The sequence below is a fragment of the Oncorhynchus nerka genome, linkage group LG8 (genome assembly GCF_034236695.1).
Source record: "Oncorhynchus nerka isolate Pitt River linkage group LG8, Oner_Uvic_2.0, whole genome shotgun sequence".
NCBI lineage: Eukaryota > Metazoa > Chordata > Actinopteri > Salmoniformes > Salmonidae > Oncorhynchus > Oncorhynchus nerka.
In genome coordinates, this window is record NC_088403.1 from 43172361 (window position 1) to 43300443 (window position 128083).

At 41.9% G+C, this 128083-nt stretch overlaps 5 protein-coding genes and 3 non-coding genes across 11 annotated transcripts; 2 read left to right on the forward strand and 6 right to left on the reverse strand.

Moving 5' to 3' along the window:
- Positions 1 to 4827: 4827 nt before the first annotated feature.
- LOC115133330 (mannose-P-dolichol utilization defect 1 protein) lies at positions 4828 to 10043 on the forward strand. Its single transcript, XM_029666450.2, has 7 exons — positions 4828 to 5002; positions 5434 to 5499; positions 6665 to 6797; positions 6895 to 6980; positions 7130 to 7248; positions 7556 to 7666; positions 8469 to 10043. The coding sequence occupies exons 1-7, from the start codon at positions 4873 to 4875 to the stop codon at positions 8589 to 8591; spliced, it is 768 nt and encodes a 255-aa protein (XP_029522310.1). The 5' UTR covers positions 4828 to 4872; the 3' UTR covers positions 8592 to 10043.
- A 17659-nt stretch (positions 10044 to 27702) lies between these two features.
- Positions 27703 to 31652, reverse strand: LOC115133331 (transcription factor Sox-19b-like). Of its 2 annotated transcripts, XM_029666452.2 has the most exons (3): positions 31314 to 31652; positions 30595 to 31229; positions 27703 to 28522 (listed from the first exon to the last, which is right to left on the reverse strand). In XM_029666452.2, the coding sequence occupies exons 2-3, from the start codon at positions 31215 to 31217 to the stop codon at positions 28276 to 28278; spliced, it is 870 nt and encodes a 289-aa protein (XP_029522312.1). In that variant the 5' UTR covers positions 31218 to 31229; positions 31314 to 31652; the 3' UTR covers positions 27703 to 28275. The 2 variants fall into 2 exon arrangements, with proteins under 2 accessions (XP_029522312.1, XP_029522311.1); XM_029666451.2 differs by having other exon boundaries at positions 30595 to 31652.
- A 21676-nt stretch (positions 31653 to 53328) lies between these two features.
- Positions 53329 to 62915, reverse strand: LOC115133332 (eukaryotic initiation factor 4A-I). The gene is made up of 11 exons (XM_029666453.2): positions 62821 to 62915; positions 61410 to 61461; positions 61132 to 61264; positions 60435 to 60574; positions 59712 to 59880; positions 59111 to 59220; positions 58352 to 58495; positions 57159 to 57296; positions 56233 to 56322; positions 55585 to 55664; positions 53329 to 55060 (listed from the first exon to the last, which is right to left on the reverse strand). The coding sequence occupies exons 1-11, from the start codon at positions 62913 to 62915 to the stop codon at positions 54916 to 54918; spliced, it is 1296 nt and encodes a 431-aa protein (XP_029522313.2). The 3' UTR covers positions 53329 to 54915.
- On the reverse strand, positions 55302 to 55444 carry LOC115133881 (small nucleolar RNA SNORD10). The gene has a single exon (XR_003864270.1). It is a non-coding gene; the product is annotated as a small nucleolar RNA SNORD10 (small nucleolar RNA).
- On the reverse strand, positions 57600 to 57735 carry LOC115133884 (small nucleolar RNA SNORD10). Its single transcript, XR_003864272.1, has one exon. It is a non-coding gene; the product is annotated as a small nucleolar RNA SNORD10 (small nucleolar RNA).
- On the reverse strand, positions 59394 to 59536 carry LOC115133883 (small nucleolar RNA SNORD10). Its single transcript, XR_003864271.1, has one exon. It is a non-coding gene; the product is annotated as a small nucleolar RNA SNORD10 (small nucleolar RNA).
- A 1189-nt stretch (positions 62916 to 64104) lies between the features above and the next one.
- LOC115133334 (sentrin-specific protease 3-like) lies at positions 64105 to 77637 on the reverse strand. Of its 2 annotated transcripts, none has more exons than XM_029666457.2 (11): positions 77558 to 77637; positions 75941 to 76675; positions 75491 to 75649; positions 74726 to 74837; positions 73742 to 73889; positions 69708 to 69755; positions 67911 to 67988; positions 67506 to 67643; positions 65631 to 65714; positions 65451 to 65501; positions 64105 to 65164 (listed from the first exon to the last, which is right to left on the reverse strand). In XM_029666457.2, the coding sequence occupies exons 2-11, from the start codon at positions 76635 to 76637 to the stop codon at positions 65054 to 65056; spliced, it is 1626 nt and encodes a 541-aa protein (XP_029522317.2). In that variant the 5' UTR covers positions 76638 to 76675; positions 77558 to 77637; the 3' UTR covers positions 64105 to 65053. The 2 variants fall into 2 exon arrangements, with proteins under 2 accessions (XP_029522317.2, XP_029522316.2); XM_029666456.2 differs by having other exon boundaries at positions 77452 to 77600.
- Positions 77638 to 77789: 152 nt separating this feature from the next.
- On the forward strand, positions 77790 to 107336 carry acox3 (acyl-CoA oxidase 3, pristanoyl). 2 transcript variants are annotated; one of them, XM_029666454.2, is made up of 18 exons: positions 77790 to 77899; positions 78394 to 78547; positions 78721 to 78954; positions 79626 to 79700; positions 80071 to 80160; positions 80386 to 80529; positions 80705 to 80793; positions 81189 to 81285; positions 82586 to 82768; positions 83328 to 83450; positions 83555 to 83675; positions 83934 to 84056; positions 84361 to 84474; positions 90602 to 90717; positions 96403 to 96577; positions 96853 to 96920; positions 98352 to 98438; positions 106595 to 107336. In XM_029666454.2, exons 1-18 carry the CDS (start codon positions 77805 to 77807, stop codon positions 106712 to 106714), a joined length of 2208 nt encoding a protein of 735 aa, XP_029522314.1. In that variant the 5' UTR covers positions 77790 to 77804; the 3' UTR covers positions 106715 to 107336. The 2 variants fall into 2 exon arrangements, with proteins under 2 accessions (XP_029522314.1, XP_029522315.1); XM_029666455.2 differs by lacking the exon at positions 77790 to 77899 and adding an exon at positions 77948 to 78039.
- Positions 107337 to 128083: the final 20747 nt, after the last annotated feature.

The window sequence follows — 128083 nt, forward strand, 5'->3', positions numbered from 1 at the left end:
CTGTCCTCCATGAGATGACCAAATGAAACACAATCGTCATGACTATCCGGTAAGTGTCCACGGACCATCCCCAAATTCTCAAAGTAGAAACATTGTTTAATTATTCAAACTTTTGATGTCCAAGGGCCTCTCTGTGTTCCACAGTTTACATTCCAATCCCAAACACTACAGAGCATAGGAGCAGCGTATTTTATGACCGACCATAAAACAGTCGACTTCCCTCGCTCCCACTCTATGAGAGAGAGCATGCTGTAGAGCGGACCCCCCTTGTATCCTGATCCTTCAGATCGTCACAGGAGAGTTATGACAACAGGTAACACCAACCAGGATACCAATGAGCTTTATGGCCCATGTGGCATAAACATCTCACCCTATCTACCAGCCCATAACTGGTACGTCCTACCAAACACACACCATTCTGCAACTTTTCTCACACACACACACACACACTAAGTAATAGGTTTGTCATAGGTGATACTGATAGTGATACTCAGGTAATAATAATAACCTGGTAATATAATAATATAACCATGACGTGGATGGAAAAAGGTGTTCCTCTGATCTTCTTGATACTACCTCTGCCATATCATTCTCATACTCACACACACACAATAATCTGAGCCATTGACGTGGATGGAAACAGAAGTGTTCCTCCAATGGGATGATTAGGTTAGAGGTGGTCCAATATTTCATCAGTCTTTACTAATGACATGCAGCTGCCCTTGAGTAAAGCCAGTGTGTCCTATGTGTGCGGATGACTCAACACGATACAAGTCAGCTACTACAGCGAGTGAAATCACTGCAACACTTAACAAAGAGCTGCAATTTGTTTCAGAATGGGTGGAAAGGAATAAGATAGTCCTAAATATTTCAAAAACTAAAAGCATTGTATTTGGTACAAATCATTCACTAAACCCTACACCTCAACTAAATCTTGTAATAAATCCTGTGGAAATTTAGCAAGTTTACGGTGACTAAACTGCTTGGAGTAACCCTGGATTGTAAAACTGTCACGGTCAAAACATGTTGATACAAGGGCAGCTAAGGTGGAGAGAAGTCTGTCCATAATAAAGCGTTACTCTGCCTTTTCAACAGCTCTATCAACAAGGCAGGTCCTACATACAGGCTCTAGTTTTGTCGCAACTAGACTACCGTTCAGTCGTGTGGTCAGGTACCACAAATAGGGACCTTGGAAAATAACAATTGGCTCAGAAGAAGGCAGCACGGCTGGCCCTTAAATGTACACAAAGAGCTAACATTAATAATATGTATATATATTTCTCATGGCAGCTAATGGGGATCCTTAATAAATACAAGTACAGTGGCAAGAAAAGGAATGTGAACCCTTTGGAAATACCTGGATTTCTGCATAAATTGGTCATAAAATTGATTCTGAACTTCATCTAGGTCACAACAATAGACAAACACAGTCTGCTTAAACTAATAACACACAAACAATTATACGTTTTCATGTCTTTATTGAACACACTGTGTGAACATTCACAGTGCAGGGTGGGAAAAGTATGTGAACCCTTGGATTTAATAACTAGTTCACCCTCCTTTGGCAGCAATAACCTCAACCAAACGTTTTCTGTAGTTGCCGATCAAACATGCACAACGGTCAGGAGGAATTTTGGACTATTCCTCTTTAAAAAACTGTTTCAGTTCCGCAATTTTCTTGGGATGTCTGGTGTGAACGGCCCTCTTGAGGTCATGTTACAGCATCTCAATCAGGTTGAGGTCAGGACTCTGATTGGGCCACTCCAGAAGGCGTATTTTCTTCTGTTGAAGCCATTCTGTTGTTGATTTATTTCCGTGTTTTGGGTCGTTGTCCTGTTGCATCACTCAACTTCTGTTGATCTTCAATTCACGGACAGATAGCCTAACATTCTCCTGCAAAATTTCTTGATAAACTTGGGAATTCATTTTTCTGTCGATGATAGCAAGCTGTGCAGGCCCTGAGGCAGAAAAGCAGCCCCAAACCATGACGCTCCCGTCACCATACTTTACAGTTGGGATGAGGTTTTGATGTTGGTGTGCTCTGCCTTTTTTTCTCTACACATAGTGTTGTGTGTTCCTTCCAAACAACGAAACTTTAGTTTCATCTGTCCACAGAATATTTTGCCAGTAGCGCTGTGGAACATCCAGGTGCTCTTTTACGAACTTCAGATGTGCAGCAATGTTTTTTTGGACAGCAGTGTTTTTTTCCGTGGTGTCCTCTCATGAACACCATTCTTGTTTTTAATGTTTTGCGTATCGTAGCCTCGTCAACAGAGATGTTCGCATGTTCCAGATATTTCTGTAAGCCTTTAGCGGACACTCTAGGATTCTAATTAACATCATTCAGCATTCTGCGCTGTTGCAGTCATCTTTGCAGGACGGCCACTCCTAGGGAGAGTAGCAACAGCGCTGAACTTTCTCCATTTAAAAACTATTTGTCTTACCGTGGACTGATGAACATCAAGGCGTTTAGATATACTTTTGTAACCCTTTCCAGCTTTATGCAAGTCAACAATTCTTAATCTTATGTCTTCTGAGATCTCTTTTGTTCGAGGCATGTTTCACACCATACAATGCTTCTTGTGAATAGCAAACTTGCATTTTGTGAGTGTTTTTTATAGAGCAAGGCAGCTCTAACCAACATCTCCAATCTCGTCTCATTGATTGAACTCCAGGTTAGCTGACTCCTGACTCCAATTTGCTTTTGGAGAAGTCATTAGCCTAGGGGTTCACATACTTTGTCCAACCTATACTATGAATGTATAAATTATGTATTCAATATAGACAAGAAAAATTCAATAATTTGTGTGTTATTAGTTTAAGCACACTGTGTTTGTCTGTTGTTGTGACTTAGAGGAAGATCAGATCAAATTTGATGACCAGTTTATGCAGAAATCCAGGTCATTCCAAAGGGTTCACATGCTGACCTGTGTGATGTTATTATAGACGTTATTACATTAAATTAACAATCAGCCAAAGTAGTCAAGCTTTTACCATGAATGTGTTTCATTTAAAGGGACTTTGATAAAGAACTACAATCAACATCATAGACAATTGCCCCCGTACCACCTCAGATATGCAGACAGTGTCCCCAAAATGACTGTTCCACAGTGTGAGTGGATTGTCTGACACAGACTCATCTCCGCGCGAGTAGGATAAGGTTTACCTAAAGTACTTCTTCCCCCTCATTGCAACGGTTAGAAAGGTAGGCTGAAGGTTGGCTGTGCAGGTGTATGTGGATAGTCTGACACAGATTCAGTCCCCTTATCTAAGGTCAGTTTTGCATTTCTTCCCACACAAGGTTAAAGGAAGGTAAGCAGGTGCTGACTGCTGATCCTAGATCTGTGCATGAAGGAAAATGGCTCGTTCCAAATGGCACCCTATTGTTATGATCAACAGTAGTGCACTATGTAGGAAACCATTTGGGACACATGGAACTTTATACCAGGAGCGTCTATATGGCTCCTCCTGGTGGACCCTGATTGGTAACCAATGTCCCGCAATGATGACATCAGAGGTGCATAGCGCCCCCTGTCAGCTGGCCTCCTGAACAACTGGGTCCTCACTCAGCTCCCTCCAGCTGTCGTCATCGGCGCAACGCTCAAATAGGTTCCCGGCAACAAGCCCCGTGCCCATTGTGGTTCCCTTCACCAGAAGGCTCACATCTCGCCCTGTGTGGCTCAGCGTGGGTACTATCGACATCTAGTGGAGAGATTAAGGTATTTCAATGAGGTGTAGAGGACTGTACAGTAGGTATGTATACAACCAAAGTGTATTTATTCACACGATACAACAGATGGAAATAGTTCAGCTAAATGCAAATGATGCACTGTAAACTAGGTTATTGATCAAAAGTGCTGGTGAATATGCATGGAAAACCATTGAATATACTTTTTACACACATACACACACTCGCACAAACTCAAACCACTATTTAATATGATTACTGAAGCAAACTCACTACTGTATATGGATACCAGTGGTGGCTGGTAGCACCTTGAAGATGCACTATGCAGAAATCTCACCACTATTTCCAGGTTGCAAAAATAGTTTGCCTAATTTAAGTTTATGTGACAAAACAAGCAAGTATAGTGTAGATAATCATTGTACCATCTAAACCGCTGTGAAATATCTTTTCAAAAAATTATTTTCAGCTGTTTGAAGCTGGTGTACAATAGCAAAAGTAAAAGAAGCAAAAACTTGACTTAAAAATGGTTAGCATAGAAATAGCCCACATGGAACAGCGTGTTCCAGTTCCCGCCATTATCCAGCAACTTTACACAGCCATTGAAGAGTGGGACAACATTGCACAGGTCACAATCAACTATGCGAAGGAGGTGTGTCGTGCTGCATGAGGCAAATAGTGGTCACACCAAATGGTGGTCACACCAGATACTAACTGGTTTTCTTTTCCACACTCCTACTTTTTTTTAAAGGTATCTGTGCCCAACAGATGCATATTGGTATTCCCAGTGATGTGAAATCCATACATTAGGGCCTAATTACTGTATTTCAATTGACTGATCTCCATATATGAACTGTAACTCCCTAAAATCCTTGACATTTTTGCATGTTACGTTTATATTTTTGTTCAGTGTATGTGTAACTGATATATGCAAAGGAATACTACATGTTCGTGTTTTTAAATGTATGTAAATTGTAAAGTATTTTGTCTGTAATGGCTTGTTTGTTATGTGTCAGACCCCAGAAAGACTAGCTCTCGCCATTGGCGTCGGCTAATGGGGAACCTAATGAAATCAACAACAACAACAAAAATCAGTGAGCTCCGGAACCACTGGCTGCATATGTTTCCGTCTAGCGTGAAGGAACAGTTATTATTTGCACACTGCTACGTCACGTCACAGTTCCACAATGGCGAGCCCTGTTATGGAAGAACTTCCAAAGAATTCTGTGTTGGACCCACTGAAGGGGCTCCTGCTCACTTATTTCATGCCAGAATCATGTTACGACGAGTTTTTCCTCAATTTTAACTTTCTGGATGGTAAGTTCTTACATAATTGACTGACGTTTGATTGCAAGAGCTAACTTAGCTAGTTAACGTTAGCTAGCCAGGGCTTCAACGTTGATTGGATGAGCTAGCTAGGTATCGTTAGCTTGCAAGACTTGCGTTTTTAATCGATATTTCACAATGTAACTTCTATGTTATCTTTTGCATTTACAGTTACTGGATATAAATAAATATTTTGGACGTAGGGATCGTACTCTCTAAACAGGCTAAAAAGACAGAAGAGGAGCTAACGTTAGTAGTTAGTTGGAAGATTTGTTTTGACAGCGTTCAGAGGCGGGGCTATCTCATGCCAGTGTTCCTCAATCTCTTGCAGTTCCTCAACAATTCTAGATAGGAGAAGAACGACATATCTATCTGTTCTCTCTGATAATACCCGTTCAATCGACGATTGTTTCTGTCTGCAGTGCCATGTCTAAAGATTGTGCTGAGCAAAGGTCTGGGCATTGGAATCATCCTGGGGTCTGTGATGGGTAAGATTAAGATTCTCTTTCTCCTCTCTCTATCTCGTTCTCTCTATTTCAATTCAAAGGCCTTTATTGGCATGGGAAACACATGTTTACATTGCCAAAGCAAATTAAGTAGATAATAAACAAAAGTGAAATAAACAATAAAACATGAACAGTAAACATTCCACTCACTCTCAATTTTTATCTCTGTCTCTCTCTCCCTATGTGTGCAAAGCATAACTCCCTGCCCCTCGCTTATATACAGGTAACTGCCAAAATAAAGGAAACACTTGAGCAAATTATACAAAGTACTGTACAGGTGTGGATCCTGAGTTAAAGGCCTCCGACTGTTAAATATCCATCACTAGCACATTAGAGGCTGCTGCCTATATACAAAGACTTGACATCAATAGCCACTTTAATAAATGGAACACTAGTCACTTTAATAAAGTTGACATATTTTGCATTACTCGTCTCATTTGTATATACTGTATTATATTATATTCATCTGTATTTTAGTGTATGCAGCTTATATATTCTTAATTCAATTCCTGTACTTAGATGCGTGTGTGTTGTTGTGAAATTGTTAGATATTACTGCACTGATGGAGCTAGAAACACAAGCATTTCGCTACACCCACAATAACATCTGCTAAACATGTGTATGTGACCAATAACATTTGATTTGATTAAGCAATTTACATCCCATCATGCTTAGGGTCATGAATAAAACTGTCCAGTTGCCCATTATTTTGGCTACCGTGGCTAGAAGAAGATATGGCAGTGACTTTTAAAGAGGGATCTCAAAGGAGCATAGGGGGTTTAAAGTGTGTGTGTGTGTGTGTCAGTCACCAGATGTCAACGGAATTGATACTGGAGCAGTGCCTAAGACGGCGTTTTTCACCACCGTCAAATAAACACGAAATTATGGAATTTCTTGTGGAAGAATGGTGCCGCATCCCTCCAATAGAGTTCCAGACACTTGTAGAATCTATGCCAAGGTGCATTGAAGCTCTTCTGGGTGCTCATGGGGCCCAAATCCCTATTAAGACAATATGTTGGTGTTTCCTTTTTTTGGGCAGTTACCTGTAGATGGAAAGATATTTCCAATAGAATTCGATCCATCAAGCACACGTTCAGATAATACATAACCCATATCTCGCTCTCTCCCACTCTCTCTCTCCCCACAGTAAAGCTGCCCCAGATCCTGAAGCTGATGGGGGCTAAGAGTGCAGATGGTCTAAGCTTCAACTCTGTCTTGCTGGAGCTGCTGGCTATTACCGGCACCATGGCCTATAGCATTGCTAACAGCTTCCCCTTCAGGTACTGTGGTAGAGTTGTACACACACACGGAGACATGCACAGACAGTCACACACACAGACACGCACAAGTTAACATATTTGGCGTTTTCTCTTTCAGTGCCTGGGGTGAGGCCCTCTTCCTCATGTTACAGACAGTAGCCATCGGGTTCCTCATTATGCATTATGGAGGCAACACAGTCAAAGGTAAGACACACACCTACCTGACGATAAGACTTGACACTCACTACTAACACTTCCTTTTGAGCTTACAGTGTACAATTTTACGTTAGCATACAACTAGCTGCCCTCACAAGCAGTGGTTGACGTTCTAACTGTGTGTCTGCTCCCTCTAGGTGTGCTGTTCCTGGTGGTGTACTTTGGTCTGGTAGCTCTGCTGCTCTCCCCTGTAACGCCAATGCCTGTGGTCATGGCCATGCAGGCATCCAACATGCCTGCTATCATCATTGGCAGGGTACGTAGCGCATTAATAGATTCTCTAACATGTATTACATAATCAACGTGTTAAATTGTAACAACAGCGTTATAATGTTGTTCGAGCACCACATTGGACAATACATTTGTTTTAATATTTTCATGTTATCCTCTAGGATTTAATTGTGCTTTAAATAGTTCAACTGTAAAAATGTGCCCCAAAATAAATCAATAATAAAGTCGATTTGTGTTATAAAATGTGTTTTATAGGAGTTATCCTTAGTTAACAAAATAATGTTATCATTGTATTAATCTGTGATCATGTTTATTTCTCCCTGTGATTGCAGCTTATTCAGGTAGTGACTAACTATCGTAATGGACACACAGGTCAGCTGTCTGCCATCACTGTGTTTATGCTGTTCGCTGGCTCCTTGGCTCGCATATTCACCTCAATACAGGTATATGTGTGTGTACAGTGAATGTATACTGAGTATACCAAACATTAGGAAAATCTGCCTAATGTTGAGTTGCACCCCTCAATTGGTCAGGGCATGGACTCTACAAGGTGTCAAAAGTGTTCAACAGGGATGCTGGCCCATGTTGACACCAACACTTCCCACAGTTGTATCAAGTTGGCTGGATGTCCTTTGGGCGGTGGAACATTCTTAATACACACGGGAAACTGTTGAGTGTGAAAACCCAGCAGCATTTCTTGACACAAACCAGTGTGTCTGACACCTACTACCGTACCCCATTCATATTTTGTCTTTCCCATTCACTCTCTGAATTGCAAGCATACGCAATCCATGTCTGAAATTGTCTCTAGTCTTAAAAATCCTTCTTCAACCTGTCTCCTTCCCTTCATTTACACTGATTTGAAGTTGATTTAACAAGTGACATCAATAAGGGATCATAGCTTTCACCTGGTCAATCTGTCATGGAAAAAGCAGCTGTTCTTGATGTTTTGTGTACGTAATGTTTTGTTACTTGTACAAACAGACACTCTTATCCTGAGTGACTTAGTCGGTATGTGCAGCTGTGTGTGAGTAAAATGTGTTACTGTGTATAAATTGTGTGTACTGTATGTGAGAGTGTGGATGCGTCATAAACGGCACACTATTCCCTGTATAGTACGTAATTAGAGCGTCTGCTAAGTGACACCTAAAGGGTGCCATTTCAGGCAGTCTGTGTGTGATCCTGTCCTAATCCAACATGCCAATAATTTCTACTTTTCACTTCCCGGTTTCTCTCTACCAACAGGAAACGGGTGACTCCCTGATGGCCCTGACCTATGTCATATCCTCTTCCTGTAACGGCCTTATCGCTGCCCAGCTCCTGTACTACTGGAACAGCAGCCCGGCACAGAAGAAGAAGACAGAGTAGATAGACGGGTGCACATGAAATTAGTTGCCTCTAAATTGGCACCCTATTTCCAATATAGTGCACTACTTTTGACCAGGACCCATAAGGCCGTGGTCAAAAGTAGTGCACTATATTAGGAATAGCGTGCCATTTTGGGATGCAGTAGAGAGAATATACAGACAGGGTGCAGCTCAAATGGCCCCCTATTCCATATGTAGTGCACCGCTGACCAGGGCCATGGACTCTAATGGTACACTATGGGAAATTGGGTGTCATTTGAGATTTGCACCAATTCACATCTAGCAATTCATACACTCTGCACTCCCCTACTGTAAGCTTAGCTCTGGACCAAACATTCTATTCCCACCACCCAAACCAAGGAACTCTCTACTCTACCTGACTTCAATGATACTGTGACTACAGCCCAGTTAGACTAGCTCACAGAGAAATCATTAGTTTTGCCTCAGTGTTTTAGCTCAGGGAAGGGAAGGCTTGACACGCTTATTTCTCCATCCTGAACACTGATTCTACTAAACGCCACAGAAGTGCCGATACGGTGTAGGGTGAAGTTGCCGCTTGACGCTGATCCTGAGTCAGTTTAGCATTTTTTCCACTTATGGTTAAGGTTAGGATTCTGGGAGGGGAAGCTGATCCTATATCTGTACCTAGGGGAAACTTCAACCCAGAGCTGTCAAAACACCCACTACAGTCAGTTGTTTTTGTCGTACTCCTAAATCTTTATGCCTCCCTAACAATGTACTACATTGTTCCAGTTATATTACACGGGTTGTCCTCGGACCATAATCTAGAATGAAAACGCATTCCAGAACACAACCAGGAAGGTAACTATTCTAGCTATAGTCAAGGGGTCAAGCAATAGAGGTTTACTGTGAAATTCTCTGTCAGTATGTTTAAGTTAAATGTTTGAATTTTAAGTTGTTGAAGCTTTGTTGACTGAGTGTAATCTAAAGCAGCCTGGTCTCAGATCATTTAATGCTTGTGCCAACTTCATTGCTGTACTTGGTAAACAATGTTTGGCGTGACGAAGAGTTACAAGGATTTGGCATTATTGCACAAACAGACTGGCACACAGGCTAGATCAAAATAACAACTGAACCAAATGGTTATCAGTCCAAATTATGTTTGTCTGTGTTTCTTTGTGCATATAGATGCTGTATTTGTTTAATGATAAATCACATATTTTATTGAATTCTATGAATGAGTCCACAATACTAAATAATTCATTCCAATTTGATTCAGATTAACCTGGGAGCAGAAATTTGGGGTCGTTATGGTTTTATGTTGAAGTCCAATTTCTCTGTTTAGTTTTAGTTTACTTGTTGAGATTCAACTTCTCATGTTAAGATGCTGCTTGCGCTTCTATGCATCACATGCGAGTGCTACAGTTTTGAACATGGTAAGAGTTTATTTTAATGCAAAGATGTAATAAAATATGTTTTGTTTTTGTTGGGACTGCTCAGGTGTCTGTAGTTTTCTCTTATGTTTTCAGAACTCCAGTCCAAGAGAGCCTGTGGGTTGTGCAGGCTTTCATTCCAACCCTGCAGTAAACATCCCTGATTTAGCAAGTTATATGATATAATGAAATAAAACTCAACTCAATTATTTTGATTAGGTTTCTTGTTTAAGGAAGGGCTGGAACAAAAGCCTGCATACCCATTGTTCCAAAATGATTGGGTGTCATTCATTTTCACACCACTAGATAGAGACAATTGTTCACCCTCTATTTTGTTCACTCACTAGTTCTCCAAAGTACAGGAATTTACACTAAACAAAAATATTAATGCAACTTGCAACAATTTCAGAGATTCTACTGAGTTACAGTTCATATAAGGAAATCAGTCAATTTAAATTAATTATGCCCTAATTTATGGATTTCAAATGATTGGGAATACCGATATGCATCTGTTGGTCGCATATACTTTAAAAAAAGGTAGGGGTGTGGATCAGATAACCAGTCAGTTTCTGGTGTGACCACCATTTACCTCCTTCAGCGCAACACAAATTCTTCGCGCAGAGTTGATCCAGCTGTTGATTGAGGCCTGTGGAATGTTGTCCCACTCCTCTTCAATGACTGTGTGAAGTTGCTGTTGTACACGTTGATCCAGAGCATCCCAAACATGCTCAATGGGTGACATTTCTGGTGAGTATGCAGGCAATGGATGAACTGGGACATTTTCATCTTCCAAGAATTGTGTACAACTCCTTGCGACATGGGGCCATCTATTATGCTGAAACATGACGTGATGGCGGTGTTTGAATGTCATGACTATGGGCCTCGGGACCTCGTCACGGTATCTCTGCATTCAAATTTACAGTTTGTGCTGAAATTCTTCGGTTGTGCAAACCCACAATTTCATCAGCTGTCCGGGTGGCTCGTCTCAGACAATCCCACAGGTGAAGAAGCTGGATGTGGAGGTCCTTAGCTGTCGTGGTTACAATTGGTCTGCAGTTGTGAGGCCGGTTGGACGTACTGCCAAATTCTTTAAAATGACATTGGAGGTCGCTTATGGTAGAGAAATAAACATTAACAGCTCTGGTGGACATTTCTGCAGTCAGCATGCCAATTACCACATCCCGATAAACTTGAGACATCTGTGGAATTGTGTTGTGTGACCAAACTGGCCTTTTATTGTTCCCAACACAAGGTGCACTTGTGCAATGATCATGCTGTTCAGTCAGCTTCTTGATATGCCACACCTGCTAGGTGAATGGATTATCTTGGCAAAGTAGAAAAGCTCACTAACAGGGATGTAAACAAATTTGTACACAACATTTTAGAGAAATAAGCTTATCGGGTGTATGGAACATTTCTGGGATCTTTTATTTCAGCTCATGTGACCAACAACTTTACATGTTGCTTATATATTTTTGTTCAGTAGGGGAGAATTTGTCTCTGCTTATTCTCTTATTATTTTTTCCCACAAACTTGATAATTCTTTTCCACCTCTTTTGTGATGTAATAAAATATTTTCTATTTTTCTGCATGCCCTCTTTACCATAACATTATTTGTCACTACCCCCCCCCCCCCCTCCCCCATTGAATAGACCCTTCTCTCCTTTCCTTTCTCAAGTCCCGTGTGTGTCGTTCCATCGGCCCCCTGCCTCTCTGTCCTCAATCACACTGACATCATCAACACCCCCCGCAACCGAAAAGTCCCACAATTGGACAATGGAAGTTTCTTAAGAAACAACTCAAAACACATTTTTTTGTGTGAACAACAGACTCCAAAAGTTCATTAAACTAGATAGAAGGGTTGTGCTGAAGATATATGTAAGATACACTTGTTTATTTCCACATTAAGCCACAACAGTGACCATCTTTTTTCTTTCTCTCTCTCTCTCTCTTTCTCTCTCTCTCTCTCTCTCTCTCTCTGCAAAGTACATCTTTCTCTTTTCATCCCTTTTCTCTCATCGGTTTCCCTCACGCTTTGTTTATCACTCACTCACCAACTTCTGTCCTTTGTTTCTATGACGGGAACGAACGAGAGGAGCCAAACCACATGAGAGGGAAGAGAGCGAGTAAAAGGGGTAAGTAGAGAAATTATTGTCTTGGAAAGAAAGAGAGAGAAACGGCGGTTGTAGCAGGCCAAGGAGTAGGAGAAGCAGGAGGGAGATCGACAGAGGCAGGCAGTTAAGAGAAGGAGTTTGGAGAAAATAAAAATCATTTTTTTCATTGAGAGAGAGGGGGGGGGGGGCATTTCTGATGGTGATTGTGCAGCGGCGATGGCAAGCTCCAACTTTGTTAGGCCGTATCACCTGTGAGATATAGATGCATCTTGGGAGGTCTGACCGTGCTTTAGAAGAGGCCAGTTTTGTTCCACTGCGCTCAGTTCATACACACACTCATCGCCTCCTTTAATCTCTTTAATGTGTGGGCCAATCTTTATCTACCTGCTGATTGTTAGGCCTGCATTTCCCATCTCCCCCTATCTGGCCATCTGTGAAACACCCCACCTCTGGCAGAACCCGGCGGAACACGCCATTGCCCCACCTCAGCGGTGGTGTTTTGGTGAATGCCTCAGCTGGCTGATAAGGGTAAAGCCCTTTCATCTCCCCAATGGTTTAGTCTGTTTACTCACAGGATTAAGATCAAGTGTAGCAAACTTTTCCTCTTCCTTGTTCATCCTCTAATCACAAAAATGGATGTTTGCACCAGATGTGTTTCAGTAGGAACACACACACACACACACACACATGCAAACAAAAACACATACGCATACACGCGGGGTTCCCGAGTGGTGCAGCGGTCTAAGGCACTGCATCGCAGTGCTGGAGACGTCACTACAGACCCGGGTTCGATCCCAGGCTGTATCTCAACCGGCTGTGATCGGGAGTACCATAGGAGCGGCGCACAATTGGCCCAGCGTCGTTCTGGTTCGGGGAGGGTTTGGCTCGGGGGGGCTTTACAAGTAGGCAGTCATTGTAAATATAAATGTGTTCTTAACTGCCTTGTCTAGTTAAATAGAAGTTTTTTTAAATACGCTAGAACTAAAAAGGCTTGTCTCCCAACAAACATCCCACCACTCTCTCTCTTGCTCTCAGACCTGTTGAACTCTCCCACCCCTCTCGCTCTCCCTCTCTCTTTCGGACCTGTTGAACCCCCCTCTCTCTCCCCCTCGCTCTCCCTCTCTCTCAGACCTGTCTACCTCAGGGTGTGTCTCTACTAGCTCATTAGGGTTACCTGTCACTCTCTCACTCAGAGGTTGGCAAACAGTTCCTCTATTAGCAGCATTATACCCCTGTTGAATGTCTCCTATCTGGCATAGTTACACGCCACAGCTGTGTGAGACAGATTTACCTAACCTGGGACACCTCCAGTCCTGACAAAGGCAGCAACACTTTCTATGATCAGTCTGTGAGTGTACATACCACCCATGGTCTTGACAGACTTTGTAAAACGCTAAGCTTGTTTTTGGTTGTTTTGGCTATTATCTGAAAAATAACATCCGTGACACTTCTCAAATATCGGATTTTTTTTATTTCAAATGTTTTTCTCATATTTCAAACCACGCATTCAACAGGTGATTTATTTTTTTACAATGGTCGGCTAATCGATTTCGTCCCATTTCTATCCACGATTATATATTTTGACATTTTTCATACAGTATCTACATCTTAATGTTACTGTTCTGTGAAACGAACAACAGTTGTGGGTGAGATCACCCTCGTCATTCCTGTCGGGCTGTGAGTGGGAACTGTGAAGTCTTTTGAAGCTGCGGAGATGCGGAGATGATCCTGTGATGTTTCACCGCAGACTGGAGCCAGACTGACGGACAGTCTTGCCTTATCGTTCGTGAGTTCCTTGAATTAGCTCGGGTGCTGCAAACCAAGCGGCACTAAATAGTACTATGCTAGGTAGGCAGGTAGGCCTCATGCACACACACACACACACACACACACACACACACACACACACACACACACACACACACACACACACACACACACTATCAGCAGAGATCTTGCTTCTTTGACAGCATTTGTTGAGAGATGTGGGAGGGAGCAAACACACACACACTATCAGCAGAGATCTTACTTCTTTGACAGCATTTTTTTGAGAGATGTGGGAGGGAGCAAACACACACACACCTCCCTACCGCAAAAGGGGAAGAAAACCGTCCCTGTTTTTCCATAACCTGTTAGGCCTACCTGGTTCACTCAGACCTGCAGTGGTGGAAAAAGTAACCAATTGTAATACTTGAGTAAAAGATACCTTAAAAGAAAATGACTCAAGTAAAAGTGATTCACCGAGTAAAATACTACAGTAAAATACTACTTGAGTAAATATACTTTTTAAATATACTTAAGTACAAAAGTAAATGTAATTGCTCAAATATGCTTAGGTTTAAAAGTAAAAGTATAAATAATTTCAAATTCCTTATATTAAGCAAACCAGGCAGCACAATTTTCTTGTTTTTGAAATATACGGATAGCCAGGTGCACTCTCCAAAATTCAGGATATAATTTACAAATTAAGCATTCATGTTTTGTGAGTCTGCCAGATCAGAGGCAGTAGGGATGACCAGGAATGTTCTCTTGATAAGTGTGTGAATTTGACCATATTCCTGTCCTGCTAAGCATTCAAAATCTAACGAGCACTTTGGGGTGTCAGTGAAAATGTATGGAGTATGACTGATGACTTACATGGCCCTTGGACCTATTATGTTACGTAATGTTAGGTGTGTAACCATAAAACATGTGAAGGTACCTGTGGTAGGCCTAACACTTTATTCAACCTTCTTGATGACTCCCAATAGACCTACCCAAACGGCAGGACATACGAACGACTTTCCCTGAAAAAACTAAACTGTTGGAGGAATATGTTGCTCATGTCTATGGCCAAGGTATTGGATAGCACATCACTCAGTCAGCCCTCATAGCTCCAAAAGCTCCACTGCTTACTTTTACCTCACTACATTCCTAAAGAAAATGTTGTACTTTTCACTCCATACATTTTCCCTGAAACCCAAAAGTACTTGTTAGATTTTGATTGCTTAGCAGGACAGGAACATTTCCTAATTCACACACTTATCAAGAGAACATCCCTGGTCTATTCGAGCAGCAACAAGGGATGAAAAAATAGACAATGACACTGAAAGAGGTATATTGATTGGAAAATAACATGTACCTGTGCTTAAAATCTCTTATGGATCAGCCCTTTTTTTTCAATTTTCGCCTAAAATTACATACTCAAATCTAACTTTCTGTAGCTCAGGCCCTGAAGCAAGAATATGCATATTCTTGGTACCATTTGAAAGGAAGCACTTTGAAGTTTATGGAAATGTGAAAGTAATGTAGTATAAGATAACACAATAAATCTGGTAAAAGACAATAAAAAGAAAAAAACAACCGCTCTTTTGTATTTTTTTGTACCATCATCTTAGAAATGAAAGAGAAAGGCCATAATGTATTATTCCAGCCCAGGTGCCATTTAGAATCCGGCCACTAGATGACCTCAGTGTATGTCTAAAGTTTTAGACTGTATGTATTATGATCCAATTAACCATTGCATTTCTGTACAAAATGATGTATCAAGACTGCCCAAATGTGCCTAATTTGTTTATTATTAACTTTTCATGTTCAAAATTGTGCACTCTCCTCAAACAATAGCATGGTATTCTTATTATATTATATAGCGACTGTAAATTGGACAGGGCAGTTAGATTAACAAGAACTTAAGCTTTCTGCCAATATCAGATATGTCTATGTCCTGGGAAATGTTCTTGTTACTTACAACCTCATGCTAATCGCATTAGCCTATGTTAGCTCAACCGTCCTGTGGAAGGGACACCAATGCCGAAGAAGTTAAAAAAAAAGAGAGAGAGAAACAACCCACTGGGCACAGATGTCAATTCCATGTTGTAATTTCACGAAATTACGTGGAAACAACTTTGATTCAACCAGTGTGTGCCCAGTGGGAAGGACTTATCTGTTGACATGGAATCTGAGCATGCTAAACATATCAAGAATCTCGAGGACCAGTTTCATGGGCTTAGTAGCCTCAAATGTTGAGAAGTTGCCATTGGATTGGCACATAAAAACAACATCCCTGTCTCAGACAACTGGTCAAGAAATTGAAGGGTAAGGGATATTGAACCGATATCTATATCTGAATGTAGGCATACATTTAAGATATACCACAACATTAAACTTTCACCTACCAGCACCAACACACACAGTCACAGGACACCATCTCCCAGTTACCCCATGAGGCACAATTTTACTGTCCCCATGCTCAATTTACCCCATACGTACCCCTTACTCCCCCCCTAAGCTATCCTGTTATTACCCAGTTTTATTTGATGTGATTTTTTAATGAAATCTTTAATGCTGCATTGTTGGAAAAGGACCCGTAAGTAAGCATTTCACTGTTAGTCTACACCTGTTGTCTATGAAGCATGTGACAAAGAACCTTTTATTTGATTTATTGCGTGACTTGGGGTACTCAGGTGCGAACCTGTGAAAATGCGGAAGATTAGGCATTCAGTGACATTGCAGCCAACCGTGTGTGAGTGCGTGTGTGTGTCATGGCATAGTGTGTGTGTCGGTGCTGCGCCAGAAACGGACGCCCACTCGCTTACCTGTGAGCAAACAACGCAGGTCTTTCAATGACCTGTGCAGAAAGGAGTGGTTGATTTGTAGTCAGTCACAGACAGTCAGTGATGGGGTATGAGCTTATAGGTTTTGGGGCCTGTGTTTCTGTAGTTAACCTCCCCATGACCAGTGATAAGCCCCTAGGCCCCTTACCTACTGCAATTGTTAAGCCCCCTATCTATTAAAAGCTTATTTAAAATGTGCACATTTTATGTTCTTAAACGGTCAATCAGCAGTTGCTACATCCATTTTTGTGATATAGACCCATTGATCCTTGAAGAATATAACTTATAAAAGACTTGGTTCAACTGCCATACCCCATCAGACCCCAAAATATAAGCTTGTTTTATTACATTTTTTGTAAACAAAGTAAATGTAGGCTATGTAAACATAGCCTCAAAACATGATTAAAACTATAATTTGTATATAATGGATGGTCAGTCCTTGCATCCATAGCTCTGTCCATTCATTTGAGAGTGGTAACGTTTCTCCTGACCCATCCTTAGCTTTTTACTGAAACAAGGAGAAAACGCGATGCTATTGTTTCTACTGCTGATTGCCGCTTTAATATGTGTGGGGTTGTGTTTTGTTGGGATACTGTTGTCCAATTTATAGACACTTGTATTGTCCAAGTAAGCTTGTGTGTAAACCTCAAATAGCGATAAATTATTTGACATGTAAAAACAATATGCACATAAGACATGAGAAGTTGTGCAATTGCAATTGACTGTGTTCAATTGTATTATAGCATGGGTTTTCTGTGATGCTCAAATCCTTGCCAATAGCTCTACGTAGGCTATGTGTGCGCACTGTGCGGGCGGGGTTGCAGAAAGGGAGCGTGAGGAAGGTGTTTGCTCTGCCCTGCTTTGCGTGCAAGAGAGGAGTGGTTCGTAGGCTTCAAGGAATGCAGGTAAATAATATGCGCGAGGAGTTTCCATGACGACTTCTGATGTGGTGAGTTTTCCTGCAGCAATGTTGACTAAAGAGAAAACGTGTTTCTGTTTTTGTGTTTCGATGATTCTCAATCTCCAAGTAGGCCAGTTGGTGCACATTAATGAATTAAAAGCAGGAAAGGTTACATCCCACTGGGCAGAAATTGGTTGAATCAACTTTGTTTCAAAGTAATTTGTCAACCTAGCGTGACATGGAAAATACACTGGATTTGAAAAATCAATCAGTCAGAGATTGTTGTTTTGAGGGTGACAATTCAACCACAGGATTATGTCATCATGGTAACCAAATTTCAACATAGACAAACCTTGTTTAATTTTCAATTTATACATTTAAAACAATGTCAGATCTTCAACTTATATCCACTTTCAGAAAAACAAACAATAGGCTGGGCAGCACATCCTACTGGAGAATGTACAGTGCATTCAGAAAGTATCCAGACTCTTTGACTTTTTCCACATTCTTTTTTTTACGTTACAGCCATTCTAAAATTGATTAAATTGCATTTTTTCCCCCTAATCAATCGAAAACAATACACCAGATTTTTGCAAATATATTCAGCTGAAGTCAAGCTTCCCACAATAAGTTGGATGAATTTTGGCCCATTCCTCCTGACAGAGCTGGTGTAACTGAGTCAGGTTTGTAGGCCTCCTTGCTCTCACACTCCTTTTCAGTTCTGCCCACAAATATTATATAGGATTGAGGTCAGGGCTTTGTGATGGCCACTCCCATACCTTGACTTTGGTGTCCTTAAGCCATTTGCCACAACTTTGGAAGTATGCTTGGGGTTATTGTCCATTTGGAAGACCCATTTGCAACCAAGCTTTAACTTCCTGACTGATGTCTTGAGATGTTGCTTCAATATATCCACATAATTTCCCTCCCTCATGATGCCATCTATTTTATGAAGTGCACCAGTCCCTCCTGTAGCAAAGCACCCCCACATCATGATGCTGCCACCCCTGTGCTTCAAGGTTGGGAAGGTGTTATTCGGCTTGCAAGCCTCCCCCTTTTTCCTCCAAACATAACTATGGTCATTATGGCCAAACAGTTCTATTTTTGTTTCATCAGACCAGAGGACATTTCTCCGAAAAGTACGATCTTTGTGCAGTTGCAAACCGTATGCTGACTTTTTTTATGGTGGTTTTGGAGCAGCGGCTTCTTCCTTTCTGAGCGGCCTTTCGGGTTATGTCGATATAGGACTCGTTTTACTGGGGATATGGATACTTTTGTACCTGTTTCCTCCAGCATCTTCACAAGGTCCTTTGCTGTTGTTTTGGGATTGATTTGCACTTTTCGCACCAAAGTACGTTCATCTCTTGGAGACAGAACGCGTCTCCTTCCTGAGCGGTATATGGCGGCTGCGTGGTCCCATGGTGTTTATACTTGCGTACTATTGTTTGTACAGATGAACGTGGTACCTTCAGGGGTTTGGGAATTGCTCCCAAGGATGAACAAGACTTGTGGAGGTCTGCAATTTTTTTTCTGGGGTCTTGGCTGATTTCACCATGATGTCAAGCAAAAAGGCACTGAGTTTGAAGGTAGGCCTTGAAATACATCCACAGGTACACCTCCAATTGACTCAAATGATGTCAATTAGCCAGAAGCTTCTAAAGCCATGACATTATTTTCTGGAATTTTCTAAGCTGTTTAAAGGCACAGTCAACTTAGTGTATGTAAACTTCTGACCCACTGGAATTGTGATACAGTGAATTATAAGTTAAATAATCTGTAGTCTGTAAAGAATAGTTGGGAAAATTATTTGTGCCATGCACAAAGTAGATGTCCTAACCGACTAGCCAAAACTATAGTTTGTTAACAAGAAATTTGTGGAGTGGTTGAAAAACAAGTTTTAATGACTCCACCCTAAGTGTATGTACATTTCCAACTTCAACTGTATAAAAAAAAAACTGAAATAGCACATTTACTTAAATGTTCAGACCCTTTATTCAGTACTTTGTTGAATCATCTTTGGCAGCGATTACAGCCTCAAGTCTTCTTGGGTATGACGCTATAAGCTTGGTACACCTGTATTTGGGGAGTTTCTCCCATTCTTCTCTGCAGATCCTCTCAAGCTCTGTCAGGTTGGATGAGGAGCGTTGTTGCACAGCTATTTTCAGGTCTCTTCAGAAATGTTAGATTGGGTTCAAGTCAGGGCTTTGGCTTTGGCTGAATGACTTCAGATGACCGGTGGAACGCAGGTCCTTCCCCTGTGTCCGCGCATAGTGAATACATGGTCAACTCGTGGCAGTGGTGACGATTTCCTGTGTCATTCGACCCCCCTTCACATTAGAGTCATCAGACAAAGTTCTATTGACTGTTGACATCTAGTGGAAGGCGTAGGAAGTGAAAACTCATCCATATCTCGCTGTAATTTCAATGAGAGCTTGGTTGAAAATCTGCCACCCCTAGAAAAAAAACAGGATGTGGAATTTCTCAGGTTTTTGCCTGCTATATGAGTTCTGTTATCAGACATAATTCAAACAGTTTTAGAAACTTCAGAGTGTTTTCTATCCAATACTAATAATAATATGCAAATATTGTCAACTATGACTGAGGAGCAGGCTGTTGAATATGGGCACCTCTGTGCACCTTTCATCCAAGCTACTCAATACTGCCCCTGCAGCCATAAGAAGTTAAGGTTAGGGTTAGGGATTAGGGTAGGATCGTCCCAAGTACACCGGATAACACTGACCAGGGTTTTAACTAGGCCCAGCCCAGCTTAGCTATGATAGTTGTCACTGACTATTACCAATGTGCTATCGTGAGAAACTAAATATATTCACTGTTGCTATAGTAGTCATTCCAAAGTGTACACTCTTAGAAAAATGCTTACAAAATGGTTCTTTGGCTGTCCCCATAGGAGAACGCTTTTTGGTTCCAGGTAAGAACCAAAAAGGGTTCTCCTATGGGGACAGCCGAATAACCTTTTTAGGATCTAGATAGCACCTTTTTTTTAACAGTGTAGGTTTAACAGAGTAAACGAAATGTGACCATACTTTATCACACATCATCAATAATGCTATTTAGGCCTACATAGCATCTGAAAGTCATCAACAGTTATTGTTTCAATTTAACCAAAGATTCTTCTAAAAAATAGACTAAATAGGCCTAGGGTTTCAAGCTTCGGTTGATTTCAAATGTTAGGATATTTAGGGAATTGTGAATATTTAGTGAATTGTGTCGATGCAACAAAATATCATCATTTGAAGCAGCTGTATCTTCTGCTTGAATAGTTACATATGTGCCACTAACTTAGTTTGGCTTTAAAGATGCAGTCTGGGATCTTAAGCACAACAAATTTGTAACATATTGTACGAATTGGATTCATACACTATCATGTGAATTGCAATATAGATATACAGTACAAGTCCAACATTTGGACAAACCTACTCATTCAAGGGTTTTCTTTATTTTTACTATTTTCTACATTGTATAATAATAGTGAAGGCATCAAAACTGTGAAATAACACATATGGAATCATGTAATTACCAAAAAAGTGTTAAACAAATCAAAATATATTTGAAATTTGAAATTCTTCAAAGTAGCCACGCTTTTCCTTGATGACAGCTTTGAACACTCTTGGTATTCTCTCAACCAGCTTCACCTGGAATGCTTTCCCAACAGAGTTCCCAAATATGCTGAAAAATTGTTGGCTGCTTTTACTTCAATCTGTGGTCCAGCTCATCCCAAACCTTCTCAACTAGGTTGAGGTCGGGTGATTGTGGACGCCAGGTCATTAGATGCAGCACTCATCACTCTCCTTCTTGGTCAAATAGCTCTTGCACAGCCTGGAGGTGTGTTGGGTCATTGTCCTGTTGAATTACAAATGATAGTCCCACTAAGTGCAAACCAGATGGGATGGCATATCGCTGCAGAATGCTGTGGTAGCCATGCTGGTTATTTGTGCCTTGAATTCTAAATAAATCCCAGACAGTGTCACCAGCAAAGCACCCCCACACCATCACACCTCCTCTTCCATGCTTCACGGTGGGAACCACACATGTTGAGATCATCCTTTCACCCACTCTGTGTCTCACAAAGACACGGTGGTTGGAACCAGAAATCTCAAATTTGGACTCATCAGACCAAAGGACAGATTTCCACCAGTCTAATGTCCATTGCCCGTGTTTCTTGGCCCAAGCAAGTCTCTTATTCTTATTTGTGTTCTTTAGTAGTGGTTTCTTTGCAGCAATTCAACCATGAAGGCCTGATTCACACAGTCTCCTCTGAACAGTTGATGTTGAGATGTGTCTGTTACTTGTTACTTTATTTCCTTTATTTGGGCTGCTATCTGAGATGCAGTTAACTCTAATGAACGTATCCTCTGCAGCAGAGGTAACTCTGGGTCTTCCTTTCCTGTGGTGGTCCATCATGAAAGCCAGTTCATCATAGCGCTTGATGGTTTTTGCAACTGCACTTGAAGAAACTTTAAAAGTTCTTGACATTTTCACGGATGGACTGACCTTCATGTCTTAAAGTAATGATGGACTGCCGCTTCTCTTTGCTTATTTGAGCTATTCTTGTCATAATATGGACTTGGTCTTTTACCAAATAGGGCTATCTTCTGTATACCACCACTACCTTGTCACAACACAATTGATTGGCTCAAACACATTACGAAGGAAAGAAATTCCACAAATTAACTTTTAACAAGGCACACCTGTTAATTGAAATGCATTCCAGGTGACGACCTCATGAAGCTGGTTGAGAGAATGCCAAGTGTGTGCAAAGCTGTCATCAAGTTGTTTTGATTTGTATAACACTTTTTTGGTTACTACATGATTCCATATGTGTTATTTCAAAGTGTTGATGTTCACTATTATTCTACAATGTAGAAAATAGTAAAGATAAATAAATGTGAGTAGGTGTGTCTGAACTTTTGACTGGTACTGTATATATTATTAAACTATTTTGCAGGACATAACATATCATACAAAATGGATGACGTAGTATACAATTGTATGACATAATACACAATTGGATGATGTTTTACCTCATGAGCACCACCTTTCAAATTACTGGCTGAAAATATACAAAGTTCTGGAGCATCACTTTAATTCCAGTTTGTCTTAATTGATATATTGGATTCATGATCTCCATTTCAACCAAATATCCAAGTTAAATAATAGGACTAAATCAAACTTTTTTTCAAGTGCATCCCACTAGGCAAAGATGTCAATTCAACTTCTATTCAACTTCTATTCCACTTTGGCTCAATGGAAATCTGTTGAAATGATGTAAAAAGCCAGTTGATTCAACCAGTGTGTGCCTAGTGGTATTTTAAGTGTGATTTTATTATATTTGGTCCTTTTATTTAGATATTTGGTTGAGATGGAGATGTGAATCCAACATATTAATTATTAATTTGTAGACAAACTGGAATTAAAGCCAGACTAAATCAGTGGCACAGATGGAACCTTCCAAGCAGAAGATACATCTCCTTAATATTTTAATATTTGGATGCGTTGGCAACCATACAGTTAAATTTCAATTTTAAAATACAATAAATAGCTTATTAACAAGTTAATAAATTATATGTTGGATTCACATCTTCAAATCAACCAAAAATAAAGAATGGGATTAAGCCAGTGGCTCAGATGGAATCTATCCAAGCAGTAGATAAATTCATTTTAAAAGTTGATATTTGGTTGGCTTGTCAACCAAACTCAATTCAATTTTTATTTTGTAATACAGTAAATAGACATTTGGTTGACAACTAAACCAAAAGTCAGACATTGTTTTTGCATTAGATTTTGATTGTGCTTTTAGGCGGTTGACAGCATAGTGATAACACATTGGAAATTCAATTAACATTTGGCTCTATTTTGAATGGGTGAATATAGGTTTTAATCTCATTGATCAACATCTCAACCAAATATTGCTCAATTATCCACGTTAAAATTACGTGGGTTACCCAGTGGGATAGGCCTATGCGGCAAAATGTGTTTATGAGTAAGAGACGTTTCAGACAGTATGAGACAAGGCAAATGTCAACTTGCTCATTGATCAAATAAGAGAGACGCAATTAGGCCTACCAGTCGTTGCGCGTGCATTAATTTAAAGCAGGATATATCACAGCAAATGAGTTTAGGCTTATGAGTAAGAAATGTCTCAGCATCAGAAAAAGCAAATGTCAACTTCGACATAAAAAAAGAACTGAGCGTATTGTAACCTACCACCTGAGTCATAGAGAAGACTTTCTGATTACCACAGCTTCTCATAATTCTTTAAAAGTCACACCGCCAGCATCTCGCACGCACTTGTTTAGCCCTGGCTCACCAAATCCATGGCAACCACTTGTTGAAGCCTCACTGCCCATTGCTAAGATATTGAATGTATTCTACCAGAAAATCCTCCTACCCCCATGTCCTCTCACCAAACTCAACAACCCTCGGAACGTACAGGCTGGCCATCATCTAACTTCCGTCATGCAGTGGGACAACAAACTTTTTTTTAACCTTTATTTAAATAGGCAAGTCAGTTAAGAACAAATTCTTATTTACAATGACGGTCTACCCCGGTCGATGCTGGGCCAATGGGCGATGCCCTGTTGGACTCCCAATCATGGCCGGATGTGATACAGCCTGGATTCGAACTAGGGACTGTAGTGACTCCTCTTGCGCTGAGATGCAGGGAGCCCGAGTGGACCTTTGTCAATTTATACAGATCAATATACATGAATGCTGTCAAAAGTATGAGCCTACACTTTTAAGTTTAAAAGGGTCCTTGCTACACAGTTCCACCACTCATGCCATCTGGCTAACCATTTGGCGCAAACAAAATGGTATCATATCTCTCCCCTCCATACACAACTTCCCAATTAGTGTGTTTCAATTATTGCACCCTTATTTAGGAATAGACCATATTGTTCACATCTCCAACTGCTTGGCCCAAATTAATATTCCGAGGGGTGCACGCGGTCATGGGCCGGGGCTAGTGTTTTGTGGGCCAATTTACGCACTTTCTTGGCTAGTTTCGCAGCCTTGAGTTCAGAGTTGCCAGGGAAACGACAGGCCGTGTTGGTAGTTAGTTGGGTCTTGAATGTCATATTGAGAGAGGGAGAGATGGTGGGTTTTACTCCCCTCCCTTGCCCCACTCCACTCATATCATCCCCATAGCTCTCCCATCCTCCCCTCCACCCTGCGATTAGCCTGCGCAGGCTCTCCGATTTCCATGAGAATGGCGACGGGCGGTGAAAGGGTTAAGCCTGATCTGGAGAGAAGGGGCGATAAAGCCCCCGAATGCAACGCTAATTTTCTGCTCCGCGGGGGAGCGAGAGAAAGGGAACAAAGCTCTCCGGGGGAGTCGCCGAAGACTCCGCGGCTTTACTATGTGCACCTGCGAGCTCAAAAGCTAGGGACAATGTGCCTCCGAAACGGGCAATTATGAGTGGGCCAGCCACCCGCTTTCTCTCCGGAGAAGGGGAGGGGTTGGGCAAGAGGGGGGAGAAGTGAAATTTAAAAGACGGGGAGAAAAGTAAATGATCGACCCTAAATCATTCTAACTCCCCCCGCGCCTCTCCTCCACCCGGACGCCCCTGTCCCATCTCCCCAAACGTTTTTTTGTCCGCCTCCTTCCGAAGTTTTATGTTAAGCATCCCCAAGCATAATGGTGTCCACCTGTGGTGCCACTGTTTAAACGTAAAACCCGGCTCGTTTTGATTGAGCGCCTGATGTCAGGCCTATGGTTATTTTCTGTAATGATCGAGAACAGATGAGGTCACTCAAACAGCTGAGTGGCCAAAACTGAATAGGAACAATTGATAACGCGTTGTAAAACATTAGCAGTCACTTTTGTTGGTTTTAAAATATTGGATTAAGTAATTGCATTGTTTAGAGCCTGTATTATGCTCTTATTTCTCAACTTTGCCTGACAAAATATGCTCCAAATGAGCCCAATATCAAAAACCTTCACCGATGGATGAATCGACCTACCAAGCTGACGTGTAATCTTACGCATTATGCATACTGGCAATTGTAGCTTGTGCCAGGAATTTCCAAATAGCCTGTAAATGGTGCGTCATCATTCTGAAAATGCTATACTGATTTACAATGGAGTGCACTTCTAAAATGTAAACGTTTAGAGAACAAAATAAAATTGCTTAATGTAAAAAACACGGCTGAAAAGATGCAAGGAAAATATATGGAGACCAGAGGATTTAAAAACGTTTTAATACTTGTCATCCATGCCACATATGAAAATGAGTTAAAAATACCCTTAGTATAGGGGTCTTAAATTGTTTATTTATACACAATGCACATCAAATGTTGCAACTCTCAAACAAGGATTAGACAACTAAATAAATTCAAAAAAAGTTACGTTTTACACACTTGGATTGCAATAAAACATTCATGATTCCTTTCATATAAATTATAGTATTTAAACCCAACCAAAAATAATTTGATTTATTTCCTTTTTTTATGCAAGTTCTTTAGTGGACTTTACAATACTAAAAATGGACTGTTGGAACATGACAGTTCCAGAATGGTTGTAATTTGATGTGGTTCTACCACTTCCACAGCCTAAAAATGTACCCACTTGCAGTTTAAGACTGCAAATAATTCTAAAATTGATTCTAAACTTTTAGCAGCACTGGTTTACTATTCATAAATTAGTTAGAGGGTGTTGTCAGATGAAACAAAGACAAATTACATTTAACCCTCAAGTCTTGTTACAACAGGAAACTTGAGACAAAACTTTATGCCAACTCCTTTTTGTCAATCATTTTGTAGAATTATAAAAAGGAAAGTGGAACGTGTTATCTGAAGACCTTAAGCAGCAGGCAACTGAAATATGAAACTGAGAAGCTGGAGAACATGGAGACACTTATTGTAAAATTAATAGATTTTATTCTCTACCATTAGTTGCCTGGGCAGAATGTAGTAACTGTGCTTGGTTGGATAAGTAGAAATCCATACAAACAGTTGCCGAGCTAGAGAAAAAGCTATTGAATTGTATTTTTACAAAATACATTTAAATGAATGCAGCATTTGTATAAAATGTCATTCAGTTAATTGTATTCTATGAACACAGTTTAAAACCTGCAGAATACAACAGGGGTATCTGAACAATAAACATTATGAACTTGGGACAACTCCTAATAGCATTTACAAAACAAGTTTTTTTTTTTTTAAATGGATGACTAATGCAAACAATTATGTTCAAATGTAAGACTCATTGCAGCAGCAGGAGGTTATGTTAAAGTACAGCGCAAACTATTGGAGTTGTTTATTAGTCCAATGTTGAAACAGTCCCCAAATGTTTTGCATGTCAGCAGTCAAGTTATGATTTTCTAGAGGCAAAGTGTCACTTGCCACATCATGTGGCAAGTGACACTTTTCTTCTCGAAAACTTGACTGCTGACATGCAAAACATTTGGGGACTGTTTCAACATTGGACTAATGAAAAGGAGAAGAAAATGGCAAAAGAATGAGTGGATTTTTCCTTCAACGTAAAAAATAAAAGTTGAAGACAAACCAAAATGTATTGGCATGGGGTTTGAACATACAGTACTACTAAACACACCAGTTCATCTCACATACTTGTTTCCATTGGATCCAATGAACTCATAAGATTGTCCAGACTATACCATGTCATCCTAGGAAATTGGATTGGCTTTAAAAACAAGCGCGTTTACTCAAAGCAGTAGAAGGCACCAAGTGGCCATACTTGTATATTTTTAAAAAAATAAGTCACTTCATTCAAGTTATACTCTGTGCATTTCTCCCTTGGTCTCCCCATTTCACTGCACTAGCAAGCAGTTAGTTGATTTGAGATGTTCCGAGAGGCCCCATTGGGCCACACAAACAAAACCAGTTAAGGAATCACAATCCTCAGAATCCTTGTGGTGGGTCATGTGATTTGTATGTCACTGGCCTTAGGAGAATAGTGATTGAGTGACCCGGTTCCCAGTGTGTTGCGTTCCCGTGGTGGGGCCCCCCCTGTTCCTGCATGTCAAATGGCACCCTATTCCCTTTATAGTGCACTACTTTTGGCCATGCAGGGCCCAGGTCAAAAGTAGACCACTATATGGGGAATAGGGTGCCATTTGGGACACCCCCCCCCTCCCCCCATGGTTGGTTTAGTTCATGATGATTACCGATCAACCCGAGGGACCGACACTACTGTGCCAGTAGGACAAGACAGGAGACCGAACACAATGGAACAATTGTGAACATACTACAGTCACGTGCTGTGTTACATACATAGGGGCCTGGGCGTTTTTGAATGGAAGCTTTTGATGTCAAGCTCAGTTTTTGTCAGAGGGGAAAAAATATGTACACAAACAAACATTTAATCATCATAATGTCTATGTACAGTACAGCAGTCCATCATAATGAGAAGTTAATTGAAAAGGGTCTCCGTCCAAGAAGTGGATTGGCAACTGAACGAAACAACCTAGTCTTGGGACAGAGGACAGGATGGACGACGGGGGGGCTCATTATTGTAGTCAAAATGCAGAGGTAGAAAAATAACCTTTTTATATAAAGTCACTTTTTTTTATAAACGCAACACGGGACCATAATGAGTGGGTCTGACAATGTTGTGCCAAGCGTGTGTGACATAACTGGTGTCCTTGAGCCTCTCCAAGCCAGCACACTCACATTGAGTCCCAGTCACTATCCCCACCAATCCCTAGATATGAGTGAGAGGCACAGTCCCACTGAGATAGTGTTGCTGGACGCTGTAGCCGCCTCTCTGGGAGACCGGGTCAGTGGTGTCCCCTCCGGGGATATACATACTGATCATATCCCGCAGGTCCCCCTGGAGAGGCCCGCGGTGGTGGTTAGGTCCACCAGTCGGGGAGTGCGACACTGGCTCTGGCTTCACCATGGACATGATTGGGTTGGGCTGCTGGTGGCTGCTGCTGTAAGACATGGGGCTGAGGAGGAGAGGGGGGAGGAGAGATGCTGTTATTGACTAAATTATATGAATGTTATGCTACAGTATGCCATATTGGGCCTTGCCACTAAATCTCAGGTACACACGTAACACATAGCGCAGACCCGATTAGATTATTCCACATGACAGACTCATGTCTACTCAGTTCAATACAAATCATTTATTATCCGAAACATGTCGTAAAGAACAGACCGATTATTAAGTATCCAATTGTTCAGTTATCTTAAATTTGCAACAAATTCAATCTTTTCTTTGGGTTATTAGAGTGGATTTGTCAAATAAAGAGCGCCGATTCACATTGATTCCAAGACAGACCCATCTGAACTAAATAATTACTCCTGCATGACAGTCAGAAGAGGAGCATGCAATAGATTATACTGGGTGCAGACAGACATGCATAGATCTGATGTGAGGGAGAGCCCATGGAATCCACCCTGTCTGTTTACAAACAGCATGGGATGGGGATTGGGGACAGGACAGGTCCAAACTAGTTAGGCCACCAACTACAGCACCATGAAGCAAACAGCAGATATTCTCAGTTAAAGAAATCATAAACCAACTAAAAGGCACTTAAAGATATCAGGGAGGAATTATTTTACATTGGAAGCACGAAAAAGCAGTGTGAATGTGTTAATTATGCATTTAAAAAAATGAAACTAAATGAATCACTGGTGTCTCTGCAAGAGGCCTTGCAAGAGGCCTGGGAGAAGGCACTGATGCAGACTAGAGGATTGTGGGTAAAGGACCACACACAAAGCTTTCCCATAGAGTGGGCCTCTACACATGCTCTTACAATCCATCCACAGGCCTGAAAACAAGTAAACAACCTACACTTAACCAATTGTATGTTTTTTTTAAATGCAGCGCTTTGTGTTATGTTCCAAGTGTGAAACTGTGCGCTGTTATTTTGGCCGGTTTCTTGTTAGAGATTTTTAATCTCGATGAGACTAGCCTGGTAAAATAAGGTAAAAAAAAAAAGTAAAAAATATTAACCCAAGTTCTAAAGACATAAGGTAGAATGTTTTAATAAATTATAGGTTAAATGACAGGTCAAACTTTTAAAAAAATAAAATATTTTATCCTTAAAAAAGGGTATTATATTTAGCATTTCTGAAAAACAAAAATACAAAGTAATCTTCTGAAAAACAATTGGGAGAAAGACAAAACAAACGTTATGGCTCTGTGCTGGATGGGTGAGGGTTGTGAGTCATGGCATGGGTTCTAATCTTAGTTTTAAACAGGCAAATCCAGTTAGATCCCATGTGTTTGTTGCCAATCAGATTATAAATGTTTACAGAAATTCATCAAATGTGTGTGAGAATGTTGGAAGTGTTTAACTAAATTTGAGCAACTCTGGTAATTCAAAACCCATCATGCTCATTATCTGAAACACATTTTGAAATACACTGACAAGGCATGAAGCTGGCTGGACCTGTACTGATTGTATACTGCATTAATAAAATGTATCAAAATGCAGAAGTAATGTTAAATAATTTATTCCATGTTGGGCGATTAATAATTTATGGTCCATTAAAAACAGCAGGCTATATCCTTTTTTTATGTGATAAACTACTCTTGCAGTAATTGGGTCTAAAGTAATGTGATTTAACAATAAGTCTTGATTTAGTGAAACATTGATTCTGCAGCAACCACTGGTTTAAAGCAGAGAAAGTGGGTGTCTTCAGAATAGCTCAAATCTGATCACAATAACGAGAAGATGGAAATTGGCAAACTTCAGGCTGCCGAGCCACTGACAAGTTTATAATTGGTTCCAAATCAGATAAGAAACGTTGTCTAGGCTATATAAAAGGGTACATGCTTTCAAATGTTGAGGTAAGTTAAATATTGAGGGTGACCTTTTCATACAATACGCAATAAACTCAGCAAATGCAGGTGTCAGATTACAAAGGTGGCAACTGGCGAACGAGCACTGTCATTAAACTCTCGTTATCAAAACTGGATTTACATGAAAGCTATAAAACATTGTCCTTCTCAATTAGGCATTAGAATCAGAACATGTGGAATGGAATTTAGAACCATAGCTTATCCTACCTGTAAGTGTTGGCGCCGTTCATATACGTCTGTGCTGCGGTCATGGCCTGGGGGTACTGGAGCGCGGACAGGTCGTAGCGGTGCAGCTGCTGAGTGTAGCCCAGGGCCTCGCTCTGCATCCCGGCGTAGCCTCCCGCCGGGCCCCACCCGTAACTCTCCATCCTGGGGCTCCCACCTTGGCCCTGCGCGGCGGCCAGCAGGTTCCCGGCAGAGAGAGGGTACTTTCCCATCTGGTTGTCCTTCTTGAGCAGGGGCTTGGATTTACGGCGTGGTTTGTACTTATAATCGGGGTAATCCTTCATGTGCACCGCCCTGAGGCGTTTTGCTTCGTCAATGAATGGCCGCTTCTCAGCATCAGTCAGTAGCTTCCACTCCGCGCCCAGCCGCTTGCTGATCTCAGAGTTGTGCATCTTGGGGTTCTCCTGGGCCATCTTGCGGCGCTGGCCCCTAGACCAGACCATGAATGCGTTCATGGGTCTTTTGACCTTGTCCATGGGGTCCCCGCCCGGAGGACACAGGGATTTGGACCCCGGGTGAGAGTTGCCGGTGACCGGAGACATGGCGGTTTGGTGCGACTGCTGTTGCCCAGAGGGCTTCAACTCGTGTTCCATCATGTTATACATAGTTGTCTGGAACTTGTAAAGTGTCTCAGTTCAAAATAAATCAAGTTAAAATAAAAAAATTTAAAAAACGAACAGTCACAGCCGTTGTCACCTTACCTGTCGGCTTTTGACCGGGTGGTTTTCCGTTCTAGAATGACAAGTGGAAACCGAATGCACAAAGTGTTCCAAATCAACTAATTAGAAGACACACCCGATTCAAACAACTGGGAATAAATTACGAGTCGGTGTGTGAAGCAGTCATTAGGCTACATAAATCAAGCGAGATAAAACCTGAGGGATTGTTTGCGCATTTAAAATAAAAAATAGAATTTAAAACCCCTTCAGTCTGTAAGCCTATTTCTTTCTGCACAGGGTTGCAGACAACCACCTGTAGAGACTCAATTCTGTAAACTGAAGAGTCCTGCGTGATGACAAAAAAAGTGATTCCATTTCAATCGTGCAGTTTTTCAGGAGATAATTGTATTCGAAGGGTCCGGACCAATCCTCGAGCGCGATAGGCTTCCCCGTGCGCGCGCTCATTTGCTTAACTATAGGAGGGGGCGCGAGCTGCATGCGCTGGAGGCACTGAGGAGTGGAGCACTTGTTGATGAGCGATAGAAAGTGTGTGAAGGACGGGGTGCTTTTCAATGAGAAAAAGTAATAATCCCGCACACACTCATTTAAAAGTGCGACTTCTGCTGTACTTATTTGGAATAAAGATTTTAAAATCATGGCCTTTGCAGTTTGGCACACAGCCAGCATGCGCATAAATGGATGTTCATAAAATCGTTTTACTTTTTGTGCTTCCACGATTACGAGCAAAACGGACCAAATGTAAACAAATGATCAAACATGAATACATTTTAACATATTTAATCTACTTTTGTTTTCATCATAATTTTTAAGACAATCATTTAAAGGCTATTTTATACAAGGATACTTTTATTGCGCTTGGAACCAAATTCACACAATCCTAATTCAGTCCACAACAACAGCCACAATGACAAATTACGTTTACCAAATTAGTTTGTTGTGTCTGTGAGCGTGTCTGCTCGTTTTCTAGACGTCTGGCATCGTTCAAACGATTGTTAGCCTATAAAGACGTCCATGACTTCTATACATGGTATTGATACGCTTACAATGGCGCACAGAATCACGGTGGGGTTCCACGAGAACGAGGAAAAGGTCTGTTGGTTCGTCCAAATAGAAGCTTTTCTTATGCTGCAGTTCCAAAGGAATAGGTCTTTGTTAATGTTTCCCAAACCTACGAGGGGCATGCTGTCTCTCTATTTACCCCAGTACCCAACATCATCCTTCCTTTCATACCATTATTTTGAAAGGAAAGGATACAGACCTGTCAACATTTAAGTGATGTCGAGCCTGTAACTACAGGTCTATGCTCCTCTCCAAGCTCCATCAAAAAGTCATACATGGATTAATCGCTAAAGTGGTTATCTTTGGATAATATAGACCTAGTGTATACAGTAAATTGGTGCTTTCATTTTACCAATATATTCAATGCACTTCTAAAGCGATTTTTTGTACTTTGAAACAGCTCATGGTGCTGTCAGGTGGCAGTGAAGTTTAGAATCTACTGACATTCTTTAGTTGCTCTCTGAGGTTTCTAGGATACAGGTGACCCATGGGAAGAGCTCAGGTGAGAGAGGAGCAATAGGTGAGACAGTTTCTGTGAGTCACCTGGCTGCCAGACGTTATAACCTGTTGGTGTGTGTATGTGTGTTCCCCCAATAGGTGAGACAGTTTCTGTGAGAGTAACCTGGCTGACAACACCTGACTGGCAAACGTTATAAATTGCTCTTTCTCTCACTCTCAATGTCTCTCTCTCTTTCTCTGGGTACCTCAGTGTCTGCAAGAGTTTAAGTGCATGTGCTTGATGGCAGGTGTGTTGAAGAGTGTTTTGTGTGTGTGTGTGTGTGTAAGTGTGTTAGAGGGAGAGAGTGTGTTTGGTGCAGGTGTACAGTATGTTACATAAGAGTGTGTGTTTGTGTGTGTTCTGTATAGGCCTATGGAGCGCAGGTGTGTGTGATTGTGCATCTTGGTGGGGGCCTACAAGCCTTGGAGTGTGTGTAAATGAGTGAGAGAGTATGTGTGTGTTTTGTATGGTGAGTGGTGTTTGTGTGTTTTAGGCCTTTGGGTTGCAGGTGTGGTGTGTGTGAAAATAGTGTGTGTGTTCTGTATGGTGCAGCCAGGTGTGTGATTGAGTGTGTGTGACTGTGTGTGAGTGTATTGTATGGTGAAGCCAGGTGTTGGTCTTCTCTGTTCGTGACTGACAGAAACGCCCAGACGCCAATCACACCGGGGATTGTGGGGCTCCACTCTGCCGTTTCCGTTTCCAAGACAACCCCTTTGGAATCTTTTGCAACACTCCCTCCCTTTCTCCTCTCCTCTTTTCCACTCTCTCTCTCTCTCTCTCTCTCTCTCTCTCTCTCTCTCTCTCCCAATCTGTTTCTTTCTTCTTCTTTCTCCTTTTTTTGTACAAAAACAACTCGCCAACTCAGGACCTCTGCCTCACTCTCACACACACACACACACACACACACACACACACACACACACACACACACACACACACTGTAAATGCACCACCCACCACTTTGCCTAGGCCACTCTTTGTCAATGTTAAAATCCTGTTTTCAAGTCCTTGAAAGTTAAAATCCGCAGCAGCAAGTTGCAACAAGGTTTTCCATTCCTACTGCTTGACAAAAGTCCAAACACTCACACCATTGTCCCAGGCCTTTGCCTCAATACTAATCGACTGGTGCGGCAGCACCTGTGCTATTGTACTATATGTTTACTATTAGAGCTCACTAATCACTTAAATATGGTGTTAGTTCGCATTTCTACACATAGGCTACATCAAATAAAATAATATTTTATTTGTCACATACTTTGTAAACAACAGGTGTAGACTAATAGTGAAATGCTTACTTACAGGTCTTTTTCCAACAATGCAGAGTTAAGATAAAGATACAAAAAAAATAGGAATAGAAATAGTGTCAAGGAATAAATACACAGCGAGTAACGAATAACAACAAACACCTACACCATTGAGAGCATCTTGACTGGCTGCATCACTGCTCGGTATGGCAACAGCACCGCCCTCGATCACATGGCGCTACAGAGGGTGGTGCGGACAGCCTAGTACATCACTGGGGCCTAGCTCCCTGCCATCCAAGACCTTTATAAAAATTGTTAAAGACTCCAGCCACCCAAGCGCCACAGACTGTTCTCTCTGCTTCTGCATGGCAAGCGGTTCCGGTGCATCAAATATGACACAAACAGGCTCCTGAACAGCTTCTATCCCCAAGCCATAAAATTGCTAAATAACTCACAGAATGGCTACACAGACTGAGTTGACCCTTGTATTTTATTTTTTACATTGTCTCTGCACACTCAAGGACTCTACACACTCACACACAATTACATTCCATCACACACATAACATGCACACACATTTATACTGACTCTACACAATCGCGCACACACATATACTCACATACAATCATTATTTATGCTGCTGCTACTCTGTTTATCATATATTCTGATGCTTAGTCACCTTACCCCTATACATATCAACCTCCATCACTCTAGTATCCTTGCACATTGTAAATATGGTATTGGAACTGACCCTGTACAGTTGAAGTCGGAAGTTTACATAAACGTAGGTTGAAGTCATTAAAACTCGTTTTTCAACCACTCCACAAATTTCTTTAACAACATTTTTTCCAACAATTGTTTACAGACAGATTATTTCACTTATAATTCACTGTATCACAATTCCAGTGGGTCAGAAGTTTACATACACTAAGTTGACTGTGCCGTTAAACAGCTTGGAAAATTACAGAAAATAATGTCAGGGCTTTAGAAGCTTCTGATAAGCTAATTTTACATCATTTGAGTCAATTGGAGGTGTACCCGTGAATGTATTTCAAGGCCTACCTTCAAACTCAGTGCTTCTTTGCTTGACATCATGGGAAAATCAAAACAAATCAGCCAAGACCTCAGAAAAATAATTGTAGACCTCCACAAGTCTGGTTCATCCTTGGGAGCAATTTCCAAATGCCTGAAGGTACCACGTGCATCTGTACAAACAATAGTACACAAGTATAAACACCATGGGACTACGCAGCTGTCATACCGCTCAAGAAGAAGACGTGTTCTGTCTCCTAGAGATGAACATACTTTGGTGCGAAAAGTGCAAATCAATCCCAGAACAACAACAAAGGACCCTGTGAAGATGCTGGAGGAAACAGGTACAAAAGTATCTATATCCACAGTAAAACGAGTCCTATATCGTCATAAAGGGCGGCAGTGTAGCCTAGTGGTTAGAGCGTTGGACTAGTAACCGGAAGGTTGCAAGTTCAAATCCCAGAGCTGATAAGGTACAAATCTGTCGTTCTGCCCCGAACAGGCAGTTAACCCACTGTTCCTAGGCCGTCATTGAAAATAAGAATTTGTTCTTAACTGACTTGCCTAGTAAAATAAAGGTAATAAATTAAATTTTAAAAAACCCTGAAAGGCTGCTCAGCAAGGAAGAAGCCACTGCTCCAAGACCGCCATAAAAAAGCCAGACGACAGTTTGCAACTGCACATGGGGACAAAGATCATACTTTTTGGAGAAATAACCTCTGGTCTGATGAAACAAAAATAGAACTGTTTGGCCATAAAGACCATCGTTATGTTTGAAGGAAAAAGGATGCTTGCAAGCCGAGGAACACCATCCCAACCGTGAAGCACAAGGGTGGAAGCATCATGATGTGGGGCTGCTTTGCTACAGGAGGGACTGGTGCACTTCATAAAATAGATGGCATCATGAGGGAGGAAAATTATGTGGATATCTTGAAGAAACATCTCAATACATCAGTCAGGAAGTTGGTCGTAAATGGGTCTCCCAAATGGACAATGACCCCAAGCATACTTCCAAAGTTGTGGCAAAATGGCTTAAGGACAACAAAGTCAAGGTATTGGAGTGGCCACCACAAAGCCCTGATCTCAATCATATAGTTCAGCAGAACTGAAAAAGTGTGTGCGTGCAAGGAGGCCTACAAACCTGACTCAGTTACACCAGTTCTGTCAGGGGGAATGGACCAAAATTCACCCAACTTATTGTGGGAAGCTTGTGGAAGGCTAGCCAAAATGTTTTACCCAAGTTAAACAATTTAAAGGCAATGCTATCAAATACTAATTGAGTGTATGTAAACTTCTGACCCACTGGGAATGTGATGAAAGAAATAAAAGCTGAAATAAATCATTCTCCCTACTATTATTCTGACATTTCACATTCGTAAAATAAAGTGGTGATCCTAACTGACCTAAGACAGGGAATTTTTACTAGGATTAAATGTCAGGAATTGTGAAAAACTGAGTTTATGGTGTATGTAAACTTCCGACTTCAACTGTATATATCTTCATACTTTCTTGTGTTCTTCTTATTTCTTGTGTGTTTTTGTTCTACCTTATGTTATTTTTAGTGCTACGTTAATATTGATTACTGCATTGTTGGGTTTGGAGCTTGCAAGAAAGGCATTTCCCTGTACTGTGCATATGACATTAAAACATTACATTTTAAACTTGAACAATAACGAGTAAAAGTAACATGGCTATATACAGGGAGTACCAGTACCGAGTCGATGTACAGGGGTACGAGGTCATTTAGGTAGCTATGTACATATAGGTAGGGGGAAAGTGACGAGGCAACAGGAAAGATAATAGACAGTAGCTGCAGAATATGTGGTGAGTTTGAATGTGTGTGTCAGTGTGAGTGTGCGTGTGGCGTCAGTATGTATGTGTGCACGTGCTATGTGTGTGTGGGCATATGTAGTGTGTGTGTTAGGATGTCAGTGTAAGTATGTGTGAGTGTGTGGGTAGAGTCAGTGCAAGAGAGTTAGTGCAATAGAGGGTCAATGCAGGTAGTCCGGGTAGCCATTTGATTAACTATTTAGCAGTCTTGTTTCGTATTCCTATGGCATGGGGGTAGAAGCTGTTCAGGGTCCGGTTGGTTCCAGACTTGGTGTACTGGTACCGCTTGTCGTGCGTTAGCAGAGAGAACCGTCTATGGCTTGGGCCTTCCTCTGACACCGCCTGGTATATAGGTCCTGGATGGCCAACCACTGTAGCACCTTGCGGTCGGGTGCCTTGCAGTTGCCGTACCAAGTGGTGATGGAGCCAGTCAAGATGCCGTCAATGGTGCAGCTGTAGACCTTTCTTGACGATGCTTAGAAAAAGCAGGGAGTTGTATATCCATGTCCGTTGATAGGATAGTCTCAAACGGAGATCATCTAGTTTGTTCTCCAGTGACTGTACATTTGCCAACAAACCAGGGCTATGGCGGTCTACTTGCTCACAAATGTAGTCAAGACGCAGCCTTGCTTGCCTCTCTTTCGCCACTGCTTCCGCTTTCGATTCCCGGGGAACAGGGCCTGGTCCGGTTTAAGCAGAACATCCAGAGTTGAAGTAAAAATCTTCATCCAAATCGAGATTTGTGATAGCTGTTCTGATGTCCAACAGCAGTTTTTCGCGATAGAAAATGACGAGGGAAACATTACAAAGATCAACGTAAAAAAAACACACAAAATAGCAGAATTGGTCAGTAGCCTGTAAGACAGTAGCTATCCACTGCACCGCCATCCTAGTGGTAGTGTGCTTTAGGATGTGAGTAAAGACTACACGGTCTATATACTGTCTGTGACTTTGGCTGTTGTTGTGAACTCAGACTGATCTGAAATCAGTTGGATCACATTTCTCAGTGATTTATGTTACAATTGTAGTGGTTTGTAGCCTATAATGTACCCTTTCAGTTAATACTGTCGGTACAACACAACTATGGGGAGGCGCACTCTTGTGACTTCCATTGAAGAACTAAAATCTCGCCTGACAAGGCCATTGGAATTTGTGACTCGCTGGAAGCCCCGCCTTCCACTGGTGGTAAGCATGAGGCTCGGATTCCTTCCTTAAATTCTTCCACTCTTCACCTCGATGTGAGCAGGAACGATTCACGCTACTAAAAACAAACATTTTTGGAACACGAGACTATCTCACTTGGCGCCAACTTAACTGTCCATTTGTGATAGAGCGTGCTCACCCCCTGGACGTTGTGTACTGGAGTTTATTTGTTTTCATAGTTTTCTAATCACAAGCAAATTAAAGAATAACAAATTGTTTGTGATAAGAAAACAGAGTAAGATGGCAAAAAAATGCTTTTAGACGACAAAGGCTAAGCCGGGTACGGGTTTTGCGACCATGTACCCAGTCATGTGGTTATTTTGTTTCTCCCATGAGGTTATTTTGTTTCACCTTGAAGCGAGCTCAGGTGGCCTTTGCTTGAACCAGTCCATATTTACATTGCCAACGGCTGCATTCAAACTCCTTGGATAGACGTGCAGTATTCTTGAGAAAGCTTGGGGTTACCAATGGCGACCTTCCTTTTCTGGATGCCAGTACCTCGGTCGAGTTGCAGGACACATGTAGGGATTTGGGGCTGTGGTCCGAGGAGATGGAACTGGCCTCCCAGCAGGGCAATAGTGAGCCGGCTGACTCAGTCTTCCACGGTGACGCACAGGGGCCTGGTTTGGATGAGGACATGGTGTCCCTTGCAGGCTCCGAGGGTTTCTCAGTTGATGAGGAGGATTTAGTTCCATCGTAGCCACCTCCTCATGCTATGGGTCTAGCTCCGTTGGCTAACACAGGTGTGGCTAACGCTAATCCTACACTACATCCTACATGGTGGCTTACATCTACAGGCAGAGAGGGGGGGACCCGGTCTCTCCCCCTCCTCACATTAGTGTGCTCCCTGTGGCTGTGGAGCAGTGCACACTTTCTCTTGCTTCAGGTGATGCATGTTCCCAGGTACCTCAGCTTAGGTGTGGATCTGCTATTCAGGGGAGGCCCTCTCCCTTAAGAGTGGAGGTTACACCCCTGGGTGGTTACCCAGATATGGAAGAGGTTTGGCAGGGCCGACGGAGATCTTAACACATAGCAAGAAAATATACAGTGTTGTCTGTTTTTCACGGTGAGAGACCTCTGAAATGGACGCTCTGGCGCACCAGTGACCTCGGACCCTCCTTTACGCATTCCCCCCTGTGGAACTGATTCAGCCAACTGTGGAGAGGGTGCGCTGACAGGTCTTATCACTGATTCTTGTGGCTCCACATCGGCCCAGGCAGCCTTAGTTCGCTGGATATCATTTACCTGTTGGGCGGGGGGTCCCACTAATACTAGGGATGTGAGAAATTGACAACAGATATACTAGATATTATCTAGCGTGTCCTGTGTTGCATATAATCTGACTGAGCATACAAGCATACAAGTATCTAAGTATCTGACTGAGTGGTGGTAGGCAGAAGCAGGTGCGTAAACATTCATTCAAACAGCACTTTTGTGAGTTTTGCCAGCAGCTCTTCGTTGTGCATCAAGCATTGCGCTGTTTATGACTTCAAGCCTATCAACTCCCGAGATGAGGCTGGTGTAACCGAAATGAAATGGCTAGCTAGTTAGCGCGCGCTAATAGCGTTTCAAACATCACTCGCTCTGAGCCTTCTAGTAGTTGTTCCCCTTGCTCTGCATGGGTAACGCTGCTTCAATGGTGGCTGTTGTCGTTGTGTTGCTGGTTCCAGCCCAGGGAGGAGCGAGGAGAGGGACGGAAGCTATACTGTTACACTGGCAATACTAAAGTGCCTTTAAGAATATCCAATAGTCAAAGGACAATGAAATACAAATGGTATAGAGGGAAATAGTCCTATAATTCCTATAATAACTACAACCTAAAACTTCTTACCTGGGAATATTGAAGAACCACCAGCTTTAATATGTTCTCATGTTCTGAGCAAGGAACTGAAACGTTAGCTTTCTTACATAGCACATATTGCACTTTTACTTTCTTCTCCAACACTTTGTTTTTGCATTATTTAAACCAAATTGAACATGTTTCATTATTTACTTGAGGCTAAATTGATTTTATTGATGTATTATATTAAGTTCAAATAAGTGTTCATTCAGTATTGTTGTAATTGTCATTATTACAAATTAATAAATTTGATGTCACGGAAGGAGAGTTGCATGGCATTGAAGCTCGTCTGGAGGTTAGTTAACAGTGTCCAAAGAAGGGCCAGAAGTATACAAAATGGTGTCATCTGCGTAGAGGTGGATCAGAGAATCACCAGCAGCAAGAGCGACATCATTGATGTATACAGAAAAATGAGTCGGCTTGAGAATTTAATCCTGTGGCACCCCCAAAGAGACTGCCAGAGGTCCGGAAAACAGGCCCTCCTATTTGACACACTGAACTCTGTCTGAGAAGTAGTTGGTGAACCAGGCGAGGCAGTCATTTGACAAACCAAGGCTGTTGAGTCTGCCGATAAGAATGTGGTGATTGACAGAGTCGAAAGCCTTGGCCAGGTCGATGAATATGGCTGCACAGTATTGTATTTTATCGATGGCGGTTATGATATCGTTTAGGACCTTGAGCGTGGCTGAGGTGCGCCCATGACTAGCTTGGAAACCAGATTGCATAGTGGAGAAGGTATAGTGGGATTCGAAATGGTCGGTGATCTGTTTGTTAACTTGGCTTTCGAAGACCTTAGAAAGGGAGGGTAGGATAGATATAGGTCTGTAACAGTTTGGGTTTAGAGTGTCTCCCCCTTTGAAGAGGGGATTTGGATGAAGGAGAATTGGGGGAGGTTTGGGCAAGTTGCTGTGGGGGGTGCAGGGCTGTTGACCGGGGTAGGTGTAGCCAGGTGGAAAGCATGGCCAGCTGTAGAATTATTTTTATTGAAATTCTCAATTATCGTGGATTTATTAGTGGTGACTGTGTTTCCTATCCTCAGTGCAGTGGGCAGCTGGGAGGAGGTGATCTTATTCTCCATGGACTTTACAGTGTCCCAGAACTTGTGGGAATTTTATGCTACAGGATGCAAATTTCTGTTTGAAAAAGCTAGCCTTTGCTTTCCTAACTGCCTGTGTATATTGGTTCCTAACTTCCATGAAAAGTTGCACATCGCGGGGGCTATTCAATGCTAACGCAGTACGCCACAGGATGTTTTTGTGCTGGTCAAGGGCAGTCAGGTCTGGAGTGAACCAAGGGCTATATTTGTTCCTGGTTCTACATTCTTTTGAATGGGGCATGCTTATTTAAGTGAGGAATGATGGGGAAAGCACGTTTAAAGAACAACCAGGCATCCTCTACTGACAGAATGAGGTCAATATCCTTCCAGGATACCCGGGCCAGATCGATTAGACAGGCCTTCTCGCTGAAGTGTTTTAGGGAGCGTTTGACAGTGATGAGGGGTGGTCGTTTGACCGCAGACCCATTACAGAAGCAGGCAATGAGGCAGTGATCGCTGAGATCCTGGTTGAAGACAGCAGGGGTGTATTTAGAGGGCAGGTTAGTCAGGAGGATGTCTATGAGGGTGCCCATGTTTACAGATTTGGGGTTGTACCTGGTAGGTTCATTGATAATTTCTGTGAGATTGAGGGCATCTAGCTTAGATTGTAGGACGGCCGGGGTGTTAAACTGTCCCAGTTTAGGTCACCTAACAGTGCAAGCTCTGAAGATAGACAGACGGGGGGCAATCAATTCACATATGGTGTCCAGGGCACAGCTGGGGCAGAAGGTGGTCTATAACAAGCGAAAACGATCAGAGACTTGTTTCTGGAAAGGTGGACTTTTAGAAGCAGGCTCTCTGCAGGCTGTCTCTGCAGTAGATTGCAACTCCACCCCCTTTGGCAATTCTATCTTATCGGAAAATATTATAGTTAGGGGTGGAAATTTCAGGGTTTTTGGTGGCCTTCCTAAGCCAGAATTCAGACACGGCTAGGACATCCGGGTTGGCAGAGTGTGCCAAAGCAGTGAGTAAAACAAACTTAGGGAGGAGGCTTCTGTTAACATGCATGAAACCAAGGCTTTTACGGTTACAGAAGTCAACAAATGAGAGCGCCTGGGGAATGGGAGTGGAGCTAGGTGCTGGTAGGATGGGGGTATGGTAGGATGTGAATACAGTGGAGGTAAACCTAGGCATTGAGTGACGATGAGAGAGGTTTTGTCTCTAGAGACATCATTTAGACCAGGTGAGGTCACCGCATGTGTGGGAGGTTAAACAAACGGGCTAGCTAAGGCATATTTAGCAGGGCTGGAGTCTCTATAGTGAAATAAGACAATAAACACTAACCAAAACAGCAAGGGACAAGACATATTGACATTAGGGAGAGGCATGCGTAGCTGAGTGATCATATGGACCAGTGGGAGGCTAGGCGAGCTGGAGACACGACGATTCAGACAGCTAGAGGGTTGGGGCTAGCAGAAGGGCCTTAGGGGGGACGTCGCGACGGAAGAAGTCTGTTGTAGCCCCCTCAACGGTTACGTTGGCAGACCAGTCGTGTTGGATTGGCAGGGCTCCGTGTAGGCAGTAAAAGGGTCCAGGCCAATTGGCAAAATAGGTATTGTAGCCCAAGAAATTGGCTGATGGTCCTCTTCAGCTAACAGTCCGATATGCTCTAGACAGCTAGTAGGCCGAGGCTAGCTGATGTGCCTTCGGGGGACATCGTAACGGAGGAGCCTGTTGAAACCCCTCGGGCGGATTATGTGGGTAGACCAGTCGTGGTGGAATCGGCGGGGCTCCGTGTCGGGCAGTAAAAGGGATCCAGGCCAATTGGAAAAATATGCATTGTAGCCCAAGGACTGGTTGATGGACCTCTTCAGCTAGCCAGGAGATGGTGCTTGCTTCGGGACAGAGACGTCAGCCAGGGGGTAGCCACTCGGATAGCAGCTAGCTAGCTGCGATGTTCCAGGATAAAAACTTGAGCTTGTGGTAAGAAACCAGAGATGTGGAGAAAGAGCAGTCCGGTATGCTCTGGGTTGAAACGCGCTGTGCAGACTGGCAGGTTGACCAGGCTAAGGTTAGCTGATGACTGCTAGCAGTGGCTAACTGACTATTAGCTAGTTAGCTGGCTAGCTTCTGTTGGGGGTTCCAGTTCTAAAGTATAGAAAATAGCAGATCCATACCACATTGGGTGAGGCAGGTTGCAGGAGAGTATGTTGAAACTGAGGTTAAAAATATATATTTTTAAATATATATATATATATACGAAATATATACGAAGGAAAAAAAAGATATATACACGGGACACGACAAGTCGAAGACAAACACGTCTGAACTGCTACGCCATCTTGGAACAAGAATGAGGTGCAACACTTTGCTCTCACACAGTCACACACAGTATCTGCACATGTGTACGGGTTCGCTTCATGCTGTTCAGTTTCTGCATCGAAGTCATATCACTGATCTACCTTTAAATTACACACATTTCCCCAGGTGTTTATAGCCTATCGTCTAGTCAGGCTATAAACACGGAAAAGAATATGTTTTGTGATAACTGCCCTGTGACTTTAATTTTGTGTGTGTGGGGGGGGTCGTTTAGGAATTTTTCTTAATGTTAAGGATCCCAATTTCATTTAAATGTTTAAACTTTCACACCCCTAGTTGCAACTCCCTTTGCCTGGGACCTGTTGTTCCAGGCACACAGGTGTCGGAGATTTGGTTCCTATGGCCCTGGCCCCTGGCCAATCTGATGGCTATAGGTTTGCCTCTGAACATTAAAGCTACTATTCAATCTGCAAGGGCACCCTCCACGAGAGGGGTGTAGGCGTATAAGTGGCAGCCGTTTGAGCTCTGGTGCCCTAGATAAAGGATTTGTTCATTTTCAGTGCTCTGTGAGGGACATCTTAGTGTTCCTACATGAGCTTTTCGAAGCAGGTTCAGGCATCCTCCACTTTAAAAGTGTACCTGGTTGCTATATCAGTGTGTCATGTGGGAATTGACGGAGCCACACAGGGTGCCCACCCCCTGGTTGAGCGATTTCTGAAAGGTGTGCGCTGCCTCAAAACGGTCTCTAAACCTATTCCGCAAACAGAATTTGGCTCTGGTTTTGGAGGCGCTGTTTGCGCCACCCCCTTTGAGCCTCAGGAGTCAGTGGACCTGAAGATCCTCTCCTACAAGATATCCCTGCTAATGGCTTTTAGCCTCGGCTAAACATATTTGGGACCTCCACGGGTTATCCGTCCACCCTTTCTGTACTCAGATAATTGCTGCAGCCCCCTCAGCACCCCTACTTCCCACGGCAGGGCTTCCAGCGAGGCTCAGATTTCATTGGCCTTGTCAGCCGTGAATTCAGTTCTTCAATCAAAGTTGCAAGAGTGCAACTCCCCATAGTTGGATCATCTTTATGAAACTGACATTTGACCCCAAAAAAATCTCAAGTGTAATTTTTCCTAAAATTACCTCTTGGATCACTGAGATTAATTTATCCATTTCATAATAATAATGATTATTGTTTTCAAATCAGATATGCATTTTACCACAATATCCACAAAATTCTGATTACCGTAACTGACAAAAAAAGTAATAAGCAAATTCATTTCTAATATTTTTTCCCATTGCTCCCCCAAATGAAAAGGCCTGACTTAAACATAACACTGAAAATACAAATATTTTAAATTAAAGTATACAATTATTATAAAATGAAGTCAGACTTTTTCCCAGTTTTAGCTTTTTAGTCATTTCAGTAATGATAAGGCCATGTGAGGTAATAGGGTTGTTTGAGAATAAGAACCTCATTCCGAAGGCATATAAACTTTATTTACAAACTGATTGGAGTTTTTACAGGAACTTGAAAAAGTGTTACGGTAATGAGACACGTCCACATATACTGTGTTTGCAAGTAATACATATTATAGTTTCACGTAAACTTCAACTAGTATACAATTTGTATAATTTATATACAAACTACAGATACATATTGTAATGAAACAGCAGGGAGCAGGACTCGAACCCTCAACCTTCGAGCCTGAGGTCCGGCGCGCTATCGACTGTGCCGCAAAAGCATGCTCTTGTGGATAAACCCAGGGTCGTTACAATATTTTTGTTTTTTATTCAAATAAATTAGGTTTTTCTAAAGTAACATTTTATAAAAGTACCCAAGAATTTAATCCGAACGCTTTTCGGATATGAGAATTTGGGGTGAAATGCACAACTTTTCGGCTAAAATCTATTTTTAAAAAGACACGGACAAAAACTAGAAGTCTTAGTCCCCAGAATGATAGCTGATTTTAGATGTATCATGGTTCCATGAGAATCACCCAGTTGTGTTGTACCTCGTTTCCCTCTTTCAGGGAACAGTAGTTATAGTCATAACATTACCTAATGTGGGCTACATAATATACGTTTTTTTTTCAAACTTAAAACATAATCTCTTTGGTATAGGTATAAGATTTCTTTCATGGTGTTAGTGCAGGGGTTCTTAAACTTTTTCAGCCTGGGACCCAAATTAGAAATTCTGTGTTTTCCTGGGTCCCAAGCTTAGGAAAATATGCAACTATACGTAAATCTAGGTATATTTCATTGCCCTTAGGCCTATTTTTTATTTATTTTTAAATATAGACAAAAACAAATAACAATGAAATACCCAGAATTTTTTTCATGTTTATTTTTCCCCATTAAAAACACTCTTACATACCTGTCTAGGTTGGAACTGTTGATGTTAAAATAGAATAAATACATTTAATTCTGAACTGGAATAAACGGATTGATCACATCACACAGATGTAAACCAGAAAACACACACATTACACACAGTCCTAATCAGAGGTGTGTGGCTGGTTGAAGTTTTCTATTCTGGGCTCAGTTTTTGACAGTGCAACACTGAGGTGATGCTCAGCATTGACACCGTTTCTGTACTTGAGAACCCTGACCTGCATAGGTATGAGGTGCCAAACTGGGTCTGAACATCTTACTGCTTTCTCAGTCAGGCAGGAGACTGCTTCCTGCTGCAGATCAGCAAATCAGAACTGTGCGAGTGTTCGTCTCAAAAAGCATCTTGCAGTTTATTCCAGTTCAGAATAAAAATTATTACTTGTAACAGCAACAGTTTTAACCTAGACTTGTTTTCAAATATACTTTCTACAGTAAAATGTACAGTAGGCCTGAATTTTTCATCTGTACTGTTTCTTATCAGTAGCTAGTTACCTTGCTTTGGGTAACGTTAGCAAATAGCTGTGTAACGTTACAAGGCCAGGGGATTGTTTGAAAGATACACTCACATCTACTACTATGAGAGATAGTACTCCCTTATTTCTGCTTATCATCACCTGTTATAAAATTACAACAATGCCTTGTTAGTTGACTTACTTTTCCACTTTCGAAGCAGTTTCCTGAAGCATTCTGCCCTGTTCTGAAATAACTCAGAGTTTACCGTCATGTTGTGTCTGGATGTTTGTGCCTGGACGTGTCGTTTTATTAATTTGTTCATTTTGAGAAACTCATTATTAAGCACTTCCCCACACCAAAAAAACATTGTGGGCGCAGCTAGTTATTTCCCAAAGTTTTATTTCCCATACGTTTCATGACGATTGAGCTCAGTCAGAAATTGTGGCTAGCAGGAGTCCATTTCATGACTGCGCTGAGTCATGGTGAGCGGGAATAACAAGTCAGTGGTTTGAACCACAGCGCTGCAGCGTGTGGGTCGTGGAGTGATCTTCAAGAACACTGCAGAAAAAAGATCCGGAAACCGCAAAGCACATGGGCATCTCCCTCAACAACCTCTTCCCCAAACTGAGCAGAGACCGCTGATAAGCAGAGAGCGCACTGAACCGAGAGCCCAGTTCCACTTGGCCAAATTAATTCAAGTAATGAAATAATTATACATTTACGTTGCATGGTGGGTTGCGACCCATACTTTAAGAAACGCTGTGTTAGTGGTTTGTAGTCTATAATGTTACTTGGGTTTGTAGTCTACTAATGTTCACATATGCCTAAGGTTAAAATATGACACCATTCTGTATACTTCTGACCCTTCCTTGGACACTGTGCTATCTAACCTCCAAACGAGCTTCAATGCCATTACAACACTCCTTCCGTGGCCTCCAACTGCTCTTAAACTGTAGTAAAACCAAATGCATGCTTTTCAGCATCACCACCCTGGATGGTTCCGACCTAGAATATGTGGACATCTATAAGTACCTAGGTGTCTGGCTAGACTGTAAACTCTCCTTCCAGACTCATATCAAACATCTTCAATCTAAAATCAAATCTAGAGTCGGCTTTCTATTCCGCAACAAAGTCTCCTTCACTCACGCTGTCAAACTTACCCTAGTAAAACTGACTATCCTACCGATCCTCGACTTCGGCGATGTCATCTAGATAATAGCTTCCAATACTCTACTCAGCAAACTGGCTGCAGTTTATCACAGTGCCATCCGTTTTGTTACTAAAGCACCTTATACCACCCACCACTGCGACCTGTATGCTCTAGTCGGCTGGCCCTCGCTACATATTCGTCGCCAGACCCACTGGCTCCAGGTCATCTACAAGTCCATGCAGGGTAAAGCTCCGCCTTATCTCAGTTCACTGGTCACGATGGCAACACCCAACCGTAGCACGCGCTCCAGCAGGTGTATCTCACTGATCATCCCTAAAGCCAACACCTCATTTGGCCGCCTTTCCTTCCAGTTCTCTGCTGCCTGTGACTGGAACGAATTGCAAAAATCGCTGAAGTTGGAGACTTTTATCTCCCTCACCAACTTTAAACATCTGCTATCTGAGCAGCTAACCAATCGCTGCAGCTGTACATAGTCCATCGATAAATAGCCCACCCAATTTACCTACCTCATCCCCATCCTGTTTTTATTTATTTACCTTTCTGCTCTTTTGCACACCAGTATCTCTTCCTGCACAAGACCATCTGATAATTTATCACTCCAGTGTTAATCTGCAAAATTGTAATTATTTGTCTACCTCCTCATGCCTTTTGCACACAATGTATATAGATTATTTTTTTCTACTGTGTTATTGACTTGTTAATTGTTTACTCCATGTGTAACTCTGTGTTGTCTGTTCACACTGCTATGCTTTATCTTGGCCAGGTCGCAGTTGTAAATGAGAACTTGTTCTCAACTAGCCTACCTGGTTAAATAAAGGTGAAATAAAAAAAATAAAAAAAGGTTAACCTTTCCTTTAATGATGTTAAACACTCTTGAAACTCGTGTCTATACTTGCAGTAGCCTACATGCCTATATAACAACACCCTGTAACCTATCCTATTTGTAGATAATTATTCAGGAACTTTCAAAAACAACATAAAACAAACTATAACAAAACCAAAGTGGATGTATAATATCAAACTTGTCAATAGAGACAATGTAGGGGGGGTTAGTCTGGTGTTATTGTATAAATCATTCCTCCTTTCTTGTCCATGTGACAGTTTCGGGGTCATTACATATAATTATCCTCACACCTCTGCTTCTCTCTCTCTCAGGGCGTGTTGAGACGCATCTGCCACCCTCAAAGCAGGTGTTGATGGGCGATACATGACGTTGATATCCGCTGAAGCCTACTGTTGATGATTCTAGACCGTAGCGGTAATCTACCGCACTGCTGTGCGCTCCCCGACTACTGTTGCCGCGTTTGCATTGGTGACAAATTAGCAGCACATTTATACATGACAATGCGTAGCGCGACGGGAGGGTAGCGGTGAATAGAATAAGGAACGCGTTTAGCCAGTGTGGAGTGTCGAATCTAGCACGTCATTACTAATATGTTAACCCCGAGGGAGGGATAGTGAGAGGTTTTCGCACATCGGATAATGGGCGATCAGGGGCAATTTGGTGGGGATTAAAATAAATCAATATGGCTTTACCACACTGCGATAAGAGGCTGATAATCACGTATCAACAGGCCAGAAATATTTCTTTTTACCGTGGATATCAAAACATTTATTATAGTACTTTATTAAAAGTGAGTCATTCTCACAAGTGTTTTGGGATATACAGCGCCTTCAGAAAGCATTCACATCCCTTGACTTTTTCCACAGTTATTGTGTTACAGCCTGAATTCGTGTCTCTGGCCTACACACAATACCCCAGAATGTCAAAGTGGAATTATGTTTTTCGAAATTATTGACAAATTAATTAAAAATGAACATCTGAAATGTGTTGGGTCAATAAGTATTCTCTCCCTTAGTTATGGCAAGCTCAAATAACTTCAGGAGTAAAAATGTGCAAGTCACATAATAAGTTGCATGGACTCTGTGTGCAATAATAGTGTTTAACATGATTTTTGAATAACTACCTCATCTCTGTACCTCACACATACAATTATCTGTAAGGGTCCTTCAGTCAAGCAGTGCATTTCAAACACAGATTCAATCACAAAGGCCAGGGAGGTTTTTCAATGCCTCATTAAAGAAGGGCACCTATTGGTAGCTGGGTAATAAAGCAGACATTAAAATATCCCTTTGAGCATGGTGAAGTTATTAATTACTCTTTGGATGGTGTATCAATACACCCAGTCACTACAAAGATACAGGTGTCCTTCCCAATTTAGTTGTCGGAGAGGAAGGAAACTGTTCAGGAATTTCACCATGCGGCCAGTGGTGACATTAAAACAGTTACAGAGTTTAATGGCTGTGATAGGAGAAAACTGGAGATGGATCAACAACATTGTAGTTACTCCACAATACTAAGCTAAATGACAGAGTGAAAAGAAGTAAGCCTATACATAATACAAATATTGCAAAACATGCATTCTGTTTGCAATAAGGCACTAAAGTCAAATTGCAAAAAATGTGGCAAAGAAATTATCTTTAAATCCTGAATACATAGCGTTATGTACGAGACAAATTCAACACAACACATCACCTAGTACCACTCTTCATATTTTCAAGCATGGTGGTGGTTGCATCATGTTATGGGTATACTTGTCATCGGCAAGGACTAGGACGTTTTTAAGGATAAAAATAAACGGAATAGAGCTAAGCACCGGCAAAATCCTAGAGGAAAACCCGGTTCAGTCTGCTTGCCAACACACACTGGGAGACAAATTCACTTTTCAGCAGGACAATAATCTAAAACGCAATATCAAATATACATTGGAGTTGCTTAACAAGATGACATTGAATGTTACTTGACCTAGTTACAGGTTTGACTTAAATCGGCTTGAAAATCAATGATAAAACTTGAAAATGGCTGTCTAGCAATTATCAAAAACCAACTTGACAGAGCTAAGAGGAATTTTCAAAATAATAATGTGCAAATATTTGACAGTCCCGGTGTGTAAAGCTCTTAGAGCCTTACCCAGATGGAGAAAAAAATATTGAATCTATTTTGAATTCAGGCTGTGGAAAAATGTGGAATAAGTCAAGAGTTGTGAATAATTTCTTAAGGCACTATATGTAATTCTTGAAAGTTACATTTCTCTTTATGATTTATTTATATTAACCCCCTAGAGTCATCAAATAATATTTTCCTCTGACACCCTTTACCAGAGTGGATGTCAGTCACTCAATGTGCATTTAAGAAGCGTAGCATGGCATCATAGCCATTGAGTCCCACTCAGGGCAGGGTATATCTAAACCCTATCTGAGGTTTTATTATCAAATTCATTTGCGCCAGACCAAATAATGAGGATCAAATGCTATGGAAATCACACCCAATAACACTGGGTTTGATGGAAAGGAGGGGAAATGAGAACGAACAGAAATTAAGTGGGATGAAATCAACTAAGAAATGGGGTTAAAAAAGAAAGAAAGATAGATTAGAGGGTCAGAGAAAGAAAACACGACAGAAAGAAAGGAGAGAATAAGAATGGAGAGAGTTGAAGGAGTGGAGGAGGAAAATTAGAAAAAAAGGACAGAGGAGAGAGGGAGCTGGCTGAAGAAGAGAAGGGTGGTGTGTTTTTGGTGCTGATGGAGCAGGACATAGAGGGAGGGAAGGAGGGATGGAAAGGAGGGGGGTTGTTCCTCAGTCATCTCTGACAGGCCCATTGAATGGCCCTCTCTTCTCATGCTAATATTGCCTTCAGTCTCCCAGCCATCCGTCACAGCCCAGAAAGACCTTGGCAGGCCCTTTACGAACCTCCCACTCGCATAATCGAGCAGGGGGGAGAGGGAGGTGGCAGTTGGGGGTTACAGACAGATAGACCCAGAGCAGTGAAAGTGGTTTGGGTTAGTCATTGGGCCACCTACACTGTGACTGAGTGTATACGTATAATAACATACAGAAACATAACATGTGATGAGGTGTCAACCAAATGTAAATGTATAGGGGAGTTGGGAAGTGGAGCACTCAGACCTGTCTGTTTGGGAAGGGGAAAGAGGTGGAGTGAGTGAAGGGATGGGATGGAGGGAAATGGTGTGTGTGTCCTGGTGTGTTGAGGAATCTTGAATAAAGATGCCTTTGGGCTTGAGTAGCTGCTGCTATAATTTAGGTTACATAGGGACGTTGAGAGAGATGATGGTAGATTAACTAACCAACAGGCTTGCAAAATACCAACCATTAAAACGGCAAGATCATTTAAGGATGGCTGGTGAGTATCAACATGTCTCTGAATGGACCGAGTCATTCCCTCTCCAAAAGAAACACTCACAGACACAGCAGCACATACATATGGCTTATTGGGTCTTACTGGTGTAGCTAGAGCTAGGCTACACATTCTGATGAACTTTTGCTGACTTGGGCTTGTTCACATCTAAAAAAACGACATCTTGTGGTCATCAAGCAAAACTACACCTCTAAACTCAGACTTCATATCTAGGACAGGCTGTGAAAAAATGACTGACTCCTTTCCCCTTTTTCTTAATGTATAATTGTCACATACACGGGATAGCTGCAGTGAAATGTGTTTTACTAGGTCAGCCATAGTAGTACTGCACCCTTGGAGCAAATTAGCTACTGATATATCTAAATAAATCACTTAATCCGAAAAAAAAACATCTTTGACTTTAAAGGTTTGATTTCTGAAAGTATTTTTACAATGCTTTTATTTCCCACACTACAAACTGGCCAACTGTGACAGGAAACATAAGCCTAGAAAAAGTTAATGCCTAATATGTCAATCTGTTACTATGTATTTTCACCAGACACACTTGCAAACAAATCAACCCAACTCTGAAAGTGCCATGCACATATCACAGGGAAATTACTTAGATGTCTGTTACAGAGGCTGTGTTTACACAGGGGGCCCAATTGCTTCAAGACAATAGGTCTAGTAATACCAAAGAACCATGGCAAAGTTCCAGTACCATGCAGGTATCACAGAAATGTAGCAATAAAGTGAATGCTTTATGCTGTTTAGATCATATAACGGAAGTCTAATCACTAGACACGAGCAACTTGAAAAATATCTACTTCCTTAAAGTTGTCATGTTTTAGTCAGCCTCGTTTGACCTTCCTCATAAATATTTACTAAATTCAAAATCTTAAATTGTAGTTAGCCTTGTCTGACCTTTCGGAACAGGATAGTACCAGAGTTAAGGCAAAATCGCAGTGGCCTATTCAGAAGACAGATACAATTAGTTCAAAGTAGTTTTAAAGTTCGGTAATCCGACTAGGTTGCTGCCCCCTGGTGGCGAATTTAAACAGTACCAGTTTTTGTAACCCACCAAAAACTGCCATTCCCTTGAGCATTGAACTTTACCCCTATAAAATGGCTTATTCTGTGCCAGCCTGTCCAACCAAATGTGCGTGTAAAGCAGGTTGCATGGATAAAAGCATAATACAAATTTCCATCTCGCATACACTAATTACATACCTTTACTCTTTAGGAAGTCTCCCTTTGATTAGGTGTACTTGTCCATAAATCATTCAACTTCCCCAATGTGAAGGTGGATATGAATGCGCTTGCACCACAATGGTATCTTAAGGTGGAAAATGTCAAAAGTACCTGTTTGTAACCCACAGTCACTCAAAAAGCCTAGCAATTAAAAGATTGACAATGAGGCCCTTGATCTACTTTGAGTAGGAATAACTAGTTGATATAATTTGTGTCCAGTACAAAGTCAGTCACAGGAGTTGAGCATTAGCACTGGCTCACAAAACTAGCTTCATACTGGACAGAAAGAATGGTTCCCACTGATTAGTCTGAATCTGGGAGAAGTTGATATGGTCTCAATATCCAAAGCATCCATTTAAAGCAAATACTAATGTTAACCTAAATGTCTGAAATTAGATATGAATGCACATTGTAACCCACCATCACCACTTTAAAGTACAACTTAATTTATCAAATAAGGCTGTTTGGTATATGACCTCAACGTGAGGAAGTGGATATGAATGCAACTTGAACCATGGTTAACTTGTTAAAAAGGAGAAACACTTTTTATTTAAGACCATTAAAATAAATACTATACAGAACCCAATGTAGAAAAGTTGATACATGGCCTCTGTCTCAAAAAAGGTTAATTTTCATAATCACATTTTAAAAATAGCACTGACAAATCAATAAATCCCCACATCCCTGACAACCCACCCAAATGACAGCCCATATTTTTTTAGCTGTTGAAAAAAACAAACATGTTATAATATTAATCTCTATATACTCAATCATTTGTAGTTTGGTCCTTTACGTGTAAAGACCCCCAACAGTTTGGTGAGGTAGGTTACAAAAGTGACACCACCCTTTCAAATCAGATATCTCTTAAAAATAAAAAAAACCCTGTCCTTCGAAACTCCCACAGCAGGGTTCTTGTGACAGTTCAAAACAGGGTATGGATTGTAAATCCCCTCCATAACCTATTCTGCAGTGAGCAGTCAGTTCCCATGCAGCCCCACCAATAAGCAACAGGTTTCAAACGAAAAATAATGCTACCTCACAACTTGGGACTATACAGGATAAAGCAGAAATATAAACAAGAGAATAGCACAGCAGAGAGCTCAGACATCAAGAGGAAAACATTTCATACTCATTCATGATAGCATGTTTTTTTCAGCTTTTTTCTATACAATTTTTTTTATTTGTTGAAGCCCCTTAAACGAACCTTTAAATACCCAGAGAGAATAGGGTTGGATACCAATTTCAGTATACATTGTAATCTTTAGAATCTGTATTCTGGCAAATGGTAATGTAATAACATCTCCAAGACCAAAAAATCCATTGTATAGTTTTGTTGCACACTTACTGAAGAACTCAAAACACCCACTGACTGTAGATCAATGATACACTTGACAATAGTAAGAACGGTGCATCCAAAATGGCACCCTATTGCCTACTGTGCATTATAGGGTATGTATGGTGCAGAATCAGACAGCCTGAGTCAGCATAAAAGCAAGTCACACACACACCCCCCCCCCCGCCGACATACACAAATGCCACTAAATTGCACCATTGGGGATAGAGTGGATATATCATAACCATAACTTGGATAGTCAGGACAGGGTTGAGTTGGGAGGGGGCAGAGAAGCCATTATAGTAATGAATGATGTGGCCTCTAACTATACGAGTTCTTCTTTAACAACCATTATCAATTCTAAACTTCAGTCTGAGTAGCGCGATTGCCCCCATCATATCAGGTAGTTGAGCTTAACAAACGCATCAAAACAGAACACATTTTTGACTTTGGAAAGACACTGGGAGGGGTTAGGTAGGACTCAAATAAGCTTAACCGCAGACTAAAGGAATGGGTCATAAAGACCGCCCCCACAGTTAAGAGAAATTGAGTTGGGTTAGAATACTAGGTCAAGGATCAGAATCATGGTGAAACAGGATCAGATTGCAGGGGAGGGATCTAATTGTATCCCAGGTAAAGGTGGTAGGGACCAAGGAACCTCATTTAAAGGGGCAGGGGACGTTTTTGTTCAGGGTTTGATGAAGTGGGAGGTTGGGACGGAGATAGGGGGGGGGGGACCTGGGGCAGAACGAAATCCTCTAGAATGTAGAAACTAGATGAGGTCAGCCACGTTCATTGGCATCTCCTCGACGGTGGTGTTGTAGAACGTCTCGATGTCCCGCAGCGTACGCTTGTCCTCCTCAGTCACCATGTTAATGGCAACACCCTTACGACCGAAACGACCACCTCGGCCAATCCTGACAGAGGAAGCAGAGGTTAGGTTGACATTAGGTTCCATCTAAGGTGACATGTAGTTCAAATCAACTGTGGCAGGTCGACATGACCCTTCATTGAATGTTAAGTGCTTTGCGCCACTGGATGCATGCTATTAACCCCCCCAATTTGTTACTTAAATCTTGTGAAACCATTGAATGAAACCCAACGGAACACTGAAAGGATTCACAATTTCAACCAACTAGTATCAAACTACATAGCGCTGTATTCAGCCAGTGTGGAATCTGATCATGAGTTCCAGAGCCCTGAGGTCTAGAACACGCCAGCCAACAGAACGCTGACAGGCGGAACTAGAACACCCAGGGGGTTCCAGAGTCAGTTGACACGCATGGATTTCATCATTATACAGCCATAGTTTAGCATGTCAAATGGCTGACCTGGTATCAATGTCATTTGCTTTAACGTCAACCACGTGAAGTCAGACATATTTCCACAAAGGACAATAAAGTCTAACGCTTTATGCTGGGAGTTATAGTATTAGAATCACCTGTGGATGTAGTTCTCCCGGTTGGTGGGCAGGTCATAGTTGATGACCAGTGACACCTGCTGGACATCAATACCCCTGGCCTGGGGGACAAGGAGAGAGATGGGGGACAGTCAGTCCCAGGTTAAAAGGTGACTAAAGACAAGCTGATGGCATTTGGGACAGGTCACAGTACAAATAGGCCCAGGTGGCCAATGACAGAACAGTCAGTAATACTGATGTACAAAGGTTGAAAATCAAGCGCTGTAAAAGACTGTACTTTATAGACATTGGAGAAAGCCAAACTATATGGAAATGGAGGATCATGCCAACTAATTAAACTGTTGAGCAATAGACTAGAGGGATAGGTAGCACTGGAAACATTTATTGTGCAATGTTTGCTATTTTGAATCAGTCAACAGCAAGGAAAGAAAGTTACATTAGCACAAGGTTGTAAACTGCTAATAAGTTGTAAGTAGGGACTGTGAGCCCAGTCACTGTGGAGAGCAGATTCTAGATTCTCTACCAGAGACCTTCATTCCAGACACAGCACACAAGCTGGGAGGAGAGTTATGTCTGGACTTAAATTAACAGGAAGTGGGGAACCATTACAGTGAGACACCATCGCATGGAAACTTCTTGAGCTCGATGTCATTGCAGGAAGTGACTTACCAGCAGGTCAGTGGTGATAAGAACTCTACTGGAGCCTGAGCGGAACTCCCTCATGATCAGGTCTCTCTCCTTCTGGTCCATGTCTCCATGCTGGAAGAGGACATAATATACACATCTTAATAGGCATGTGGGTGTAGCTAAATGCTTGGGTTCCTAGCTCCTACAGCATAGTTATATCTAACAAATATAAAAGTAAAGTGGAGTTTAGGTTCAATGGTAAGCCATTACTATGTTTCGCTGAAAGACTTCAGGTAGATACAGGTGATATGAATCCACAAACCACACCAATTATGGCTATGAGATTCTAGACTTGGACATTGAAGAAAATATTACTGCATGATTACAGGAGTTGGTCATGATGTAACATCAAACCACTACACAACATGCAAATACTGTGCCCATAGCATGAACCAGCCTATTCCTCACTGAACAGAGTTGACTGGGATGAATATGGACTTATTCTCTCTTCCCCTGGCAGATATAAGACTCAGTGCCATTAGAGGACACTGCCTTGCCCAGTTGACAGGGGAGATAGGTGTTGTGGCATTTCTATGGGACAGCCTCACATTGACATAGCTATGTTATTTAAAATCAGATCAGAGTTGTTAGGACAATATTCTTAGAATTTTAACACGAACAAGAAACTCGAAGCCCTAGGGAGTCTAAAATGACTCATGACAGAGCAGCATTTAGTCAACTTGACACTAGGCAAGTCAGTTAAGAAATGTTTATTTAAATATTATTTACAATGACCTACAAAAAGCCGTAGTTCAGTTACAGGGATGATTAAAAATAAAAGCCAAAATACCACCAGGTCTAGTAAGAACATAGAGAACGACAAGATAAATTCTCAAACCAAGGCTGTAGCACAAGTTCACGTCAAGAGAAGTCACAGGCCACAGACATTCAAGTTTATCGTCTCTTACCAGAGCAGAGACGGTGAAGTCCCTGGCGTGCATCTTCTCAGTGAGCCAGTCCACCTTCCTCCTGGTGTTTATGAAGATCACAGCCTGGGTAATGGTCAGGGTTTCATAAAGGTCACACAGGGTGTCCAGCTTCCACTCCTAACAGGTGAGACAGAGGAACAGATCGGGGGGATGACAAAGCAATGGAATATAGCGTTGATGCACCAGTTAGGCAAACACATATTCATGCACATTATGGAGTTAGGGAAGATGTGCTGGGTCATGAGTGAACCCTCTCCAAAGTTCTCACTTTCAATTTACACATCTCAACTTTATTTTACCTTAGTCTGCAAGCCAACTTCGCCTTTAATCACTACAAGTTTCAAGAGAAGTTATAAATCATCAAAACTAATGCCCAAGAGCCAATAACCATTGCAGGGCATTTGTCCAATAGAGGGGTGTGTTTTCAGGGCAACAGTCAGATCATGCCCCCAGAGCCCTGAGGCCCAGTAACAACCAGCTGACAGAAGGCCAACCCAGGCCACATGGAGCCCCAGGGGACTCTGGGATCAGTTGACAAGCACAAGTTTAATAAAACAGTCTTTACCTTACTGGCAAGATAAGTCTTAACTTAGTGGGGCCTTTGTACCCTTGGTTCAGTAAAAGTAACCGAAACCCAGAGCTGGCAAGGTAAAAATGTGTCATTCTACTCCTGAACGCAGTTAACCCACTGTTACTAGGCCATCAGTGAAAATAAGTATTTGTTCTTAACTGACTTGCCTAGTTAAATAGAAGGTAAAACCATTTGAGTTCACTTCAATTGGGGCGGCAGGGTAGCCTAGTGGTTAGAGTGTTGGACTAGTAACCGGAAGGTTGCAAGTTCAAACCCCCGAGCTGACAAGGTACAAATCTGTTGTTCTGCCCCTGAACAGGCAGTTAACCCACTGTTCCTAGGCCATCAGTGAAAATAAGTATTTGTTCTTAACTGACGTGCCTAGTTAAATAAAGGTAAAAAAAACATAGGTTTAACCAAATGTTCACATACCAGCTGTCAGACAATGCGTTTACCATGTAAACAATCATTAAAGTGAGACGCAAATGACTGTAGGTAGTCAAACCAAGCCTTACTCTAAACTCGCCTACGGTCTACATCTAAATAAATAACAATCCCACCTTCAACTGATCCTAGATCTGTGCCTAAGGGCAACCCTCACCTCTTTCTCAACGTTGATGTAGAACTGGCGGATACCCTCCAGGGTGAGCTCCTCCTTCTTGACCAGGATGCGGATGGGTTCACGCATGAACTTCTTGGTGACCTCCAGCACATCCTGGGGCATGGTGGCAGACAGCAGAACCACCTGGAGGGGTTAGAGGCCATTATATAGAATTAACAACAGATGATTCATTACTTACTTCCACTAGCTACTACCTGGTAGCATCAAAATCCCCCAAATTGAGCACCCATTTTAGCCACTAAAGGGAATAGGGTGCCATTTTAGAGAGCAATGGTCAACCACATGGAGGTTAGGCATGTTGAAGTCAATCAACATTACCACAAACAGTCTACAACAGTTAACCTTCAGGGAAGAGGCAATGCCAACGTCTATAACACGAGTGACAGGTATGGTTGAGTGTGGTGACTTGTTGTAAACTGACAGCTGTGAAGAAAGTGAATAAGTTGTAAACTGCTATTAAGTCGTGAGGAGGGACAGAGAGCCCAGTCACTGTGGAGAGCAGATTCTAGATTCTCTACCAAAGACCTTCATTCCAGACACAGCACACAAGCTGGGAGGAGAGTTATCTCTGGCCACCCCCATACTATAGGGAGTGGGACAGTTTCAGTGTAACGCCACTGCATCAAGTTCATACTTCCCTTAAGCAATTAACCATGACAAATGTTTCTAGTAATGTCAACGACAGACACATCTGTCAAATGTCTCAAGCTAAAGTCGGTACTACTCAGATTGACGTACCTGCGTGCTGGTGGGGAGCTTCTGGAAGATCTCGTAGATCTGGTCCTTGAACCCTCGACTCAACATCTCATCTGCCTCGTCCAGCACAAACATCTTGATGTTCTTGGAGGCTGGATGGAGGGAAGGCGTAGTGATGCAACAAGAACTAATTAAACATGCACACACAAATAGTTTAATTCCACCTTTACTGGTAATATCACCACTAGCAATATTAGACGGATGAGATCCCAAATTAATTTTCCCCTACTACTTCACAACAAAAAGTGCAGAGTCATTGAGTGCTGTATTCAGCCAGTGTGGAATCTGATCACGAGTTCCAGAGCCCTGAGGTTTAGAACACGCCAGCCAACAGAACGCTGACAGGCAGAACTAGAACACTCAGGGGGTTCCAGAGTCAGTTGACACGCATGGATTTCATCACTATACAGCTCTATAACCACACCTGGTCACTCAAACGTATAAAACACCAATTCAAACTGTACAAACTACATCTGATAATTGAGCACACGCAAAATAAAATATTGTAAAGCCTCACTCCAAGTGTAACTTCAACCATTGATTGTCAATTAAACGTTTGGTCAACCACTAGCCCAGCACTTACCCAGGTATTTGCGGTTCAACATATCGAACACGCGGCCAGGGGTCCCCACCACTATGTGAGGGGCCTCAGCCTGGAGCTTGGTAACCTCGTTACGGACATTGGTCCCTCCTATACAGGCATGGCAGGAGGCTCCCATGTAGTCACCCAGGGCCAGGATCACCTTCTGGATCTATTGAGGAAGGAGAGAAAGAAATAAAAGTATTAAATACGGGGGAATGGTTTTGAGTTCTGATCGGTGATGTGTGTGTCAGAGGTGCAACTAGAATAACAGTTGGTATTGGTTTGAAAGAATGTCAGTTTAAGTGACAAGGTTATTTAATTCCCAATTAATCTGGCACCGGAGTATTGTGAAGCATGTGTAGCCCATTACAGGGAAAAATCTTTGGCCTGGTTGACTTGTACATGTCAGGTTTGGCCAGTACATTTGTTATACGCTATACAAACTGTTACAATGTACAGGTGTTATAGATCTGTGCCCATAGCATGAACCAGCCTATTCCTCACTGAACAGAGTTGACTGGGATGAATATGGACTCATTCTCTCTTCCCCTGGCAGATATAAGACTCAGTGCCACTAGAGAACACAGCCTTGCCCAGTTGACAGGGAACATTAGGTTACCACACAAAGGAGGCAACGAGTTTAGAATAGTGTGACATTACTTACTTACTGTAATCTAGTAACATTTCTGTCAAGTAAAGTGCCCATTCCCCCCCAGGACAAACCTGCTGAGCCAGCTCTCTGGTGGGGGCCAGGACCAGGGCTTGGGTGCCCTTCAGCTCCATGTCTATCTGCTGCAGAATGGAAATGGCGAAGGTGGCAGTCTTCCCAGTACCAGACTGAGCCTGTGCAATCACATCATAACCTGGGAACAGGCAGGATGGGAGAATGTCAGCTCTTTATATAAAAAATGTGGCATACTATATAACCCCCCCGGTTTGCATTTACTATACCATTAACGCCACAGCTATTTTGCGTTGACTTGAACACATGCATTTTTACTAGCACGTCAGCTAACAAGCATACACATTTAAGTATAACGAACCACCCACTACTAGTTTTTCAGAGTTAAATTCTCAGTAAATTAAAGTAAAAATGCACTACATTTGACTGGCCGTTACATCTGTGCCCATAGCATGAACCAGCCTATTCCCCACTGAACAGAGTTGACTGGGATGAATATGGTCTCATTCGCTCTTCCCCTGGCAGATATAAGACTCAGTGCCATTAGAGGACACCGCCTTGCCCAGTTGACAGGGGGCTTTAAGCAAAGCAGAAGTAGTGACTTTAGTTCCCTTGGCTAAGTGAATGTTAAGGTCTTTAAGGTGACAAGTTCATGCTTTCTTAAGAGTTGAACTCCCTCATAAGGTTAATAACATTCAGACCCAGCCATCTGAAGTGCGAGTGTGGTTGAATACTCACCCTTGATACAAGGGAGGATAGCCCTCTGCTGGATAGCAGAGGGTTTTTCAAAACCATAGGCATAGATTCCCCTGAGCAGCTTCTCGCCCAAGTTCATCTCATCAAAACTGTCCACGATCTCATTCCAGTTGCTCTGTAGAAAGTAGAATATAAACATGACCATACACTTATCCAGTGCAACTTGACGACCTGCTGTTTTAGCAGCGAATTAAGCTGATAAAACACAAATTGGAATTGGTGCTCTTGAATCACTTTTCTTTTTCATCCAATTTACTCACCTCAATGATCCCATCTGGCTCCATGCCCTCAGGGCCATTATCTCTGGGAGGTCTGAAAAACATGTTTTTTAAAAATATGACATTAGTAAATTCCACAAGTGACAACAGCAAAGAATCCTACACATTTTATAACGTAAAGCTGCCTTTAAGCTTGAAGACAAATATCGTTACTTATAGGCTACACTGGACAGGCGATACTGTTCAAGTGAGAAATTGTTTCTGGTGGAGACGTAATTTCTACTAGAAAAGGATTGCAATAAAGTCAGTTAACCGTTTCGTAACAGTTTTGTAAGTATTGCTAAACAGATGAATTTACAGACGAATTGCACAATGGAGATTGTGTAGAGTAGAACACGTAGTGTGCGGGAGGCATTTCCCGGAAAAACGCCCATGGTCGAAAGGCGGCCATTTCTTTTTCAGATATTTCAAGATGGTCGTTTACCAAGGCCCGAAATCCAGTGACGGCTAGCAGCATGCGTAAACGACGATTGAACGTGTAAAATACTTCTTTAAAATTACTTAGATGTTCAAAAACTGACTTAAAGTAATATTACAATTGAAAGTAATATCTGAAAATAATTGTGGTTTACATGCGCTGGTAATCTACATGTTAAGCATTAGCCTGCTAGATAGCAAACTAGGCCCAATGTCGATCACGCCGAGTGAATTGGCAACCAGATCAAAATTAAGAAACAAATCGCGAACATTTTTTAAAAACAATACCTATCCACTTGGGATGTGATAAATACGTCTAACAAAACTAGCAATAGCATGACAATAAGGCCTGCCATTGTCACGCCGGTAACTACGACCATGTGCGTGACATTTCCACCCCCCGCCCTTTGCTCGAGCCATCCTGCTGGACCTGCCCAAGATCTTTCGATTAATAAATATATCGACGTATTTTCAAAGGTGAGGCTCACTAAATTCACATTACAACACAGAAAAGCCACAACAGGTACGCCTATTCCGGAAAGGCCTAGGCTAAACTAGGCTCAAATCAAGTTCGTCACTCACGTGCTTGCCGAGAAGCCGGCACCGCAGCATATCTTACTGAAAATTGGCTAAGGTTCCGGCAGCGGTTTTCCAAACATAAATAAATAAAGCTTAATTCGTACGCTTTCACAACAGAAAATAAAATGCTGTCGATCGATGTTGGTTATATATTACGAGTAACTCGTTACCTAAAAAAGGCAGAGTTGAGGGACCTTTACACATAGTTAACGTAACTACATATAACGTTAGCATACAGGCTCGCCAGATATCTAACAAGTCAAATAGGTTCAACATTAACGCTTTAAACGTCGAATACATTTTCAAATAGTATGCGTTACGATAATACATATTTTTTCTTTGAAATTTGATTAATTTTACGCAATACAGTTCTAAAAATGTGCGTTCCTTACTGTACCTGTCTTCATATTCAGCCGACATTATCACAAAGGAAGAGAATGTGGCAGAAACCTTATATATACGTCTACGTGTTGAGCAAACTAGCGATTTCATTGCAGCAGTGCCTTATCAATCAACTCTGACTCCACCCATTTTGATATATCATTGGCTAACTCATACGTCATTATAAAGTGATTGGCAGCTTACTCGCGTTTATTTACATTAAAGTAGGCGGGATATAATACATAACCCTCCCATCGCATGTAACTATTGGGCAAAAGCACGCTTGAAGTCAGTTTTCATTGGGTATTTCCTTTGCAACGTTGAACGCGCTCGAACACTGATCTTGGATCAGCGTTTCTGATCATGTTAAAAACTTCTACTTTCTAGAATGAGATTTCTGAAACCGATGCAGGAACAGTTCATTTAGCACCACATATCACCAGAGCCACCCCCTGCAAGTCTATACGTCACTCCATTGGGCTCTCGAGTGGCGCAGCGGTCAAGGCACTGCATCTCAGTGGAAGAGGCGTTACTACAGTCCCTGGTTAGAATCCAGGCTGTGTCCCATAGGGCAGGACACAATTGGCCCAGCGTCATCCGGGTTTGGCTGGGGTAGGCCATTATTGTAAATAAGAATTTGTTCTTATTAACAGTCATACCTAGTTAGGTGAACATATTAAAAATAGAAATTTCGCAAATTACAGTAATAATTAGATGACATGTCTCCTGCTGTGTTGCAATGAACACGTTGTACTTGTACCCTGAACTTTTTTGGAAGAACATGAGTCATTTACAGCATCACCACCTACCTAGACTACCCTCTATTTTTAGTAATGGAGATAAAAACTTACCTAATGACTAACATTGTCTGCTTTGGTAACTCGTGCCATAAAACAGATGTGACGGACAACCTCCACTCTACCTTACCCTCTAATATTGGTTCAAAAAGCAAACCACACTGTGTTAGAATTATAATGACTGGAACTATAGAAGTCAGTATGAGCAATCTACCTTCCACATCCATGTGTAACTACTAGAAGCTAGCACTTGGCCACTACCAGCAGGAAGCAAACTTGTGCTGCTATTACACTGCTCCAGCAAAATCTTGAAATATATTTAGTGTCATTTAGGTATGCATGAATAGCTTTGTCTTTTTTAGAAGGATCACCCAGACAGACAAACAAACCCGCACACAACCCAGAACATCTAGATGCCACACCACAGTACTAGAGAAATCATCCTCTTCCTCTATTCACACTAGCTAATAAATACATTATACAAAGCATGAAAGAATTTCAACTTTCATTTCTGTTCCTTGCCATGGACTTGTTTATTCTGATCAACCATAAATGCTTTTTTTTTTTAAAAGGTATAAAAACAATCAATTATGTTCCATCAAACATCTGCTCGAAAAACAATATAAAAACAAAACATACCCATCAACAATGTCTCTTTTAGTTAGAGGGGAAAATGTAACAAATGTCACCCCATTCCTTATATAGTGCACTATTTTTGACTAGAACCTTATGGTCAAAGTAGTGTACTATAAAAGGGCATTGAATGCCATTTGGGAATCAAGGTTGTTTATAGCCAACATGGTCCAACAGGACATAGTAAGATTTTGTTATTATTTTAAATCAAAATAAAAAAAACATCACTGCCCTCCAAAAAAACCATGTACAATAAGCATAGCAACATGTTTTTTTACTGACAAAGATTTTTTTAAACAGAACATAAGTGAAGATTGGTTGTTATTCTCTGTCCGTTTGGGGGGTTCCTGCACCAGTAAGGTGATAAGTCCATTTCACCACCAGAGTATAGTACACTTGGTTTGCATCCGAAATAGAACCCTATTACCTATATAGTGTACTGCATTTGTCCAGGGCCCATGATCAAAAGTAGTGCACTACATATGGAAATTAGTGTGCCTTTTGGGATATAATCGAAGACTTGGCCTCTGTCAATCACAAGGTAACAAACATCAAAATTAATTTAAAACTAGGGTCATGGGAGAAAAAAAAGAAAAAAAAGAGGGGACAGATAACGGGGGTCGAAAAGAATGAAGGTCCACATGTAGTTAGTTGTAAAGTCTCTGGATATCAATGTCGTCAAGAGGAAAAAAATGATTCCTTTGAAAAGTTGTTTCCTTTCTTTCAGTCACTAGCTAGTTTAGAATAGGTCATTATAACCATCCCTCGCTTCCTCAGAATCCCCCACTTCATTGTTAAAAATCCTCAAAGGGCGTGGTGTCACAGCGAGAGCTTGCAGTGACAGAGTTCTTTGTACATGAGTCTCCTCAGTTTGGGCATGTCCTGCTGGCCGAAGCTGAACGGCTGACCCAGGGCTAGAGTCTTGCAGTACTGGAAGGAACACCGACAGGTTAGAAATCATGCTTACCCCTAGTGTTGGACACAAAGGCCCCGAAAGCAACATCCAGGCCCTCTAGCACCAAATTGCTCTACATCCCCATTCAGAGGGCAATGTTAAGCAGTTATAATATTAAAGCTATCCAATCCTAAATCTAAACGAGTGACAAGGTCTTGGGAGTAAGGACTTGGCTTGATTTAGAATTCAGCACACAAGTGTGTGGTACAAGAACAGCTATGGACCATGGCTCTCTGATTCTAAATCAGGACTTGGACCTACCTGAAGAACAAACGCCCCACAGTCACTGTCATTGTTCTGACGGCCCACATTCTGAAACACAAACAGTAAATGCACTCAGAAAATACCATCACCAATGTCAAACAAACAACATCGGTTGTTAATTCATGTAAAGCAATTGTTGTTACACTACGAATCAGAACTGAAGACAAACCGACTCACCATTTTGAAATAGCCTTTCCACCCTGTAAGGAAATCTCTCTGGTCTTTCTTGACAGCCTCCGCCTGCAGATACTTTGCAATATGCTGAGGTGGAAAACAAAAGAGCGAATTTCGCTTCATTTCAAAGACGACCAAATAAACACCCAAACAGACCACTCTGAACAAGATGAAATAAATCAGGTGCTGTAACAAATAGAAATCAAGATGCCACAACATCCCAAATAAACTCAGCAAAAAAAGAAACATCCTCACTGTCAATTGCATTTATTTTCAGCAAACTTAACATGTGTAAATACTTGTATGAATATAACAAGATTCAACAACTGAGACACAGAACAAGTTCCACAGACATGTGACTAACATAAATGGAATAGCATGTCCCTGAACAAAGGGGGGGGTCAAAATCAAAAGTAACAGTCAATATCTGGTGTGGCCTGCATTAAGTACTGCAGTGCATCTCCTCCTTATGGACAGCAGCAGATTTGCCAGTTCTTGCTGTGAGATGTTACCCCACTCTTCCACCAAGGCACCTGCAATTTCCCGAACATTTCTGTGGGGGGCCCTAGTCCTCACTCTCCGATCCAACAGGTCCCAGACGTGCTCAATGGGATTGAGATCCGGGCTCGTCGCCGGCCATGGCAGAACACTGACATTCCTGTCTTGCAGGAAATCAACCATATTGCTCGTTATGTGCGTGGTGGCATTGTCATGCTGGAGGGTCATGTCAGGATGAGCCTGCAGGAAGGGTACCACATGAGGGAGGAGGATGTCTTCCTTGTAACGCACAGTGTTGACATTGACTGCAATGACAACAAGCTCAGTCCAATGATGCTGTGACACACCGCCCCAGACCATGACGGACCCTCCACCTCCAAATCGATCGCGCTCCAGAGTACAGGCCTCGGTGTAACGCTTATTCCGCTGACGATAAATGCGAATCAGACCATCACCCCCGGTGAGGCAAAACTGCGACGTCAGTGAAGAGCACTTTTTGCCAGTCCTGTCTGGTCCAGCGACGGTGTGTTTGTGCCCATAGGCGACGTTCTTGCCGTCTAGTCTAGTGAGGACCTGCCTTACAACAGGCCTACAAGCCCAGCCTCTCTCAGCCTATTGCGGACAGTCTGAGCACTGATGGAGGGATTGTGCATTCCTGGTGTAACTCGGTCAGAAGTAGTTGCCATCCTGTACCTGTCCCGCAGGTGTGATGTTTGGATGTACTGATCCTGCGCAGGTGTTGTTACACGTGGTCTGCCACTGCGAGGACGATCAGCTGTCCGTCCTGTCTCGCTGTCTTAGGCGTCTCACAGTACGGACATCGCAATTTATTGCCCTGGACACATCTGCAGTCCTCATGCCTCCTTGCAGCATGCCTAAGGCACATTCACGCAGATGAGCAGGGACCCTTTCTTTTGGTGTTTTTCAGAGTCAGTAGAAAGGCCTCTTTAGTGTCCTAAGTTTTCATAACTGTGACCTTAATTGCCTACCGTCTGTAAGCTGTTAGTGTCTTAATGAACATGCACCTGTGGAACGGTCGTTAACTGTTTATGGTTCATTGAACAAGCATGGGAAACCGTGTTTAAACCCTTTACAATGAAGATCTGTGAAGTTATTTAGATTTTTACAAATTGTCTTTGAAAGACAGGGTCCTGAAAAAGGGACATTTTTAAAATATATATATATATTTTTTACAGAGGTTACATGTCAGAGAAGAAAAAAGGTATGGCACAAAACAGAACGTTCACTCTGATTTTAGCAAGCAAAATTTCTCTGTGTGACCCATGGTCAGGTCTCACTTGGGAAAGAAGTGTTCTGACCGTAACTGGACTACCGGGTTAAATTAAGGTTAAATATGCATTTGAAAGATGGCTGTCTCACCTTTGGGCAGCGTCGGTTGAGAGTGCGTTGGGAGTCGAAGTAGGTGATTGCCCTACGGGGGATGTCTACGCTGACCAGGGACCAGTGGACCTCCAGGTGGATAGGGATCAGGAGGAGATCCTTCTTGAAGATGTCCACCTGGGAGGGAAGAGGTAGGAACATGTTCAGGCGTTGGTGGTTTAAGGCCCCGGGTCTCTATGCGTAACAGACCCCCCCCCCCCCCTCATTGTATTCTTGACAGGTGCACAAATGTCAATTGGTTCACAATCTGTTGCATATTTAGTTAGAATGCAAATAAACTGACAACATGATTGCTTGATTGAGAAAGGATAATGCAAAGCAGGTATATTGAGGACAATGCAACAAAAAAACTATTAGATAACAAATATCTTTATGGTTGCTTACATTCTTTGTCCATCGTTTGACTCCATCGTAGCCTTTCGTCCTCAACTTGTCGTAGAAGAAACTGTTGAAGAAGTGAACCTGAGAGAGAAGGAAAAAAAGACAGATGCTACAGATGTTCTCCTTCACTGAATATACAGTGGCAAGAAAAAGTATGTGAACCCTTTGGAATTACCTGGTATTCTGCATAAATTGGTCATAACATTTGATCATCTAAGTCACAACAATAGACAAACACAGTGTGCTTAAACATACAAATTGAATATTTGTATATTGAATACATAAATTAAAACATTCAGTGTAGGTTAGAAAAAGTATGTGAACCCCTAGGCTAATGACTTCTCCAAAAGCAAATTGGAGTCAGGAGTCAGCTAACCTGGAGTTCAATCAATGAGACGAGATTGGAGATGTTGGTTAGAGCTGCCTTGCTCTATAAAAAACACTCACAAAATGCAAGTTTGCTATTCACAAGAAGCATTGTATGGTGTGAAACATGCCTCGAACAAAAGAGATCTCAGAAGACCTAAGATTACCACTTGTTGACTTGCATAAAGCTGGAAAGGGTTACAAAAGTATCTGAAACTGTGGATTGATGAACATCAAGGTTAAGGCAAATGGTCAATAAATTGAGAAAGTTCAGCACTGTTGCTACTCTCCCTAGGAGTGGCTGTCCTGCAAAGATGACTGCAACATCGCAGAATGCTCAATGAGGTTAAGTAGAATCCTAGTGTCAGCTAAAGACTTACAGAAATATCTGGAATATGCCAACATCTCTAACGAGTCTACGATACGTAAAACATAAAAAACTAGAATGGTTTTCATGGGAGGACATCACGGAAGAAGCCACTGCTGTCCAAAAAAAACATTGCTGCACGTCTGAAGTTCGTAAAAGAGCACCCGGATATTCCACAGCGCTACTGGCAAAATATTCTGTGGACAGATGAAACTAAAGTTTCGTTGTTTGGAAGGAACACACAACACTGTGTGGAGAAAGAAAAGGCATAGCACACCAACATCAAAACCCCATCCCAACTATAAAGCATGGTGGAGGGAGCGTCATGGTTTGGGGCTGCTTTGCTGCCTCAGGGCCTGGACAGCTTGTTATCGTCGACGGAAAAATGAATTCCCAAGTTTATCAAGACATTTTGCAGGGGAATGTTAGGCTATCTGTCCGTGAATTGAAGCTCAACAGAAGTTGGGTGATGCAAAAGGACAACGACCCAAAACACAGAAGTAAATCTACAACAGAATGGCTTCAACAGAAGAAAATATGCCTTCTGGAGTGGCCCAGTCAGAGTCCTGACCTCAACCCGCTTGAGATGCTGTGGCATGACCTCAAGAGGGCAGTTCTCAACAGACATCAAGACAATTGCTGAACTGGAACAGTTTTGTTCAGAGGAATGGTCCAAAATTCTTCATGACCGTTGTGCAGTTATGATCGGCAACTACAGAAAACATTTGGTTGAGGTTACTGCTGCCAAAAGGAGGGTGAACCAGTTATTAAATCTAAGGGTTCACATACTTCCCCCCCCTTCACTTTGAATGTTTACACGGTGTTCAATAAAGACATGAAAACATATAATTGTTTGTGTTATTAGTTTAAGCAGACTGTGTCTATTGTTGTGACTTAGATGAAGATCAGATCAAGTTAAATGAGAAATTTCTGCAGAAATACAGGTAATTCCAAAGGGTTCATACTTTTTCTTGCCACTGTACTGTATTCAAGACAAATATTATGGATTTTGTTGAAGTAGTATATCGTGGAAGTATGTTGTATTATACATTTAAAATTATTCCTACCTTCTCGGACACCGAGTCCATCACAAGGTCACCGTACATGTTCATGACCTAAAGAAGAGACATTGAATAAACAATGCACAATGCCCTGCTTTTAATCTGTTCAAAAGTAACAGATATTTGCATACAGGGCTCAATCTTAACTAGACATACCCACAAATACAATGTTGCATAAGTCGTGCAATATTTCAATGCAGAAAATGCTAAATGCTAAATGTATGCAGAAATTCTGGTTACAAATCAAATCTTAGTCACATGCGCCAAATACAACAGGTATTCACCTTACAGTGAAATGCTTACTTATGAGCCTCTAACCAACAATGCAGTTTAAAAAAAAAATACAGATCAGAATAAGAAATAAAAGTAATTAGAGCAGCAGTAAAATAACATTAGTGAGACTATATACAGTCGTGGCTAAAAGTTGAGAATGACACAAATATACATTTTCAAAGTCTGCTGCCTCAGTTTGTATGATGGCAATTTGCATATACTCTAGAATGTTATTAAGAGTGATCAGATGAATAGCAATTAATTGCAAAGTCTCTCTTTGCCTTGCAAATCAACTGAATCCCCCAAAACATTTCCACTGCATTTCAGCCCTGCCACAAAAAGGACCAGCTGACATCATGTCAGTGATTCTCTCGTTAACACAGGTGTGAGTGTTGACGAGGACAAGGCTGGAGATCCCTCTGTCATGCTGATTGAGTTCAAATAACAGACTGGAAGCTTGAAAAGGGTGGTGCTTGGAATCATCGTTCTTCCTCTGTCAACCATGGTTTCCTGCAAGGAAATACGTGCTGTCATCATTGCTTTGCACAAAAAATGCTTCACAGGCAAGGATATTGCTGCCAGTAAGATTGCACCTAAATCAACCATTTATCGGATCATCAAGAACTTCAAGGAGAGCGGTTCAATTGTTGCGAAGGCGGCTTCAGGGCGCCCAAGAAAGTCCAGCAAGTGCCAGGACCATCTCCTAAAGTTGATTCAGCTGCGGGATCGGGGCACCACCAGTACAGAGCTTGCTCAGGAATGGCAGCAGGCAGGTGTGAGTGGATCTGCACGCACAGTGAGGCGAATACTTTTGGAGGATGGCCTGGTGTCAAGAAGGGCAGCAAAGAAGACACTTCTCTCCAGGAAAACCATCAGGGACAGACTGATATTCTGCAGAAGGTACAGGCATTAGACTGCTGAGGACTGGGGTAAAGTAATTTTCTCTGATGAATTCCCTTTTCGATTGTTTGGGGCATCAGGAAAAAAGCTTGTCTGGAGAAGACAAGGTGAGCGCTACCATCAGTCCTGTGTCATGCCAACAGTAAAGCATCCCGAGACCATTAATGTATGGTGTTGCTTCTCAGCCAAAGGAGTGGGCTCACTCACAATTTTGCCAAAGAACACAGCCACGAATAAAGAATGGTACAAACACATCCTCCGAGAGCAACTTCTCCCAACAATCCAGGAACAGCAGTTTGACGAACAATGCCTATTTGAGGATAATGTGGCAACTTGCCATAAGGCAAAAGTGATAAGGGGCTCAGATTTTCCAAATGGGGCTCAGATTTTCCAAATGGAGGGCGAGGGAGAGCTTTGCATGCATCTCTGTGTGTGGAGTAAAGGTGGCCCAGAGTTTTTTCCCCTCTGGTTGCACATTTAAAATGCTGGTAGAAATTTGGTAAAACGGATTTAAGTTTCCCTGCATTAAAGTCCCTGGCTACTTGGAGTGCCAACTCTGCGTGAGCGTTTTCTTATGGCGTAATACATCTCATTCAATGCGGTCTTAGTGCCAGCCTCTGACTGAGGTATGTAAACAGCTATGAAAAATACAGATTAGAATTCTCTAGGTAGATGGTGTGGTCTAAAACTTATGGGACACTACCTCAGGCGAGCAATAGCTCGAGACTTCCTTAGATATCGTGCACTAGCTGTTAGTTACAAAAAATACATAGTTCGCTGCCTTGTCTTACCAGACGACGCTGCAACGTATAACCAGCCACTTGTATGTTGTGTCGTCATTCAGCCATGACTCCGTGAAGCAGAATATATTAGTTTTGAACGTCCCGTTGGTAGTTTAATCTTCAGCGTATATCATCTATTTTATTGTCCAAAGATTGGACGTTTGCTAGCAGAATGGAAGGAATTGGTGGTTTATTCAATCACCCACAAACTCTCAAAAGGCAGCCCGCCTTCCGGCCCCTTCATCTCTGCCTCCACTTCACACAAATCTGGGCCTATTCCCGATAAAGCAGTATATCGTTCACGTCGGGCTCGTCAGACTCTTTAAAAGGGAAAAAAAGGATTATGCACGTCCGTGGTGAGTAATCGCAGTCCTGATGTCCAGAAGTTATTTTCGGTCATAAGAGACAGTAGCGGCAACATTATGTACAAAGTAAGGAAATAAGTTACAAACAAAGCAAATGCAAAAACAATCGGATGGGGCACATAAAACTTCTGCCTTCTTCTCCGCCACCATTTTACATGAGCAAATTTCAAGTTAGAATCCAAGACCTGAGCATGTATGTGGCCTTACAGCGTGTGAAAAATGTATTAGTGTGGCTCCACAATAATACAATAATTGACTATACATAATACAGATTACAAAATGGTCAAACATTTCCTTCGGCTTCATCTATAATACATTACATCTATATACATGCATGCATGCATAAACAAAAAACAGTAGATAAAAAGAACATTAGGCACATATAGAAACACCTTCATTGGAGGATAGGTGGCAGGCTTTGGCACAGGCATTTTACAGTGCCCTCAGAAAGTAATTATACCTCAACCTTTTGTTGCTACAAACTGGGATTCAAATGGATTTAACTTTTTGTAATCTACATAAAATACTCTAGTGTCAAAGTGGAAGAATAGTATTTTTTATTTATTTATAGATATTTGCCAATTATTCTTTAAATTCTCAAAGCTCTGTCAAGTTGGTTGTTGATCATTGCGAGACAGCCATTTTCAAGTCAGAACATTCATTGTTTAATTATTTTACCTTTATTTAACCAGGCAAGTCAGTTAAGAACAAATTCTTATCTTCAATGACAGCCTAGGAACAGTACCTTGTTCAGGGGCAGAACGATAGAATTTTACCTGGTCAGTTTGGGGATTCGATCTTGCAACCTTTTGGTCACTAGTCCAACGCTCTAACCACTAGGCTACCTGCCGCACCCACACACACAGTCCATGTCCCCATGTGCAGTTTCAAACCGTAGTCTGGCTTTTTATGGCGGTTTTGGAGCAGTGGCTGAGCAGCATTTGACGTTATGTCTATATAGGACACATTCTACTGTGGCTATAGATACTTTTGTACCCGTTTCCGCCAGCATCTTCACAAGGTCCTTTGCTGCTGTTCTGGGATTGATTTGCACTTTTCGCACCAAAGTACGTTCATTTCTAGGAGACAGAATGCGTCTCCTTCTTGAGCGGTATGACGGCTGCCTGGTCCCATGGTGTTTATACTTGCGTACTATTGTTTATACAGATAAACATGGTACCTTCAGGAGTTTGGAAATTGCTCCCAAGGATGAACCAGACTTGTGGAGGTCCACAACTTATTTTCTGAGGTCTTGGCTGAATTCTTTTGATTTTCCCATGGATGTCAAGCAAAGAGGCATCGAGGTTGACGGTAGGCCTTGAAATACATCCACAGGTACAACTCCAATTGACTCAAATTATGTCAATTAGCTTATCAGAAGCTTCTAAAGCCATGACATTATTTTATGGAATTTTCCAAGCTGTTTAAAGGCACAGTCAACTTAGTGTATAAAAATAAAAAAAACACTTTCAGGTTTGTTTATCAGTTGGTGCCACTCGAAGTTCATCGCACACTGAAAGTGCTGATTAAAAAATATTTAGGTCATTTCTAGAATACACCGCCTATGAGTGAGGGGAGTCATATGAATGGAGTTAAAAACAAGGCTGACATGGTATATAAAGATGTACAATTGTAACATCACAAGCCCATAAAAAAATACACGCTTACATAGACGTTCATTTGACAAACTACAAAAGTGTTAGTAAAGGGTCCCACCCACTTGGTCATTGAGCCAATTCTGTCCATACAACGTGCTTAAGTCATCCATGGTGAGGACATGACGCTTGTAGTTGACACGGAACCCTCGCACCATGGCCGTGCCGGACGACCTCTGGTAGGACTGGATTAGGTGTTGGACCACTACTTTCCTGTTGGAAATGAAAACATGAGATGAGCTTTATGGAACTTTTACAAAAGCCTTTCTGCATTATACCACCTTGTCTTTTTGGGAAATATCAGATTGAACTATTAGTCAAGGATTACTTGAACCATAAATATTTGTTTCTCGTTAAAACTTTACATGGGGCAACAGCCGGGTCATATTCATTAGGGCACAACATAGCAAAAACAAGCTTTTATTATTGGAGAGTCCAACTTGTCCGTACCAGTTTCATTCAGTTTTCTTCCCTTTGGTTCCCAAGCCCTGGTGATGAACAGGGGGTTCCATCACAGATGGTTTACATCACGATCTTCAATTTGTAACATTTGTGTCTTGTCATAACACAAAGACTCATTTCCATGAACATACTCAGAACCTGGGTGATACTAATAACATGTGGGTGGTTTCATCATGTGGGTGGTTTCCATTCCCCTTTGTTCCAATTCACTCCGGCAATTAGAATGATTCTAATTCTATGTCTGAAATTAGAGTGCTGTGTAGAAGCTAGAAGGAACTACTCTCCAGGACAGATGGACTTGGTTTACATTCCACCTGGCCTTGACAAAGAGCACCAGGCTTTTTATGGCCAACATTTAAAAGGAACCTCACATTAGGCAGACATCAGGGATATCAGATTGTATAAATATTAGGCTGTGTTGGTGTTGCTCTCTACAAGACATTATGATTCATCTGTGTTTGTACTGTATGTGTGGGCACTGTGTGAGAATGTGCACCTGAGCGTGTATTACTTTGCATGTCTGTGCGTGTTCGCACATCTGCCTGTGTGTGAACGAACGTATGTATGTATGTGTATACGTCTCAGACCTGTGAGGCTGTGAGAAGTTGTCGTTGAAGATGTCTTTTAATTTCTCCACCACATCGTCAGCGTGGATGGGGATCAGACTGCCGTACTTCTGGAGGGAGTCATCCAGGATCCCTGAGACAACGGGAAAACAATACAGAATGTTGGGAGAGTAATATGGAATCACACTGACTGTAGAGGATTCTGTGACCTTCAGCAGCCAAGGTCAGTCCTATATTCATATCCTGTTGGTAGCAGATGTGTAAAGCTAAAGCATACCAACATGTACATATTACCTCAACTACTTCATACCCCAGCACAATGATTTGAGAAAAGAACAAGCTTAATTTCTTACTTGAACTGGGCCCCGTTTCCCAAAAGCATCTTAAGGCTAAGTTGATCATTAGACCCACTGAGGTCAATTCTATACAATGTAGCAAGTCGCATCGCTGCAACTTCCCAATGGGCTCGGGAGGCGAAGGCGCCCAGAACAAGGAGTCGCTAAAGCACGATGAAACATGTAAAGCCCCCTCCGGCCAAACCCTACTCTAACAACGTTGGGCCAATTGTAAGCCGCCCTATGAGTCTCCCGATCACAGACGGTTGTGACAGCCCGGGATCAAACCCAGGTCTGTAGTGACGCCTCTAGCACTGCCTTACACCACTGCACCACTCGGGAGGCCCCCTGCCCAATTATTTCAATAGCAGGAAATCCCTGAGTTACTTAAGTACATAATTTAAACTAGAAAAGGTCATTTTTCGAAGCAAAATAGTATGTTTCAGTTTACCATGCACACAGCTCATGTGTTCCTCAGTGAGAGTGACCTCCACAGGTTTCTCTCTGACAATGGAGTATGATGAGGCCTCTGGTTCCCTTCTTCCACTCTCCACCAGACCACCCATCTGACTGGACTGGTAGTCTCCTGAGTAACCATTCAACCGGTTGTCTACAGGGACAACAAAGGTCTAGTAAGTGAATAGTGAGATAATTATAGTATAGTTGATATAAAAATGGTGATACCTTTTGAGATGCATAGTCAGTCATTGAAACATATTAGCCCAGTGCCAACACAAGCGTTCCAATTTTGCCAACAGTGGGTATATTAAATAAGAATTCTGTTTGCCAGCAAAAAATAGAGACTTGAGTATACACTCTCAGTTGTTTTGATCATATCAAAAGCCCTTTAGAACACAGAGTCTTCAGTTTGTCAGATACACCTTCCATGGGATCATCTCACCTCTTTCAGACCCACCGAGCTGCTCGTCATCTGACAGTGGGCTGCTCAGAACCGGGTCCACTCCCGTCCTCTGGCGGTTGGAATACAAACTATACCGACGCCAACTCCTCGCCCTCCTGTGCCCCAGGGTGCCCACCCACTGTGCCCGGTGACGCCAGGTCTTCCAATGCTGAGTGAGACGGAGCCGTAGACCTTCATGAGAGTGGAGCTTCCTCCAGCGCCTCAGCCTGAGCCCGTTGAGCCTGGACTGGATAGGGACACTGGAAAAGTCCCTGGCTTCAGGTTCGGCCTGGTCGTTGTCATGGTCATCCAGTGGTGATTGCAGCTGGTGATGATTCTGCTCTTGTAGGGATGTGGTGGGGACCATGTGTGGGACCTCCCATACGACCTCAGCCTCCTCTCCTTCCTCCTCAGCCGTCTGTCCTTCCTCATCATCATCATCCCAGCCCTCATCTTCAAAATCTTCCTCATCGTTTCCCCCCTCCATCTCCTCAGCCTCCCAGGCCACCCTTTCCTTCTGGCCCAGCTTTAGGGGCATGGGGCTGGGAATCTGGTGGGTTGAGGTGGGGTCCATCTCCAGGTGACCCCCGGAGATTGCTATACCACCACCTCCATCCCCACTGTCCTCCTGGCCCACAGCTAGGCCCAGCTGCCCCTGCCAACGGTTCTGTGCTAGGCTGCTACCACTGTCCCTCATGGTCCACGGGCACCCCACGACCTGCGCCAGCTCGTCGCCTGGGGAACAAGTAAGGTGGAGAAATTAGAGACAAATGTCACATGATGCACCTCCAATGTTTTTCAGTAGGTAGGACACTACAATAATAAGCAAATATACAACATGCAAAGCAAGTGCATAGAATTCTGCAAGCATGACTGTAACCACGTTGGTTTCTGCAACTCATTAGGGAATAAAACTAGTACATTACTTTCCGGTTAGCCCACTTATTGTAAGCAGCTCAACGCTTCTAAATTTCAACATAGCGTGCATTGATGCATTTACATCATGTGCCTTGCGAACGCCATTCATTTTCGTAGTCATTAATTGTAACATTCAGCTGCGAGCTAGCAGGCTGCACTTTATTTAAGAAACCTGTTAACTGGAAACAAAATATATTTATTGACGATGCAGAAAAGTAAATGATATGTCATAATGTATTCAATGTTGCTCACAGGCGCTGGCAAGGTTGCTAGTTAACTATGCAGTTGATCGCTGTCGTTTGCAGCTAACGTTAGCAGCTGATAACTAGCTAACGTTAATGGGATAGCGATGAAACATGTTTAGCTTGCTTCGACAGGACCGAAGTTTAACTAACTTTCAAAACTATTTTACAGTTTGGCATGCACATTGTATAAGCAATGCATTAGTAACCAATTAAGCGAAAAACGATGCTAGCTACTTAGCAAGGATATAGCTAGCTAGCTACTTCGCAAGCTAACATCAGCTAAATAGCAACATAAACTGCCGGTCGCCTATCGTTTTTGTCTCAAGTAAAATGCAACCCCGCACTCACCGTTAAACTGCAGTTTAGTGCAAATGTGCTTCTTATATACAGTTAAACTTTTGCGTAGTGTTTTAAATTATTTTTGGGACCAAAACAGACGCGACTTTTCTGTTACCTCATTCAATGAAGCAGACACTGATGTAGTAAAGCAATCGTCACCACCACTCCCCCCCAGCTAACATTGATCCCTTTCCGGACTTCCGGTTTCAAGAAAATAACATCGCTTTTAACAGAAAGGGATGGCAATAATACATATATATATATATATTTTTTTCATTTCACATTCAAATACAACTATTGAAATAAATGTTTGATAGTCTATAAGAGGTGCAAAGGAAGAAACAGTGAGGCAAAGCGAATTTATGCTAAAAACCCTCTCGACTGACAACACACGAAACCCGTCGCACTGCATCGCGTCATTTATGACCTATCTTAAGCGGTGCAGGGTAAGGTGCAGGTAAGAGTAGCACATTTTCGGCATTTTCTAAGATTTTGCTTCTCATGAAGTTAGAAAAATTTGTTATATACGCTATGGATGTGCTGCATAATAGAAAATAGACATTATACGCAGTGGAAGCCGTGAAATTATGACACGCGGTGAGTTCTCAGTGAGCTGTGTTCTATTATGAAAGTTTTTTTGTTTATTTGCCTGTTGGTGTCAACAAAATGGCACGTTGATGTAGTCTAGGTGACAATTAATATTATGAGGGTGACAGCTATTTGCTGGTAGAGCAAGTCTACGTGATGTCATGCAGGGTTTTGTCAGAAATTGACCCTTGCTCTACATAGCTGATTGTCTGGAAGAGACTTTTGAACTACACAACACGTGTCCTCCACTGCCATTGCGTGCTCCCTCTCTCTCTCTGCAGGTTCTTAATAATGTTATCCAGCTAGCTAAGCATCTTGTTCTTTTCATTAAAGTGCCTTACATAATATAATGAGTGTCCACAGCTACACCAAGGCTAAGTACGACCGGAGTGACAAGATGGAGATGGGTCTGCCTGACTTCCCTAGTGGACCTCTGGACATATACAGGAAGAAAGCATCCTTCAACTGGAAAGAGATGGTTATGTTCCTTGAGGGAGAGGACATGCTAGCATTTAAGGTAGGCTTTGTAATGAGCATTAAGGGTAGGCCATGTCAGAGCCTTCTATTTGCAAATAGAAAGCTCTGGGCTATGTAAAGAAAATCTGACAAAGGAAACTGACTGTTAGACCTATTCTTAGAGGAATATCTTACACAAGTCACTTTATAATATTTTCTCCCACAATTCCACAGCAACACGTGTTCCGGATGTTGGAGAATGACCCTATCTTCGCCCGGCAGTCCGGCGAGGACATGTCAACGGAGAGGATGCGTGAGCTCACTTTCAGACGGTGTAAACAGCTGTTCCGGTATGACTTCTTGACACGCGATGACATCATGGCGAACCCGTGGAGGATGGTAGTGCTCAATGACTGTCTGGGCATGTACGATTGGTCATTGGGCGCCAAGTACTTCCTCAACAAAGGGGTGAGTTTAGATGGATGGATGGATGGATGGAGGGAGGGAGGGGGAGGGAGAGTTCGATAGATAGATAGTGCTCAAGAACTGTCTGGACATGTACATCTGGTCACTGGGGGTTAAGTTCTCCCTCAACAAAGGGGTGAGGGTTGTCAGTAGTTACGACCCTAAGTTTTGGTGTTTTATTAGGATCCCCCATTACTACTCTTCCTGGGGTCCACACAAAACATGAAACATGTCTATTAATTTTCTGTATTATGTCAAGAACAGCTCAAGGACAGAACTACATCCTTTTTTTTAAGGCACACGTAGCCTACATATCAATACACACAAACTATCTAGGTCAAATAGGGAGAGATGTTGCGCCGTGAGGTGCTGCTTTACCTGTTTAAAAAAAAAAAAGGTTTGCTGTTCATTTGAGCAATATGGAGTGGAGTTCCATGCATTAATGTCTCTATATAATATAATACTGAATTTGTACTGGATTTGGGGACTGTGAAAGTGAGTTAACACACTCACTTTGATGACCTCCCATAAAAGTCTATCTATTGCCTCTAAGCCTTGACCTTTAGTCATATGCATGTTGTTGAACCTCTGTACAGTATGACATTATGCATGTATCTTCTCAAGAGTAATGATATGAGAGGTTAAAGTATAATCACATTCATGCTCTGTTTCAGATGTTTGGTGCGACTGTGGCCAACTCCGGATCCCAGAGACACAGCCAGTTTGTGCAGGATACAGAGGACATGATGGTAAACAAACAATCAGCATTCACATTAATTGATATTTCCCTTTCAAATGTATTGGATTCAATGCAAACACATCTTAAAAGTGATTTCATTGTTCTTTATAGTGGCAGGTTATTGCCTTTCAGTGTGTTATGTAAATATGCTCTTTGACCTCTATGCTGCTAGCTATGCATAGACTCTCATTAGAATGCTGTAACTAAAATACTACTTCTTACACAAATGGTTATTTAATATAATTTTTAAATTATACAACAGACAATTTCTCTATTTCAAAAAACATGTATCCCAGTCACACAAAGCTGTTGAAATACAATGTAACTGTTGTGGTGTCCCACGTCCTAAGCTGCACCTGTTGTTGTTTGACTGTCCACAGACATTTGGATGCTTTGCATTGACAGAGCTGAGCCATGGCAGCAATACCAGAGCTATGAGGACCACAGCCAAGTATGATCCCAGCACACAGGTGGCCTCTGACTCCATTAGAACCGTATTCTATACGGAATATTGAGTTATTTCATCTGTAGATTTTGAATGTGTCAGTCTCCTTTTTTATTTTAATGCCTTTTGTTTGTATCTTGCAATTCAGCTTTTAGCTGTGTATGTATACACGATCAAATAAACCTATATATATTATGATTGTTGGTCTGTACTAAGAATACACTATACTCAAGTGAACTCTCTCTTTCAGGAGTTTGCGATCCATTCCCCTGATTTTGAGGCTGCCAAGTTCTGGGTGGGGAACCTGGGGAAGATGGCTACACACGCTGTGGTGTTCGCCCAGCTCTACACCCCCGACGGAGCCTGTCACGGCCTGCACTCCTTCATAGTTCAGGTACAGGGAGCTTATTTAAATGAACCTTTTGCATACATGTACTACTTTGTGTCCTCAGAGTTAGCAATCCTTTATGATTTTCCAAAAACAAATCTTACATTTTAAAACTAAAACATGCTTCTACTATCTTTGCTGGTGAAACTGTGATTGTAACCTAAAAGAATGTGTTTGACAGGTCAGAGATCCCAAGACTCTGCTGGCGATGCCAGGAGTAATTGTTGGAGATATGGGCAAGAAGCTCGGCCAGAACGGACTGGACAATGGGTAAGTTCAATACCATATGTTTTATTTTGAATTTAAACAATGCATTTCTCCTCATCACACCACTGCATTCTATGGCATTCAGTCAAAATGAGCACCAGTAATAATTTTACTAAAGAGAGAGTAATATTCACTTCGCAAGACCACCAGAGGGCAGTTGAATCCTACTTTAAATTAATCTAGAACTTCCACAATGTCCTATGGAACAGACGTTTCAACCATGAGAATGTTCTTTTTAATGAATGTTTTAATATTCTCTTCCAGGGTGTGCAGGATTTCTACAGTACCCGTGCTTAGAACTGGGCTGTACTGTATGCATCACCACACTAACTATGATTTGAAATGTATTCCTAAGATAGACCTGCACAAAAGTCTGTGCCTTTTGTTTCCCGTACCAGGTTTGCGGTGTTTCACAATGTCCGAATCCCTCGGGAGAATATGCTGAATAAGACCGGTGATGTCACCCCTGAAGGACACTACGTCACACCTTTTAAGGTGAGGAAACACACACACGCATGAATAGCTTTTGTTCCTCCCTGGGAAAAAATATATAAGGAAGGAAGTAGAAATCACATTTTTACAACAAACGACTATGATCAAAAATATATATTCTGTTCTTCTCCGGCTCAGAGAAAAATAGTTTGGCGTTGTAAAGTTCTAGCCCGGATTCCAACTCCATCCTTCTAAATAACTTGGCTAGACTCTACTCAGTCGTGACAGTGATGGGATGTCAAATTAAAACGTATATAAAAACATTCTGGTTCGTAGTCTTCAGACAGCCACGCCTGATCTCACAGTAAGACTCTTTAATCTGTTTTTGTTCCAAACAAACATGGTGGGTTTGACGCGACACATGTGAACGCACACACACTAACATGGATGGTTTAGACAAACATGTCAAAAGAAAATACCAGGGCTCTCTGGGTTCTCTTGAATGATTGGAACTTGGTCTGAGGAGGGAACTTGGTCTGAGGAGGCTTCTGAGGAACCAACTTGGTCTGAGGAGGCTTCTGAGGAACCAACTTGGTCTGAGGAGGCTTCTGAGGAACCAACTTGGTCTGAGGAGGCTTCTGAGGAAACAACTTGGTCTGAGGAGGCTTCTGAGGAAACAACTTGGTCTGAGGAGGCTTCTGAGGACACAACTTGGTCTGAGGAGGCTTCTGAGAAAACAACTTGGTCTGAGGAAACAAATAATGACTCTGGGAGGAGGTAGGCCTTAATTGTTCTGTGGTTTGTTGCAGTTTCAAGTTTTATTAGTCATATGTATGGGATACGCATGGTTCACATTGTTCAACAGAATGCTTACTTGCATGTTCCTTCTCGACAAGGCAACAACAATAACACATAATAAAAGATAAGAATACAAACTTAAAGTAAATGGCTCAGTAGTATAGAATAAGCATTTAAGTATAATACTGGAGTTCGGATTGGATCCCCAGCAAGGCCCTGCATGCTGGTCAAAATTGGTACCTTTTTACTGCTGGTTTAATTGGTAATTATGAGCTGAAAGGAAGAAGGCGTGAGAAAGAAAGGGTGAGGGAAGGGTTGGAAAATGCTTCTGTACACATGAGAAATGTAAGGGGAGTTAATCATTTGATTTAGTCTTTGAGTGGGATTTCCCTCCAGAATCAGATTTGAAGTGAATACTTACTTAGAGTTTTACGCTCTTGCATAAGCCCTATTTTTCAAAGTTTATTTAAGGGCTCCCAGAAATAAACTATGAAACTATAGAAAAACTGAATGTTAATATTCTAAAACTCAACGTTAATCCCTCCCTCCTCTCTCTGGCCCCCAGGACCCTAACAAGCGTTTCGGGGCTTCCCTGGGTGCCCTGTCGGGGGGCAGAGTCTCCATCTCCAGAATGGCTGTGGTCAACCTGAAGCTAGCCATGACTGTAGCTATCCGTTTTTCTGCCACCCGACACCAGTTTGGACCTAAAGACGACCAGGAGATTCCTGTCATAGAGTACCAGCTCCAGGTAATGTACAGTTATGGACCTTTCAGTTGGTTAGGTTAGGTTGGTGGACATAGGTATAAGCCAGGAGTTTCCCCCCCATTTTTCCAGAGACATTCCTGAGGATATGTGTCCCTAATAATCATTCCATTGAAGGTTAAATACGTTTTCTGTTAGCCAGCTAATTTGCCTAAATATCCAGAAATAACTTTTTTTAGAAAGATTTACTCAACAACTAAAAATACATGCGTTTAGCTTTCTTAATAAATCAGAAAATCTAAAGTTATTTTGTTTTTTAAAGGTACCCTGTTGTAGGCAGTTAGCCTTGTGGTTAAGAGCATTGGGCCAGTAACAGAAAGGTCGCTGGTTCGAATCCTCCAGTCAACAAGGTGGAAAAATCTGCCGTTCTTGAGCAAAGCAATTAACACCCAACAATAACTGCTCCCCGGGCGCCAGTGACATTGATTAAGGCAGCACTCCACACCTCTCTTATTCAGATGTATTGGGTTAAATGCGGAAGGCACATTTCGGTTGAATGTATTCAATTGTGCAACTGACTCGGTATCCCTTTGTCTGGTTGCAGCAATGGCGTCTGATCCCTTACCTGGCGGCCGTGTACGCTCTGGACTACTTCTCTAAATCCATCTTCGGGAACTTTGTGGAGTTCCAGATCGGTATGATGATGAAGGACAATAGCGACAGACAGGTAAGGAAGGGAAGGAGGGGGGGACCGAGATGGCGAGAGAGGGGAGAGCGAAAAAGACACACAAACACCCATAGTTAGTTCTGTGTGGTATGTGTTTTAACTAGGCGGAGCTGGGCAGAGAGATCCATGCCATTTCCTGCTCCAGTAAGCCCCTGGGGTCCTGGACGGCTCAGAGGGGTATCCAAGAGTGCCGTGAGGCCTGCGGAGGACACGGATACCTGGCCAGTAAGTCACACACATAATAATAAAACCCTAGCTCCAACCACAACCCTATCTTCATGTCCCCATCCTGCTTCAACCCTAAACCCAGTCTCAACCCTAACCCTAACTTCATGTCCACATCCTAGTTCAACCCTAAACCCAGCCTCAACCCTAACCCTAACTTCATGTCCACATCCCAATTCAACCCTTGCCTCAACCACAACCCTAATCCACATCAAATCTGTCTCCTAATAATGATGCTGAATGTTGACTCCTTTGTAGTGAATCGTCTGGGGAGCCTCAGGGATGACAACGACCCTAACTGTACATATGAGGGAGACAACAACGTGCTCCTGCAGCAGACCAGCAACTACCTCCTCAGCCAACTACACGCCAAACAACAAGGTTAGTATTAACACCAGGAACACTTTGTTTCATGGTCTGCTTCTAAATGCTTTATAAACCATTATGGAACTGCTTTGTATATCATTACATATCAGTTTCAGAGTAACTGTGAAATCCTAAAGACACTGGGCACATTATTTGTGTGCCATTGAAATATTTCGATTTACGCATGAGATTGTAATGTTAACTGTTTGTCTCACTGTTTTATGTGCTGGTTTTGTTGCTGTTTTTGTAGATGGAGTGAGGATTGTGTCGCCATAAGCTGCTTATAAATGTCTTATAAACTATTATTTGTTCATTGTAGATGGAGTGAGGATTGAGTCTCCACTAGAGTCTGTCAACTTCCTGGAAGACTTTGACAGCATTCTGGAGACCAGGTTCACGGCAACGTCGGTGGAGGAGTGCATGGACTCTGCAGGTAACAACACACACACACACACTTGTCTCTACAGCTACAACACACACAACTCTCTCTAGTCACTACTCTGCTCCGTGCAGAAATTGCCCATGGCCAGTCAGTTATGTAACATGCCCAGTGTTGTTATACTACTGGAAAGCGCTGTACTGGAAAGCTATTTGTCATGATGCCAGAGATAACACCCACTTTCCAGTTGTCACATCTGGTAGAAGGCAAGCGAAGCCATACTGACCCTCTGAAGGACCCCCATTCCCCCGCCAGGGCAAGCTGCCCCTGGAAGTGCCTGTTTGAAGCAGTCACAAAATCCCCATCTTTTCTATTGTAATATAGCTCAACCATAGCTTTAATTATAGAGGGCTGGAACCAAATTATCTAAATTCAAAAAAGCAATCTAAACCAACGCAAATAGAACGTGTTGAATCACACACAGATACGTGCACACACACACCGGCTTCAGCTGTGTTTTGCATGCTGCTGTGTGACTGAATGAATGCCCTTCAGAGGTAAAAGCCGTCCAGACAGCCTCAGTCTAAGAGGGGGAACAGATAATGTGAACCTTGGTTAAAGCCTCTTTCCTCATATGGCACACATCTACATATATACACAAACACACACATCTGCAAAACATCTGGTCCATTTATTCACATATACCACAGAGGGTGCCGCTGGTCTACGAGCGACCGAGGTCTACTCTGCCAGCTAATTGGCTGAATTGGAACGAGAAAGGGGGAAAATAAAGGTGGCCATTTTGTGTACCGGATCGGGTCGCTGTCTGTCACTATCGTACTGTTTGTGTTGCCACAGTGAAGGCCAAGCAAATGCGTCTGTCTCATAAGAAGGAGTAGGTGGAGTAACGTTCAAGACACGTGCTTCAGTTGCGTCCAACACTGTGTTAACTGAGTTGGTTGTTAACGCATGCTGGTGACTTACTGTCATTGTTATAGAGATGGTCATCTCGTCCTGTTATGACCACAGTGCTCCCTAAAGGAGTATCTCATTCTCATCACGTTGATGACCAACTTTTGTTCTTATTTTCTCGCCACCTTTTTGATATTTTTACTCCTTCAAAAGTGAATTATGTTAAACTTGAAAAATGAAGGTTCCTGTAAACTAACATCATCTGAACACTAAATCTTAAACTCTAAAGCTCCCCAATTAGGGCTGACCCCATTTAGTCGACTGTTTGATTGTAGGCTGTTGGTTAACCAAAGTTTCTGTAGTCGAGCAGTGACAAAGAAAAATGTAATATGGTGTACAAGTTGACACCTGTCTGATTTGTGCTGAGTGGACTGATCCATTGTGGAGTGCGTGGGGATGGCAGTCCATCAATCTATGATGTGCCACTGAAATTGTTCTTATGTAATATAACCATATACAATGGGGCAACACTAATAAAAATAATATTTAAAACAAATGTGCTTTCTCCCTCCTTGGGTAGTGGTCGCTGTCCACGGTTCTGAAACACTGCGCTGTTGAATTGCCGTCTTTTTCTAGACCATGTTGCTATGTGAAAACAGCCCTTGTGCCTTATTGTCTGAGAAATGTGACGAGAGAGGAAACTTAATTAGGTCTATAATCAACAGCCTAACTGTTTAATGTGCCTGGCTTTATAAATCATCCATATACATCTACAGAAATAAGGCAGATTCTGCTTCTGTGGGCTGTTTTTGAGTGTTTGTTCATTAGCCTAGTGATCGCGTTAGCACCAAACCTCATGCAACGACATGTCAAGTAAACCCTTTAACACATTCGGCTGTTTTCAACCTGTGCTTTGCTGTAATAAAGTCTGTACCCTTTAAAAAATAAATAATAATAATAACAGCCTCTCTGGTAATTTAGAACTTATTTAGTGCTTACACTGGTCCAAATAGTAACACTTTTTCTTGATCTCCCTTGTTATTATTACAATTATTATGATCGTCGTTATAATAATAGGTCATGTCATTATCATTAGTAGGCTTAGTATAGCAGCCTTGTATAACCACCATTGAGCTATAGGCCTTAGAGCACATCCTGTTTCGTCTTCATACTGTAATTTAATTAGGCCTATATTTCAATACTTCTATAGGCTACTGTATCAATCAATCATTCATTCGTTCATGTCATCACACAGCACAGGAGTCACTCATGATTTGAAATGCAGTCAGGCATTTTAGTTTTAAAATAAAGTGAGCCTTGAATAATTGGCTTAAACAATAAAGAAACCGTTGCATTTCAGGAAATTTCATTCAAGAATGAATGCAACTGTTTTTAGCCTTTGATGTAATAAAGGGTTAACAAAAAATACCATTACAACAGACTCTCTGGTGTGCTTATACTTTGTTTTGTGTTGTTTACATTGTTCCAAATGGTCAGGAAATTATATTGTAATCTATACAGCACCTGTTTGGCACACACAATATGCACAGAGCGCTTGCTCCTTACCTTATGTTTCTTGATCTCCAGTATTTTCCACAACTAGTCACATTTATTCCACACATCTGACTTTATTTTTTACCTCCTGAGCAACCTGTAAATATTCCCCCTTTCGAGTGTATTTGTCACGTCCTCCATTTTGCTGTCACATGTGTTATGGTGTTCAGAGTTTGTTATAACCAGTTTATTGATGTGTTCATGATATGCTATAGGCACGGTCTGCCCGCTCTTTAGGCAGGATTAGGCGGCCGCCTATGGCAGAAAATTAATTAGGACGGCATTTTCTGAGCTAAACTGACCAAAACGCACCTCCAACACACACAACCTCACATAATTCTGCCCAAAAACAATGGCAGTTTCTCTCATCCCGGGCATATGGGCTTTTTAGGTGGGCGCTGATGCGGCCCTTTGATAAGCAGGGCCCACTTTGTGAAAGGCAGGGGCCCAAAATATTTTTCTAGTCCATTCTCAGCGCATCTCTCCCAGGGTGCTGTTCGACAAAAGCAACTCTGCAGCGCTCCACCGATGTTCAGTCCAAAAAAAACAACTCCTATAAATCATGTAGCAGATAGCGTATGTGGCCTTTCTGTAACCTACAGGCTGGAGATAAAATGTGTGACAATGTAATGAGACCGGACACTTTTTACATCATGCAGGTTTCTCCGATCAAATAGCCTAACCTAAATGGCGCTCAATCAAATAAAAAATGAGCTGTCATGTTATCAAAGCAACATATCCTAAAACAGGACAGACAGGTCAAAGGTCAAAGTAGTCTGGACAATATGGAATGGACAATCACAATTGTTGTCCAGGAGTTTCAACCCATTGTCGTGATCATTGGTTTCAAGTTTGCATCCGCCGATTTATTGACAAGATGATCATAGTGAAAAATAAAGAACTTAAGCATTTCCCGCTGTGTAAACACATTGCAAATAGTCTCGCGATAACTCCTGATAATGTTGGCCAGCTAATATTCAAAGTGTAAATAGCAAAATTGATACGTTACAGGAATCAGGACTAATAAAGCCAATGCAATGGCCTGTTTTACAAACGGTGGGCCTACCACATGGATGGGCGTGGTAGGCTACACCCTAGTACGCACGAGCCAATTTTTTTTGTGTGTGTGTTACAAATGGTAGGCTTACGACATAGAAGGGCATTCATAAAATTGTATTTCAATCAACACTGTAGGCTACACCTTAGTAATCACAGACCGATGCCTTTTGGACGTCTTTTTTCGGTGCCGTTCCGGACTGGCCTTGATTTCCACAACCACAGACGATGGTTTTTGGTCTGGTTCATACCAAATCTGAACCAATCGTAGACGTTATGTTTGGTTCAGATTTGGTTCGGCCTAGACCAGCCTTGATTTGGTCCAAACATAGACTTATATAAATGACTTATTTTCAACTTCATTCAGAACCAAAAAATGAGCCTGATTTCAACATCAGGAAAATATGTGTTTTTCCAAACATGCCTGTCAGTGCCCTGGGAAATATATATTTGAACCCTTTAACACATACGATCACATATTTGTGATCCTTGTTGAATGGTCCTTGCAGCGTATCGTTACATTTGATTTTTATTCCCCATTTATTATTCAAAATGCAAATCAACAATTTACATTGTCACATCATACAAAACAGAACACAGGTATTAATATATATAAATACAATTCTAGTGCAATTACATTTGTGATGAACAGTAGCAACAGAAGTATGACGCAACAAACGTGTCTAAACAGCATTGTCTGAAAAGCATCTAAACAATATTTTTTACTGATGGTAAATAAAGGACTTCACAACTGTATCCCTAAATTTCACCTTTTATTGTAAAAGATAAATGCGAACTTCATCATCCAAACATCACACAGAATACATCCACAGCCAAACTCATTCCACAAACCTGTCTAAATAACAAAACAAACAAAAAACACAAGTTAGTGAACAAACAGCTAGACTGTTTACAATGTACCCCATCTCTGGTGAGCACTAGGGAGAAATGTAAAATTGTTTAGATAAGAGATACGTGTCAACTAAGCTAACAGCAGCTAAATTCTTCATGGTGTCAGGCATGTTCGTTTATGTATGACGAGCAAAAACTCCCTAATCCCAGAATGCCATTCACTATAAGACGCAAATAAACAAAGTCAAACATTGCTGCGTCCATTGCCTGAAATATTAACTTAGTTTGGCCAATTTTCGGCATATTACAACTCTTCGATGTACGCGTTACAGTGTATACAAGAACCGGAGCACATGACTTGACAAGTCGTTTACCGTTTTTTGACAAATTACAAAGCAAATCAAATGTTATCACCTCCTAGAGAATCGACCCAAATTCCAACTGTAGCACAAACACTAAACAGGGATGAAACCATTTCAGGGGGGTTTGTGTGGGGGTTCATTTCATTTGTGAGGGGGTTTCAAGTCCATGGGGGTAGAAATGGGGGAAGTTATCGTGGGGGGATATGATGCAGGAAATATTACTATGATGGGGGATTTATCAATACATGGGGGGCAAACACAGGAGAAGTTTATATGCTGAATAAAAATAAACCCCCTGGAAAGGGCGGTCTGGCCTGGCGATCCCGAGGTACCATAGTTACAATGTAATGCCATGTTTAAAACAACTGGGAATTTTGAGGGGGGGGGGCGACTAGATCCGACTGGTAAATCGTTCTGAACGGTTATTCAACCGTTCTGACCGGTGCTAAGCACAGTCACTCTGCTGTCTGTTTAAAAAAATAAAATAACACAGCTCAGCAAGTCTGAGCCCGGCAGGCACGATCAAATCAAATTGCTGGTCGGACTCCCTCTAGTCATTTGTGTGTCTTAATTATTTAATCAAACAGTGTGCTTAAAGCATCAGACAAGCTCAGTGAATATAGTTGATTTGATTAAAAACACATCTGCTGTGTCAATATATGGAAAATACAGGTTTAATCGATTGGTCGAATAAGATGTTTTTTTTAATCTGGGACAGCCCTATCCCCAATATTCTCCTGTTATAATTATTTCTTTCTCTGACCCTTCAATGTTCTCAATGTCTCTGGTTAGTGTGTGTGTTCCTGCGTCTCCAAACCTTACAACCATAAATCTTCTCATATCCTCCTAATAATCATTCCAGGATCATATGTTTGTTGTTATTCATCATCATGTTACACACTCCTCTGCATTCCTTGGCCCTAGAAGCTGTAAAAACAACTGTCACACACACATACCTTCACTCGCTCAACCCCCACTCCTTATAAAGCTAGCCCAATAAAACAGTGTTATCATGGTCAGAAGGATTCAGGTTAGTCCCTCACTACTTCTTCTATGTGATCTGACTTTTTGATTTCTAACAGACTATGACAGGGTTGTCCAAGAGCTGTTCCATGACTTGCTAGAAGATTAAGTGTATTATGATAGAGAACAAAAAGTTGAATTGATACCCTATGCATTGCAAATCTTTCTTGATACTCTTCCATAAATTCATATTTGAAATATTACCTGATAATCTCTGAAGTCAAACTCGTTTCCTTTTTAATACGCTCATATTGTAAATATTCCCTGATGAAATCTGTGTTTTTAACACTAGAAAGCTTACTCATGTCTTCCATGATTTAATATTGTATATAAAATAACGGAATAAATAATATTAGCGGTTGACATCTGTGTTTTTATGATCTGAAGCCTAACATATTTCCTTGTCTCTCTTTCCACCTCAGTGCCGTTGGCAGCGTATAAATGGCTGATGTGTTTCCTACTGAGAGAGAGCGAGAGGAGAGTGGCTAAGGAAAAGGCTTCTGGCAAGGCTGACTTTGAGGCCCGCAACAACAGCCAGGTAAATAGTACACACAGACACACAACAGGAGGGGACTGAGTAAGGTCAGATAAAACACTAAACTACTGGTCCTCCACTTTCATCTCCATCGTCACTTTCATGATTTTATTTTAACATTTATACAGCTGTTTTTACAATGATGTCATTGCATTTCAGAAGCTGAAAGGTCCTCATAAGATACTGTAGTTCTGGGCTATCTGCTTCTCTACAGGCACGTGTACCAACCAAGTGCTTCTAGAACAGTCATTAGCTAGGTTTCCATCCAATTGGCGAAAGATTTTCATGTAAATATTCTAAAAAAATATGTGCATTTTCCCACCAGAGAGGTTTCCATCAAATTGACTTGTTGCGGATGAAAGGCTGTGCGTCATGACGTAGTGCACATAAAAATAACTTTTGCGGTTAAATTCCCATGTACCGAATACAATTTATTTATTTTTAAAATGGGTTTCCATTGCATTCAACTCTACCCATGGTTTTGTCACAAAAACTGTTGCGATATATAGCAAATGTGCCCAGTTTGGTCTTGGCACATGCGCTGTAGCCCAGGGGTTTTCAAACTGTAGTCCACACCCCACTAGGGGTCTGTGGCAGTACTGCAGGGGATCCGCAAAGTTATTATAGTATTTTTGGGGGACAAATTATTTTATGAATATCGCTAGCTGTAACAGAATACTATCGTGTATACCATTTTTATGTCTCTGCATCCGTTTTGAAAGAAGTTATAGGTAGTTTCACGAGCCAATGCTAACTAGCAATAGCGCAGTGACTGGAACTCTACAGGAACCGCATGCTAGCTTTTCCTGTTCATCCGACTCTGGGAAGTAGATAAATGCCAAAATATCAAACTATCGCTTTAGTATATAGGAAGTGACAGTAATCTGAGCTAATTACAGGATGTTTTTCTGTATAGAAAATTCTTAGGCACGCTGTGGTCATTTTTAGGATGGAAAAACAGTTTGTGTCAACTTAAATGACAAAAAAACAGAACGTATGCAGAAAATATATTGAACTAATATATATATTTATTTCTCAGACAGAGTTCAGTGTGTCAAATCGTAGGGCCTGTTGTCCGGACCTCTGGCAGTCTCTATGGGGGTGCCACAGGGTTCAATTCTCGGGCTGACTCTTTTCTCTGTATACATCAATGATGTCGCTCTTGCTGCTGGTGATTCTCTGATCCACCCGCCTGCCCGTCTAGCATCACTACTCTGGACGGTTCTGACTTAGAATATGTGGACAACTACAAATACCTAGGTGTCTGGTTAGACTGTAAACTCTCCTTCCATACTCACATTAAGCATCTCCATTCCAAAATTAAATCTAGCATAAATCTAACAAAGCATCCTTCACTCATGCTGCCAAACATACCCTCGTAAAACGGACTATCCTACAGATCCTTGACTTCGGCGATGTCATCTACAAAAATGGCCTCCAACACTCTACTCAACAAATTGGATGCAGTCTATCACAGTGCCTTCTGATTTGTCACCAAAGCCCCATATACTACCCACCACTGCGACCTGTGTGCTCTCGTTGGCTGGCCCTCGCTTCATTCGTCGCCAAACCCAATGGCTCCAGGTCATCTATAACTCTTTGCCAGGTAAAGCCCTGCCTTATCTCAGCTCACTGGTCACCATAGCAGCACTCCAGCAGGTATATTTCACTTGTCACCCCCAAAGCAAACTCCTCCTTTGGCTGACTTTCCTTCCAGTTCTCTGCTGCCAATGACTGGAACGAATTGCAAAAATCACTGAAGCTGGAGACTCATATCTCCCTCACTAACTTTAAGCATCAGCTGTCAGAGTAGCTTACAGATCATTGCACCTGTACATAGCCCATCTGTAATTAGCCCACCCAACTACCTCATCTATCACTACAGTGTTTAATTGCTAAATTGTAATTACTTCGCCACTACGGCCTAACCCTAATCTTACCTAATTTGCACACACTGTATATAGATTTTTTTCTATTGTGTTATTGACTGTACATTTTGTTTATTCCATGTGTAACTCTGTGTTGTTGTTTGTGTTGTACTGCTTTGCTTTATCTTGGCCAGGTCACAGTTGTAAATGAGAACTTGTTCTCAACTCGCCTACCTGGTTAAATAAAGGTGTGTGTGTGTGTGTGTTTTGAGAACTAACAATCAAATAAAAGTTAGTCAGGAAGAATTGAAAATTCCCAAAACCAGGCATTCGGGCCACATGGCCATTGATTTTGTTATAATGTTTGAGCAGAGGAATACAGCATTAGCCATGGAAAAATGCATTGAATTGCAGGAAATTACCTTTTAAAACAAAAGAATTGTCTCTCAACTCTATGCCAAACTGTGTAGAATTGCTGGAAATTAGCTTCAAAACTGCAACATTTTATCTCAGCTCAATACATATAGATATTTTTTTATTGTAAAAAAAATACCTTTATAATGCAACATTTTGGGTCGCCTGGGTGGGGGTCCCTGGGCAAGAAAAGTTTGAAAACCCCCGCTCTAGCTAACAGCTTGCAGATACAGTGCGGGTTGGCTAGCCTACATGATGAGATTGTTATGGACAAGAGCGAGATAAGCCAGGCATCAATCATCACTTCACCAGAATAAGACCCTCTATATTTATTGGAAAGGAGCGTCAAGCTCATCACCGTGCAATTTCACCACCCTTTGAAGATCATCGTAACTTATTTCATCTGTAGCCTTGTAGCCTTATAAACTGCATTCTTTCTCGAGTCGTAGTGGGACGACCACACAATGTGTAATCGCGTGACTCCAAATTTCGATATGATGGTTATTATATCAATATTTGCACATAAAGCCATTTCCACCACCATTTCTCGCATAAATAATTGAACAAACACAAAAAGATCCCACCTTGTCTAGCGTATTGTTTTGTCAACATTTGGAAAGTTTACCGACAAATTTGCTGTTTCCATCAACCTGTCATGAAATGTTTACCGACAAATTTGCTGTTTCCATCAACCTGTCATGAAATGTACTCCACTTGCATAAAAGCGTTGGATGGAAACCTGGTTCTTGACATTATACAGTCACGTATCAACTATAATAAGGCTTAGTCCAATGATCTCTCCTGATCATTTGGGTATTTTTAGTGCTTTATAATATAATATTTAACGTGGCGGCTTAGTGAATATATTTCAGCTCCATCAACTCTCTCCTCCCCACATAGTCCACGAAGGCAAGGCTCCCACGTTCCAGTAGATACTGTTGCAGTCACAATACAGGATGTCCGAGAAGAACACACCCCATCACAACATGACCCCACAGCACTGCACTTTGAATTATCTAATGGTTCTATGATATAATAACACAAAACAGATGGTTTTGAGCATTGTTAAGACTGTAAAGATGCAGCTACGGTAGTGTGTAATAATGTAAATAGAAACACATCTTCAGTCGAGCATGCATCCTTACGGAGTTTGACAGGTTTAGCCTTCCATTGAGCGCGTGTCATTACGAATCGAGGGTCTTTTGCGTGTGCATGTGCTTGTTTCGTACAATGCAAAGTCAGTTGAGCTGTAATTCAGTATCAGTTTATAGGCCCAAAAGGTTTTCAATCACGCGCGCATGTCAATGGGAAATATACACGGAAATTGGGTTTCATGCACACAGGTTTTCAATTTGGGAAACTATCCCAAAAAGATGACCGAGTGCAGTCCTTTTTCTCCTCTGGAAAGTCTTTGATACTCCAGGTGTGACTGTAGGAGAGGAAGTTTAGAGTAGATGAGATTGATGGAACAGAACACTGATGAGACTGCTGGAGTTTCTTATGGAACCAACATTAGGAATGTGCTGAAGTCAGGAAGACATCTGTTACCACTGACGCTCAGAGAGAGGGAGGAGGGGGAGAGCGAGAGAAAGAAAGAAGACCAGAGTATTTTCTGTCTTATCATGTCTCTTCTCTGCCTCTTATCTTCTCTCTTCTTTAAATGATGCGTGTGCTCTTTAGAGCTGGGACGATAAACCGACAATTATCGACACCAACCACTTATCATGGACATTTTGATGTTATTGTTAATTACTATAAAATAGCCTATTGGGCCCTACTAGAGAAAATGTGAAGTTTGAAATGAAGTAAGCTTGCTAATATGGGCAATTTTTTATTTATTTTTGTTATTTTTTTGTTATTGTGACAATTGATAGCTACAAAATGAAAAATAGTTGTAAGGGCAATACAAAAAAAATAAACTGCTGCAAATTAAATCTTTAAATGTATTGTTATCGTGATAATTCAGTCAATTTATCTTGATATGGATTTTTGTCCATATCGCCCAGCTCTAGTGTGTGAAGAGTGAGCGTTTGCTTTGGCAGCTTCCCTAGGCTAGTTGGCTCAGCGTGTATGGCTGTGGTGTTGTCCTAACCCGAACCCTGTATCCGGTTGGCTTAGAACAAGGATTAGCTAAAGACGGCTATAGTGTCAACGCACACTTGCCTAATAACAAATGCGTTTATCAGATTTATCAGAATGTGTTTTGACATATTTCATATGTTGCTGGCTGGCTCCAGTTATTGCATGGTTAATGTCTGATAAGACTACTTCATACCAATATGGTAGGCTAATTCATGATTGCCTGCAATGAAAACCCCCCCATAGGAACCGAACCCACTGCGGCTAGAAAAAGGGTCCTTTGCAACCATTCAGACAGCGAAGAACCCTCTCCAAGAAAAAGGTTATTGGAGTAGAAATAGTGTTACATAGAACCATTGCGCACTTCAAAGAAATTCTCAATAACCCATTTTTTCTGGAGTGTATGACCAAAACAAGTTTGAACTCCACTATGGTGCCACATTATGACCAAAGGAAGTTTGTTTTCATATTCGGTCTATTAAGTGTCAGTGTTTTTAGTATTTTTCTAAAATATTTGTCCATTACTGATGATTACTTCACCCATTGCAATAGAGGGACATATGGACTGACTGACCTAATGGAAGGAAGGGGGGGGGGGGGGCGTACAGCCAGAGAGTCCACAGAGGAGGTACAGCCAGAGTGGGATCTCATACCCACACCTGGGTTCAAATAGTTGAGCCTTTGCTTGAGCCTGGTTTGAGAGTGCCAGATGGGTTGGAGTTTGCACTTTTGGGACTTTTCCGTCAGTTCCTTTGGTTCTGCTGTGCAGGCAAGCTCAATCATGCTCATCAAGCTCAGCTAAAAGTATTGGAAATTAAGCAAATACTATTTGAACCCAGGTCTTGTGTGAAATGACATGCAGAGAGGAGGCAGATCCAGAGTTCTCTCGTACCCAGACCAGGGGACTAGGCGGGGAACACAGCGACCTTGGCAGAGCGGTAGAGGAGTTCAGAGGCGTGGGAGAGGATCTGTGTTCTCTCTGCCGACATGGAACAGGAAGGGTGGGCATTGCCCAGTCAAGGCCAAACAGGGGGAGAGGCACAGACACACAATTTAATACCAGGACTGAGAATGGGGGTTATGATAACTCGAGGGGGGGTAGTGGATTGGGGTTTGTGTGCGTTTGGTTCACTCTCAAACCTGCAGTGTTTGGAAATTGGAATCTAGTTTTACTGTTTTTTATCTTGCTCTCTCTATGCGTACGTACGTTTAACTAGTATAACTTGTCACTTTTTGTCATTCCTACAGTGTTAGTACAAGTAGCTTTTTACATTTCCGAACATTGTGCTCTCTGTGTTTGCGTACGTGTGTGTCTGTGCATATCCAGGTGTTCTACTGCCGTTCCTTGTCCATCGTGTACATAGAGCACACCGTGGTGCAAAGGTTCCACGACCAGACCCATGATGAGGACACACCGGCTGGTCTCAGACCAGTTCTTAAACAGCTCTGTGCCCTCTACAGCCTGTGGACCCTCAGCAACCACATGGCCACGCTGTACCAGGGTCAGGTTCATTTGAGTGCTGGCCGTCTTTCTCATTCAAGTTTGACTTCCCCATATTCATATAGGGTCTGATCTAGGATCAGTTTATCCTTTTACATAATAATGAATAAGATAACATGGACCAGGTAGACCTGACCCTAGATCAACACTCCTACTCGGAGACACTTGATTCATACATCTCCCAAAGTCAACATCTCCCAAAGACTGTATCCTTGTGAGATTTAAGCACGCCTGGTTATGTATTATATTCTGTGTGTTGTTGTTGTGTTCCTCCAGGGGGTTATTTCTCTGGTTGGGAGCCAGCTGATTGGATCCAGCAGGCCATCCTCACCCTCTGCTCTCAGGTCAGTTCTCATATAAACTAGGGTTGGGCGGTATCCAGATTTTCAAACCGTTTCTGTACCATACCTAGGTATACACTTGGGCATGTATGTTTAATACAGTTAAAAATCTATTTTAATTTAAACGGTATTGAAAATCGTACTGTTGGTATCTAGAAATACCCCAGCGTTTACGGAATAAACAGAATATTGCCCAAGCCTAACATGCATAAACAAATGAGATTGGCCTAAATACCCCATTAATTAAGTCTACCCCCTACTTTTTCGAACATTCTGTTAAAAATCGCGCAACATTTCAGCGTCCTGCTACTCATTCCAGGAATATAGTATATGCATATGATTAGTATGTGTGGATAGAAAACACTCTGATGTTTCTAAAACTGGTTAAATCACGGCTGTGACTATAACATGACGTGTGTTTCATCGAAAAGCGCAAGAAAAACTGATCACCAAAATCTGGAAAATATATCAATGCGCCACTTGCATGTATTGTCTATTGGAAAGCAAATTACATGGGGCTGAGATTGCAAGTCCTACAGCTTCCACACGATGTCGCCAGTCTTGTCAATTGCCTGGGCTTTGTTTCTTGGTCAAACGAGTGAGAGAGAGCCCATTCCTTCCGGTCTCCGACAGGATGTTTTGGATGAGAAATTTCCGAACATGATTTCAAGACGTAGAGCTATTGAATACACATCGCCCCGTGATCAATTTGATAGATTATTAACGTTTACTAAAGTTGGATTACAAAAGTATTTTCGAAGTGTTTCGTGAAAGTTTATCGTCAACTTTTTTAATAAAAAAAAATGACGTTGCGTTTTAAAACGGTGTTTTTTCCTGGATCACACACTCTTCATAGATCGATATTTAGGGTATATATGGACCAATTTAATCGAAAAAAAGACCCAATAGTGATGTTTATGGGACATCTAGGAGTGCCAACAAAGAAGATCGTCAAAGGTAATGAATGTTTTATATTTTATTTCTGCGTTTTGTGTAGCGCCGGCTATGCTAATTATTTTGTTTACGTCCCCTTCAGGTATTTCGGGGTGTTGCATGCTATCAGATAATAGCTTCTCATGCTTTCGCCGAAAAGCATTTTAAAAATCTGACTTGTTGGCTGGATTCACAACGAGTGTAGCTTTAATTCAGTACCCTGCATGTGTGTTTTAATGAACGTTTGAGTTTTAACGAGTGCTATTAGCATTTAGCGTAGCGCATTTGCATTTCCAGATGGCTAGATGGGACGCATGCATTTCGGGTCGACTTAAGAGGTTAAATGTCATGTGGTCTGAGGGGGATGACCTCATAGGTGTTTATTGGCTTGCAGTCTGCTCTCTTTAGAGAACCATCACTGTGTTTGTCTGTGTGTATACTCTTTCTGTCTCTCCCTCCATTCTTCCCATTAGTCCCTCTCTCCTTCTCTCCCTCTAACAGCTGAAGGACGAGGCCATAGCTTTGGTGGACGCCGTTGCCCCTCCTGACTTCATCCTCAACTCACCCATTGGCAATGCGGACGGGGAGGTAAGACAAGAGCGACGTGTGAAATGTGTCAGCGCCAGAGTCCTATCTAATCCTGATCCGGTGCATTTTAAAGTACATTTTAGACACCGTCACAATTCACTATACAGAAACAAAAATAGAAATATGAAAGGTTAGAATAGAAACAGAGCAGCCGAATGAGATTGTGGACCTATAGCTGCTTAACTTGCAGGAACAAAGCATTACACAGACACACACACACACACACACACTTGTCTGGTCTTACTCATTTACCCTAGTTTAATGGCTGTTTGGATAACGAATAACACTAGGCTTAATACTCATCCATTGATTAAATCATGTCTGTTTGAGTAATGCTAGTAACCTATTCATCCATGCACTCAGACAGTGCTCTTGTGTTTGAAGAGTCTGTGGAGACACAACAACAATGTTTGAGACACTGAGTTTCCACATAGACCATCACAATGGTCCAAACAACAAAAGGTCTACAGAGTGTTCTGCTATTAACCTACTTTTAAAGGATGGGCCACTTTTTTACTGGAATAGAGCAAGAGGAGAGTTCCAGAGGCTGCTGTCATCTTCCAGTAAACACACTGACCCAAACCTATAAACATACAGGCCCAAGTGTGTCAGCCAGGAGTGAGGTTGGGGAGGGACGGTGTGTGTGTGTGTGGGTGTGTCCGCCAGGATAATGCATTACTAAGGAGGCACGATGTCGCAGTGTGTGTGTATGACCTTTAACTGTGTGTGTCATCTGTTTTGTTAGGAGTCTGGCTTTCAAATGCTCCCCTTGTCTTTCTGGGCTCAGAAAATGGATGCTTTGTTTTCACTCTGTGAAGACTCACAGCTGCTTTCGTTGGCAGACAGTACACACACACACACACACACACAATAATGGACCTGGAGAGAGGGATAAACATGCCTTCCTAGCTGAGCTGAGTAGTAGAATAAATCTGTACAATTGTAAGCAAATCTAAATAGATCATTAATCAATATATTTATCATCATTGTTATTTAATAGTGACACTAATAGTAGAACGACAGAACAGTCACAGAAGCATGAGATGGAGTTCTGTGGTAGTAGTGCTGGTGGTAGTAGTAGTAATGGTAGTACTGGTAGTAGCAAGAATAGTGTTTGTCTTACCTGCTTTTGCTAGTAGCATTGCTATAAAATGTTGTTGATGTTACTATTAATGCATGTTCACAGGTGCAAGTTTCAGAGCAGACGTTTAACCGAATTAGGGTTGTTTTATGGTGTCGTTGAAGCAATGGCATTTCCTTCCAACCTCACGCAATGGTGTGAGTCTGACCCTCTCTGCTCCCTGGCTGTGTGCTGTATAAGAAACATTTCCATTTTTGACATTTAGCTTTATATACGCAAAAGTGTGTGGACACTCCTTCAGATTAGTGGATTTGGCTATTTCCCTCACACCCGTTGCTGACAGGTGTATAAATTCGAGTACCCAGCCATGCAATCTCCATAGAGAAACATTGGCAGTAGAATGTCCTTACTGAAGAGCTCAGTGACTTTCAACGTGGCACCGTCATAGGATGCCACTTTTCCAACAAGTCAGTTTGTAAAATTTCTGCCCTTCTAGAGCTGCTCCAGTCAACTGTAAGTGCTGTTACTGTGAAGTGGAAATGGCTAGGAGCAACAATGGCTCAGCCGCGAAGTGGTAAGCCACACAAGCTCACAGAACGGGACCGCCGAGTGCTCAAACGCGCAGCGCGTTAAAATCATCTGTCCTCGGTTGCAACACTCCAAGTTCCAAACGGCCTCTGGAAGCAACGTCGGCACAATAACTTTTCGCTGGGAGCTTCCATGGTCAAGCAGCCGCACACAAGCCTAAGATCACCATGTGCAATGCCAAGCATCGGCTGGAGTGGTGTAAAGCTCACCGCCATTGGATTCTGGACAGTGGAATTGCGTTCTCTGGAGTGACGAATCATGCTTCACCATCTGGCTGTCCGACGGAAGAATCTGGGTTTGGATGATGCCAAGAGAACGCTACCTGCCCCAATCCATAGTTCTAACTGTTAAAGTTTTGTGAAGGAGGAATAATGGTCTGAGGCTATTTTTCATGGTTCGGGCTAGGCCCCTTAGTTTCAGTGAAAGGAAATCTAAACGCGACAACATACAATGACCTTCTAGACGATTCTGTGCTTCCAACTTTGTGGCAACAGTTTGGAGAAGGCCCTTTCCTGCTTCAGCATGACAATGCCCTCGTCCACAAAGTGAGGTCCATACAGAAATGGTTTGTTGAGATCAGTGTGGAAGAACTTGACTGGCCTGCACAGAGCCCTGAACTCAACCCCATCGAACACCTTTGGGATTAATTGGAATGCCGACTGCGAGCCAGGCCTAATCGCCCAACATCAGTGCCCGACCGCACTCATGCTCTTGTGGCTGAGTGGAAGCAAGTTCCTGCAGCAATGTTCCAACATCTAGTGGAAAGCATTCCCAGATGAATGGAGGCTGTTATAGCAGCAAGGGGGGACCAACTCCATAATAATGCCCATGATTTTGAAATGAGCAGGTGTCCACATACTTTTGGTCATGTAGTGCAGGTATTCCCAAACTGCGGTACGCAATGCCGTCGAGGGTACGCCAAATAAAAATGTGATTCACTTATTTATTTTTATTCACATTTTTAAACCGTACATTTTATATTTTCCAATGGGGCTAAACACTTGGGTGAGGTTTTTTGTCTCGCCCTGAGTAGCCTCGTTTCACTGCCCAAAATAAAATGAAACCATCTAGTGTTCAGCAAAATTACAGCACAATGTCAAATACAGGTAGCCTAGTCAAATAATTAACATCCAATCACGTTAACCGTTACTTTCTCGCGGGAAACCTTCACACAGACATTTAGAAACTAAACATGACAACAAATATAAAAGCAACAGATGCCATTAATAAGAAGCGTCTAGAAGCGTATGGTGAGCTACCGATTGGCTAGGACAGGCAGGCCCCATACTATTGTGGAGGACTTAATTCTTCCTGCTGCCGCAGAAATGGCTGGGACAATGCTGGGGGGAAAAGGCCAAAAAAGCTGTACAGACAATGTCCTCATCAAACAACACTGTTTCACAACGCATCAGTGACATGGCAGGAGATGTTTTGAAATAATTACTGCTTCAAATACAAGCCAGTGAATTATATGCGTTACAGCTGGATGAGTTGACAGACTGTGCCTTGCACAGCTGGTATATGTCCGTTACTTTTATGGAGGGTCAATTAAGGAAGACATCCTCTTCTGGAAACCAGGACAACATGAGAGGATATTTTTAAAGTACTGGACAGCTTTGTGATACCAAATGGACTTTGGTGGTCAATATGTTGGTTTCTGTACTGATGGAGCAAAAGCCACAACCGGGAGACATAGTGGAGTGGTAACGCGCCAGCAATTAGTTGCTCCCTATGCCGCTTGGTACACTGCAGCATCCACCGAGAGGTTCTGTTGACTCATCCAGCAACAGCGCCTCTTCAACCTCAGGAGGCTGAAAAAAATGTGACTTGTCACCGAAAACCCTCACTAACCTTTACAGGTGCACAATTGAGAGCACCCTGTCGGGCTGTATCACCGCCTGGTACGGCAACTGCACCGCCCACAACCGCTGGGCTCTCCAGAGGGTGGTACGGTCTGCACAACGCATCACCGGGGGCAAACTACCTGCCCTCCAGGACTCCTACAACACCCGATGTCACAGGAAGGCAAAAAAGATCATCAAGGACAATAACCACCCGAGCCACTACCTGTTCACCCCGCTTCCATCCAGAAGTGAGATCAGTACATGTGCACCAAAGCTGGGACAGATAGATTGAAAAACAGCTTCTATCTCAAGGCCATCAGATTGTTAAACAGCCACCAGTAGCACAGAGAGGCAGCTGCCTATCTATAGACTTGATATCATTGGCCACTTTAATAAATGGAACACTCGTCACTTAAATAATGCTACTTAAAGAATATTTACATATCTCACATTACTCATCTCATATGTATATACTGTATCCTTCACTATCTATTGCATCTTTCCAGCTCTGTCACTGCTCATCCATATATTTTAGACTTATATATTCTCATCCCATTCCTTTACTAGATTGTGTTTTAGGTTTTGTTGTGGAATTGCTAGATATTACCTATTACTGCTGCACTGTCGGATCTAGAAGCATACGCATTTCACTACACTCGCGATAACATCTGCTAACCATGTGTATGTGACCAATAAAATTTGACTTGATTTTGATGCCAAAGGGAATGTCTGAAAGAGGAGACAGACACTACAGTGAAAATGGTTAACTTTGTTAAAGCAAGGCCCCTGAGCTCTCATGTTTTTTTCTGCATTATGCAATGATATGGCTCAGCGACCATGTAACGCTTTTACAACATACGTGCTGGTTATCAAGGAGCAATGTATTGACACTTTTTTTTTTTAATTGAGAGACAACTTTATGAAGCTTTTCTTTACTGACCATAATTTTCACTTGTCTGACCGCTTGCATGATGATGAGTCTCTCACTTGACTGGCCTATCTGGGTGATTTTTTTTTTCTCACCTGAATGATCTGAATCTAGGATTACAGGGACTGTCCTCAACTATATTCAATGTGCTGGACAAAATTGAGGCTATTATTAAGAAATTGGAGCTCTTTTCTGTCTGTATTAACAAGGACAACACAGGCTTTCCAGCATTGTATGATTTTTTTTTTGTGTGCAAATGAACTCAAGCTTACGGACAATGTCAAATGTGATACAGCGAAGCACCTGAGTGAGCAATTACACAGGTACTTTCCCTAAACGGGCGACATGAACAACTGGATTCGTTATCCCTTTCATGCCCTGCCTCCAGTCCACATACCGATATCTGAACAAGAGAGCCTCATCAAAATTGCAACAAGCGTTTCTGAGAAAATTTTATTTAATCAGAAGCCACTGCCAGATTTCTGGATAGGGCTGCACTTAATTTCTTGCCTTGGCAAATCACGCTGTTAAGACACTGATGCCCTCTGCAACCACGTACCTATGTGAGAGTGGATTCTCGGCCCTCACTAGCATGAAAACTAAATACAGGCACAGACTGTGTGTGGGAAATGATTTAAGACTGAGACTCTCCAATACAACCCAACATAGCAGAGTTATGTGCATCATTTCAAGCACACCCTTCTCATTAACCTGTGGTGAGTTAGTCACATTTTTTGACTAACAAATAAGGTTTTATATGTAAGATGGCTAAATAAATAAAGAGCGAAATGATTATATTATTATTTGTGCCCTGGTTCTATAAGAGATCTTTGTCACTTCCCACGAGCCAATTGTGACAAAACCCACACTCATTCTTATGTTTAATAAATGTGTTGTATAGTGTGTGTTTGTGGCAGGCCTACAATGATGGAAGAAAAGAAACATTTGAGAGTGCGCTGACCCTGGTGCTATAGGGCGTACGCAGCTGGTGGTTGAATGTTTGAAGGGGTACTGGACTATAAAAAGATTGGGAACCACTGATGTAGTGTATTTGGTTGACTGTATATTAGGTAGAAACACATTCATTTTTGAATTACATTGACATTTAGCTTAACACGATCCAGAGACTCATACCAAATGTGGAGCGAGGTAGATCACCACGACAACACCCACCCAAACCCATATCAAGTGTGGGCCAAGAAGTACTAACTAATACTATACCGGTGAGGTCAGTGATTTCGTGCCTGTGTCACAAATGGAACTCTATTCTCTTTTTATTGTGCAATAATTTTTCCAGGACCCAGTGTACTATAGAGGGAATAGGGTGCCATCACCCTGCAAACATTGTGTGAGTGACTGGACCATTTAAAATTACATAAGTCATGCATTGTCCAATCAACACCCTGCTTGAGGTGTTGCCAGGGAAACACAGTGCTGGAGATTGAGCCCAGAAGCACAGGAACTTCCTAGAAATTCTTATAGAATGGGGTTGGAAGCATTGAGGGGAATATACAATAATATACAGTACTATATGTATATCTATAGCTAGAAGATGGGGGTCAAATGTACCTTAAATATACTGAACAAATGGACCATAATGCTTTGTGATGACTACCCTGAGCACATACAATATTAGTGTCTGGATACTTGACTTGTCATAAAGGCCTTATAACAATATTAATTATTAACATAACATTGTAATCATTAGTGTGGTCTGTCTCTAACCCCCTGTTGAGGTCAGTAAATCATAGAGATCAGATAAGACTTAATGCTTCTTCTCCTGTGTTGAAAACACTAAACATAAATATAAAAGCAACATGTAAAGTGTTGGTCCCATGTTTCATGGGCTGAAAAATGATCCACGAAATGTTCCATATGCACAAAAAGCTTATTTCTCTCAATTTGTGTGCACAAATTTGTTTACATCCCTGTTAAGATTATCTTGGCAAAGGAGAAATACTCCCTATCTACCTGATGGGTGTGGCATATCAAGAAGCTGTTTGAACTGGATGATCAGTACACAGGTGTGCCTTGTGCTGGGGACAATAAAAGGCAACTCTAAAATGTGCAGTATTGTCACACAACAAAATGCCACAGATGTCTCAAGTTTTGAGGGAGAGTGCAATTGGCATGCGGACTGCAGGAATGTCCACCAGAGCTGTTTCCAAATAATTGTATGTAAATTTCTCTACAGTAAGCCACCTCCAACGTTGTTTTAGAGAATTTGGCAGTATGTCCAACCGGCCTCACAACCACAGACCACGTGTATTGCGTCGTGTGGGTGAACAGAGTGCCGGTGGAGTTATGGTATGTGCAGGCATAAGCTACGGACAACGAACACAATTGCATTTTATCTTTGGCAATTTGAATGCACAAAGATACCATGACGAGATCCTGAGGCGCATCGTTGTGCCATTCATCTGCCACCATCACCTCATGTTTCAGCATGATAATGCACAGCCCCATGTCACAAGGATCTGTACACAATTCCTTGAAACTGAAAATGTCCCAGTTCTTCCATGGCCTGCATACTCACCAGACATGTCACCCATTGAGCATGTTTGGGTTGCTCTGGATCGACGTGTACTACAGCGTATTCCAGTTCCCGCCAATATCCAGCAACTTCGCACAGCCATTGAGGAGTGGGACAACATTCCAAAGGCTATAATCAACAGCCTGATCAACTCTTTGTGAAGGAGATGTGTCGCACTGCACGAGGCAAATGGTGGTCATACCAGATATTGACTGGTTTTCTGATCCACGCCCCTACCTATTTTTTTTTTTAAAAGGTATCTGACCAACAGATACATATCTGTATTTCCAGTCATGTGAAATCCATAGATTAGGGCCTCATTTATTTAAATGGACTGAGTTCCTTACAATTAATTTAAGTCATTAAAATCTTTGAAATTGTTGCATGTTGAATTTTTTCCAGTATAATATAACTCCTATGTTGTGACCCAAATGGTACTCTATTCCCTTTTATAGTGCACCACATTTGACCAGGAGTGCCCTCCAGTGTAGGGAATAGTGTGTCATTTGGGACACGGACATACTAGCCCAGCTGTGACTGTCTTATCGAGATACTGTATACAGTATCACCTATTTCAAATCACCACATTGGAAACGTGTGTGTGTGTGAGTGTGTGTGTGTGTGTGTGTGCAACATCTCAATCATAAACCTCAGTGTTTTATAAATATTGTCTCTAGTCAGCATTACTCAATCAGCTCTTCTCAGAAACATCTCAGTTCATAACATAACAAACCTAGTTTAACACAGCTATAAACATAATGCTTTGTACTGTTTCTGTATGTGAAAGGTGGTTGTTGTGACATTAAGTATGTCCGGTTTGTTAGTGATCAATATTGGATAGACGCGAGGGGATTAGCAATAGGCTTTGGCATTTTTCGTCACTTCCCTTTGAAAGACATTCTTTGCCCAAACATACTAGTTATTAAATAAAGGTCAAAATAATAATATTGTGAGCAATTATGATTTAAGATTAGTTGATTTTGACCTTTCATCATTTTGCTTGTAATGCCAACAGTTCTTCAAGTTACTTGCCCCAATTACACACAGCAAACCGCCACTAGGATTCCAGCATGTTACTAAAAAAGAACAAATCATCAATCCAAACCGTTTGAAATGTTGTCATAGTCACACAAAACACTTTGTCCTATCAATTCTTGATGGTGTTGTTTTCCTGTGTTCCAGCTCTATAAGAACCTGTGGTCTACGGTGATGCAGGGGAACAAGGTTCTAGAGCGCCCATCCTGGTGGGCAGAGTTCACCTCAGACAAGCCTGTGGTGGGTTCCCTCCGACCCAAACTGTAGGTTTGTAGATCACGGTTCTAGAGTCCTCTGTTCCCCAGTTACACCACCCAGTTTCATCAGCCCAGAAGACAACAAGAAGAAGCCTTCAGATTAGATGGATCTCCTCACTTTGAAATATGAACTTTGTATTATCAGATATGAAATGAATGACATATTGGGCATTTTTAAGAGTGTAGAGGCAATGCAATTATAAACCACTGTCTTCCTCTGAATACGGTAAAGAATGATAATCAACTATGTTTGTGGTAATTGTTGGAATCAGTGCCTATGACGGGAAGCACTCTAACGAGAAGAGATTATGTTCAAGTACATTAGTTAACACGTTTCAATAGATTTGATGCCAGCTTCTTGATATGATTATGTATCTAACACTACATAAGGTTGTCTGTTTTGTATAATTAATGTAACTGTATAATTAATGTGACTATAAATTCATGTAATGTGATATTTGTGAAATAGAGCTTATTTTGATTGCCAAATGATGCAATGAGGCCACGTATATACTTACCACACATATAATAATGTGGTAATATATAAATGTAATAAATTGTGCACATTTTGTGAAATAATGACTGAATAAAGGGTTTGTAAAATAAATAAAATATTTCTACTAATACATATACATGAATTGCATTGATGGATTATTATTTCAGTGAATCAAAAACTCATTTGATATTCTCAGCTCAAGTAACCATGCATGCTTGATAAGTAGTAGCCTTGTCTGAGACCTGCTGACTTGTTAGCTCCCAAAGCCTTTTCGCTCCCCAAGCTATAAGGTTTTAGCTCAGCTGGCTAACACTCGTATTTGAACTAGAGCTCTGCTATCCGAGCCCGATGGGGCCTACATCGGGTTAGACAGGAGAGATTTTTTTCACAAAAAATAATAATGCTCCTTGAGTTGTTGGAGTTTAAAGTGATGAAAAGTTATGTAGCTAAATGTCTCGTCATTGAGCAGCGCAGCCCAAGCAGAGCCGTTGCTATGGATACTCACAGACCCGACATGAGCAGAGCGCGTGCAGGAACGAGACAGAGATGAGCAGCTAATGGACTTCACTAACGGAGGAAGTTACAGTGCCTTGCGAAAGTATTCGGCCCCCTTGAACTTTGCGACCTTTTGCCACATTTCAGGCTTCAAACAAAGATATAAAACTGTATTTTTTTGTGAAGAATCAACAACAAGTGGGACACAATCATGAAGTGGAACGACATTTATTGGATATTTCAAACTTTTTTAACAAGTCAAAAACTGAAAAATTGGGCGTGCAAAATTATTCAGCCCCCTTAAGTTAATACTTTGTAGCGCCACCTTTTGCTGCGATTACAGCTGTAAGTCGCTTGGGGTATGTCTCTATCAGTTTTGCACATCGAGAGACTGACATTTTTTCCCATTCCTCCTTGCAAAACAGCTTGAGCTCAGTGAGGTTGGATGGAGAGCATTTGTGAACAGCAGTTTTCAGTTCTTTCCACAGATTCTCGATTGGATTCAGGTCTGGACTTTGACTTGGCCATTCTAACACCTGGATATGTTTATTTTTGAACCATTCCATTGTAGATTTTGCTTTATGTTTTGGATCATTGTCTTGTTGGAAGACAAATCTCCGTCCCAGTCTCAGGTCTTTTGCAGATTCCATCAGGTTTTCTTCCAGAATGGTCCTGTATTTGGCTCCATCCATCTTCCCATCAATTTTAACCATCTTCCCTGTCCCTGCTGAAGAAAAGCAGGCCCAAACCATGATGCTGCCATCAGGGTGATGCGCTGTGTTGCTTTTATGCCAAACATAACGTTTTGCATTGTTGCCAAAAAGTTCAATTTTGGTTTCATCTGACCAGAGCACCTTCTTCCACATGTTTGGTGTGTCTCCCAGGTGGCTTGTGGCAAACTTTAAACGACACTTTTTATGGATATCTTTAAGAAATGGTTTTCTTCTTGCCACTCTTCCATAAAGGCCAGATTTGTGCAATATACGACTGATTGTTGTCCTATGGACAGAGTGTCCCACCTCAGCTGTAGATCTCTGCAGTTCATCCAGAGTGATCATGGGCCTCTTGGCTGCATCTCTGATCAGTCTTCTCCTTGTTTGAGCTGAAAGTTTAGAGGGACAGCCAGGTCTTGGTAGATTTGCAGTGGTCTGATACTCCTTCCATTTCAATATTATCGCTTGCACAGTGCTCCTTGGGATGTTTAAAGCTTGGGAAATCTTTTTGTATCCAAATCCGGCTTTAAACTTCTTCACAACAGTATCTCGGACCTGCCTGGTGTGTTCCTTGTTCTTCATGATGCTCTCTGCGCTTTTAACGGACCTCTGAGACTATCACAGTGCAGGTGCATTTATACGGAGACTTGATTACACACAGGTGGATTGTATTTATCATCATTAGTCATTTAGGTCAACATTGGATCATTCAGAGATCCTCACTGAACTTCTGGAGAGAGTTTGCTGCACTGAAAGTAAAGGGGCTGAATAATTTTGCACGCCCAATTTTTCAGTTTTTGATTTGTTAAAAAAGTTTGAAATATCCAATAAATGTCGTTCCACTTCATGATTGTGTCCCACTTGTTGTTGATTCTTCACAAAAAAATACAGTTTTGTATCTTTATGTTTGAAGCCTGAAATGTGGCAAAAGGTCGCAAAGTTCAAGGGGGCCGAATACTTTCGCAAGGCACTGTATTTCTGATATTTCGGGCAGGGCCGAGCCTTCAATTTGTCAGAAGCAGCCGGGCCTGGGTAGGGTAGGGCCTGAAGGTCGCGGGCATTGGTAGGTCTCGGGCTTAAAATTCATGCCCATGCAGGGATCTAATTTTAACTCTAGTGGGTCACATTAGTAGTTTTTTACGATCACATAACATTTAATATTGTTAGTCCTTTTATATTCTCGTATTTTCTCATACCTATCAGTTGAGCTCCACGTTGGGCATTCAACATTCATTCCAATCAAAATCAGATTACATCCTTATAAACTCACTAACCTCCCAAAATATCCAGATATTGTTTCTTTAAGCAGGGGTTTTGGTCATATAAATAGACATGGTTTTAAAAATAGCTAGGGGCACCGCTGGCTTCTAAAATTAGCTATGTATTCTTAAGGAGGGACCGGTCGAGGTTCATCCATCTATGGGTCCGAACCAAGTTTGAAAACCCCAAAGATCAGTTATCAACACACTATCTAAGCTAAAAATGTCCTGATATTGTTTTCTTATGGAGGCACTCTAGTCACAGAATTCTACATTTGGCTCTGTCTTAAGAAGGGCGACCAATGTTTAGTTCATCCATCTATGGGTCTGAACAAAGTTTGAAAACATCAAAGATTTCCCCAGTTTTGTGTTGTTAGTGTAGTTAGCCTGGCGACACATGCACACAACACACGCAAGCGTACACACGCATGTACGTCGTCTGGGAAATAAATGTTCTTTATTCCACACTACAACCCTTGTCCTCCGACCTCTGGCCCTTCAAATTAAGTTTACATAAGGATGTGGATGACATATTTTGTCCCAGTTGTTACAGTGTGTGTGTCAGTGTGTGTAACATTCACTTAATCTGGGAAAGAATTGATCCTACATGTTTATGTTGCTGTTTCTTAGTGTATTTCAAACTTTCAAATCAGATAAGGGGTATTTATAGTGTGTTTAGGAGATTGCCGTGTAAGTATGTATATAATACCAGAGCACCATTGAGAAAAGGGTTAGTCAGTCTCCAACCTTTTCTAGCATGAGTGTGATGTTGTGAGCTACTCATTTTTTTCTAACTCTAATAGGCTAATTCTTCTCTTCTCCTCTCCCCTGCAACTCTTCCTCCACATCCTTAGTGTACAAGAGAAAGTAGTGCACTGTTTTCTGTCAAAATACTTGGTAAAGTAATTGTTAATAAACAACTCTAAGGGGGCCTTATAATCAAATCAAATCAAATGTTATTTGTCACATACACATGGTTAGCAGATGTTAATGCGAGTGTAGCGAAATGCTTGTGCTTCTAGTTCCGACAATGCAGTAATAACCAACAAGTAATCTAACTAACAATTCCAAAACTACTGTTTTATACACAGTGTAAGGGGATAAAGAATATGTACATAAGGATATATGAATGAGTGATGGTACAGAGCAGCATAGGCAAGATACAGTAGATGGTATCGAGTACAGTATATACATATGAGATGAGTATGTAAACAAAGTGGCATAGTTAAAGTGGCTAGTGATACATGTATTACATAAGGATGCAGTCGATGATATAGGGTACAGTATATACGTATGCATATGAGATGAATAATGTAGGGTAAGTAACATTATATAAGGTAGCATTGTTTAAAGTGGCTAGTGATATATTTACATCATTTCCCATCAATTCCCATTATTAAAGTGGCTGGAGTTGAGTCAGTGTCAGCGTCAGTGTGTTGGCAGCAGCCACTCAATGTTAGTGGTGGCTGTTTAACAGTCTGATGGCCTTGAGATAGAAGCTGTTTTTCAGTCTCTCGGTCCCAGCTTTGATGCACCTGTACTGACCTCGCCTTCTGGATGATAGCGATGTGAACAGGCAGTGGCTCGGGTGGTTGATGTCCTTGATGATCTTTATGGCCTTCCTGTAACATCGGGTGGTGTAGGTGTCCTGGAGGGCAAGTAGTTTGCCCCCTGTGATGCGTTGTGCAGACCTCACTACCCTCTGGAGAGCCTTACGGTTGAGGGCGGAGCAGTTGCCGTACCAGGCGGTGATACAGCCCGCCAGGATGCTCTCGATTGTGCATCTGTAGAAGTTTGTGAGTGCTTTTGGTGACAAGCCAAATTTCTTCAGCCTCCTGAGGTTGAAGAGGCGCTGCTGCGCCTTCTTCATGATGCTGTCTGTGTGAGTGGACCAGTTCAGTTTGTCTGTGATGTGTATGCCGAGGAACTTAAAACTTGCTACCCTCTCCACTACTGTTCCATCGATGTGGATAGGGGGGTGTTCCCTCTGCTGTTTCCTGAAGTCCACAATCATCTCCTTAGTTTTGTTGACGTTGAGTGTGAGGTTCTTTTCCTCACACCACACTCCGAAGGCCCTCACCTCCTCCCTGTAGGCCGTCTCGTCGTTGTTGGTAATCAAGCCTACCACTGTTGTGTCGTCCGCAAACTTGATGATTGAGTTGGAGGCGTGCGTGGCCACGCAGTCGTGGGTGAACAGGAGTACAGGAGAGGGCTCAGAACGCACCCTTGTGGGGCCCCAGTGTTGAGGATCAGCGGGGAGGAGATGTTGTTGCCTACCCTCACCACCTGGGGCGGCCCGTCAGGAAGTCCAGTACCCAGTTGCACAGGGCGGGGTCGAGACCCAGGGTCTCGAGCTTGATGACGAGCTTGGAGGGTACTATGGTGTTGAATGCCGAGCTGTAGTTGATGAACAGCATTCTCACATAGGTATTCCTCTTGTCCAGATGGGTTAGGGCAGTGTGCAGTGTGGTTGAGATTGCATCGTCTGTGGACCTATTTGGGCGGTAAGCAAATTGGAGTGGGTCTAGGGTGTCAGGTAGGGTGGAGGTGATATGGTCCTTGACTAGTCTCTCAATGCACTTCATGATGACGGAAGTGAGTGCTACGGGCGGTAGTCGTTTAGCTCAGTTACCTTAGCTTTCTTGGGAACAGGAACAATGGTGGCCCTCTTGAAGCATGTGGGAACAGCAGACTGGTATAGGGATTGATTGAATATGTCCGTAAACACACCGGCCAGCTGGTCTGCGCATGCTCTGAGGCGCGGCTGGGGATGCCGTCTGGGCCTGCAGCCTTGCGAGGGTTAACACGTTTAAATGTCTTACTCACCTCGGCTGCAGTGAAGGAGAGACCGCATGTTTTCGTTGCAGGCCGTGTCAGTGGCACTGTATTGTCCTCAAAGCGGGCAAAAAAGTTATTTAGTCTGCCTGGGAGCAAGACATCCTGGTCCGTGACTGGGCTGGATTTCTTCTTGTAGTCCGTGATTGACTGTAGACCCTGCCACATGCCTCTTGTGTCTGAGCCGTTGAATTGAGATTCTACTTTGTCTCTGTACTGACGCTTAGCTTGTTTGATAGCCTTGCGGAGGGAATAGCTGCACTGTTTGTATTCGGTCATGTTACCAGACACCTTGCCCTGATTAAAAGCAGTGGTTCGCGCTTTCAGTTTCACGCGAATGCTGCCATCAATCCACGGTTTCTGGTTAGGGAATGTTTTAATCGTTGCTATGGGAACGACATCTTCAACGCACGTTCTAATGAACTCGCACACCGAATCAGCGTATTCGTCAATATTGTTATCTGACGCAATACGAAACATATCCCAGTCCACGTGATGGAAGCAGTCTTGGAGTGTGGAGTCAGCTTGGTCGGACCAGTGTTGGACAGACCTCAGCGTGGGAGCCTCTTGTTTTAGTTTCTGTCTGTAGGCAGGGATCAACAAAATGGAGGACGTGGTCAGCTTTTCCGAAAGGGGGGCGGGGCAGGGCCTTATATGCGTCGCGGAAGTTAGAGTAACAATAATCCAAGGTTTTTCCACCCCTGGTTGCGCAATCGATATGCTGATAAAATTTAAGGAGTCTTGTTTTCAGATTAGCCTTGTTAAAATCCCCAGCTACAATGAATGCAGCCTCCGGATAAATGGTTTCCCATTTGCAAAGAGTTAAATAAGGTTTGTTCAGAGCCATCGATGTGTCTGCTTGGGGGGGGATATATACGGCTGTGATTATAATCGAAGAGAATTCTCTGGTAGATAATGCGGTCTACATTTGATTGTGAGGAATTCTAAATCAGGTGAACAGAAGGATTTGAGTTCCTGTATGTTTCTTTCATCACACCATGTCTCGTTCGCCATAAGGCATACGCCCCCGCCCCTCTTCTTACCAGAAAGATGTTTGTTCCTGTCGGCACGATGCATGGAGAAACCCGTTGGCTGCACCGCCTCGGATAGCGTCTCTCCAGTGAGCCATGTTTCCGTGAAGCAAAGAACGTTACAGTCTCTGATGTCCCTCTGGAATGCTACCCTTGCTCGGATTTCATCAACCTTGTTGTCAAGAGACTGGACATTGGCAAGAAGAATGCTAGGGAGTGGTGCACGGTGTGCCCGTCTCCGGAGTCTGACCAGAAGACCGCCTCGTTTCCCTCTTTTTCTGAGTCGTTTTTTTTTTGGGGTCGCTGCATGGGATCCATTCCGTTGTCCTGTTTGAAATGCAGAACACAGGATCCGCGTCGCGAAAAACATATTCTTGGTCGTACTGATGGTGAGTTGACGCTGATCTTATATTCAGTAGTTCTTCTCGACTGTATGTAATGAAACCTAAGATGACCTGGGGTACTAATGTAAGAAATAACATGTAAAAAAACAAAAAACTGCATAGTTTCCTAGGAACGCGAAGCGAGGCGGCCATCTCTGTCGGCGCCGTCAGTGTTGTTGTTTTTTCCCCAGATTATGTTTTCTCAGTTTTATTTTAGTTGGTTTTAGATTTTTGTTTTGTTTTTCACTCAAAAAAGATTAATTGTTTATAGAGAAACATCAAAATTGAAGGTTCTGAATCCATGCTTAAATCACATCAGGAGACCCTTTTCTTTTAGGTCTGGAAGAAAACTAACACATTTATATATTTTTTGTGTAATTCCCCTTTAATTGCGAATCTGGCCCTTTAATTGCACAAAAAGAGTGAGGAATGTGCCATCTATTGCTGCTGCTCATCTCAGGGCAAAGTTTCCAAATAACAGATACAAATGATATACTTGCTCATGATTTACTTCTGCCAAGTTGGCCTATTTTGCAGATATCATTGAGAAGGTTTAAGAGGAAAGTATTTATGTCAACCCACAAGACGATTAACACATCAACTGCCTGGCTGCACCCCGTGTGAGACAAACGCACGCACCACAGACAGATGGGCAATATTGCTGGAAATGTGGGATAATGTCAATGTTGCATTGATTAGATAGTAGCTGGGAGCTTGCGGTTTCTGATATTTGTTTATGGTAGTTTGCGGTGGAACACTTGGCAATTGCATGTACTTCAAGAATTGCTTGTCGAGCTACTGTTGGAGATCCCTGGTCTAAACACTTGACTTTGGCCTTATTCCTTACACAATAGTTCACAATAGATTCAGTGAGATTTGTCCCAAATCTGTCAATGTTTAATGTCAGTAACCTGGTGGTTAGAGAGTCTGCCCTGAAATTGGAAGGATGGGAGCTCGATTATTGGAAGGATTTTTTTATTTTTATTGAACCTTTATTTAACTTGGCAAGTCAGTTAAGAGCACATTCTTATTTACAATGACGGCCTACCGGGGAACAGTGGGTTAACTACCTTGTCTTGGGGCAGAACGGCCCAACCCTCTAACCCCTAGGCTACCTGCCGCCCCAATTATTATAAAAAATGTTTCACCTTTATTCCACCTTTATTTAACCAGGTAGGCCAGTTGAGAACAAGTTGTCATTTACAACTGTGACCTGGCCAAGATAAAGCAAAGCAGTGCGACACAAACAACAGAGTTACACATGGAATAAACAAACGTACAGTCAATAGCACAATAGAAAAGTCTATATGCGTGCAAGTGAAGTAAGATTAGGGAGGTAAGGCAATAAGTAGGCCATAGTGGTGAAATAATTACAATTTAGCAATTAAACACTGGAGTGATAGATGTGCAGGATATGAATGTGCAAGTAGAGATACTGGGGTACAAAGGAGCTTCAAAATAAATAACAATATGGGGATGAGGTAGTTGGGTGGACTATTTGCAGGTGGGCTATGTACAGGTGCAATGATCAGTAAGATGCTCTGACAGCTGATGCTTAAAGTTAGTGAGGGAGATATAAGTCTCCAGCTTCAGTGATTTTAGCAATTCGTTCCAGTCATTGGCAGCAGAGAACTGGAAGGAAAGACGGCCAAAGGAGGAATTGGCTTTGGGGGATGACCAGTGAAATATACCTGCTGGAGCTGCTATGGTGCCCAGTGAGTTGAGATAAGGCAGGGCTTTACCTGGCAAAGAGTTATAGATGACCTGGAGCCATTGGGTTTGGCGATGAATATGAAGCGAGGGCCAGCCAACGAGAGCATACAGGTTGCAGTGGTGGGTAGTATATGGGGCTTTGGTGACAAAACGGATGGCACTGTGATAGACTGCATCCAAATTTGCTGAGTAGAGTGTTGGAGGCTATTTTGTAAATGACATCGCTGAAGTCAAGGATCGATAAGATAATCAGTTTTACGAGGGTATGTTTTGCAGCATGAGTGAAGGATGCTTTGTTGCGAAATAGGAAGCCGATTCTAGATTTAACTTTGGATTGGAGAGGCTTAATGTGAGTCTGGAAGGAGAGTTTACAGTCTAACCAGGCACCTAGGTATTTGTAGTTGTCCACATGTTCTAAGTCAGAACCGTCCAGAGTAGTGATGCTAGACGGGTGGCAGGTGCGGGCAGCGATCGGTTGAAGAGCATGCATTTAGTTTTACTTGCATTTAAGAACATTTGGAGGCCACGGAAGGAGAGTTGTATGGCATTGAAGCTCGTCTGGAGGTTTGTAAACAGTGTCCAAAGAAGGGCCAGAAGTATACGGAATGGTGTCGTCTGCGTAGAGGTGGATCAGAAAAACACCAGCAGCAAGAGTGACATCATTGATGTATACAGAGAAAATAGTCGGCCCGAGAATTGAACCCTGTGGCACCCCCATAGAGACTGCCAGAGGTCACCGGCACCAGTCATACCAAAGACAAAAAATGGTACCAGATACATCTGCTTGGCACTCAGCATTAAGGAATATAGACTTGGGGTAAGGTACTGCGATAGACTAGCATCCTATCCAGGCTGTGTACTTGTACATCAAGCTGCCTCAAGCTAAAGAAAGAGGAGATAGGCTTCTGCTCCTATAAGCCATTCCGTCTCAAGGCTATTTACTTACTTAGCGTGTGTTGTTTTGTAAATTCATTCTGGGGTGCCAGAGTGCGCTCTGGGCGTTCGGAAATCCAGATAGTTGTCAGATGTGCTGTTCAGATGTTCGCTCTCGGCGCGTTCAGAGCTCACACTGGAAACTCTGGCCGAGGAGTACGGTTGATCCAAGCGTTTTGAACTCACAATGGGAGTCAAGCACCCAAGCTAACTGGCTAAAGTTGGCTAGTTTGCTAGATAATTCACAAAGAAATGAAGGACCACCTTACTATGACCATTTTACTCAACCCAGCAGAGCTGATTAGGACGTTTTCATGTCACAGTGCCTTGCAAAATTATTCATGCCCCTTGGCATTTTTTCCTATTTTGTTGCATTACAACCTGTAATTTTAATGGATTTATATTTGGATTTCATGTAATGGAGATACACAAAATAGTCACCTTTTTTTAACCTTTATTTAACTAGGCAAGTCAGTTAAGAACAAATTCTTATTTTCAATGATGGCCTAGGAACAGTGGGTTAACTGCCTTGTTCAGGGGCAGAACTACAGATTTTTATCTTGTCAGCTCGGGGATTCGAGCACCACCAAGCAAGTGGCACCATGAAGATCAAGGAGCTCTCCAAACAGGTCAGGGACAAAGTTGTGGAGAAGTACAGATCAGGGTTGGCTTCTAAAAAAATATCAGAAACTTTGAACATCCCACAGAGCACCATTAAAATCCATTATTAAAACATTGAAAGTATATGGCAGCACAACAAACCTGCCAAGAGTGGGCCACCAACCAAAACTCAGGGACCAAGGCAAGGGGGGCATTAATCAGAGAGGCAACAAAGAGACCAAAGATAACCCTGAAGGAGCTGCAATGTTCCACAGTGGAGATTGGAGTATCTGTCCATAGGACCACTTTAAGCTGTACACTCCACAGAGCTGGGCTTTACGGAAGAGTGGCCAGAAAAACGCCATTGCTCAAAGAAAAAAATAAGCAAACACGTTTGGTGTTCGCCAAAAGGCCTATGCGAGACTCCCCAAAAATATGGAAGAAGGTACTCTGGTCAGATGAGACTAAAATTGAGCTTTTTAGCCATCAAGGAAAACGCTATGTCTGGCGCAAACCCAACACCTCCATCACCCCGAGAACACCATCCCCACAGTGAAGCATGGTGGTGGCAGCATCATGCTGTGGGGATGTTTTTAATCGCCAGGGACTGGGAAACTGGTCAGAATTGAAGGAACGATGGATGGCGCTAAATACAGGGAAATTCTTGAGGGATACCTGTTTCAATCTACCAGAGATTTGAGACTGGGACGGACACCTTACAGCAGGACAATGACCCTAAGCATGCTGCTAAAGCAACACTCAAGTGGTTTAAGGGGAAACATTTAAATGTCTTGGAATAGCCTTGTCAAAGCCCAGAACTCAATCCATTTGAGAATCTGTGATATGACTAAAATATTGCTGTACCCCAGCAGAACCCATCCAACTTGAAGGGACTGGAGCAGTTTTGCCTTGGGTAGCGTTTTGACTAGATGTTCAGGAGTCTTATGGCTTGGGGGTAGAAGCTGTTTAGAAGCCTCTTGGACCTAGACTTGAGGCTCCGGTACCGCTTGCCGTGTGGTAGCAGAGAGAACAGTCTATGACTAGGGTGGCTGGAGTCTTTGATCATTTTTATTGTCCCCTGTACAAGGTGCACCTGTGTAATGATCATGATGTTTAATCAGCTTCTTGATATGCCACAACTGTCAGATGGGTGGATTATCTTGGCAAAATAGAAATGGTCAACGGGATGTAAACAAATTTCTGCCCAAAATGTTAGAGAAATACGCTTTTTGTGTTTATGGAACATTCCTGGGATCTTTTATTTCAGCTCATGAAACATGGGACCAAAACTTAACATGTTGCGTTCATATTTTTGTTCAGTATCAATTCAGCAGTTGTTCTGCACTCTGGCACACTGAAATCGGAGTAAATCGCCAGAGTGAATTTACGATTGCACCCAATGTTAGCGAGCAGCTTGTTCATGTCGAAAGTAAAATGTCAACATCATGAATTGCACGTAGACTTATGTAATTCATTTCTTGGAGACCAATTGAACTACTTCTGACCTACAAACAACAACTGGTGAATCCAAGATAGATGACTTGTTGAAATTCATTATTTCCTGTTTAAGGATGGACAGGACCAATAAATTAAAGTTATTGGCAGTGCAAACAGTGTAGACACTTGTCTTCCCTGTAGATGACCATTGGCACCTAAATACACTATATGACCAAAAGTATGTACTCGTTGAGCATTTCATTCTAAAATCATGGGCATTAATATGGAGTTGGCCCCCCCCTTTGCAGCTACAACAGCTTCCACTCTTCTGGGAAGACTTTCCACTAGACGTAGGAACATTGCTGTGGGGACTTGCTTCCATTCAGCCACAAGAGCATTAGTGAGGTCGGGCACTGATGTTGGACGATTAGGCTTGGCTCGCAGTCGGCGTTCCAATACATCCCAAAGGTGTTCAATGGGGTTAAGGTCAGGACTCTGTGCAGGCCAGTCAAGTCCTTCCACAAACCATTTCTGTATGGACCTCGCTTTGTGCACGGGGGCATTGTGATGCTGAAACAGGAAAGGGCTTTCCCCAAAATATTGGCACAAAGTTGGAAGCACAGAATTGCCTAGGGTGTCATTGTATGCTGTAGAATTAAAATGTCACTTCACTGGAAATAAGGGCCTAGCCCAGACCTGAAATGGTCGAATCCACTAATTTGAAGGGGTGTCCACATACTTTTGTATATATAGTGAATGTGTGTTTGGATGGGTTCTTGTTGCTACAATTCTCCAGGCTTGACCACAGCATTAGATCTTCAGCGATACATGTGGTTTGGTTGTCTAGGACAGCTATGTTTTTTCTCCTGTCTCCCTCCTTTCTATGTCTGTACATTTGCTCATTCTTTCCTTCCCTCCCTCCTTTCCTCCCTCCCACCCTCCCTCCCTTAAAATGTCTGTCTGTTCTGCCATCACTCTTTCTTTTCCTCTCCTTTCTTCTTTGTCTCTTTTCCTCACTCATTTTCCATATCTGTACCATCTCTCCTACCCTCTCTCTCCCTTTCCTTCAATGTCTGCTCTTCCATCACTCCATCTTTCTCTCCTTCCCTCTCTGTCTCAAACTTTCTCTAGGTTCACTGACTGCGCCTCTATGCGTTACATTCCAGACATTCATTCTAGAACCCCAGGAGATTCTAGGAGGCCAAATTCTAGCTGTTTGTTTTCTGGAAGGACAAGTTCATTGCAATTCATTTAGAACAGAAGACTATAACTCAATCCAAACTGTCTCGCTGTGTCTATTACTGTATTGTCAGCAATATTTAAAGCTTCAACTCAATTTAGAGCATACTGAACATACATTAGCCTAGATATGAATGTATTTTCTTATAGCTAACATTATGAACTGTTTCACAGGGTTTGAAGCTCATAGCTACAAAAGATAAAGGTGAATTCTAGTCAGAATAAAGGGGGTGTGCTGAGCAGAGGTGAATTTTGAGGTAGAGCTATATATTGTTGTGAGACTGCACCAGTGGTTTGGGTTTGAGACACTCCTTTTCAAACACGTGGTCTGAAACAGAGATGGAATGGAGGCACCAGCTGTGTCTAGAGAGAGGGAGAAAGAGAGAGAGACTGAAGAAGAAGAAGAAGAAGGATACTCACTGCATGGGATCCACACAAAACTGTCATCCAACTTCGGAGAACTAGACATTACCCATAAAAGGCCTTATTTCTGATACATGTCCTACTGAACCATATTTGTATGCCAGAAAGTATCTTACATTACTTGATGATACATCCACTTACATTACTTAGAGCATTGTGCATTGCCAAAATCCACAATCTCACATTCAATCTGAAGGGAAAGGCTTGATTGAGGCTACTTGAGCTACGTTCAGTTACGTCTTTTGACCAATCAGATCAGCTCTGAAAAAATATCTGATGTGGACTAAATCTAATGTGATTGGTCAAACGAAAAAATCTTTGCGCTGCCTGTCTAAACACAGCCATAGAACTAAAGAAAGTCTTGGATATGAACTTGGGAATACATTTTATGGTGACGTCTGTGTGTGTACTACTCAAATTGAGTACTGAATTGGCATGCAAACAGGAAAGGCTTGACTCCTTCCCCATTCACTTTCGTCTAGCTAGAATACAAACACACATAAACAACCATCTAATACCCTCAGAAGATCTCCAATCATCTTCTGGCCTTGTGGTCTTATACCTCCACGTTTGCTGTGTTCAAAATAACTGGGAACACGGAAAAAAAACAGGCTCTGACTGGGGAAAGAAGTTTGTAATTCCAAGTCGAAAACTCTGGCATCTTTCTAAAGTTCTGACTTTCCGACCTAAAGATCAATGATGCCATGATTTGACCTACTTTTTTCCCCAAGTTCCCAATTGTCTTGAAAGCACCAAGAATTGAACCTCTTCCAGCATCACAGAAGTTATACTTCCTCTCATTCTACCCACAATTTCCTGTTCCTGTTTAACTCTCTTGGATCAATGGCCATGATTTGACCTACTTTTTTCCCCAAGTTTCCAGTTGTCTTGAAAGCACCAGTGAGAGTTTGTTGTCGGTTAGTTTCACCGCTTGCATGTTGGTTTCTCAACTCTGTTGCATTTACATTTCCTAAGGTAGATGTTGACATGACTTTTATATCTATTTTCCCTTTAACCACAATTGCAAAACACTCACACTTTCATAGGTCAGTTTAAGGAGAAATCTAAACATTAGTCAATCTGTATCTCTAGCGTTAGGACCATGTCCTGCTATGAGAGAGGCAGAATCTATCAACACTTATTTTTAAAGTGACACCAGCGAGTTAAGCCTGTGTACACTATAGTAAAAGCACTTCACCATTTATAGTATCAGTCCTTTCCAGCATTTATTTTGTGAACACTAAATTGTACGTTGGCTTTAAAATTAGAGCTGACAGAGATGAGACACACGCACGCAAGCACACACACACACACTTAGGGTTACAAGAAAGAGAGCCAAACCAAGACCAATTGCACAGGAGATGCAATCCTTCTTATGTGGGAAGGATCTTTGGCCTCAACTCTCCTCTCCCAAATGCATGCTCTATGATTCCCTTTGGACATTTTCCACTGACTTCACTGACTTTCCCACCCCATATTAGCTAGCTTGCATTTTAACTAAAATGTAAATTAAGTTTTCTGCCAATTTTCCTTCTGAGTCATAAAAGATGGCAGTTTAGAATGCAGAGGATTATCATTCATTGGGCGGACTGTGAAATGAGAAGTGAAGTGATACATTTATTAGATATATCTGTGGTTTGGTGAGCCAAAGTCAACAGTATGGTTGTTATCTGATTATATTTTGTTTCTGTCATCGTGGAGATTCTCAGGATGGAGAAAAACAGTGTTTTACAATCTGTCAAACTCCTATTATGGTAGTTACCCAGATTAGGTTCAAGTTGTAGTTTAAGTATATTGTATCTAAGTTCATAGATTCAGTATATATAATCATTGATGCTATTAAGTTATGACACCATCCTCCTTATCTTGGCATTGCCCATAAGTTATACTAAGTTCAAGTTCATGAAAGGTACTCCCATGCGAGACTCAAACATACAAAGTTGATGTTGCAAAAACCATGATCGAACCATCTGAAAACTAGCTTTCCTTCGACACAGTCTGGAAATCTAATATCTGGGGTTTAGGAATGCTTCTGTAATATTTTATTATATATCCATGACGGAGCAATACACTAAATCACATGGCTCCAACGTCCATATTGGATTCATCAGTTACCCACACAGACTGGGGTTTGAGGTTGGGGCTGGGAAACTGGAGTCTGGCAGCCTCGCTCTGTGCCAAGATTTATAGGAACTGGGCTGAAAGGCTAGTATTACCATGGCCTATATGGGTAATTTTACAGAAGTGGAGCAAGTTGGGGGTATCCTATTTTTCCCCAACGTTCAGGATATGTCAGGTAGATATATACATATTACTCAAGCACTTTGTTTGTATTTGCATACCAGATTACATACCACCCCACTGTAATTTATGTAATTTAATGTAATTGATCAACGAGTTGCAGTAAAGAGAGAACCATTCACAGTAGTTATAATTTTGATTAACCTTCTACTACAGATTCATTAACAAATATATATTTGCATACCAAATGAACAAAATAGCAAAAACATGATTTTTAACCTGATTTTCAAAACCTTTACATTTAATTTAGAGAAATATAATCTCTATTGTTCTCTGTAAAATGTTTAATGTTGGCTGTATGAATCTGATTGATTGAATTACTTATGCATTTAATGAATGATGTTGTTAGATGTTTAGATGATCACTTAACCCACATATGTCAGAGTCAAGGCCCGCGGGCCACATCCGGCCCGCAAGAAGGTTTTTACGGCCCCTGGGATGATCTTGATTTATTATTAGAACCGGCCCGCAGCAAGCCGGCAGCCCGCAGATCTTTTACACGCACCAATACTACATTTCCCACAATGCAAAGGTGACGCACCGAGCAGTAGGCTGCTTCATTTTAATATTTATTGGCACAGCAGTCGTCAGCATCACAGTAAAATTAACTTTCAGATACCCATCAAAAATGGCAAAACGGAAGGTGGATACTGAGAACCGGGGGTTTCAAACAAGGTGGGAGTCGGAGTATATGTTCACGAAGGTAGCTGGAAAACCTGTGTGTCTTCTGTGTGGAGAAAGTGTGGCGGTACTGAAAGAGTATAATCTGAGACGACATTATGAAACGAAACACGCGGACAAAAACAAGAATATGGACATGGAACAAAGGCTACAAAAGGCAGAGGAATTAAAACGAGGCCTCCTTTGATTAATAGATTTTTGCACTTTATTTTTTTGTATTTCAATCCAATTATATTTTAAAAATATTTCAGTTGAGTGGATGATAGAAAATTGCTATTATTGTTTTTTCTTTGAAGTAAATTTAGCCCACTTTTGCTAAAATAGAAAATATAGTCTACTGATGGTGCCTTGAATACCGGTTTCTTTCATTTAATGTTCATGTTATGGGGATATTTATATAAAGGAAATTTGTCTTTTGTGTCTGTTGAAAATTAAAGATTACTGACAGAGCCATAAGAAAATATTGCTTTATTTATCTGATCATATTGTAATATATTTGTTAGGTTTTCAGTAGGTTCAATTAGGTTCACTAGACTATATGCGTCATTTAAAATTTTTTCAATGAACATTCGAACAGTCCGGCCCTCGTCTTGTAGCTGATTTTTTTATTTGGCCCTCCGTCCATTTGACTTTGACACCCCTGATTAACCTATCTTTATTTAGGCAAAATAAGAGATAAATGGAGGACTCATCATGGATATAACCAGTTTTAGCATGGACATTGCAATTGAGGGCTTCCACCATTTAAAAGTAGTGAACTGGATGGGGATTCCTATGGGTTGGGAGTGATCAGCCAATGATCAGAGAGCATTGTCTTCTTCAAATTGGGTTGTCTATGGTTTGTAAACCAAAGACTAAGGAAATATCCAGGAGCCAAGACCAAGATTTATGCCAGGACGTTGGTTCCAATATCCAGACCCAGTGAGTTGAGACCATGACAAGTTAAAGACGGAATTAATGTGGTTGAATGATCTCAAGACCAATGCAACTAGATTAAGAGTCCATGGGCCCTTTCTTTAATTGTAAGAAACTCAAGTAGAGTAAACTTGTGTACAGTACAGGAGAGTACAGTACATTACAGTACAGTGCCATACCGTACAGTATAGCACATTATAGATATCTACTGTATGTTTTGGACAAATAGATGTTTGGGCTCTTGGAGGGTTGGAGCCCCCCTGGTGGCTATGTATCTAACTCAAGACTCAACACTTTTTCCGGAAGTGTGCACTTGTCCACTACCTACAGTTAAAGTCGGAAGTTTACATACACTTAAGTTGGAGTCCTTAAAACTTGTTTTTAAACCACTCCACAAATTTCTTGTTCACAAACTATAGTTTTGGCAAGTTGGTTAGGACAATTCTTTGCAGAGATTATTTCACTGATAATTCACTGTATCACAATTCCAGTGCGTCAGAAGTTTACATACACTAAGTTGACTGTGCCTTTAAACAGAAATGTCCTCTGGTCTGATGAAACAAAAATAGAACTGTTTGGCTATAATGACCATCGTTATGTTTGGAGGAAAAAGGGGGAGGCTTGCAAGCCAAAGAACACCATCCCAACCTTGAAGCACAACAGCATCGTGTTGTGGGGGTGCTTTGCTGCAGGAGGGACTGGTGCACTTCACAAAATAGATGGCTTCATGAGGAAGGGAAATTATGTGGCTATATTGAAGCAACATCTCAAGACATCAGTCAGGAAGTTAAAGCTTGGTCGCAAATGGGTCTTCCAAATGGGCAATGACCCCAAGCATGCTTCCAAAGTTGTGGCAAAATGACTTAGGACAATAAAGTCAAGGTATTGGAGTGGCCATCACAAAGCCCTGACCTCAATCCTATCGGAAATTTGTGGGCATAACTGAAAAAGCTTGTGCGAGCAAGGAGGCCTACAAACCTGACTCAGTTAAACCAGCTCTGTCAGGAGGAATGGGCAAACTTATTGTGGGAAGCTTGTGGAAGGCTACCCGAAACGTTTGAACCAAGTTAATTCATTTAAAGGCAATGCCAAATAGTAATTGAGTGCCAAATAGTAAACTTCTGACCCACTGGGAATGTGATGAAAGAAAAAAAGCTTAAATAAATCATTCTCTCTCGTCTTGTTCTGACATTTCACATTCTTAAAATAAACTGGTAATCCTAACTGACCTAAGACAGGGCATTTTTACTATGATTAAATGTCAGGAATTGTGAAAAATGGAGTTTAAATGTATTTGGCTAAGGTGTAGGTAAACTTCCGACTTCAACTGTATATGGTGGTCCTCTGTAGCTCAGTTAGTAGAGCATGGAGCATGTGACTTTTAAATGGATCTCTATGTCTCTACTGTGTCAATTGTTCCGGTTGTGACCATTTCGGTTTGTACAATTTTTACATATTTTGAACTTTAAATGATCTCCATAGCTATGTACATCCCAGCAAATACTACCGTTCAAAAGTTTGGGGTCATTTATAAATGTCCTTGTTTTTGTAAGAAAAGCCCACTCCACTTTCTATTCTGTTTAGAGCCCGTTTGCGCTGTTCTGTGAAGGGAGTAGTACACAGGGTTGTACGAGATCTTCAGTTTCTTGGCAATTTCTCCAGTTTTATTGCTTCTTTAATCAGGACAACAGTTTTCAGCTGTGCTAACATAATTGCAAAAGGGTTTTCAAATTATAAATTAGCCTTTTAAAATGATAAACTTGGATTAGCTAACACAACGTGCCATTGGAACACAGGAGTGATGGCTGCTGATAATGGGTCTCTGTACTCCTATGTAGATATTCCATAAAAAATCTTCAATTCCCAGCTACAATAGTCATTTACAACATTAACAATGTCTACCCTGTATTTCTGATCAATTGATGTTATTTTAATGGACAACAAATGTTATTTTATTTTTTTCTTTCTTTCCCCCCCCAAAACCATACTTTACAATATTTCTTGATATATTACATGTTCGGTCAGTAGTGATACTTCTTAAAAAGATGAAGATTTATCAACTTGCTCCCTAATTTTCTCCAAAATGTTTTCAGACAGACTACTCACCATGTGGCCATCCTGGAGAGGGGTGCAATCCCATCACCTGGTGGTATTTGTAGGGTTGTAGCTTAACCACACTGGTGTAGGGGGCAGTATTTTCACGTCCGGATGAAAAGCATGCCCAGAGTAAACTACCTGCTACTCAGGCCCAGAGGCTAGGATATGCATAGCATTAGTATATTTGGATAGAAAACACTATGAAGTTTCTAAAACTGTTTGAATGATGTCTGTGAGTATAACAGAACTCTTATGGCAGGTGAAAACCTGAGAAAAATCCAACCAGGAAGTGGGAAATCTGAGGTTTGTAGTTTTTAAGTCATTGCCTATCGAATATACAGTGTCTATGGGGTCAGATTGCACTTCCTAAGGCTTCCATTAGATGCTAGATGTCAACAGTCTTTATAATGTTGTTTCAGGCTTCTACTATGAAAGGGGAGCGATTAAGAGCTGTTTGAACCAGTGGTCTGGTTGAAAGCCTTTAGTTTGGTCACGTGCACGGCCGTGAGCACGGGCTCCGTTCCTTTTCATTTCTAAAGATAAAGGAATTGTCCGGTTGGAATATTATTGAAGATTTATTATAAAAACATCCTAAAGATTGATTCTATACATCGTTTGACATGTTTCTACAAACTGTAATATAACTTTTTTGACTTTTCGTCTAGACTTTGTGCTTGCGCCGTGTGCATTTTGGATTACTGGGCTAAACGCAAGAACAAAAAGGAGCTATTTGGACATAAATGATGGACTTTATCGAACAAAACGAACATTTGTTGTCTAACATGGAGACCTGGGAGTGCCACCAGATGAAGATCATCAAAGGTAAGTGATTAATTTGAACTCTATTTCTGACTTTTGAAAATGGCTGTATGGTTTTCTGTGGCTAGGTGCTGACCTAACATAATCGCAAAGTATGCTTTCGCCGTAAAGCCTTTTTGAAATCTGACACAGCGGTTGCATTAAGGAGAAGTTTATCTTTAAATGTATGTTAAACACTTGTATCTTAGATCAATGTTTATGATGAGTATTTCTGTAATTTGATGTGGCTCTCTGCACTTTCACCGGATGTTTGTTTGAGACAATGCATTTCTGAACATAACGCGCCAATGTAAACTGAGATTTTTGGATATAAATATGATCTTTATCGAACAAATCATACATGTATTGTGTAACATGAAGTCCTATGAGTGCCATCTAATGAAGATCATCAAAGGTTAGTGATTAATTTAATCGCTATTTCTGACTTTTGTGAGCCCTCTCCTTGGCTGGAAAATGGCTGTATGGTTTTCTGTGACTAGGCGCTGGCCTAACATAATCGTTTGGTGTGCTTTCGCAGTAAAGCCTTTTTGAAATCGGACACTGTGGTTGGACTTACAAGAAGTTTGTCTTTAAAATGGTGTATAATACTTCTTTGTTTGAGGAATTGTAATTATGAGATTTCTGTTGTTTTGAATTTGGCGCCCTGCAATTTCACTGGCTGTTGTCGAGATGGGACGCTAGCGTCCCACTTGTACCAGAGAGGATAAGGCACATTCATTCTACAGTCTTTTAAAGTGTGTGTTTCGGTAGTGACATCAAAAGGTGGGACAGCCTTTTTAAGAGAAAGATATCATTTTTTTTACAAAACGACTTATTAGATCAGTATTTTTCAATGTAGGAGCAGCAGGTGGTTAGAGCTTTGGGCAAGAAACGAAAAGGTTGCTGGATTGAATCCCTGAGCTGACAAGGTAAAACATGTGTCGTTCTGCCCCTGAACAAGGCAGTTGACCCACTGTTCCCCGGTAGGCTGTCATTGTAAATTGACTTGCCTAGTTAAATGAAGGTTAAA

Excerpts from the sequence above, each read along its gene's own strand:
- LOC115133330 (XM_029666450.2), top strand. The coding sequence starts at position 4,873 with ATGGCGAGCCCTGTTATGGAAGAACTTCCAAAGAATTCTGTGTTGGAC. Across the intron at positions 6,798-6,894 it reads GCTAACAGCTTCCCCTTCAG|TGCCTGGGGTGAGGCCCTCT; the intron begins GTACTGTGGTAG and ends TTTCTCTTTCAG. Across the intron at positions 6,981-7,129 it reads TGGAGGCAACACAGTCAAAG|GTGTGCTGTTCCTGGTGGTG; the intron begins GTAAGACACACA and ends TGCTCCCTCTAG.
- LOC115133331 (XM_029666452.2), bottom strand. The coding sequence starts at position 31,217 with ATGTATAACATGATGGAACACGAGTTGAAGCCCTCTGGGCAACAGCAG. Across the intron at positions 28,523-30,594 it reads AACGGCGCCAACACTTACAG|CCCCATGTCTTACAGCAGCA; the intron begins GTAGGATAAGCT and ends TCTCCTCCTCAG.
- LOC115133332 (XM_029666453.2), bottom strand. The coding sequence starts at position 62,915 with ATGAAATCGCTAGTTTGCTCAACACGTAGACGTATATATAAGGTTTCT. Across the intron at positions 60,575-61,131 it reads TATCCTCCCTTGTATCAAGG|GTTATGATGTGATTGCACAG; the intron begins GTGAGTATTCAA and ends GCCTGTTCCCAG. Across the intron at positions 59,221-59,711 it reads GTTGAACCGCAAATACCTGG|CCTCCAAGAACATCAAGATG; the intron begins GTAAGTGCTGGG and ends CCCTCCATCCAG.
- LOC115133334 (XM_029666457.2), bottom strand. The coding sequence starts at position 76,637 with ATGAGGGACAGTGGTAGCAGCCTAGCACAGAACCGTTGGCAGGGGCAG. Across the intron at positions 67,644-67,910 it reads TCAAACGATGGACAAAGAAT|GTGGACATCTTCAAGAAGGA; the intron begins GTAAGCAACCAT and ends CTTCCCTCCCAG. Across the intron at positions 65,502-65,630 it reads GGAAAGGCTATTTCAAAATG|AATGTGGGCCGTCAGAACAA; the intron begins GTGAGTCGGTTT and ends TTTGTGTTTCAG.
- acox3 (XM_029666454.2), top strand. The coding sequence starts at position 77,805 with ATGCTAAAAACCCTCTCGACTGACAACACACGAAACCCGTCGCACTGC. Across the intron at positions 80,794-81,188 it reads CAGAACGGACTGGACAATGG|GTTTGCGGTGTTTCACAATG; the intron begins GTAAGTTCAATA and ends TTCCCGTACCAG. Across the intron at positions 84,475-90,601 it reads GGAGTGCATGGACTCTGCAG|TGCCGTTGGCAGCGTATAAA; the intron begins GTAACAACACAC and ends TTTCCACCTCAG.